Below are 144179 nucleotides of genomic sequence, written 5' to 3'. Positions count from 1 at the left end.
GAAATAAACATTATTTCCCAGTCACAGGGTGTCACAGATGCCCTCCCATAGCTCTGCTAGGTTTTCATGGTCTACAGATAAATTACTTATTTATCGAACATCCAGTGTAAGTCTCACTATCAAGTACTTCCTTGCTTCAGCTGTCCAAAAGCAGTAACGAATCTCATTTTTTCCCCAAATTTCCACTTTATTACCTTAGCCAGATTGGAGCTAGAGCCAATATTAGTAGAAAAACTATACCATGTAAACCTTACTCCTTTCCAATGAAAAGTTCTTTCATTCCAGTTCAAGTCTGGAACTCAGCTTTATTAGTCTATCAGCCACATTTTCAGAAAAGTATGCTTGTACATTTGAAATCACTTATTTGCTGTCCATCCTTAGGTACCACGTACATGTGGATACTTCAGTGATGAATTATATGAATGGAAAAATGTAATGTATGCATACATTTGCAATCCTATCTCTATATCCATATAGCTTTAAGATCTGGCAACTTAGTAACCTGGCTTCTGAGCATATAAATTTCTTTTGTGACCCAAAATATTTCATATGTTTTAAATTCTTCAAGACTTGTTATATATCTCCACCAGAGAAGAAACAAGAAAAATAAAGTTTGGAAGAAATACTTACAGTTCTTAGTGCTTTAACTCATGCACTTTACGTCTGTTTAAACACTTTAAGTCTGTTTAAACACATTTTTAATACCACAGCAAGTCAAAAAAAAAAAAAAAAACAACAAAAAAAAACCAACTTGGAAAGAGACAATTGAGACCTAAGACCTACTACTTAATTTTACGGCCTGTAATAACTCCCCAATTACATTAAAGTTGCTAGTGTTTATCCCAGCAACGAATGTGACATACAGTCTGTCTGTATTGGTTTTTTTTAAAGTTTAAAGCCAACAGGTCTCCAACATATTCAGTTTATTGTTACAGTAACAGATCACAACACACCATTGTCATTTTTGGTGAGTGGGAGAATATTTTTGGAAGAATCTTTACACCACTTGAGAAACAAAGCAATTTTTTTCCTGAAAGAAAAGTTAATATAATAAAAGTGTACTACCTTGTCACCTTACAGCTTGACTCAATCAGCTCATTTTCAATATCCAACAGATTAGAAGGCAGATTGTATTCCAAAGGTGATGACATCCTTTTTAAACGCAGCAAGCCAACACAGAACTTTGCTCCCATCTCCTCCAGTTCTCTGGTACCTATCTGCAACCCCTAATTTAAAAAGATTCAAAAATACAAAATAGGTACATGCAGATGGACACCCCCAGAATAACTCTTTTGATTAATATTTTCTTACTTTATTTAATACATTTTCTTGCTTTAAAAACAGAACAAATCAGAATTGTAGAACAAGCACTTAGAAAGAGTATCAGAGAAGACTCAGGAATTTCTACAAGACTCCTCAAAGGCTGAACAGACACATCCACATTTTTAGGAGCTTCATAGTTTACATTTCTACCACACCAATATTAACAAACCTTTTCCCAGTAACATTAAAAGAGAGACAATGTCTAGATTCATAAGTATAAATTATTTTTAAAAATTTCAGACAAGATTTATATAAATAATTTAAAATATAAGATTCCTCAACATAAATTCCATCAATCAGAATTAAAAAAAAGAGAGAATATCATAGCTGTGATAAAGTTCATTGCTATGTTTTAACACATAGGTAAGACTATCTAAGGCAACAGCTACTCCATAAGACAGACGTCTCTTCCCCACCTATAAGCTAGAGGCTACATGTGTTAATTCTGAAAGCATTTATTCACCTACTTAGTAATTAAAACTAACAAACAAATTCTCAAAAGTCACAGCTCTTTTCTTGAATTATTAATTTTCCTTGAATTATATAGCCAGGCATTGTCCTGTGAAAAGACTAGTTGCAAGACGGAAGTTGTGCAATGCTCTTCAAGTTTACATATCCGATAAACCCTCCCGTCAGGTAATTCCACGCTTTTAATTTAGCCAGAAGTGCAGTATATAGGGACATAGCCTCTAACCTCAACTACTTTGTGAAAGAAGAGTAATCTAGACTGAGCCTCAACAGTTATGCAATTAGCTAGTACTAACTGTGTATACACTAGCAAATTCAACTCAACTCAATTTCCCCCTTTGCAATTTCTGTATCTCTGGAGAATTTGAAAGGATTTTAGCTTGGATGTTCTAAGCCCCTTAATACACAGATAAGTTAAAAAGAAGCTTTGACAAAACAAACAGGAAAACAGAAGAGCCAGAATTGGTGGTAAGCTAAGACAACAAGTACAAAAGAGGCAAAAAAAAAAAATGAAGCAGGAATTTTTTTTACCAAAAGCTGGGAAAAAAAACCCACACAAGCTTTGTATGTATTGCCACACTGACACTGCATTTTAAAATGCACAGTTTAAAAGAAAGTATGTTGCTTCAGAAATGGTACAGCCCACACATTCTCCATGTGCTGTATTGAACATATTTAAAAGAAGAAAAGTTTGATTTTCTTCTGAGTTTTTTGCCTTGGTAGTACTCATAAACAAGCTTCTTTTTGGTAACAAGAAAGATAAAGCTATATCCATGATTCTGAACAGTGCCATCCTCCGGCCAAATGGTACTGAAACCTGTTAGCAGTGAACAAGAGTTGCATATTTGAGTATTATTCTTAATAGTAATACTACTTACCTCTTTTATAATGCTTTTGTGCTGTAGGTTTCAAAGCACTTATTAATAAAGGAAGAATTATCCTCACTGTACTGATGGAGAAATGGAGGCAGAGAGGGTTGAAGCGATTTGCACAGTGTCTCACAGCATGTCACTGACCCCGCTGGGAACAGAAATCAATTCTCCTCACTCAGTGCAGTACCTTATCCACAGAGGCCAATTTTTTGGCTTTGTTTTCTATTTGTTTGCACATCATTAACTTTCGAAGACCCCAGTCATAGCTGGGGCTCCACTACGCTAATCACAGGAAGACACAGTCCCTGCCCCAAAGAGATTAAAATAACATTAAGGTCAAGAGGCAACAAGTATGTAGAAGAGGAAGGAGAAAGGTAACAGTAATCTCACTGTTACACAGATTACTAATGTGCACAGCCTGGTGGTTTTCCAGTTACCATCTGCATTTGTTGCTGAAGAATTTATCGTTAGTTGGCAGGTTCCTCAAAGACAGGCTATGTCTAACAGGAGTGTCTCTAAGTTGAAAAAGGACAAGAGTACAGCATGAAGGAAAGTGCAAAGACAATTGTTATAAAGATAAATAGCGTGCGCATGTTCCGTAGCTGCTATTTTTAGCACAGCAGAAAAAGGATGTAACTAAAGAGAAACCTAAATGGATCAGATTGGAGGTGGGTAATCGGGAAACACCTGAAGAATAAATTTTGAACTTACTACACTGAAGGGTCTACACAGTTGTGGTAAAAGCCTCATGCCGAATCTTGATTTGCTTCTTTCATTTCTTTTAATCATAAGGGAGAATGTAATATCACACAAATGCCAAATACCAAATTTCTTAATTGATTCTTCCATCAGCCAAACCTCTTCATTTCCATGAAACAAGATCCAAAGTCTGGTTCAACCATCATCATCATCATCAGTTTCCCTTGTTAAGGTGTCAAGTTTATGAGGTCAAGTTTATTTTCACTGAAGCCTTGATTCTACTCCTTTTCTTTATCTTCTAATAATCTTCCACTGTTGTTCTAGTACCTTTAACTGAGGCCTATTAAAGTTGATACATGATACAGGCATTGCTTTTAAAACATCTCTACGTAGCTTCTTTTTTTAAAAAATCTAAATTTAGTTTCTTTTTCTCTATACCTTATACAATTTTTTTCAAAACAATAAGATTTTAAATGAAGTGTTAGTCTTCCTTACTAAGCATGTCATGAAGGTACCTTCATATCAGTCGAATATCTCAGTGATTAAATTTTCTACTTGAAAAAAAAGATACAAAGCAAAGGCACAGCAGACTGTGACCTCAAGTGGAGAAGAATATTCCTATAATATGTACTTAATAAAACAGCCATATGAAGATTTGGAGAAGTCAATTGGACAGTAAAATATCATGTAGGTCTTCTGATTTCTTATTCAGCAGAGGTTACAATGAAATAATCATTTTTGAGACCTTGAATTCTAGAGACCAAAAAATCATGGTTTCTGAGAAATTTGTTAACTAAATCTTTATTTCCTGCAGTCTTCTCTTTATGTGTGTCTTAAGATTGCCAGATAACAGGATCTTTTCAATTAACTTAAAAGTCAAGCAATACTCCCAAATGTATTAATCTCCGATCAGGAAAGACACTGATTTCTGTTTTCAGGTGGCATGAGTCATTGAAGACATTGTACTTTTGTCTGGCATCTTAATTATGCTTCATAGTAGATCCTGGAGAATCCTTACACCTGCAAGTTTGTTTTTCCACATCTTGAATCACAGATCATTGACCTATATTTGCAGCACTTACTGTCAATAGACTACAATGATTCCATGTGACCAGCTCAAAAAAAATTGCTTCCAGAGACAACTCTGTCACCAGAGATCCTAAATTGAGGTAAGAATAGCTAACTTTAGCTGAACAGCTTCCTGGCTAAAAATAGTCTAGATTCATCACTGTACAAGTAAAATAAATTAGAATAAAAAGAAAAATTATGGTCAGCTTTGGCAAAGACTCTGTATTCTTTTCGCAAAGATCCAAATCATAAAGTAATTGTCCTCATGCTTTGGAAAAAAATTCAGCAAGGATCTCAAACGAAAATGAGACTAGCAAGTGTTTCAGACCTTTATGTTTCCATCTCTCAGATCAGAATTCTCATGTTCTTTAGGACGGGAAGTAGGAGGAAAGGGAATTTCTATAGTTCAACCTCTCTCTGTTTTGGAATAACATATTATGACATATGTAATCTAATTTATAACACAAGTTTATTGACAGAGTTACTGCCCCTACTCTTTCCACAAAACAAATCCCAAGAATAAACCAACAACAGAACAAAAGTGCCTCCCCCCCCGCCCAAACCCTGAGCTTAAGCCTTCTCATCTCTTCTATATTCTCACTGGAGAAATGCAGCTTTTTGCTTAAGTCCAGTCACCTTGATTTTTTAGATATATTTCCTTAGTAAGTCAGAGCATTATTATAGTGAAGAGAAAATTAAGAATTTTCCTGTATGTTCAGAAGATGACTAAGAGCTCTGAGTCATGACAAATCACTTTACTCCATAAAATGAATGGCAGAACAGTAATTGAGTCTCATCAGTTAGTTTATATGACATAAAAGAATGCCCTTCCCTTGAGTAAATGATTCTTCCACAGAATTCAGCCATTTTGTTCTTTCATTATTGAAGAGTAGCTTTGGATGTTTAAGCATCTTGAAAGTTTGTCCACAAAGCATCTTCAATTCACTTCTCATAAGTACTTCCCATAGAAACACTGCTAAAGCCATGAGAGTCCGTTTAAGAATATTTTCAAAATTTCTAAATAAGCAAATTGGGTGAGTTATCTTTCTATGAGCTCAATAATAATGTCACTTGAGGAATATTCTGACAACAGCAGGAATGCATCTGTTGTTAATTGACAAAATGCAGTACTTACAGGCCTACTGAAATTCTGGACAAAGTATCTGTCTTCCTACTGTCTAGGGATATAAGCACAGATGTTGGAGCATACATTAATATACTGAATATATCATGTTTCAACTCTTTTTTTTTTGTTTTGGCCCTCCCAGACTTCTGATCCGCTTTCTGTCAAGCACCTTATTTGACATTTATGATCATTTTCTTGATTAGCTTTCCTAAACTCAACTTTCAAGCAGAGGAACTCCACTTCTTCCATGCCTGCTATCTAGCAGTGAGACACTACCAAAAGGGTCACCTTTTGTTTTCACACAGCTCTGTTAACACTTTTCAAGGAGGGAAAATGAAAGCAAATTTTAAGTCAAGAAGCCACACACCTATGTGAGTTCAGAGATGATGTGTAATTTGTAGTGCTGGTAACCCAAAAGAGTTTTGATTTTTAAGCCCGTTTCCACAGCTTTATGGGAAAATTCTTTAAGGGACACTGCTAGATATCTGTTGAAGAGCCATGATCTGCCATGGTGAAGTCTGAAATGGCCATATGTAAAGGAAATGTTTATTATAGTATCGGCATTACTACTACCCAGTTCTAACAATCTGCTGGACAAAAGAGTTCTGGGTTTCTTTAACTACATGCATACCCATGTGTTACAAGCAATGATTAATATTAATCTTGTTAAAACAGCCCATAAGCACAACTGCTATGCAACCTACAAAGTTGAAAATTGTATCATTTCATCCTAGCATTAGTGTACACAGACCTTAAAAGGTTTCAGAAGCTTAAAGCAAGCAAGAATTTAGCAAGCAGGGTTACAGAATAAGATACCGATGCAAAGGGAAGAAACTAAACAGTAAGAAATATTGAACCGATGTATCCTCTTACTTTATACTTGCCCTGGTCACATCCACACAACGTGCTTTCCATTGTGTAGCTCCTTTGTACTCCTATCTCTCTCCAGACAACAACTCGTGCTGTAGATTCCTTAGACTTTTCCACTACAAAGCTGCAGCTGCCCATGCAGAATGCAGGGGCAGTGTGACTCAGGATCCTGGGGAGTGCCTGCAGGACAGCAATTTGAAAAATACAGTGATTGATTCTTTTACTTCTCATATAGAGGGAGGTGAAAAGGGACCATATAATCACAAACTGTTACCAGAAATTTTGGTGTCGTTTGAAATAAAAAAAATACAAGAAAGAAACAATTCTCCATCTTGAGTTTTCAAAACTCAGTGTCTGCAAGTGACAGTGACTTCAGGGCTTTTCCTAGCTTTTAAAATCCCTTTTTTCAGGTGCAGTCACTAAAAGTGCTAGTCATTTGAATAAGGATCAGGATACAAGAGAATTCTTCAGCTGATTGCCATCCCTCCTAACTCACCAAGCTAAGATTGCTCAAATTAAGCACACATATGCCACATAAATATTTAATTCAACTGCAGACTGCTTCAGAAATCTCATTTACAGAACTAACAAAAGCAGTATTTTATTAATACATAAAATCCATTTGTATTCAGCAAAGCCGAGGTGCATATGTCACTTCAAGCATGTGAATCAAAGTTCAGTGTAACTGTTTACATGACAGTTTCAGTGAAAAGGTCAAGCAAATACATATTTTTAACTAATGCTAAATGACTGTTCTTTTCAGTATTTATTGGTGTCAGTTAAGATGAAACACATTACTTCTTGAAATTTATTATTTCAGTAGCAATACATAACCAATTCATGTAAGCTTGCCCAAACATTTCAGGCCACCTTTTTGAAAATTAAAGGCTTTTTCCAACAGCCCTCATTGATTACTGTATTTTGTGCACTACAGGAGTGCAGGGTGAAGTGACAAAACCCCACATAAATGTGTAAGGAGCAGCAGACACGACTGGCATCTGGCTCAACATCCAGGAAATCACACAAGAAAATCAAGAAGCCACAGATTATTTTTTTTTTGTGGGGGAGATTTAAAGAGGAAAAAAAATCAGAAAGCAGCTGTACTCATTTACACTCAAGAACGCATAACAAGTGTTTTCACAAATATTCACATGCTTTTGAAGCTTAACTCTGAATCTTTTAAAAAAAACATGGGGCCTGGATACCTATAGGTAATATAGGTTTGCAGTTCCCATGAAGCAGCAGTGCAGGGAGACACAGAAGAAATAGGTAACACTCCAGGAAAAAAAGTCATTTTTGAAAGCTTATATAATGCAGAGGATGTGTTTGTGCAAGTTTATTATATATACCTAATTAAGGGCTTAACTACATATCTTTATATAAAGAATAAATAAAAAGGAATTGTGCATATTTCCATATACAAAAATAAGTATTTCTCAGAACAATTCCATTTAATTTTTGCCTTGTCACTAGAATATTGTCTGCCATGCTTCGATGACTTGTTATTTAATATGGTAATTATAAATGCACAGAAGCATATTTTCCATCTATTTTCTAATATTAAACACAAAAAAAGTAAATATTGGTGTAAAAAAACATGTATATGTGTAATGTTTAAAGCTCAAAGTACACTCCATGAAGTGTACTTTGAAGTACACTCACAAACTAAAAAGAGGTTATTTTAAGTAAGTCTGCTTAAGGTATAGACTCATTATTTGCGTAGGATAGGATCACGAAACAAATTGAAAATTATGTTCCAAACCCATGCCAAATAAAAGGTACAAATGTCAAACTTACCCTGTAACCAGGGTCTTCCATCAGGTCACAAGAGGCAGCATTAACACCTGTATGCCACATCGTCTCTTTGATGCTGCAGCCATACATAAATACATTCTTTTTACGAGAATGACCATGGTAATCACAGTAGACCTATAATAAACCATTTAGGAAAATAAACCCAAGGCATATGGAATTAACATTGTATGAAAATAATAGACAAATATTTTTTATTTGTACAGTTGAACATTCCAAAGAATTGGGCAACTCAATCCCTTACATAATTAACTCGTGCGTTAAGACAAAAAGTGTGCGATTCATCTAAGGAAGGTTTAATCTTCTAGCCTAGCAAATGTAAAAGATTTACATCTACAGATTTGCTGAGGACCAGTTCTCCAAGTCAAATTTAAGTGTGACATGGTTTACAAGACCATATCAGAATGTTTAATTTATAGACTAGCTACACAGAGAAAGTTTAAAAGATTCAGAATTGCTTACACACACATACTTACCAAAGGCAAACGTTTTATAGCAGCCAGATATTGCAGTAACCCTTTAGCATGGTAAATAGTGGGATGCAGATCTGGATTTGGATTTTGCCACTGTCTGTTTAAATCTTCTCCACTTAAAGAGCAACGGTGGCTATTGTGGGGGGGTGGAAAAACGCATGATGTAGTCTGTATTATCATACTTTTAAATAAGCCTCCCCCCCACCTCAAGTTTTCCTCATCATCACTGCTTCTTTGGAAGGAGTCTGGCAAGAAACAAACTTAAATTTTCTAACATGCCAAATAATAGAAATGTTTGGGGTGCTCTAAGATATGCTACAGAAAATCTAAAAATAAATAGAAGTAGTCTCTTATGTGAAGTCAACTGTAATATTACTTATTTGCTGTTGAAACTGAAGGCTTGCAATTCTATCCAAATTCTAGATCAAAATCAGTAATTTCGTATATATGGTATCTTTACAATTTTGCTGTCTTCTGCAATTTAAAGATTAATGCCAACTAGAAATCTAATACTTGACATGTGAAGTCATGTTAGGAGACAACAAGCTGTGAGAAAAACAAGGACAAAAAAAACCCCAAACAACCCATCAAACAAAAATATCATCTCTGTATTCAGTCGGTTATCAGCAAGAACATTTAAACTTGCAGGATTTCATGAACATGCAGACATCATCATTACATTTGCCTTTAGACTGTGTCTACTGGAACAGCTTTCTTAAATGCCCCTGTATCCTGAATTATTTAATTACACATGTTCTACTATACGCATCCATTTACATATATAAAGACAAGATTCTACTGAAATCTGTGACTAGTTTTAGTTTTACTGTTTTGTTCACAAAACCTTTTAAAATAGTAGCTACAATAGATGAATAGAAACTGTAGATTCACCATAGCAAAATCTCCATTTCATATGAACTCCAAGTAAATGTAGACTGCAACCAAGTAAATGTAGACTGTTCAATGTTTACTCATAGCAGTTTCAAAAGGTTCTGAAATATCCCTTAAACTTATTAAGAAAAGTGTAGCAAAAAGTTGAAATAACTATTATTAATAACTTCAATCAAACCAGGACACTCCCTTACCCTTTGTCTGGCACACCTATTAACTTCCCACCTTTTAAAAATATTATGTAAAAGGCTTTCTCAAATACAAGGCACTTTTTTTTTTTCATGTAGACCATGAACTTGTTTAGCTTTTCCTAAATGCAGGTGTGATCTCATATAACACTCTTACACAAATCCAAGACAGAAAGACAATTAAAATGTCATGTCAAATCATGTAGGAATGATTATCATACATGAACAACTGAAATTATTTTTGTAAAACTGAAATTTGTGAAGGAATGTAACTGCATTTTAAGAAGCCAAAAATTCTAGCAATATTGCAAGTGTCTGTTGCTTTTTATTGCTTTAACCATTGCATTTGTGTCTTTGCAGGATTAGTTTAGATTTTAATTTTTAAACATTGATGCAAATAATTAGAGTACACGTTAAATATTTGTGAGTAAATATATGCTTACTTTCCATTGATGACACCATCTGGATTGAGCATGGGAATAATTTTGAAAATGTAAGATTCCCGTAAACACTGTGCATTTGGACTATTGCTCATAAGGTATTCCAGTGTTCCCTTCATAACCCAGCTTGCATTAGTCTCTCCAGGATGTACACGAGCAGATAGGAATATATAAGGACGATTCCCTAAAAGAGATACCATAGAAATTGCAAAATATTATTTAAGCTAAGTAAACAGTTTGATTGATTGATTGATTGATTGATTGGTTGATTGGAAAAAGAACCAATAGCCCACTGCATTTACTACAATGCAAAAAACACTTCTAAGTTGAGTATTACTGAGTATGGGTATTATTGATACAGCTTGCCACAATATTTTTGAAAGGACAGATAATTACAGAACTATCACAATGGAGCTTTAAATTTGATCACATAAAACTAGTTTGAGCTGGCAGTTACAATATGACTTTCATGACTTTTTCCCAATAGCCAAGAAAGGTACTGAGGTGAATAAATAAACCAGGAAATAGAAAAAGCTCACTTCAAATCACAGTAGTTAGATGTTAGCTTTATGAAAGATTTTTTTTGACAAGCAAATAACCTCAGCATTTTAAGAAAAAAGTTACTTGTCCAGTATTCTTTTCCAAGAAGTGCTGCCTGCAAAATGCAATGTACAAACCTAGTAGGAAAAATTTAAAATACATGAATAAATACTCTTACATTTTAAGATATAAATATCTTTGACTACCACAAATATGTACTATTAAATACAAAGCATATCCTGAACACTGATGTCTCTTAGTTTCACAGAATTCATTAACTTTATTTTACATTGCTATTTTTGCACTGCATAATGGTTAAGACTAAATTTTTTCTACTAATACCAATTTTTACGTTATTTTCAGTTTATGAGAAAGAAGACTTATACTTACTGAACTGACAGATATGTTCATAGTAATTGGACTCTGGCATGGCTGTAATAGTGACTAATGGACAGCTGTTGCCAGCCAGGGTCTCACAGAGAACGTCATGCCGAAAATATATCTGCTGAGGGTTGTGCATAGATTCCAGCTTCCTAAGATGCATCTTCATCCCAAAAATAATGAAAAAATACTTCAAATCCTTTGCAGTCACATATGACAGCATATTTCAAAGGTACTATTTAACAGATCTTTCTTTGAGATGTTCTAAAAAATGTTCAAGTTTCCAGGATAATTTTGACCATGAAATACCATTTTCTACATCTCTGACTGATTGAACAGTTTAGAGTCTGGTATTCCAACTGCTTTGAGAAAGATGAAGAGGGTAAATTATTGTACACAGATGGTACATATATAAGGGCATATGGAAAGTAAGAACCTCTGCTTCATTAAGGCTGTCTGATCAGGGACCTTTTCACTGCACAAAGTAGTAATAAATAAAGGAAGAATCAATATACAGGAGCAGAGAAATGAGATGTAACGGAACCCATAGCAAACACCAAAGTCACCAGCCTCTCACTGAAGAGGCCATTAAGAATCTACAGACAAAGACTTGGAGAGAATCACCTCATAAACAAGAGGAATGGGATAATTTGGGACATTTGAGATGGGGTTGTGGTACCATACAGAACCCAAGCACCTGATTCCTACAGTGTGCCCTTAGCCATCTCCCTGTGCAGTCTTATTCTCTCTACCCTGTGCATCCAAGTGCTGTGTGGACTAGCGCAACTAAAAGGACAGATGTAACTCAGTTTAGGCTCAACAACTGGAATGCACAAGGGTCTCAGCATCAGTAGATGGAGAAGCCAACCTCTTGGGAGCATCTCAGTGGGTACTACAGGCTATGTGTTCCAAGTCCCAGCTACTGATGGACTCAAAGCAGATGCCAGCAGCTGGAGCTGTAGGGATTGTAGGCACTCTTCAGTCAGTGGTGTCAGCAAAGAAGCAAGGGGATATCTCACTGCCAGCAACCACAGTGGGTAAACAAATTGGTGTTCAGCCACTGAGGCAAGGACAGTGAGTCCATCAAAACACATCTGGTAGGACAATTAGGGTTAAGTTTCTCAGTGACAAACCTGAAGCAGGAACATGCATTACAAGACCATGTACCTGGTGGCAGCTGCTAGGGATGGGTGGGGCAAGCATATGCATCTTCCCTGCAGCCGATGCACGTGGGGGCACATGTGAAACTTGCTACTGAACTTGAAGGTGAACTACCCAGCAAGTATGGGCCCCAGGTCAAGGGAGGGGTATCTAGCAGGCAGACAGTCCCTGCTGGCATTGGGACAGAGCCACAAGTGCAGAGTGCCTCTGAGAGGAGTGTGCAAGTGCACACACCTGTTTGCTAGTGAGAATGAGGCTGGACTAGACTGCAGACTGGAGGTCTGCACAGCAGGTAAGAGAGACCTGGGATCGAGGCAGGGCTATGCCATGGATGGGCCATGCCAGTGTTCCACAAGCATACTTGTGATCCTAGAGAATAGGCAGGCTTGTACTTTTACTAGTATTTTTACTAGCAATCCATACCAACTGCAGAGGAGGATGGGGTGTCTGTAACAGGTACACAAGTCAGGATAGTGCAGACAGGGGTGCACTTTGTCTGTGCCAGTCCATATAGCCAGCCCTGCCTGGGGGAGTGGGCATGCACAAGTGTTTGTGCGTAAGTGTCTTTCTCTTCCTGGGATACACACTCAGACTAGTGAATATATAAACAAATGGGAAAGCAGCAGCAACGTCCATCAGCCTGGAACAGAGATCCCCAGGTCCCTCGGCTGGCCTCCAGCAGCTGGGCAGGAGGAACCTCCAGGAACCTCCAGGACCAGGAGCTGCTGGAAGCAGCAGCTGCTTATAACATCTCTTAAGAGGTACTCCTTTCAAAAGCCAGCATAGTTTAGTGAAAAGCTGCATTTAAAGCTTCTATACACTGGCCATTGAATCCTCTGCTTTGCTTTTATTGCTGTGACAGAGGCAAACGAGACATTCTAGGCAAATTAATTTTGCTTAGTACTAAAAGCTTCAGAAGACTTCTTTAGACTATTCATAAACCTAAAAAGATCTCAAATTATTTTAGTTATAGCAGCTTTAATTATCAAAAAGTATATATAGAACAGCAGAATACAAGCAATTTAACACAAACACTCCATCAAATTAGCACTGCTTCTAGTCAATAAATATTAATTTATGTAACAGAAAATAAGCTTCTCACCTTTAAAGTTGAGTATGTATATGGATAATGGTAAGCAAAGTAGCACACATCATCTTTATGTTGGAAAGTCACTGTGAATGTAATTGTGTAATAAGATTTTCCTTTCTGGCCCCCAGCAGCAATTGAACTTCTTGAAAAGTGATTCCTACATCAAAAAATTAAGGTAATACACAAATTAGAGTAGTTTTTTTTCACTCTATTGATTATTTCTAAACACACATTCTAAGAGTCAGAAGGTTTTTTAGTGACTATTTCTCTTCTATGTATGTACAGGTCAAATACAGGTTGCCACCGGCTTTAAAGATACTTTATTGTAACAGTGGCACACACATTTATTCACATTGATAAAAGGTGAGCGAACAAAAACAAGTAACACAATAAAACAAACAAAAAAGTAAGCAAACAGCTACCAACCAAGAAGGATTACATATTGATATGCTGTACCATATGATCCTGTGTTTTAGAACTCCTCTACAATAATTCCACCACAGATTACAGAAGGCTCATCCCAAAGACCATGAGGTCAGTATTTCTGGAAGTTACTAGTAAGAATTCAAGTAGGTATGCATATATATGTTTCCTTAAAAGCTTCCCAGAAACAGTGTCCAATTTCTAAGAAAAGTCTAAAATATGAACAGCTTAAATATTAGTCGTGTGATTACAAAATAAGATCCTGTATATTTTTATCACATCTATTACTCTCCTTAGTAACTCAGAAAAAAGCCCTCTTCACAACAGAGTAACACAGAACTATCCAATGCAGAAACAAGTACTTCTCCCCGAAAATTGTACCTCATGTTAATCTTCAATGTAAGATTTGCTGCATGCTTGGTCTGTGTGTGTACTTACTTGTAGTAACAAATATCTGTCCCAACACGAGTCCAACATGGTCGAGAACGTAGTGCTTCCTGAACAGAATACATGAGGGGCTGCATACCTGAAAGAAGATATGCATCTCACTTTAATGCTTACCATTAAACAGAAACACATTAGCACATCATGGACCACATCAACACTTACATACAAGTCTACAAATTACCTCTACTTATTTACTTACTATCAGAGTGCATTTTCATTAATGTCTGGGTATTGTACTGTGTGCTTTTTAAACCAGGTGACAAAAGATTGATGATTTTCAGAAAATAACAATTAAAGAAAAGAGTAAGACCTAAATGGAATGTTTAAATGAAAGTTGAGGTTTGCATGAATGGTAGACTATAAGCATCCATTCAACTCACACTACAAAAAGGCTTCACAGAGAACATAAAAAATTGACACTATCATCCATTCATGTAAATAACTGGAAAATAACTGATGTATAAGGACAATTTTTTTAAAAAAGTAACTCTTTAAAGTCTGTTTTTTTGATAGCATACTCAAGCTGAATACTTAATATGACGTTAAAGGCGAAAATAATACATACTAATTGAGTATCATTTTTTCATTAGATAATTAGCCAACCACACCGACTGATTCAGTCAATTTATCAAAAAAATTAAACTGTTAAGTAGGTATGCACAACATAAAAAAATATCTAAGATGATTGATGAAGATTAGTAAGTAACTTAAAAGCATCTTATTAGTGGTCAAACTACCTGGTATTCTGTGACTTTATCTATGAGAATGACAAAGTGTATGACAAAGGAGAATACAATATTACTCGGTAACAAGAGTTTGAAGCTGCAGGTGGGAGTAGAAATTTCTTCCTTCTTAAAGGAAAAATTTCAGAATATACAGGAGGAAAAAAACCCAAACCATTTGCAAACCTTTGAAAGTTTTGAAAAAAACACACTGCAAACACTACTACACTTACTAGAGACAGCAATGGTCACTTATGAACCCCAGTATTTCAAGCCAGACTTATTTCTCCTTATCATCAATAAAACAAAACTGTTTTGGAATGTCTCCACTTACATTCACATCTACCCCTATGCAGAAATGGATTAATGATAACCACCGTCATTCTTCTTGGTCTGTGTGAATCAACAGGTTTTGTTGCTGTCCTCCCTAGCCCACTGGTCCTAAGAGAATTGTAGCTGCAGTTACCAGTAAATTTCTTCTGCTTTGGCCTCACTTACAACAAAACTTCATATTAAAAACTGACAGCCCTTGGTTTAAGATGCATTTCTTCTTTTTAAATACAGCTGTCAAAATACTTTCTAGCAATACTATTAAAATAAAGAATTTAAACTGACAACATGAATACTGCTAATTCTGTGGAGGAGGGAAGGAAATAGCTAAGTTGACTAGAACAGGTATTTTTTACATATTTCTTCTTGAAGTCTGGGAAACATATCTTACCATAGTTGAACTGACTGTTTGACTTTTCACAGTTGATGATGTTAAAACGGTAACCAGTGCCAGTTTTCATTCCGCTGACTTCAAAGTAAAACCATTGATGGTAATGATTGCTATTTATATCTGAGTTTAGAATTAGATCATACTCATTTCTGAAAATTAACAAAAACATATCAGTGATCGTAAGAAGAAGAAAATAAAGGCCTAAATCATGAAAAGTAGACATGAAGTATCTTACTTTCTGATCTGAATAACTTTGCGCAGGTTTCCAGATTCAAATTTGGAATTAAACTTCAAAACATCTGCCTCCTCTGGTACAGAAAAACTATGAGTAGAAAAAGGGACCAAAATGAATAAAACAAACTTAGCTAAACCAAATATATCAAATAGCTTTCTTTTACTCCTTATTTGGCAATTCAGAAACTATTTTGATCCTTCCTCTAAATACAGCCTGGGTAGCAAAAACCCTGTTATGTCAGATGAAACCGCGTATGAAATCTGCTGTAAACATTATGAGTCACATCACAAAGAAAGTAGAGCTGGCTTAGAGTATGACTTGAATATTGCTTACAGAAAGGTAAAAACTTACCTCAAATTATCAAGGTCATACACAACTCTATCTATAATGTCATTTTGATAAATCAGCCTTTCAATGTCTTGAGAGATTTTTGTCCTAAAAAATAAAAGCAGAGCTCTCATTTAAAGTGTCACTTACTGTTTCCAATCACAAAGAGGAATTGTCTTATACAGGAAAACTAACAAAGTTGACATGAAGACAGTGGTACAGTTCAGACAGACCTCAGCTTCACCCCCACTTATGTGCGCAAACTCAAGGTGTACTTAAGTTTAAACACCTGCATTCGCAGCTGACTGAATCCAGAATTTGTATGTGAGGGATCTGAGCTTTCATGCACACAACTCACTGGGTTTTATCTGAAGGAAAAAAACGCATTTTCATACTTTATAATAGAAGCAAAAATTACCCAAACATTACTTATGTTAATGCTTTAATCCATGACAACACTTGATAACATTAGTAACTTACATGAATCCTACCATAAACAAAATTAAAGAGTTTTAGGGAGTAGGTTGTACAGTGAGTGTGTTAGTGAACTAGCTTTTCACCTCCAGAGATCTAGGTTCATTTATCGACTACGTAACAAATAAGAAAGAATTTGGTGATGTCAGCCAAATGTCAGCTGTGTGCTTATCCAGATCATAAAGCCATTGCACAACTGGCAGTATCTAGGTCCTGGCTTGGAAAAGTAAGAATGTGTTGCAGTTCAAGAATGAAATATAGTGGCAGAGCTGTGTGGAAAAGCTTGCACAGCACCTGCAATAAGAAGAAAAGGAGGCAGATTAACAATGAAGAATACAGAAACAGAATGCTAAAGTACATTCAGGCTGTAAATTCTTGATTTAATTAAAATAAATACTGCTAACAAATGAAAATCAGAAGGTAAGTGGACAACTCTAGCACATTTTATTAAACTGCAATTAACTGGAAAAGAAAAGAAGTCAAAAGTTGAAGGTACTGACAACATTGTGACAAGGCTGACTCACCACAATCCATCTGAATACGTTCAGCTCAGGACAGAATTACAGATTTTTGACCTTAGAAATGATCTTAGAAAACTCATTCAATCTCGGCACACCTTAGGTCTAAAATGTAATGACACTTCCTAATATCACAGGAGTTTTGCCAAGACAAAATCCATCAATGAAAATCCATAGTAAGTATTTTAAAAATAATAACGGCATTTAGATACCATTATAATAATCAGTGTAGATGAAAGCAAAGAATAAATAGTATTCAAGATGCTCACGAGAATCAAAAGTAGTAGCAGACATTTTCATGTTCCAAAAAATGAAGGTAAGATATTTAAAGAAAATTAAAGGGAAAAAAACCTCTAGAACCAACACTGTGGCTGTGAGGCATGTGCTTAGAGATTACTCCTTTGTGGATCCTGATGATTAGAAAACACTGAAGTATACAGAAAAAAATCCCAACCCAACCAAATTTTTAAGGAATAGAAAAAAGCAGAAATTTAACCCCAAATTTACAGGGTATTTTTCATATAATAATTTTCTTCCTAAAAAGATAGAATAGTATAAGATACTTCAACTATTATCCATTTCATTTATCCATACAAAAATACATAGGTAAGATATTTGGTGATAATTACATGCTACTAAATTTAAAAGAGAAGAAATTCAAAAACATTTAATCTCCTGGCACACTGCAAGACTTAAAAAAAAAACCAAACCCAAACCTTACATTGTTCTAATAAAAACAAGAAGAAAATCCATTAAGTCACACCTTGGACCCCACAAAATATTTTCTCAAGTTACATGGATGGATTAAATCAACCATTTATTTTCTCAATAGGACTTACCCAATGAGCACTAACGAAGTGCTTACATTACAGAGAACATAAATCACACTGAAGGTCAAAGGTTTGGACACAGCTTTGTAAAAGACTTTAAAGCTTTTCCATGTCCACTACAAACTAATTTTTACAATCTGCTATAAACTATGAAATTATAAAATAATTATGCCCTTTTTAAACAAGTTGCCTTCTCAGAGGTTTGTTACATTGCAGTAACACTGCATGACTGAGTCATGTCTAGGAAACTGAATTCTTAAAACAGTGTTCCTTAGAAATGTGATGCAGGATTTTTGGTTTTTTAGCCATATTACCTGGTATTTAATTCTTGTTCACACAAGATCTCAAAAAGTTACTTTCAGCATAAAAAATACAACAAATATAAAACATTTTCAAGTTAAAATATACTGTAAAATTATCTTCATGATCTAGAAATCTGCCTTATGTATAATCATACAAAGTTTATTTTTCCAGTGCTTTATATCTAACAAAGAACACTGGATTGACAAATTGTATCTGACTTCACTCAGTTTTATTCAGGAAAATTCAGAATTATTATTTACTTCAAAAACATACATAAGAATTCGCAAGATTTGCTTAAATGCAATCCTTAGGTGAGTCCTGACTCGAGACTATCTCCCTTCTAAATCAGCTGAATCTATCTAATAAATAACTGCTAGGAAAGATTTTCCTCCTTCAACACTGAACAATATATTCATTATGTCATTAGTGTTCCAGCTGTTGTCATTTCACTACAAAGATCACTTTTTCATGACTTGTGTGAAACAGCTGAAGGATTTTCATTCAACCATCTAAAGACATTTAATCGCTTAATAATTTTAATACTTAATGTAAGTACAGAGAAACTCATTAACTTGGTTATAGTTATGAGCATAAAGGCAAAGGCATTCAATTTCATAATTAGGCAAGTGGCGAGGTCTCACAACTACTACTGCATGTTCTGCTAGTGTATTCACATGTCTTTACTGTAACTCACTATGTATATTAGTCAACTCTTTATACCACTTCTGCAAACTCAGAATCTCATCACTCTTCATCATCATCTTCTATTATCTCTCAGTGGAGAAATAAAAGGGTGTGTTGATGTGTTTTTGTTGTATGTCATTCTGCAGGACCTAAAACAGACTGCAACCCCTGCATTTGTTACCTCTAAATTCTTTCATACTGTGAACACTATGGCCAAATACTTTAGTGTATTAATTTTTTAACTTTTCCACTATGGCGGTGGGATTTTATAGGTTGGTTTGTTATTTTGCAAACTACAAAGTTTACATGGGAAATGGTGGGAAGGCAGAAAGGGAGAATAATAAATTGAATTTCGTATTTAGAATTAGCAGTCACAGAAATCAGACTGTTCTCTTTACGGCTCTGCTCTGATCTCACCTACCTTCCAGCTGCTTTTCACTGGAAACAGTTTTAGACATTGCTTGTTAATCACAGCATAGTTAGGGTTGGGTGGGAGATCATCAGGTTTATCTCATCCTAAACACTGTTTCTCAAAGGCATGAAAACAGCAACAAGAAAAGGAGTATGGCAACTCACCTCTGCACCCCATATGGCCTTTCCAGAATAGGTTCCTTAAATGGGGGTGGAATATGGCCAAAATAATCTGGATAGGCCACTTCTGAGTATTCCGGAACAGATTTTGTGTGCTTCACCATTTCAAGATAAAGATCACAGTCATGAACTGGAGATACATCAGAAACTTGAAGCATGACATGCTCTCCTGGTGAACTAGATCTGGAACCCTCCTCCTCCTCCTCTGAATCCACTCCAGTGCAGCAGAGTTTTCCCAGCTGGACAGATGATCCTTCAAAGAGACCACCTCCAGAGGGTGAAACTTGCTCACAGGATTTACTACAAGCAAGTGTGGTAAGGCTAGCTTTGCTTTCCGTCTTTACTACACGCTCTGAACCATAATATTGATAATTTTTTGCACTGTCCTGGAGACTGATTCTGTCCAAGCCTTTCACAATTTCTTGGCTTAGACACTCGCATGATGGAAGCATGTCTCTTTGATCATTTTGCTGATGTAAACTGCTGTCTTTCAGGTTATCTTTCTTTGGTAGTTCCAGAAACACTGGCCTTCTATTGTATTCCTCTGTCAATAAAGGATTGCACTCCTTTAAAGCAACTCCTTTTGTTGATGGGTTTGCTTCTGCAGAGTGCTCCTCACTGGCTGTAGGAACAACAATAGGTCCACTCAAATTTGCATCAGGTGCAAAAGGCTTTGGTTCCTTGGAAACTAAGTCCCATTCCTTAAAAAACAAAGGTGAAAAAATAATTTAAAAAAGTATTAACAAAAAAAGCAAACAGTTCCCAAGATTCATGTATTTTAGAAACATTTCTCTTTCCCTGTTTTAAATGTAATTTAAAAGGTGACAGCTACTATAAAATCACACTGAAACAGAACAATGAAGTTTCATCTTTTACAAGATGGCCTTAGAGCAATAACAAGCAGTTCATTAATAACAAATTATAAAGTCAAAGTAATTGCCCAGATGTTTCAACTACCTATTTTAAGCAGGTGCATAGCTTTAAGAAGCCTAATACAATGAAATGTCCTCAGAAATATCATGTCCTTCTTCACTATTTTACTTTCTGCTGTGTGCAATAATCAGACACCAGAAAACAGTTTTCCTTTACATTTACCCAAAGTACCCATTTCTCAATAGGACTTAAGCAACCATAACACTTAACTAAATAACCTAGGATAAAGTACTTCCATATGCAGGTCCAGAACTGCAGATCCATGATTCTTGGCTAGAGGAACTATTCATCAGAGTCAACCTGACATGGCCAGAAATGTCCTGGGAATCATATACTTTACCTGAAAGTTTTCTGAAAGTTCTGGGAAAAAATGCTCATACATTTTCAGTTCTTCTTTGGATCTTCCCAATTCCTGTCTAGGTTTCAGTTTATTAATATCAGTCTCAATATCATCATTCTGAAAGATCACCAGAACAAATTAATTTTGCATCTAAAATTAATGAACTTCTATGACATTAATCTGAAACATTCACCTTTACTCCTAACACATTCATACTTTAAAAGATGAAATACCACTATTTCAAAATTAGCTGAACTGCAGCTTCCATCATGAAGATGTAGACTGCTCAGTATTATTATTATGCCTAAGCCTCCTTTTCAACAGTGATATTACAAACATTTCAATTTTCTTGCTTTCATCCAAACTTATTATACACAGATATCAGATTTCACATGAAATCCATGCATATTCCCAGTACTGGAACTTGGAATATGAAGACTTCATCTGATTGCAGTGACAATGCAATACTTCTGTGGGGATATAATGCATCCATTTGGGGATGGAGGGAAGATCATCCCTCCATCAGAGCTCATGAGATCCTTGAATAAAATATATCTTTCCAGTTCACGGACAGACAATTAAATTAACCCTTCAATACACATAACATAAAAATAAAGAATAAGGCCGTTCTGACAAAATATCCACCCATGTCCCAGCTGGCAGCTGGAAAACAGAATACCTTCTCTAAGTGGTACAACAGTGAGAGGTATGATGCCTACCACTACAGCTGGCTGAACTTCAGCTACCTTGTTGAAACACTGATCTAGTCAATCCCAGTCCAGAATGCTGGAAAAGATTAGAGCAGCTCCTACATATGGATCAGCTCATGCAAGAAAAGTAGGCTGAGAGAAGTACAAGTTGGGAAGAGAACACTGCTAAAGGAAGCTGTGGTTCTGTTCCACTGCACTTCAGACACAACAAGTGTGAAGCAAACAAATTTTGATAAAAATCCTGAAGCAATCTGAACAAGAACAGTTGATATTTTCAAGCAGCACCCACCTTCTTTAAGTTTCTGAAGCATTTTCAATTTTAGAAATTGTCCTGAAAAGCTCCTTAAACTGCTTCTAAAACTGCATGCATTTATACACCAGATTCAAGCAACTTAAATAAAAATTGCTATACCTGACTTTTACCTATTAATTTTGTCTCTACCAACCTTAAAATGCTCATCCTTGTCATCATCAATTTCAGTTTCAATTTCTGTTTCTGTTTCAGCATCATCGTTATCATCACTTTCATCTACTACATCATCCACTACAAAACAAAAAGGTTTTGTAAGGCATATTATACATTTAATCCAATTATACATGCTCAAAGAAGATTTTCTGTGTTCTGGGTTTATTTCCTTTTTCACTTACTCCTTGAAAAAAATTGTGAAAATCAACTAGTAAACTCCTGCTGAGGGGGTTTTGTAAAGTTTTCTCATAGTGTTTTTTATGCAGGAAATTTGGAGATTGTCATTAAAAGGCTCATTCAAACATTTACAAATTATGCCCATTTTCTACTCAGAATGATTACATGTACTGCTTTTACAGTATTGACTATACAAGACTATACTTCTAACGAACCCAGACCTCTACCCACCCCCAACATTCCACATGTCATTTAGTACAGAACTTTTTCTTTCTAAAGCACTATGTATCCTATTTCCTTTGGTTTTTCACTTCTTTTTGTAACAGATAACAAACCTATTAAAAAAACATATCATTAGTTCACTTTAGTAAACTAGGATGTTTCCAAACAGGTATTATACAGTACCAATATACTGTATTAAGCAGAGATTTAATTTCTGTGTATTTTTGAAACACACTTCTAAATCTATTTACTACTTTGAAGACAAAACATAAACAATCTTTGAACTACTGGAGTCTGATCCACATGAACCCCAATAGGATAGTTTAATTCTTTCCGACTATGATTACATTTTGTTTCAGGAAATGTCATGAATGAAAGATATTAAAATAAGCTAATTTTGACCCTTCATTTTAGACTAACTTTCTGACAACAACTTCATTAGTTGCTTACCAGGTCTGAAGCTGTTTTACCTTATCAGAATATGTATTAATTATCTGAAAATTATGAAAGGTGCTCACAATGGGATGAATTGATTTCCTACAAAGAACCATATAAATGGGCTGTAGTACAGTGTTTTCTGAGAGACTGCAACAGGGTTCAAGAAAGCAGCTCTACTTTCCCATCATGCAGATGAAGGAATAACCACAGTAACATAAAAAAGCCAGTGCTTCAGATGGCACACATTAACCTAAATTCATCACATCCTAACTTACCAGAGTAACAGAAGGCTAGGAGGGGACACATGCTCCTCCAAGACAGGATGTACACTACAACACTTTTCACAGAGGAGAACATAAACACTACATGAGTTGAGAGACCATTTAAGTTTGAATACAGCAATTCAGTTTGGTGAACATCACCTTTTAGTCCTTGTTTCCTCCTTCATTCTATAACCACATGTCTGGACAAAATTTTTATAACTTTAAACTTAACATTAGAAACTGGTGCTCCACAACAACAGTCACAGACCCTTTACTCATTGAGAAGTATCTCAGAATCCTTTTAGCAGGGAACAGAAATAAGTGCAATTGATTCCACCTTCCATAGAGCAAAATTAGACATACTCAAAGAAAAGTACTGCAAAATCACCATACCATCAGGAGGCAAATTGTACAGCTGAGCCACTGGACCACTGGCAGGGATAACTGGGAGTTGGAAATGGAAAGCACTTTTAATAGTTGGCAAAGGAAGACGGTTTTTGGGAAAACATTTTCTCATTATTAGACTGGATGTATTGACGAGAGGATCAAGAGTTCTTACTGCAAGGCACTCCTGTTAACAGGAGAATAAAGAAAAGTGTTTCTCAAATTGAAAGTCAAACTATATTTATATACTATTAACAAAAAAATTAATTCATGTCTTCTTTGAAGGACAGAAAAACTTATACTAACTCAAATTCCCCTTTTTTAAAAATCCAGATTTCAAAATAGAAAAAAATCTTCACCCCCTCTTTTTTTAAAACTAAGTTCAACTGCCCCTCCCAGAGACAGCCACACCAAAATAACTGCAAATACAAATTTAATTCTATACTTTTTCATTGTTTCAATATGGTACAAAATATAATCCTTACTCACATAATCAGAAATTACCATGAATCTCATAAAAGAAATACAAAAAAATTGAAGTCATGGCGAAAGACGCTAAAGAAAACAACATAAAAAAAACCCATCAGGATGAACTTACCTGTGAAGTGTTGTAAAGAATTTTCATCCCATTGGCATTAATGAATGCTTTTCTTCCCAGTTTTATGTTTGTAACACTTTTAATGCACTGTAACACTCCTTTACGTATCAGCATGTATCTGTGTCGACTATCATGACGGTGCCAATCAACATAAATCGTTAAAAGCACCTGCACATATCCTCTGTCTACTGCTCTCCTGGCATTTGTTTCTTTGCAAAAAAAGTTAAGAAAGAAAATTAAAACTGTCCAGTGACATCAAAATTAGTTTAAAATTTTACTTTCAATATTTAAATTATTCTTTTTATCCAAGTAACAGAATTGTTTCAGTTTGAGTAGTATTTTAGCCATCCTTACATCAACCTAAACAGAAATGACTGGATAACTGAGACCAGTTACTTTCATGGTTTACTACATGAACAGCATGCATTACACTTAAAAGGCAATTTTAAGATGCTGTCACCCAGTAAATTAAAAAACAAAAATGTTTCTACAAAGTATATCCATTACTATCCACACACACTGTCTAGATACAAGATTTGAAACAAACTTGTTTTCACTTGCAATCCATACAGTTTTATCACTATCAGTCAAATTTCATAAGCTAAAAATACTTCTACTCAAGATACTGGGTAATCATTATGACAGCTGGAATACATAGTAGACTAATGTCATTATGAAAATATTTACTTGTATAAAGTGTATGAAGTTACAAGTTAAAACCAGTAAGGAGAAGACATCCCTAAATATATGAACAAGACTTCCTGTTTTAAAGACACACCTTTTTAACACTTCATTTTACTCCCCAATGTTAAAGTTTAACTGCCAATTTATAGAACACAATACTGACAACAATTTGGAACTATTTCTTTCCCTAAACTTCCCAAGGAGAAATTGCAAAATTCATAAATACACAAACCTGTAAGACCAAGGTATCACACTGAATAAACATGAACATACTCAGCAGCCTGTGATAGTCAGTACAGAAATTTCCCACCACTTGCGTGAAATGGTATTCTACAAATCTCATCACATCTCAATTCTTATTCAACTCCACTAAAACTACGATAAATGCTGTCACTTTAACACAACTCTTTGGAGAAAATGAGTTTTTAATTCCTTGCTAGTTACAGTGCTGGTTCAAAATCTGCAAAGATGACATTTGTGAGGACCAATTGCTGCTGGCTGAGACAGTCCATGTCTGGAAACACACCATTGGTTTTGTTACCTTTCATTCATTCCACTTCATGAGCATCACTGACAGATTTGTTTTTGGGACCCAAGTCTTAGTAACTCAGGAAGGTACTGAAGAATACCCTTATTCACCTGTATTTTCCCTAGCCATCCAACAGATATTTTCAGATATATGTGCAAAAAAGAGGCACAGGAGTTAAGCTGTAGACATCTATTACTGAATTACTGTATGCTGAGGTGAGTGAATGTAAAAACACATTTTTCTACCATGGATCCAGATCAGTTCTGCAGAAGCAGTGCAGCCTTTCTGCTGCATAGCTGACTAAACAGTAACCAAGTATTAAATACATGTATGTACAACAAAAATAAAGCACCAGAAACTACAGATGAAACTTAGTTCTAGTTTTTCTAGCCTTATTTTTGTTTTGGCCACTGACTTAATGTTTAGTTTTACTGTGTTGATATATACGCACATACCATTATAGCTCAAGTACACATTTTCTTGTAGTCAAACACTTACTTGATTTTAGCAATGCAGCAAGTGTGTCTAAAGCAACCCTGTCAACATAACAAGAAAAGTCAAAACAGCAACCAACCAGCAAGCTTATCTACAACACTGTAAAACTATATAAAATATTTATTGCTTATAGACTTATAGAGAGTCTAACTTCATGTCTTCCTGGTTGCACTGCAGCACAGACTTCACTTTAATATTTTACTTTACTTGAAGATCACATATCTCTGCTATATCTGAAGTCTGATAACAAAACTTTAAAATATCAATACAATGTCTATACAAACTTCCAGCTTTGGCAAAAACACCGTGACAATGTAATGCTTATGACCAACACTCACTGGTTGTGATATTTGAAATTCATGTCTTTGTTAGCAGCAGAACAAGTACTTCCACAGAGTAAAGGGCACTATTTTAGAAAACTCTGTATTAATACCAGCAGTATATGAATATACTGAGAAGCAATGCCCATCAATCCATACTACAACACAAGATGGTCAGCATGAGATTTTTCTTGTACACAAATATCTTCTTTCAATTCAACTGTGCAAATACAAAATGTATATACTTATTTTTTCCCTCTGTGTGAAGACAGACTTGATGCATTTGGTCTTAAGACCACAAAAAAGGATATCATGATTAGTCACATCATAGAATAGTACGTTCATATGTGGAATTCTAGCTGAGCCTTCAAAGAACAGGACATGATTTTTGAACACTACTCCTGTGACCATAAATATCAGATTTTGATCACATAATGCTATTTCTTTTATAACAAAGTTAGAATATGCACAATATGAGATTAATATTTTGCTAATCAGATGAAAGATTTAGTTTTCCACTGGTATGTGCTTCAAAATGGTTGAGTATATAAAGGAAGGATACATTTACATCCACTTAGCTACTTTTTAACCCTACACTCATCCCAAAAACCCAACCCAAATCAAAAAATCCAATCAAACAAAAAACTCAAAATCTACAGCTACCACCAGAGTGGGAATCTAAAGTCACCACTTTCACCTACACAGTGAATTTTAATTTTTTTAACACAATAGCACACTAGACAAATATTGCTGGGGCTTCCTATTCTGTGTTTTATGTTCTCGCTCTGGATGTCTACTTCCTTTGCAGAAAAATGGAAAGAAAATTCTATTACCAAATGAAACGGACAGTGTCACACCAGAAGCACAAAGCAGATCACAGAATATGCTGAACTGGAAGAAGCACACAAGGATCATCAAGTCCAGCTCCTGGCCCTGCACAGCACCATCCCTAGGAGTCACACCCTGTGCCTGAGAGCATTGTTTAAATGCTCTTGAACTCTGTCAGGCTTGGTGCTGTAGAAACAAACTGAAAAAATTATGTGATTGTCTTGATCTGTTTGTTATGATTCGGGGTTAACCACTATACAGTTTCCATGCAGGAATACTATAGATAAAAAAATAATGTATGTTACTTTACTAGTACTGCAACTAGACATTCAAGTATTCTGTGCTACTCAACTGGGGAAAATTAAAATCTCTCATATTTATGGTACTCCTTCTCATCTCCCTTCATTTTAATCTTCAAATATTAATTGCATTTGATTTCTCCAATATTGTTTTTCACTTACAAGTAAGTTTTGAACCAATATACAAAGTTTTACCATATAGTATATTAATGAAATCTTACTTACTTCATAAGGCTAGTATTCCTTTTACTAAAAGGGCCAATGATCTTAAACATCAGTTCTACTACTCCATTCTTTCCCAGAGATACTGCATTTACAGCTGGAAGTTAGAAGCAATCCATTTTAATATAATGTAGTAAGAAAGGCAAAAGAAAAAGATCAATACACTCAAAACTAAAATTCACACAAGTTAATTTTGAAGCGCAAAAAATGCTAGACATTTTTGTGCTTTAAGACATACAGTGACAAGCAAACACTACTCTGCACATAATTAGCATGACAATCCAATCCTGATAAAACTTGGAAAATAAGACAACTTAATTATTACTTTACAAATAAAACCATGTACTACTTCCAATGCAGGCTTCTGCTTTCTATGTTACTAAGATACAACACAAAAAGGATTTTCTCTATAGAAATTCACTGTTTATTGAAACAGCAGGTTTTCTAAAATTTCAGGTTCTATGACTTGCTATTACCCTTCAGTATTTGGACAAATAGGTACATTCACCAGGATTTGGAATCCAAGAGTGTGTTTTAAAATTTAAAAATGCCAACTGGTATAGCTTTCCTGAACTACATGTTATGAATATATGTTCTCAGAAAACAAAAAACTATAAATGTAATATATTTGAAAGGGAGCAAATGAAAATAAATAATGCTAAGACCTATGTTAGAGAAATATGTGCTTGAATTAAATGTTTGAAGTACAACAGCTAACTGAAAACACAAACTGCTAACACAGGCACAGAAATTCCATTCCTGACTGAGTTTAGCAATATATTCTCCTAACAAACTAGGAAGAGAGCAGCTAAGAATTTACATCAATATAATAAATGCTGTTATCACTGCAGAATTTAGTACATGAACCCAAGTGGAAATTTCATCATCATTAGCAGCAACATCATACCAGAATCTAAGTTAGGACTTACTCTAATAGTAATTGTATGTACACAAACTGGAAGTACTACTCATCAGAATATTGCAAACTACTACTTTTTCTTTTCATATAGAGTGAGGAATACAGAAAATATAACTCATCTAACAAGTTGAATTAGAGACTCAGTCCCATTCTCATGATGAAGCAAGTTTTCAGGTAAGCAATGTAACTAATGTAACTATCTATATTAGACTTTTCATTTTAGAAGTGCTTTATGTCATTGTCAGACAGCGCAACAGAAATAGAGCTGCCATGTTTTGAAAATATTAGGGCTTTATGAATTATAGCTGCTCATGTGAATGACCTGAAAACATAATCTTACAGATTATCAAATCAGTTCTCTAGGGGGAACACGGACACATTTCTAATTTCTTGTGCTTAAATAAGAAGATTAACAACCACTTCAAGCTCAAATAAAAAACTTAAGAGCATCTAACTGACAGCAGAGATACAGAAAGAACAATACTATTTTCATCAACTTCCTATTGGCTGCCCAAACAACTAGGCTCTTGTGGAAGAATATTAGTCCAATAGTGGAGAATGGAGCTCTTGAACAAAAGGAGTAAGGAAAAGGTTAAATTAAGAAATAATTAGGTTAAATTGATATATCTTCTGTGTTAACCAAATTTTAAATTGGTACTATAGAAACAAATTAAACATCAGGAATAAAAAAGATGAGAATGAATAATAAAGAGAATAATTATTTAACTCAAAGTCCTTCTGTAAGCAAAATGTTTGCAATTCTGGTTTAGAGTTTTAAACATCAACATTTATGCAAATTAGATGGCTCAAAATTCCACACATCCAATAGCACAGAACAAAAAAATAAAATTTCTAGAACTTAAGTATTTTGAGGCATAAACAGAAAATTCTCAGTAAAAAATATAGTTTAAATAACTAACATTAAACAAGCACTCACAGTTGATATTTTAATCTTATCTAGATAAAAAGCTTTATTCACATAGGAAAGAAAATTATTTTCTGCAATACTTACAGTTGGTTGAATAAACTCTTAATACTTGAAGACATGGCAATATTAGCCTGTGGTTCTGCAAATTCTGCTTCACTAAATTCAGTGATATGTTCAGGGCACCATTTACTCTTGCTTTCACACCAATCTTCTTGTCTGACATCAAAGAAACACAAGACCAATCACACTAATTTTGAAATTGTTAAAAAAATAGAAGTTAAACAACTGAATTCTTTCTACTGATGTCAACTATGCTTATCTACTTTCTACCATTCTTTCCTCCCCTCTAATTTACTACTGTTTTTTCCTTCTCTAACAATTCTGAGTATGTGGATGCTTAATTACTAAGCCATAATACTACCTTTTGGACCAATTTTTGCAAGAAGAGTATGAAGAAGCACCATTAGTTCTTCATTTGGAGGAGTGTCTTTGCTGGCAGTCAAAAGCAGCTGTAACAAGATCCGTGTCCCTCCTTTGGTGACTAAGACACTTGCTCTCCGACCACCACCTAGAAATTAAAATTGAACTGATACATCTAAAGCCAAAGAACAATTAAATACCTAAGATACAGTAATCATGAAGTTAGTTTTAGAAGAGTAATATTTCTTTATATGTGACTGCACTATGCAAGAATATGCTAGACTTACACTCATAGCAACATAAAGTATTGTGTAGGATTATTAGAAAGCTAACTTCAGTCTTTACATTCTTTTAATTCTGCATATGCTACAGCAAGCAACAAAAAACAAGAACCAAAGTAATAATAATATACAAAAAGCCAAACAATAAAAAGTAACTAGTAAAAACAAACCAAAATATACCTGAAAAAGAAAGCATAAATATAATCATGTATTATTCCTTAATGAAAACTTACCAGCTGAGACTACCTCAATGAGAATATTCAATGTATTTAGAATAGTTTGAGGATCTCTTGTATTCTGCAACAGAAAAGAAAAATCTTTGTTTAACATAGCAGGCTAATACAATGGTTTGGATACTTAAAGCTAGGAGGAATTACCGCCACAAAATCATGTAGAACTTTGGATATACCCACGTAGCAACCATCCCACTATGCAGCCCAAATTAACCACAAAACTAATTAAAACACACTTTGTAGTACAGCACATCAATTAGAACTGATAGGTGACAAGCAATTTCTTAGACTATATAAATATAAGGGAGAGAAATTCAAAAGTAAGTTACTTAAAGACAGTATCTATTCATTATAGACCAACACAAGCTTTTAAAATTCCACAGAATAACAACATATTTCATAATATGAATATAATAATAAATATATACATTCAATAATGATAAAATGCAAAACTGTTACGAACCCATAACCACCAAAATGATAAGATTTTACCTCTAGGGTTGACAGGATAATTTCTATTCCAGTGGAGCCCTTAGAAGTTATCTCCTTCCTGGTTTTTTCTGTCAGAGAAAAAGACCAATACTCGCTTGAGGAAAAAAAATATGTTATCATCTACAAATTGACAAGAAAGTTTACACTGCAAATAACAAAACTTATTAAAAATGCATATATGTATATAGAACTAAGTAAAAGACTTAAACAATTTTAAAACTAATTTGTGTTTTCAATTGTTCAACAATTTCATGATGGCTAGAAAAATGTGAAGAAAAAAATCAGGAAGAAAGCTACCTTCTGCTTTTCATATGACTATATACACACACAGACATATATACATATGAAGTGAATTATTACTTAAATTACAGATATTTGACAACACAAAATGGACTCAGCACTACAAATACTATACTAGCTACATTAAACATGGGCTTAAACAGATGTTTTCAACAATCAGTGACAAAAACAGATAGATAATCAAGTTCACTAAACAAAAACTTAAGTCCAACAAGGGAGATACAAGAAGCATGGGTCAAAAAGGAAACTACTAAAACCACAAAGCTTAGGTAATTACCTTGACTCTGGACCAGATGAAGGATCCTTGAGGTAACATATCTGGCATTGTCTGATTCTCCTAATACAGAATCCAAATTGATCTTCTCCAGCTGTGACAGCAGGGATGCAGTCCGAGAATTGGCAGAAACACTACAAGAAAGATAGGATTTTTCCATTTAAATCAGAGAAAAAAGCTCCTAACAGAAACTCGATGATAGAATAATGGGTGTGGCTAATTCACTTCCTTATTTTATCTGGATTGAAAAACAGTCTTAATTCTCAATTCTGGCAAATTTACAGATTTTGCAAAGCCTGCACCACAGCAGACTAACTCTATGTAACAGCATCTCCAAGAGCAACTGTAAACAGGGAAATCAGTTGCAAGTAAAATACAGATATAGGTACAAATGTTGCTCAACCATGTCATCTATAGTGACTTATATTAATAATATCTGTCAAGTGACAGGATACTCTACCAAACCTGCCAGTCAAGGAAAAACTGGCTACGCACAGTCCAAAAGACTTCTTGTCTCACAGGACGGTATGTCAGAAAAGGAAGAAAATAATGTCATTCACAAAGTGAGCAAACTAGCACACACCAGCTGAAGAAAAATAACAGCATTTTGAAGAAAAAAACTCAGGAAGGTTTCCAAAATTATCATCCAAGTTTGGGCTCATTTTGAATACAAGGGTATTTTGGCCTGCTGTCATGGGTTTATGCTTGTGGCAGGCCAGACACCCACCTAGCTGCTCACTCCTCTCCATCTGTAGCTGGACACAGGAGAGAAAATTTAATGAAGATTCATTGGTTGAGATAAGGATTGGGAGAGATCACTTACCAAATCCTGTCATGGGAAAAACAGGCTCAGCTTAGAGATAAGAAGTGAATTTACTACTGACAAAATCAGAGCAGGATAATGAGAAAGTAAAATAACCCCTTAAAAACAGCTCCCTGCTGCCGCTCCCTCCTTCCAGCTCTGCCTCTTACCCCAGCAGTGCAGGGAGACAGGGAATGGGGGTCATGGTCAGTTCATCACCCAGAGCTTCTCCCACTGCTCAGGGAGGGGAGGTGTTTCCCTCCTGCACTGTGGGGTCCGTCCTACGGGAGCCAGTTCTCTGTGAACTTCTCCAGTGTGAGTGCACTCTGCAAACTGCTGCAGTGTGAGTCCATCCCATGGGCAGCAGTCCTCCCAAAACTGCTGCAGCCTGGGTCACTCTTTTACAGGGTACAAGTCCTTCAAGGACAGGCTGCTCCAGCATGGGGCCTCCCTTGGGTTCACAGATTCCTTTGTGCATCCACCTATTCCAGCGTGTCTCCTCCATGGGCTGCAGGTGGATCTCTGCATCCCCATGGACCTCCCTGGGCTGCAGGGGCACAGCTGCCTCACCATGGGCTGTACCAGGGGCTGTGGGGGAATCTCAGCTCTGGCGCTTGGAGCACCTTCTCCCCTCCTTCTGCACTGACCTTGGTGCCTGCAGAGCTGTTCCTCTTACATATTCTCACCCTGCTCTTCCCTGGCCACAATTATATTTGCACTTGTTTTTCTTCCTTAAATCTCAAAGGAGCGTTATCACCACTCCTGACCAGCCCAGCTTTGGCCAGCAGCATGTCCACCTTGGAGCCACCAAGGACAGGCTCTGCTGCACATGAAGACAACCTCTCACAGAAACAGCAAACCCAATAGTCCTTCCAACAAAAAACTGCTTTGAAAATTTATTTTAGGGTAAGACACCACTTCAGTCCAGGCATTTATATAGATAAGTAGATTACAAAGAAAGAATTGCTCTATTTATTCTAAACACAGTCAGTATAGAAACTGTTTCAATTGATCTATACCTTTGGATCGCAACAATTATTCAGAATAGTTTTGAGATTCACATTCCTACATGACAGTAATTCCTAAACAGATGTTTTAACGTTTTAATTGTGATCATGCAATTAACTACGGGAAACTATGACTTCCATGCATTAACTACCTTGGCTTTTCATTCATAACACTCGAGTCTTACAATAATCAGCAATAATTCATTTTACACACACGCTGCTCTGTCTGCAATAAAACCAAAGTCTACAATACTAGCTTTATGAATACAGTCAGTTTTGTTTATAACAATGAGGAATTATTACTCCTTGATTTATATCTTACATCTGTGTAAAGGTTTCACACCTACAATTAACTCTACTAAAATGTTAAAATCAAGGAGAAAAGTTAGCTGAGGGCAAAAATTACACTGCAGAGAAAGCATATTGATGTAAGAGCTGCACAGAAAACTGCTTCTACCGCTCTCCTTTTTTAACACTGACATCTAAATGAAAAGCATAGCCAAAAATCAATTTCAGATTACGGATGTTACTTACAAGCTGATAACAAAAGGAATAAGAAATGGTTATATTAATTATAGCTTTTAAATGAAAGTAATTTCATATTGTGAAGTAAGACTATCACCTTCTGAGATGCTTTCTATACTCTGAATGAATTTTTTTAAATTTAATTATTACAAGTTTTAATTATTAAAATTTTAATTACTGAAATTTAATTTTGAAAATAGAATTATTTTAAAAATAGAAATTACATCTGTCTCGGGTGCTGAAACATTAATTTTCTTGTGTAAGTAAAGCATAATCACTCCAACCCTTTCTCATCATCTAATACCAGGCTGAATAGTATGAAGCCATAATTATTTGCATAAGCTTTGTTTTGCTTATTTCTGCTTCTCCATTTATCCACTGAACTTGAAATGCTCCAAAATTGACCCAAGATTGTAATGAAATCCACCAGCTCTGTTGATCCAATACACAAGCTGACCAATGCTGGATGTTATATAGGATGTTATCTTCACCAGCTCCACAACCAAAACAAGTAAGAGTTCAGCCAGCCCACATATAAGCCACTGTGTAAGAGAACTGCTGTTTCAACTTCTGTGTGTGTGTATCACTTCCATCGTGGTACATCACTGGCCCCACAATGAAATTAATGTAGTTTGAAAGCTGAAAACAACCCAAGAAAGCAAAGCTGATGCTCAGGAAGAATAAGAGTAACAGTAACAGTAGTAGTCATAATAACAATGATAATGATGATAATGATAATAATAACAACAACAATTTTTTAGAAAGCTTTTGCAAAGATAAATTTTATTTTTAGGCATTAAAATGTTAGAGCAAACCTGATTTTTGACTGCTGCAGCCTGGGAAATTCATGCAACACTGACACATGGAAGCAATTTACTATGTACAGGAAGCTGGCATCTAACATAACTCCTCCATAGTTAATAAAAGCTTTAACAGGTTTAGGTAGGGTAAATAATTCGCAGCACCGGGTTGTACATAACAAGTTCTAAGATTTAGTTATAATCCCCTCCTGGTGACAGAGCTTCTATCAACGGCAATAAGTGCTTATTACAGCAGAGATATCTTTAAAATGGTTTTAGGCATCATCTTGTATAAAGTCTTCCAACATAAATACAGCTAACTACATTTCATGTCTTCAGCATACACAATAAAGCAGCCTTAAAAATTAACAACAGCTGACACCAAAATACAAATAAAGTCCTGATTTCCTCTTAGTTATGGCTGAGTTTTTCTTCTTAAAACAAGAATTATACTCTTATTTACCAATATTCTACACTAATCTGCATAGTGGTTATAAAACTATTTGACAGATTTTCAATGCTTGCACAGTACTTCAACAAGACTATAGGACAGGAATTACAGCATTACAGACATACAGCAGCACAATCAGTAATATTGCTGTGACCACCCACTTGATCTCAGAACAAAATGAAAGCACAAGTTGTAATGAGACTCTCATATTTTTAATGCAAACACGTATGCTTTGACCAATGAACCATTCAGCATCCAAATCTAGGAGACAGTCTCCAAAATGGAGAGGCACCATGGAATTCAGTATTTTCAATCCCACAACAAGAAACAGTCAGAACGGACTCTGTCCTGTCAGAGGTATGTTTTCTCTCAAGCTGCTAACATTGAAGAACCTCAAATGAATACCCTGAAGACTGTGGCTAGACTCTTATGGTGACCAGACACAGAGACACAGCAGGAGCTGAAGACTCAGGAGGAAGAGCTGAGACTCTTCCATGCTTGGAATGTGAAGGCACAAAAGCCCAGGGGTTCCTTTGTTGGTGGCAGCTCCTAGGAGGCACCAGCTCAAGATGCTTCTGTGTTACTGCACCATGAGTAAACTGGTTTGTAGAATGAGACACTGGAGACTTTGCTAGGGGGAACCTGGAGTCAAACCTGGGCAAAAATGCAATGCAGACCAGTCTCAAGAATTCTGACTGGAGTATCCAGTATAAATTTGAGTCATCACCCATCAAATTAGAAGACTAACTATGGTTTCTACTCAGTCAAAAGCCATTGTCAGAAGGAATGGCTCATATTCATCATAGGAAATATGATTCAGACTGACCTCACACACCAACTTGCAGCTGTAGGTCTGCAGCAGGTCTCCAGCTGCAGTGAGTGCCTGAGCTTGTCACTGATGGTGGAGGGCAGCAGAGACAATATGAGATTAGTTTTCCCATACGGTGAAGAACCCTCCTTGTTAGGAGTGACATTTTCACCCCATCCATTCTAAAGCCTTCTAGTAAAAGCACTCTTGTCACTGAGGGTTACATAGAGTCTCTATTATCTTTAGTTACTAAAAAACATGACTAAAGAGCACCACATAACACCATAAAAACTATTCTTTTCAGACACAGATAAACACCAGAGCTTCTCTTCATGACATATATATGCCAAACCAGTCCCTAATGATCTGCAAAAATGATTCAATAACCAAAGGCAATCTCATTCTTTGTATCCCTTCCTTTGAAAGACTTTCTCCCTGAAGTTTAATACTGTCATTTCAGGCACTTCTTACTGTAAGTGCGACACTCCTTTATCTGTTCCAGTGACATAACTCTTTAAGCACAGTATCTTGCACACGTTTCCATCAAATATTCTTAACCATTTTCTGCATTTCACAGAGTATTTTGAAATAATTTGGTCCTCCAGTAGTTTTGCAGATCTTTCATGCTTCAAGACGTCTTTTTAACAACCTTCTTCCTTACAGATCATTAGTAAAAATACCAGAATATTTCCCACCATTAGCTGTAACCAGAGAGAGAGTATATCCAGAAGTAAATTGTGCACCATTTCCTTCTGACAGACATCAACTGCCATCTGATCTGATACGCAGTCAGTACTCCACTCTGTCCAAAGATAATCGATAATTATTATTCTCGGATAGATTTACACTTTCTTTAAGCATCTTGAGTTTTACTTTCAGTCTTTTGGTCTTTGAGCCTTGAAGTTTACAGGCTTAGTTGATCTTAGTTCATGTTTCCACAGGCAGGAAACTCTTTCTTCATCCCACATTCAAATGCTACAGTTCAAAATGCCCCTCACACCACCACTTTGCCTGCGTAAAGGAAACACCCCTGTCCTTATGTCAACTGTTACCAAAACTTAGAACATGACTCTAGCTAACCAGAGAGCTTTGTGGATTTCCTCCTTCACTGGTCAGGAAAGCCACAAGTAGATAATAAGGAAGCATGGCCAGACAGTGAGGAACAGAGAACTTCACGGCTTCACACTTGAAAGAGAACAACCTCAACAAGGGGCTCACATTTGAAAGATAACTTCCTCATCAAGAAAACACCTTCGCAAAGAGAGAATCCTCTCTACAGAGACACTACTACTACTACTGCTACTACTATTACAGGGACGCTTCCTTTACTCCCAAAAGATTTCAGCATTTGAACTCTGATCACACAGAAGTGCTAGATTCACAATCTTCCATTACACACTGTAAGCCACCTTCACTATGCAAACGCTGAAACACATCATTGTAACTTTCTATGTGTCTGCCCACAATGAGAAAGATAACTCTGAGCCATGGCTGCTTATAAAAATTTAATTATCTTAGAATGGTTTTTGCCTATACACCTTGCAAGAAGCCTTACAAAATATAACAGTCAAATGAAGGATGTCATCCATTTGTCAACTGTACCTACTTCCTCTGAGACTGCTGTTTGCAGTTAGCCAGCACAAAGATGTAAAAGGAAGCTCCTCCTTCCCCCACAACAAACAGATCTGTTTCAGTATGTCACCGTGAGCCTTTAAAATCTATTTTAAAACAGGCAGGCTTCTCATGAGTTTGTTCGTATTTTAGTCCAGCACAAATAATTTCAAACTTTTTTTTTTTTTTCTCAACCACTTCCAGTTACCAAGTAATCATTAGAGAACTGATATTTCTGGTTAGTTCATAGCTATCTCTCTACACAGAGTCACCAGAACTTATTCACCACTTAGGGAACAACCGTTTTGAATTGCAGGGATGGAATCTTTCATTTAGTCTCTAAGTAAAGAGGAATAAATGGCACTTAAATAGCAACTCTGCAAACATCTACTATTCTTTGTGATAGTATATTGTATACATTATAATTTGTAGTATTTTCAAGAACGCTTATTGCTGATGGAGAGCTTGCTTTGCTTATCATAATGCCTAAGGGGCTAGACTACCACAAGAACAAGAGATTTTTTTACCATTTCTTTTGACCTAACCTGTCACAAAAACAGGAAAAACCAGTCTGATATCAACCCTAACCTTGTTCCACCTGAAGTCAGCAAAAGTAAAGATTCTATGTACAAGAATTTAAAGTCAAATTTTAAATAGATCCCAAGATACAAACATAATTCACATTAGAGCATGTTCTTCATGCAAACTGACCTCCTCACACAGAAAATAACTGGTACTTCAGAAAACTAAGACTCAAGCCAAAATTCCCAATTTTGCTGACTTTTTTTTTTTTAATCTGATTTGACATATTGATTTAATCTGTTTGATTTAACAAGGTGGTTTAATCTGTGCTGCCTTAGGAAAAAAGTAAGACTGAAAGCCTTTAAATAGTTTCCTGAAGCTTAACAGCCTTCCAGAGATAATTTCACAAATTTCCCTAAGTTCACATGAAAATAACAAACACAGCTTTTCAACCTGACATCTTCTGCATCCCACTCTGGTTTGTCCTAGCAATGTGTTGGATTGCAAGCTTGTTGCAGGATGTCACACATCTTATGACAAATTCATGGCTTCTTACACAGTATTATAAACTTTAATTCCTTCAGTAGAAATAACTTTGTGTTTTGTCAATATGTGCATAAAATTACAGAATTAATTAAATTTTCAATTAAATTTAGTATGTATTTTATAGTTGAACATGTCTAACACTAACTGAAAATTTAGCTTTGAAATGTTATTTATTAAATGTGGAGATACTTTGTGTAAATCAATATTGACTCCCTCAGTGTTTCAGGACACCAACTTGCACATATTCACAATGTGTATTTTATTTATGTTTCACTAAGAAGATAACGATATTCCTACTAAGAAGATAGTTATTCTTACTAAGATAAAAACTGATTTTTCACAAATCTCAAATACCTTGATGTTAAGTGATGACTATAGTTTTAAAATTTACCTTTTTTCAGATGATGTTTTTGCTTTGTTCATATTGGAAATAATGATTCTTCAAATCACCATCTCTGATAACCTGTAAGATATTAACTACATATTATTGACATATTTTGTTCTTTGGAGAACAAATGCTGTCACCATGCTGAATGTCCCTTCACTAGAAATGCCGAATTACGTTAACTCACACTGATTGCATTTCTCCACACTGTCAAAAGCTCTTCTCCCTTCAGACTATGTGATCCAGCTTTTAAAATAAACTATTCATTTTAAGTACGGAGTATGACTCTGCATTATAATTCAGGCCTACCAAAGTTCAGACTAATTACAATAAAACAGAAACTTGCATCAGTCACTTACTAGACATTATTTTGCTGTCAATGACAGAATTTTATCAATTGAAGTTTTTGCTGAAGCCAGTAAATACACTTTCTTAACTTACTTGGCAATACTGTGAGATGCCACAACATACTGATTTCTGACTGCTATTTTATGTATATATATAATAACTAAGGCTAGAGGCACAGTGAGAAACATGGAGTATTTGGTGTTCTTATTTAAGCAAGACCTCGACACATTCCTTGGACAGAAACCCTATCATGCCAAGGACTCAATTTTCCTATCCATCTAAGGATATAGTGTCCTCAGGGCACACCGCTTCCTCAAATGGTGCCTCCAAGAAATTAAGGTTGCAGTCTACAGGACCATTAACTGAGCACCAGTACTTCCATCTGAGATCTACTATGAATGACAGACAAATACTCACACTGTGAAAAAAAAACTGTCCGCCAAAAGCACAGTGGTAATTTAAAAGTAGAAGACAGAGAAAAGGGGGAACTGGATGTTCAAAGGTATGGGTGCTGAGAATGAGTAAGATAAAGCACTCTTGGGAAATGCAGGCAAGAAATTCAGCCAACTACATACACACACAGATGCTCCCCCCCCATACCCTTCTCCACCCAAAAACGTGTAAAACCTCTCAAAAATCCTTATTGTTCAGCACCTAAAAATAACAGGTCTTTATTACTGGTAAATCCCACTCCGCTGCTAAAAGCCTAAAGCAGATGAGGTATGAAAAAGGCTTATTTCCAGACTTACCTGAAAGGAGAATATTTTCCCGGCAGACAGGAAGAAAATGCTTAACTTTTCACAAGAATTCCAGCTTGACTCAAGTTAACAGGTGTCCGAGCTTTGTCCAAGTATCCTTCAGGTGTAAATCTTGAAATCCTTTAAACAAAATGAATAGTTACAAGAGAAGAGCTGTGTCCACCACATTACTGATAATTTCATGAATTACAGAGTCTGGATTATTCCAACCAGGTTGCAGGTCTTACTGTGTGGAAATCAGACCCTTGGATTCAAGTAACCAAGAGCTGTTTTGCTTGCACCAAAAGTAGGACCCGCTGTCATGCAGATGATGAACAGTCTGCCAGTGCCAATAGTGTCTATATATTATTGTGTACTGAACTGCTGTACAAGTGGAGCCAGCTACTGAGCTGAACCATCTTGAACTGCAAGGTCTTAGTTTGTTTGCCTAAAGTCACCACAAAGTACTTCAGTAAGCACTGAAGTGCTTATGCCCCAGGTCAAGGGAAAAGTCAAGTAAAAAAAGAAAAAGCACAAGAACAAAACAAAAAAAAAAACCAAACCCAACAAAATTAACAATGGATGAGAGGATCAGGGGAAAAATAAAAAGAGAAATGCACACAGCAGCAATCCAGAGAGTTGTGGTGGGACATGTATGCATACTAGAGTGAAAATAAAGAATTCTCTAACATATGACTAGGTAATGCAAAAAAACAACTTCCAAATTAATTCAAAACTTTTAATAGTGTCCTTATTTTGAATAAACACTTGATAGAAAGCTAAAGGCAGAAGGTGGATGATTTTACATATATTTTACACAATTCCACTTGTGTTTCAGTGGTAGCAGAGGAGATGAACAACTAGCATCTCTTCTGCTTGTGAAGGACCAACAACAACGGAGTGAAAGCACTTCAAGATGGAGGGAAGCAGAGAAGAGCAAGACATGCTGACAAAGTAAAACTCCAAACTGATAAATGCTGGATTCTCAGCAATCTCTCTTTGCCTTTTTACACCCTGCCTGTGAAATGTAATCTCATTCCTCCTCCCATCTAGACAGGGGAAACAGGCAGTCTTCACAAGATCAGAAAGCTACACTGTAATAATTGCTGTAACAATGCTATCAACAGCACAATAAATTAAATGGCCTGCACAAAATTACATATACTTTTCACATTTTCCTTTCTCCTCAGAAAAGCACATATATGCCTCACTCCTAGGTGAATTCCTTGTCACTGAACCACTGAGTCATCTTCTCTGCTGATCCAGCTTTTCAATACCCTGAAAATTTGACACTCACTGACAAAGTTCATGCAAAAGCGAAGAGGACAACCCCTCCAGTATTTAGCTTTCATGTGAAATTCTGGCATTTGCCAAAATCTAAGAATAACATGGAACCCATTAAACACCTACTTCTTGGATAAATAACTCTAACCACAAAACTACTCTACCAAATGGCAAGGACCATCACAAAGCAATTTTCTTTTCCTCGAAACAATGGTTAAAAAAATGAACTTGCCCTGCTTCATTCAGACCTCATATTCAGACGTGTCTCTTAGGCATTACTGGGAGTGCCTACAGAAGACTTGTACAAACTCCCTTCTCCAGAATACTAAGTCTATATATATGTGCTAAAACCACATATCAAATAATACTTATCAAGAGAAAAAACAAAATTTAAGTTTTTTATGTCTATCTACCACAACAGCTCTGCAAAACCTGCAAGATTGTCCATCTATACATATAGACATATTTCTGTGTTTTGCTTTGTATCCAAAGCTTGCTGCAATCCCAAACTATCTTCAAAGCCAAAGCTCAGACCCCACTTTTGATTATCACAGATCTATTGATTTGAAAGGTGAAAAAAAGTAACCATGAACAAATCTGCAGCAACTAAGTTTTTATTTTGATGTGTACTTACTTATCAAGATAGTGCATGCAAGTAGCTGAACAAAACCTTTGGTAAATGCTACAGTACAAAGAAAAAGGCAAATTAGTATGCATAAAAAGGAAAGAGTACAAAATCTCAGGTGACAGAATAGTGTCAAAGAGCAATGCATCAACAATTAAATAGAAAAACCAGATGTAAGAACTGGGAAAACACGTAATTATTTAAAAGATCACAAATGCTTAAAAGAAGAAAACCTATATTGAAACCCTGAAGGTGGTTGCATTCTGGGGTATGCTTCCAAAAGCACTTGTACCTCTCACAGAAGTACATGAGCTCCCCCAATTTGGTGCAGATTAAATACCAAGCAAATGCACGTTTCATAGTATCTTATTTCATGCATCCCAAAGTCTCAGAAGCTGTTCATGGGTCAAAATATTCTTTTTCAAAGTACTTTTAAGTCCATTTAAACAAAACCATATAAAAAGACTTCTGCATTCTTTATGCTCTAGGCAATCTTAATTCCAAAATACCACTTGTGGTTTACATTTTTAAACACTGAAGTAAATTGTTTGCAAGAACAGACTATTTACTTAAGTGAATTTACACTTGTAGGAATATACTCTGTTAAAAATTTAGGAAAACCATCAACACATGGCAGCAAGGGTCATGATCTCTACACCAACAGCAACCTACCCAAAAAGCTTGTAGAGAGCAGGTAAACACCATGATGATAACCAGCATTCTAAATATGGCAAAACCACACAAATAATACACCATACAGAAATGAGCAGTATGTTACCTAATATTACACAAGAGAATTATGCACCAAGACAGCAGAATACACTTCCTTTGACAGCAGTAAGAAATGGCCACTGCTATTAATACAGTGGTGCAGTCTCCCTGATCTTGCCCTCTTGCACCATAAGGACTGCCCATTTTCAAGTTTCAGCAATTATACCTTAAGTAGCTCCTTTGCCTAATTAATCCTTTACTCTTCCATACCTTATATACTGTTTTCCAGTTCAGTCTTCCAAATGACAACCTATACAACTATCTTTTTGGAAAAATGGTTGGTTGTGGGTTGTCTTTTGTTTTGGTTTTTTTTCAAGAATGCAGTTCTATTTTAATGCCATACAAACTAGCAAAGTTATTGCATGTGAACAATTTCCTTAATAAAAACATGACACCTAAAGTTAGGTAAAAAAATCTCACAAGCTATTTGGAGATGCCAGAGTTATTTGTACAAACTGCTTTATATCCTAAAAGCTTAATCCACAGAACAATCCATAAAAGCTTTGGTTACCTATAAACCATCCTAAAAATGTGGGGAAACCCTTCAAGTTTCACAGTTAAGTTTCAGGTTGGTAAACACGATATTGTACTCAATCACAATCCAGTAAACAGAACCATATACATAAAGAATGATAACTAATGTGGTAGTGAAAATCTGTTTCCTGAAGTTGACTGCTCCTAGCCCAGCTCCTGAATCTTTACAAGCACTGGAAAACAAAACCAGAAGCTTCCCCCTCCATGCCAAAGCTTATGCTGTGTTTCATAGGAATTAAAGTCCTAGTCAACAGCCCAGAGAGATTCAATTATCAGGACCAGCTGTTGTTTTAATTGAATTGTAAAATAGGATGGAATGGCATTGAGTACACACTGAACAGTTACCTCTTCCTAAGATTTTAATATATAACAGTACAAAAAGTTCTAGTGCCATCAGATTATTATAATATTCCTGAAAGTACTTTAGAAGTATCTTTTTCATGAGAAAAGATTCCTTCAAGATAGTAGAAAAACTAGAGATACTTTTCTTCCAGATGTAATTTTAAGACTTTATCTGGAAATGGCATAAAATAGTCCCTTATCTCATGACTATCCAACTTCTCTAAGCAGAAAAAAAAAAAAAAATGAAGTTTTTGGTGGAAGAGAGTCTAATTTGTAAATCTAAAACAAAATTAAAAGGCTAACGACCTTCACTAGTGAAAGAAAGAATACTGCTGAAAATCAGTTACTGCCTTTCCCTTATGCCATTTGCTATAAATATTTATAGTAGGGAGCAAAAAAGTCAGCTGATTAGCTCACCCATTGCTGCATTATAGCAAAGTGCCGACATTTTGATGTGACTAGATAAACTGCAGCATATAATCAGACATTCAAAATGACATATACAAAACTTCACAGACGACTGAAGCACCAAAGACCTTCACAGCAGGCTGCCAACTATGTCATGTGCCCATTACCACCAGTCCACTTGACTCTAAAAAAGTCTGACAAAAAGTCTGACAAAAGTAGCCAAAAAAGCTAAGCAAGCAAGAAAGAAAAGCAGTTGCCAGGAAAGGAGCAGAACACCAGTACTTTATTTCTTGCCTGGAAAGAAGCTCCTAGAAAGTTACTGGCATTTCAAGCATAGGGTTACTTCAAGATATGACAAACTTGTTGTCATGAGGGTCACATAGTATCACGTTCAAAGCTTACGTGATTTAAGCTGACAGAAATACTGCAAAAGTCAGCTACTTCTTGCCCAGCTGGCATAACTCTTTCATCAGGTAGAAGGTGAATGGCACAGGGAGGGAGGAGGAAGCAATAAAAATAGCCCGAAGGAAAAGGACAGCCACTTCAGAAACTAAGTATTTCCCTACACCAAGAACTGAACAAGAACTCGAAAGAAACCTAGGAACTTTTGCCAGCTCTTGGAAAAGCTTAATACAGTGGTAAATGTCAGGGGTGCTTCCTAGCACTTAGCACAGTTATTGCTCCCTTAAGTTACACTGTCTTGATGGTTAAGGTCAGTCTGTAAAAGAATCAACTCAAAGATCTAAACTTCCTCATTCACAAACTGAGTAAAGCAAACACTCAATCCTGGTTTTAATCCAGATGAGGAAAAAAAAAAAAAAAAGAAAAGGAAAAAAAATTCATGGCTCCATGTTGCAGATTTATCCACTCAAATATACTTCAAACCCTTCAACCTCACTGGTGTGCAGAAATGCAATTATAACAACCTATAATACTCCCAGCAACCCCTTTCACTTTCAAACTCTTGATTTGTACCATTTTGGTTACGAATTACACTTGGAGTAATTAAAACAGTATTACCCACCTCCAGTATGCAAATCCTTGGACACCCTGTTTCTCAGAAGTTTTAAGTTTTATACAGTATGTAGTGGAAGTTTTTATGTGCCTTGTACTATACTAAATATTTTAGGGTGACATTTTCAGGCCTGTTGCCTCTTCAGCTGCTGCAAAAGAAAGGAAGGATGTTTGGGTGCTCCCGTCTCTCTGCTACTTCCAGTCTTTCTATGGTTGCATTTCCAAATGGAAACCATGCTGAATCATCTGTGTATAGAGGACACACACTGGATAGTTCATAATCTTCTTGATGCTTAGCAGAGGATATTGGACAGTTAAGCTGTGGATAGTGGCAGAGCCTGAAAACATACCCAGAGACATACTGCTGTTACAAATCTCTCCTAAGCACTCATACAAGCAGCTGCCTTGTTCAGCACTCTCACACTCTCTCACAGAAATCTGACTTCCCCTCTAAGCTCTTTAAGGAGTTCCAACACTTCATTTACTATAGTTATACTCCAAAGCCAGGGTGACTTGATTAGCACTCAGTGCTTTTAGACATTAGCAATTCATGTCACGGGAGCAATCTCCTAAGAGCAAGCAGCTCACAGATACTGGAATTCAAGGAGACGTTTCAAATAACAGATCAAGAGCCAAAAACAGGTGATCCTCAACCATGTCTAGCAGAGTATCACCACGAATTTTAAAGCCTGCTAAGGTTCTAATCATGAGACACACTGCTGACAAGTTGTTGAGTGAAATGCTGAATGTCTTTCCTAAACTAAAACCTAAACACGAGGTGAAATAGCAAACTCCTTCTGTAAGCTAAAAGGACTACAGTGAACCCTTCTACTTTTTCTCTTTACATGTAGCTTCTTACATGTAATTTCAGGGAAGTTCCTCCTAGCAGTGGTAAACTAACTAATACAAATCTTCTGCTAAGATAACTGAATGTTTTTCAAAAGCTTCAATTCGGAAAATAATCTGTGAACTTCTTGAACATGAAAACTAAAATATGAAGACCGCCACCTCCAGCACCTGAACTGAAAGTTAAGCCTGAGATCAGGTATCGCTTCACACAAACATATATCAGGTGTCACTTCACACACCACGACTACTCCTTGGTTTGAGATCATTTCCACCCTTTTTGAAAAAAAGAAAGACAGAATTTTTTTTTTTTAATGAAACTTACAGAAGAAAAAGGTATTTTGGTTCATTTATACTAGCTTAAAAAGTCAAACACAGTAGTAAACTGAAACATTAGAAACTACGTGTTGAAATTATCTTGATGTTAAATAGGAAAGTTTTCATGAAAGGAGATTATCTTGTCACTCCCCAGCCCAAGACATAAAAAGATATTCCAACACAGATTTGCACTCACTACACAGCATGAGGTATAATTTCCAGAAAAACCCTTTGGTCATAATTTCAATGAAGGATTAACCAAAAGGTGGGGCTATCCCATCAGCAACACCCAGTCACTCAGTGTTACACAAAATACACACTGAAAGCTACCTGAAAAACAGAGAAGCCTTTTCATGAAATGTAAAGGTAGTGCAGACATGCATTTCTTTAAAGGAGCATCATTCATGAAAATACACTAATTGGAGAGCTAATTTTCTAATGCTGGAAAAACTAAGAGACAAAAATCAACATTCACGCCACAAGGCTATACATAAGTTTCATGGTGTTTTTACACTACACAGGTACAAAAGAATTCACTTTCTGCCTATACAAAAAAGCTTACTGCTCTAAGCAACCATAACAGTTCGTCCAGCTGAGGATTTCTAAACATCTCACACAAAGCTCGGTGCCTGAAAGCAGTTTACACTGAAGAAAAATACCATTGCACCCCGACGTGCGACCTATTTCTCAAACCTTCTCTGTCGAGCATTTGAACCGATACCTACAAAGAAATATTTGCTGTGCTAGATTTCCACCACTTCAAGAAAAGCCGGAAAAGGAAAGAAAAAGAAAAAGAAAGAAAAAGAAAAAGAAAGAAAAAGAAAAAGAAAGAAAAAGAAAAAGAAAGAAAAAGAAAAAGAAAGAAAAAGAAAGAAAAAGAGAAACCAAACCCCAAATGTTAACAAACTCCTACCCACGGAGCGTTAAGTCTAACAGACGCCGGGCAGGCCAAGTCGCACGGCACATGAGGCCAATGTTATCCCAACCGCCGTATTTTCCACCCAATGCCCATGCTGGGCTACCCCTCCGGCGGGGCAGCGGGGGCAGAGCCGCAGCGCCCGGGGGCCGGCAGGGCCAGGGCTCAGCGCGGCCCGGCTGCGGCAGGGCCGCCCTGCAGAGCGGCCAGCGCGCACGGCCCGGCGGAGCGCCGCGCGGAGCGCACCGACGAGATCGTCCCGCGCCCGCTGCGGGCTCCGTGCCCCCGGCGGCTGCACCGCGGGGCTCCGTGCACCGGCGGCTCCACCCCGTGCCGCGGGCAGACCCGACCGCGGCCAGGCCCGGAACCCAGGCACCGCTCCTACCGTAGGGCCTGCGACCATCTCCGCGGGCGAGATCGCGCAGGGCGCGGCTCCCGCAGAGACCCGCCGTGCCCCAGCGACCCCGCACACATCCACCGGTGCCCACTGGGACGCGCCCGGCGGCCCCGGAGAGCCCGGCACGGAGGAGCCCCGCCCCAATCCCGGCCCCGGGCACGGCCCTGCCCCCGCCGCGGTCCGCTCCGCCCCGCCTCGCCCGAGGTGATGCCCCGCTTCACGGGGCTTCACCTTGGCGGCAGGCGGGGAGCCTCCACTCACCCCGCGGCGCTGGCGCTGGGGCGGGGGCGCCGGGCGGCGGCTCCGCGCTGCGGCCCCGCCGTGCTCATGCGGCGGCGGCAGGACCTGCCCGCACCGCAGCGCGTCACCGGCCCCGCCGCGCCCCGCCCGCGCGCAAGCGCCGCCGCCGCCGGGAGCGCGGTGCCCGGCCCGGCCGGCCGCACGGAGGGAGCGGCAGCCGCACGAGTCGTGTCAACACCCCTGGCTTGGCCGCCCCCCGTGCCAGCCACTCGCGCCTGAGCAGTCCATACTTGTGTGAGCTAGACAAGTATCTAATGCGGGGACGGAGGGCAGCAAGAGGATGGAAGCAGGCTTTTCTCGGTGGTTCGGGAGCAGTAGGACAGGAGGCAGTGGGCACAAACTGATGCACAAGAAGTTCCACCTGAACACGAAGAACTTCCTTGCTGTACGTGTGACCAAGCATTGGCACACATTGTCCGGAGAGGTTGTGGAGTCTCCCTCATTGGAGATACTCAAGAACCCTCTGGACACGATCATGTGCGGTGTACTCTCAGATGACCCTGCTCGAGCACGGAGGTCGGACCGGATAACCCACTGTCGTCCCTTCCAACCTGGACGATTCTGTGATTCTGCAATGCCTTCGTGGGGCGCTTCCCCCCAGCCCAACATTTATACGTAGTTTGTTGTGGCAGGTAAGTACCTGAACCCAAAAAATCCTACTGCCCAGGGCACTGAGGTACCACAGAAGCAAGTATGAAAACTCATAGCGATTCATTAGTCAAAGACTTTGTATGCCTCATCACATACAAAGGTGCCCCCCCTGCCACCTTTCCCCCGAGAATCTTTGCAAAAGAGAATACCTCATATGTTGCCGCTGAAGATGAATAGATCACACGGACACAGGTCGAGGTGTGGTGAAGGAAAGAAAAAGTTTATTTTCCCCCCCAGGATTTATAGGCTTCTGACCACGGCCAGGGATTGGATGGTCAGGATAACACTTTCTCACTGCACTGGCCATGACAGATGTCCATCACAGGACATATAACAGAAGGAATGTACACATATCTATGTTTACAGTTACTGTCCTGGGAAAGTCCTTAGAAAACCATGTCAGCAAGCTCAGAAGCTGAGTTTTCAGGGCGACATCTCACCCTTTTTGGTTCAATAAAAAGAAAAGAAAAAAGAAAAATGAACAAAGAAACTAGCAACATTATAAACTATCAAAATAATAAATAATAGAAAAATACAATACTCCATACAATCAGAAGGCTGTAATTTCAGGGTGATATCTCACCCTTTCGTTATTACAAAAAAAAACTTTTTTTTTTTTTTAACACAAAAACAACAAAACTCAAAAAAAATTAAATGAAACAAATATCCAAGATCACCACCTGCTTGTGGATGGCTCTCAGTTTGGTCACAGAAGCAAAATCCATGGCCAAACTGAAAGGTGCCTGGGAAAACGTATGAAATGCTATGACAGCAGCCTGTAATTCCATCAACTGGGCTGTTCCAGCCTCATGACTCTCTAAAAAAAAAACCAAAAAACAAAACAGCGACATCAATGGAAAGATTAATGTAATAAACTTGAGGAGCAAAGATTAATGTAATAAACTTGAGGAGCAGAAACTGCTCACAGAACCTCCTCCAGCATCTACTGTGCCTGTGGGGTCAGTGTCAGAGGTGACTTTAAAATCAGAGTCCCCCTTTAATAGACCAAACAAGGGAGACAGTTCTGTCGTGGTCAGTCCCATATAGGGACACAACCATATAAAAGCCCATTAATATTTGGACATCATTCATGCAGTGCCTGCACTGAATTAAAAAATAAATAATTGCACCTCCAAATGCGGGACTGTTTGTCCCAAAATTATTTTGACCCCTCAAATAATTTCAGGGAGGTTGTAGAGACGAGCAACAGGAAACTGCTTGCAAACTCCAGAGAGGGCTAGAGCCCCATATCATCAGCAAATGCCGGCAAATTTTCACAAGCCTCGTGAAATGGCAAAACCTCCATTGATATCTCTGTGTGGGCTCAGCATTATTGATAGCTGGCACCAGAAAGACAAATTTCGGTCTGTCATTGGGATGCAAAGGAATTGCAAAGAACAATCCTTCAGATTCACAATGAGGACTAGCCAATCAGCAGGAAGCATGGTAGGTGAAGGCATGCTAGCCTGCAACATCCTCATGCTTTCCATCATAGCATGAACTTTCTGGAGGTATTGTAGCAGCCTCCATTTCCCAGACTTCTTCTTGATACAGAAAACAGGAATGTCCCAGGGATTGGTCGAAGCTCCAGATCACTGTGATCCAACTGTTCTTGCATCAGGTCACGGAGGGTGACTATTCTATCATGAGAGAGGAAAAACAGAATCTGCTGAACAAAGAGTCAGTCTCAAGTTCTTCTTTGTGTTGAATGTCAGCATCAGGTCCAAGGGTCCATCAGCAAACCAGACAATCGTGATGTCCATGCCAGTGTCAAGAAGCCCGCGGAAGCTAACCTCTGACAGCATGTCACCAAGGATGGACAGGGTGCAGACCCGTTCAGGATGATCCCTGGCTGTCAGAACAGCAGTCCATGAACCCAGGGAGATCCAGGGAACCCGAAGCCACCATCTCCCCGCAGCTGATTCTCAGCTCTGCAAACATAAAACTCAAAAGGCACAAGGTGAGCAAATCCAGGTCCCGCAGGGACAGGAACAGGAGGCAGGAGTGTGGAACCCATGGCAGAAATGCACCCCAGGAAATCCGAATCAACGTCCCCTAGGTGAACAATGGTGCCTTGAGCAGTGGTGTTCAACCATGCTACAAGAAGAGCACTCACGGTCTCACCCACTGGACCAAAGCATTCGGAAGCACATGGAATGCCTGATATGCTCAGCTGCACAGTCATTTTACAGGAGGACAAGGTCCACAGGCCAGCTGAAGAAGCTCCAGCAGCCTGGGACCTCTGGCTCGTCAAGGCCACTGTCTTCTGTCCTGCAGCACCACTGGAGCCAGTGGTAAACAGCTCAGGACCTTGGTCTGCCACAGCCGCAGGAGGCAGCGGGGGAGGCCTGGCTCCAGCTGCAGGCTCGGGCGATGCCCGGGAACCTGAGGCGGGGGGGGCTGGAGGCAGTTCAGCACAGCCCGCCTCCAGCGCCGGGAAGGACCGAGCCGCCGGTACAGGCACAGCCTGCGAAGCCGTGGCACCGTCCTGCTCCGCTGCCAGGGAGCAGGCATGGGAATCCGGCAGCATGGGACCGGCAGAACCCGGCCCGGCGTCGGCACCACTCGCAGAACCCGCCCCCACGCCCCACGAATCCGGCGCGGGGGGGGGGGGGGCAGCGCTCGGAATCGCCCCTAACAGCGTTTCTTCAGGGGCGAAAGGTCCAAGAAGCGGTGCCGGCCGCTCCTCCGCTGGAAAGGCGTGCGCGGTCACCGGCGCGGAGCCTGGCCCCTGCCCGTCCCCCACCGCGGGGCGGGGCACGGCCCAGCCGCAGCAGGGACACGGGACAGACCCCGAGGCATCCCCCAGGGCCGGCGCCGCCCCCCGTTCAAGCACGCCCTCATCGGTCTGTGCCGGGAGGGCACGCAGAGGCGGCGACCCCACGCCGGGCGTCCACCGCCGCGGCGCGGGCCGAGGCGGGGCTACACCCCCCGGGTCCGCGGCGCCCCGGACAGCCTGCCGGCAGGGATCCAACCCCACCCCCGGCCTACACTGCTGGGGCGCCGGCTGAGGCGCCCGCGGTGGCCCCGTTCAACCCGCCAGGGGCCCCGGCGATCCCAGGGGAGCCGACCTCGGGACCCGACCTCAGAACACCGCCGCACCTTCGCCAGATCCCCAGCAACCGGAGCAGCCGGGGCTCATAACCGACCAGCAGAGCCTCGATCACGGAATCGCCTAAAGCGTTCCAAGCCGACTGCGAAAAAATCGCTTCAACCACAGGGAAAAAACCCTCAGTGTTGCCATACTCACACAATTGCTGAAAGTCAGCATACGAAACATCAATTCCTCTCTGATCATGCACTGCACGCCATATCTCCAAAACCAGGCCCTCCGTAGGACAGAGCCCAAAACCATCCATAGCCACAGGCTAGACAGTACCCTGTAACACACGCGCAAGACACGTAGGGTTTCACCAGATGTTGCCGCTGAAGATGAATAGATCACACGGACACTGGTCGAGGTGTGGTGAAGGAAAGAGAAAGTTTATTTTTCCCCCCAGGATTTATAGGCTTCTGACCATGGCCAGGGATTGGATGGTCAGGATAACACTTTCTCACTGCACTGGCCATGACAGATGTCCATCACAGGACGTATAACAGAAGGAATGTACACATATCTATGTTTACAGTTACTGTCCTGGGAAAGTCCTCAGAAAACCATGTCAGCAAGCTCAGAAGCTGAGTTTTCAAGGCGACACTCATACGCTTCACAAAACATTTTATAGCAAATTAACCTCCATGTGCCTAGCACCTGGTTTTGAACCGTGCATCAGTATCGCTGATGACTTCTGCAAGTGGGTAATTTAATCTCCCTCTCTGACACTCATTAAACTGGAACAACCAGGTATTTTCTTTTTCATGAAGTACCTCAAATGAGGAAACTATTAAGAATCTGCAGCTGAATCTTTATACTGAGTTTACAGTACTGACATGGGAAAAGCAGCCCTTTAGTAAAAGCCTGGCAAACTGAAATCAAGTTCAAATCCCAGTTACACCAATAACAAAGGCACAATCCCTACCAGACCTATGCAAAGTTAATTTCCCAGTAACTTTGTGTATCCATGGAGTTACCCATTCTAATTCTTGTTCAGTAAAAAGCAGGTTTCAGATCTTTTAAATTTACAGTTCTATTCATCTTCCCTTTCAAAGTACAGATACCTGGCTACAGCACCTGTTGCTAGAGGACACGGAATGATTCACACAAACGCGTCTCAGTGATGTGGTAGAAAAAAGGTACTTTTATTTTTCTGACTTTAGTATTTATAGATTCTTGACAATGACCAGGAATTGGATAATTAAGTTACTGCTTTCCCAATCACACTGCTCATGCAAAAGATCCATTAAAAGATGTTTCTTAGAAGGAATGTATAAACATTTATGTTTGTCCTAGTTTAGGGCAAATTAGGGAGGAAAACTCCAAATGGGGATTTCCCCAGGGAAATGCCCCTCTTCACTTTCTGGTCCGGGAAAAGAAAGAGGAAAAATTCTTTGGAGAGAAGTGGAAAAAGCTGTTTATTTAACAGAAATTGAGTAATATTAAATAACAATAAAACCTCTTGCTGTTTGATGGGATGGCAAGTCTAGGAAGAAAAGTCCTTTTCATGTGGTGTAGCTCGGCTCGCTCAGGTTCTTATCAGTCCCTCCGGCGCTGGAAAAGTGCCGAGGCCCAGGCCCCGGTGGGCCACAGGCGTGAGTTCCCGGGGTTTGGCTGGGTGTTCAGTCCAGAGCAGGCTTGCACAGATCCAGGAAAAAAAAGGGAAAAGCAAGGGTCCGGGGAACTCTTCTGCCTCAGCTAGCTAAAACTAACTAAAAGCCAGGGAGAAGCTCTGTCCCGCTGTCTGTCTGTGCTGCAGACAACACAGTCCAGGAGCGAGATGTGTGGGAGTTATATTTTCTTTAACACAAACTGCGGCTTCTTCTACCCCCCTCTCTTGCTCTCAGAGCCAGTCTTAAAGGTGCAGAACTTAATATATAACATAAACCAGACGATTGGGGATACCAGTATCATAAAGTCACCCCAGGACATGTTTATAGTTACTTTCCTGGGAAAGTGGCTAAAACTATGAAAACAAGATTAGAAGGTTTAATTTTCAGGGTGACAGCACTTGCAACTCCTGTCCCACATATATCATTCAACCTACTCAAAGATAGCCAAGACTTTTCTACTGTCTAGGAGGCGGCTCTGCATTTTGTGTGACAGTTTGCAGAACACTTCCACAGGGCTGATTCACCTGAAGTATGATTTACAGCTACTGTTTGTTAGTCCTTTAACTCAGGGTACAGTGTTAGAAAGGTAAGTTCTGCTTATCAGCCATGCAACAGTACACAGATGACCTGCACAGCAAGCATACACACCCATACATTATGGACACAGAACAAAGCTGCTTTACTGGCAAGTCAGGAGAAACCATGAAAGTGAGGAGCAGTGAACTAATTTTGTCAAGGTATGACAGATGGGAGATCCTCATCCTCCTACCTCCTATTTATGCATAACTGCTTATATACATTTTAAGTCCTTATCCCACCATATTAACAAAAATGGATACTCAGATGTCCATTTATTCAGTTATTCACACTGTCTTTTTCCAGCAAATAATTCAACATTAATTATGTTTCCTAGAACTTGTAAACCCATGGGCTATGATCATAAAACATGCATGTATTGGGAAGGAGCTTCCTCCCTCTCTTACAAGCTTCTCCGGGTGCCTAGCATGAATGAGAAGAGCACATTATCAGAATGCAGAACTGTACCAGTGCATTGGCAACAGGTAGGAACAGTCTCACTTTTTCCATAACACTGGTGACATTGGGAAATGGTGAGAGAATATTTAAAACAGAATTCAGTACAGCTACAAGCTGTCTGTGAATTCTATTAATGGAATTATTTTAAATGCATAACTCTGTCTAAAGCAAAGCAGAAGACATAGAATAAACACAAGTATGACTCAGGCAAAGACAAAAATAGTACTGGGCAGGCTCTGGCAAGTAAAGGACAAATAAAAGGCATGTAGTTAAAAATCTCTCAAATATTTTGAAGTCAGAGTCAGTTTATTTAAGTTAGTTATGAAAATAATGTTTTAAAACAGCTCTATCTGTGTCATGGCACATGACAAAAATAAATCAATTAAAAAGATGAGAATTTTCTACTGAAAAAAAAGGGCCCAGCAGTAGCTCAAATTAATTTAAGACTGGCAAAAAGTGTGATTTAAGAAAAAATTAATGATAGTAGTGCGCCTAATTAAAATACTTGTATCAGTTACTGAAATATATTAGTTTTTTTCACTCAATGTAAGCAAAAAATGCAGAACATAATTGAATATTCATCTTGATTATTTAACCCAAAAGACTGTTCTATGCAGACCTCCTGTTTTTACTAGCTAAACATTTGTTAATGGAAATAGAAAGTCGGTGGAAAGTTAAAGGTCACTGAACAATTGAACCTAGAATTGTGGGTTTTTTTGGGCAAGTAAACTGGTTCCAACTTTAGGATTGATTTCTATGGAGGACAACTTTATCTTTAGAAAACCTGACTCTGGTGTACAAATGAAGTAGCATTGCTGATCTTATTTACATAACAATTCTCACCAATTCAGATGCAGATTCAGATTCAAAGACAGCAGGAATATGCCCTAGCTTTGTTTTCAAACACAATACTGATTGCAAAAGTGAGCTGTTTATCCATTGAATTTTTTTCTAAAGAGTTAATATAGTGATTCATTATTCTTCTGGTTTCACAAAATTTTTAACACTTTACGTAGAATCTTTGACAAGCATACAAGACTATTCCAAATAATTTACATTTCATTTACCCAGAGAATATAATAAATTTGAAAATAAGGTGATGGCATGTTATAGAGCCATCAAGTAAAAGCTTAATGGGGAGCCAGGCATGCATGTCTGAAAATTGCAGCAACAGTAATACTGTCTTGTGGAGCAGAATGGGTTCCACCAAATTTAAATCTCTAGGTTTGATCAAGTAACCCACCTAGCAGATGAGAGAAAGGCTGTGGATGTTGTCTACCTGGACTTCAGTAAAGCCTTTGATACTCTCTCTCCCACAGCTTCTTCCTGGAGAAACTGCTTGCTAGGGCTCACTGCTGGGGCTGGTCCTGTTTAATGTCTTTATCAATTATTTGGATGAGGGGATTGAGTACCACCTCAGTTTGCAAACAACACCAAGTTGGGTGGGAGAGTTGATCTGATGGAGGGCAGGAAGGCTCTGCAGAGGGATCTAGACAGACTGGATTGATAAACTGAGGCCAGTGGTATGAGGTTCAGCAATGTCAGGTCACAACCCCATTCACTGCTACTGGCTTAAGGTAGAGAGAGACTGGAAAACTGCCCAGCCGAAAAAAGATTAGGGGTCAGCAGCAGATCCTGACGTGGGGTGTTGAGAAGTGTGGAGCATATCCAGAGAAGGGCAGTGGAGCTGATGAAGGGCCTGGAGCACAAGTCTTATGAGGAGCAGCTGAGAGAGCTGGAGGTGTTTAGCTTGTAGAAAAAGGAGAAAAGGATGTTCAGGAGTGATCTTATCCCTCTCTTACAACTACCTGAGAGTGTAGCAAGCAAGGGCCTCTTCTCCTAGGCAATTAGTAACTGGAGAAGAACACATAGCCTCAAGATGTGCTAGGGCAGGTTCAGGTTGGACATGAGAAAGAATTTTGTCACTGAAAGAGTGCTTAAGCATTGGAACAAGCTAACCAGGGAGCTGGTAGTGTACCATCCCTGGAAGTGTTCAGTAAACAACTAGACATGCAACTTAGGGCTATGGTTTAGTTGACATGGTGGCATTTAGTCGAAGTTAAGACTTACAGGTCTTTTCCAACTTTAATAACTTTATGATTTGTAGGAAATTCAGTCTTAGGAATATACCTTTTAATGGGACAATCCATGGACTTAGAGAAGGTAACAAATACATACCAGTCTACCAACACCGTGTGGAAAGGCAAGGACATCAGAAGTGTTATAAGTGAAAAAAAGCTAATAAGTTTACATAAATCATGTTGTGTTCATGTTCATGTTCACAAGGCAATACAAGCAATTAATTGAGTCACAGATTACTGACATTTATGCAGAGACATAAGTTTTCAGACAAAGATAAGCTCCTCAGTCATGTATTTTTATAGGCTACTAAAAAAGCATTTACTACTAAGTAAGCTGTAGAGCATGACTTCCAGGATCTGATCACACAGCTAAAATAATCACCAAAAAATTTAAAATATAATAGTTAGCCCCTCTCTAAGCAGGAAAGGGCTACTAAGCATTAAAACAGACTGCCTCCCTGAAGTGTTCAAAGAAGTGTGTGGAGGACCACTTGAGGATGTGGTGTAATGGTGAACGTAGTGGTGGTGCTGAGCTGATGGTTGGACGTGAAGGACTTTTTCAACTTTAAAAATTCTCTGATTCTATGATAAAAGCAAGGCGAATAAGAAAAAGCTCTTCAAAATAACTTAGTGGGTAGCAACATATAACATCTCTAGATCCTATCCTGTTCCCTGTAATTATCAACTAGATAATAATTGTTTCCTATCAAAACTTAAGCTCTGCTATTTAAATCTGCCTTGCCTATTGCTATACTCCTATGACTAAATAGACCCAGTCAGTTCCAGAGAATGAAGCTAAGATCTCTCCATCACTCTTAAAAACAATCACTACTTCATTTGGAAGCCAACGGTTGCCTACATGCACATTGGAGAATTTGTACTTGATTCTTTATCTCTAGCGTATCTTAAAAGTTAGAACACTTGGTATTTCACCAATGTTGTGTCTCCTCTTTTTCACCTTTGAAATGATCTTTTGTGCTCTGTTATGCATGTATTTCAGTGTATAGAAAAGCATTTTAATTCAACTTCACATGTGTACTTTGTTCAGCTACTTTAGCCTTTGTAATTCTACAAATGTAATAACACATCAATATTTTTCAGAGAGAATTCAGAATGTATAGATTTGGTGGATATTTTCATCTAAGTTTCTGGGGACTGGGGTGGGAAGGAGTGGGCACTGTTTTTCAGTGCAGGAAGAGGACAAGTTTCTAAAGTGATGCACTGTTTCACAGGTTCATACCAAGTCAGCCACTTTTTTCCATATGCCTACTGACAATCACATTTCATTTATACATGCAGATTGTTAACATAATCCCCCCTCCATGACCCAACCAAAACCAGGAATGAATCTCATTTGTTTCAGTCTAAGAACCTCCATACTCACAGTGTAAAAAAAAAAACCAAAAACTTAAAATCTATGTGTAAAATTTTCAGCCTACCTGAAGGTCATCTTCTTTCTATTTATGAATGTATATGCATACTTTGAGATCTCTCACTTTCCCTTTTCTCCCTGCACCAACTAGTTCCATTAAGAAAGACATCCAAAGCAATGGGAAGTTCCTGAAAAATCAGCGGTACTTTAAGCAAGACAAAAGGTAAAGAATAATCTTTAGAAATAAATATGAGATTCCTCCTTCTTGGGGCAAGGCTATGAAGATATCCTGCAGCAGATGATCGTTTCCACAATGGACTTAGAACACTTTTTGAGGGTGAGAACAGATCTCTGCTATTTAGAAAATGATAAACAATTGTAATTTTGTACAAAGAGGTCAATAAGTAATTCTAAACACTTCAAATTCTTTAGAGCAAACAAAACAGACTAATCTCTTAAATCTGATTTTCATTTCACAGAGTACTTGAAAGACTGGAGATGCCTTTTTGCTTATACCAGTCAAAATTTCTTTTACATAATATTTTTTTTAAAGCCGAATAGCAGAGGACAAGGTTGCTCACTTCTCCTCTTAAGTATCCCTGTAAAATTCATAATGCTTTAATATGAGTTTCTGCAGTGTAAAAATAGACACCCTATATTACAAACTCATACAAAATACATCAGTACTTTCAAAATTAATGTAACATCATTTTGGAAAGACAAAAATAGCAGTCAGTCAAATGACTACACCCTAAACTGTCACATGGTTAGCAGAAGTTTTCTTAAACAAAGCAGCCTATTTAAGTCAAGTATATGATGACATCTTCTAACTGTACTACAGGAACAAAGGTACTCCACAATTAATACTGAAGCAAGTTCCTCATAATCCTTGATCTACTCCCACTTCACCAAGACAGAAATACAAAACAAGCGTTGCAGGTAACCAGCAAGTATTATGTGAAGGTTGCTTTTTTATTCTGTCTTGCTTAATATTGAGGACTACTTTGTGGTGTACTAGACTAAGGAAACAAGGGATACTTTTGTACTAAACTCCAAGGCATTTTAAATACTAGTGATTTTTGTAAACTATGCCCACAAAAAAAAAAAAAAAAAAATTGTGTGTGTAATCTAAGAATAAATAAAAATCGATTTTATTTCTCTGGATTTTCCCATGTGCATATCACATGTACCAGAAGTTAGATCAGTCCTTCACAGCATTTTGTCACGGCACTTCATTGTATCATTTCAGGTTGAAGTGCTTTGAGGTTATTGCAGTGAACATGCATTACATTTTTTAACTGCTATGGTAATTTCACACACACATAACCAACCTGCTGTTCATTTTTGATGCTTGGTATTTTTGCCAAGGGAAGTGATAATTGCGTACATTTATTTGGGATGAATCCATTGCCATGATTACTTCACAAAAGTCAGCTCATAATTGCAACAATAAAATCTGTGCAGAACCACAAACAGGTATTTGCTAATGGAATACTCTGTGACAAACTTCAAACCTTTTCAGAGAGTAACTTTTGTTAAATATTATGGTTTTAAAAGAAGAACTTTATAGTGAAATTATTATTATATGGACCACAGCCCTTCTGTTCTGAAACTAAAAATGTAATTCCCCTGAAAATCACCTACAGAAGAGAGTCCTGGTCAAGCTGTCACTTGTATTATCATCCGTATTAAAGACAGCTAGTTTTCATGTACAGATGTTTTAACCAACATCAAGTTCAATAATAATGATCTGTTCTTTCTACCATAACATTGGGATCATTACAGATATCTGCTGTACTGTTGTATATCATCCCTGGAATTCTGTATAAGTACAGTGCAGCTGTCAGCCATCAGACATTTCAACAGCCATTAAACTAAAGATAACTTATTCTTTCAGATAAAGTAGGTTGCTGTCATTGGTTTAACAGGAGCTCTCACTGAAATTTCTTGCTTCTCACCAAGCACAAATGCTCGGTACTTTGCATGTTGAATAGGAAGGATGATGAATAAAGTTAGTGCTTTTTATTTTAATCTCTAACTTGTTTCCCAAAACCTCGGAGACAAAATCTACTTAAGATCGCCTCTATTAGCTCAGTAAAGCATTGTCTTTTACACTGGTGATCTTAGCTTGAAACTGCAAGGATTCAGTCATACTAAAACCGTAGCTCCCCCTAAGACATCATCTAACGTCACCTAGCTTCCCTCTCAGCAGAGATAATCAGCACATCTCCGTAGACCCTGGACAGAACACAGAGTTATGTAACCTCTAGCACATGACGTTCATTAAAACGGAGTGCAAAAGGAAGGGGAGGAAACGTCTGACAGACGAAAAAAAGAAAAAACAAACAAACAAAAAAAACCCCAAAAACCTGCTTCGAGTCTGCTTTCATCCGCCTCCCGCTCAGCCCAGCGCCGCACCTGCCCCGCGCCCGGGCGGGCAGCGGCAGCACCGGCGTGCGGGATGGGCTGGGCTGGGAACCCCGGGGCCGCGCCGGGACCCCGCTGGCAGCGATCCAGAGCCACAGAATGGGTCAGGCTGGAAGACACGAGGTCATTTGGTCCAACCTGTCTGCTCAAGCAGAATCATCCAGGAGCACAGGCTTGTGTCTAGACAGTTCTTGAGTATCTCCCGTGGGGGAGACTCCACAAGCTCTCCGGACAATCTGTTCCAGTGCTCGGTCACCTGCACGGTAAAGAAGTTCCTCCTGGTGTTCAGGTAGAACTTGTGCATCAGTTTGTGCTCAGTCCTATTGCTCAGCACCACTGAGGAAAACCTGGCTACGTCCTGTTGACACACGCCTTTTAGATATTCATACAGCGCCCGCAACAGACCTGGAGCCAAACTCCGTTCCCTCTGTGCGGCAGCACCCCGCCGCCCGCGGCTCCCACATTGTGTCCTACCCGCGTCCCGCTCCCGCCCCCACCCAGCGCGGGCCCTCATGGCGCCCGAGCCCACACGGCGCTGGGCGGAGCCGCCGCAGCCCCGCCCGCCCCGCGTGCCTGGCGGGCGCAGCGGGGGCCGAGCCCTGCCGCCCGGGCCGCTCTCGCCCCGCCTCGCCGCTACGGTGAGCGGCGGCCGTGCAGGGGTGGGGCGGCGGAGCTTTCTGTGTGCGGCTGCGCCGGGGCGCTAAGGCCGAGGCCGCGAGCTGCTGGCGGCGGCAGCAGCAGCGGGTCTGCGCGTGTGCGGCGGCGGCCCGGCCAGCAGCGGCGGCGGGCAGCGGCGTGGGACGTAGCGGGTGAGGCCCGGGGAGGGTGCGGGGCGAGGAGCGCAGGCAGAGCCTGCAGGGGCACCGAGGGAGGGACGGAGGAAGGGGGAGCCCGCGGTGGGGCGGGCGGCGCGGTGGCCCCTCCTCTGCGGCGGGGCGCAGGAGCCGGGAGGACAGGCGGCGGTGCCTGGCGCCCCCGGGGAGCTGCGCCGGCCCGCCGAGCAGCGCGGCCCTGCGGCTCTGTCAGCGCCGGAGTTGGGATGACCTGTGGGAAGAGGAGAGCCCGAGGGGCCTGGTTGTCCCGAAATGCAAGGGGCAATTTAATTTATTACAATTGATTTCCCACGTATTTCCTCATCCCAGCCTGCTGAGCCTGGCAGTCCCTGCGGTCGCTTGAGAACTGGTGACACCCTGACGGCCCCCGACGGAGATTGAGCCTGGCTGGGACGAGGGGACCCCCGGGCTGCTGTTCGAAGGCCTTTTGATCCTCCTCTTTGTTTTTGGTAATTCCCGATGCCCGGGAGGTCTTCTGCTACTGCGGCCTTTGTTTGAAGCTTCCGTGGCGGCTGTGGTTAAGCTGCTCGGAGCTTGCCGAGCTCGCAGCTGTCTCTTGCGAGAGCTTCGTTAGCATGGTGGGAGTTCAGTATCGCTGATACCTCACAGGCAGGCTGACCGGGAAAGAGTGGAAGTCCTCGGGACTGCCCGCGTGTAGGGAGGTTGTGAAAGAACAAAACCAGCTCGAAGTAACTGGTCGGTGGAGTTTAAAACTTATATTCCAGTCTGAACTTGCTTAACTTTAGTACTGCAACCTTGATGCTGCTTTCTGCAGAAGGTATCAGAGGAAATAAGTCTTTTTCCAGTTTTACAGTACCCTCTTTTCAATTCGTGTTGCAGAGCAGTAAGAAGAACATTATTAATATCATAATATATATGTAATATATAATATTACCTCTAAACTACAATATATAATTAATTATAATATTACTAGATATACTAATAGTATAAAAGAACAAAAAGAAAATTGTGATGTCTGCATCTGTTGTTATGCTTCTGATTTTATTTCTAATTTGACAGTAGACACTTTAGTATGGGTGTGTACAGCTGATGTTTTGGTGTCCTTAGCTTTTAAGGTTTCACAGCCTACAAGCTACTGGTAAGGAAATAATGCATAACAAAAGCTTTTTCTTAAAGAGTTTTTGTTAGTAAGAATTTTTCTGTTGGTCCTGTGTAACAGTAGATGTTTAGATAAAATGTTAGTTCATTTCCTATTCTTACCTGATTCTTGAAAAGAAAAAAAATATTCCTGTGAAGCACTTTCTCTAATTTGTGCTAATATATGGTGTCTCTGACAGGAATTTAAAGGTGCGGCATCATGGTTATGAAAGCTACAGTAGAAGATGATGATTCAGGATGGGAACTCGGTATGCCTGACAAGATGGAAAAGAGTAATACCAGCTGGATAGATATAACCCAGGATTTTGAAGAAGCTTGTAGAGGTGAGTTGTAATCCTTTCATTCTGAGAAAACTTAGCATCCTTTGGAGGCCTAAGCATAGTTCTTTGAGCTTTTTTGAGCAATAGTTTTGACCCAGATTCAAGCTTCAGGTGAATGAGCTACATTGATTCTGTGGTAACTCTGAGGTGGGAATTATCATGAGCCACCTCACTTTGCTTCCTCTTCCAGATTACATAAATGCCTCTTTAACTAAAGTTTTTTCACCTTATGCTTTTTCATGTCTGCTTTTTTTCCTATGCAAAGATTTCTTCCTGTCTCTTCTGCCAAGCAAAAGTGTCATTCCTGCATGCAGAGTCAACACTATTTCTTTCTTGTATATTTTTGGACCTCCAGTGTCCAGTAATTTATTTAATTCATCAGTGCATCATGTTTGATCTTTGAAACAAGTCTAAGTTTTTGAACTGATGCAACACGTCTCAGTAATGGGGAAGCAGTTGCTTCTGTTTAAACAGTGCCTTTATTACTGTTAGGTACTACTGCTAGTTTACAGTTTTTTCAACTGATTTTATGGTGACACTAGGGAAAAATAAATATGAAACTGCATCTTACAACACAGAATATTACAGAGTGATAAACACAATTTCTCAATTATTATTATTATTTCTCAATATTACTCTAAATTACTTTAAAATAATTATTTATATTGCTTACATCTGTGTGCTCATCAAATATATCTAAAGACTCCTTTAAAAGTTACAACGAAAGGCAAGATTTTTGGTAGTCTCCCCTGGAAAAGACTAAGGCACCTGAATAAAGGAGCAGCGGAAACAGCTGTATTCCAGGCTATTCAGATGCTACTATTTCACAGAATAATCATTACAGGATGATTTGTGTTGAAAGGGACCTTAAAGACCATCTTGTATCAACTTCCCTGCCATGGATAGGGACATCTTTCATGAGACTATGTTGCTCGAAGCTGTATCCAGCCTGGCTTTGAGCAGTGCCAGAGATGAGGGACCCACAACTCCTGTGGGCAACCTGTTCCATTGATTCACCACCCTCATGGTACATAATTTCTTCCCTATATCTGATCTAAATCTCTCTTAGTTTGACAGCATTTCCCCTTGTCCTGTCAGTACATGCCTGTGTAAAAAATCCCTCTCCAGCTCTTTCTAGCCTTCCTTTATGAACTAGAAGGATGCTAGATATTCTCCATAAACCCTTTTCTTCACCTGGCTGAGTAGCCCCAACTCTTTCAGCCTGTCTTCACAGGAAAGGTGCTTTAGCCTTCCATTCATTTTTGTTAGCTGCTGCTGAACTTGCACCAACAGTTCCACGTCCTTCCTGTGCCGGGACCCCAGCGCTGGATGCAGGGTTCCAGGTGGGGTCTCACCAGAGCAGAGCAGAGGGGCAGAATCCCCTCCCTTTATCTGCTGCCCACGCTGCTTCTGATGCAGCCCAGGATATCAGCTTTTCGGGCTGTGAGTGCACTGTGTGCTTAGTAATTCTAAAACTTCATTAACTACTAGAATAACAGAGAGATAAGGACACACTGTAAACCACTAGTCTTTTTAGTCTCTCAGTCTTGAAAGTGCTTTGGAAGTAAAAGCAGTAGTGTCATGGGTTGACCTGGGCCAGATGCCAGGCACCCACCAAAGCTGCTCACTCCCCTCCCTCTGCAGCTGGTCAGAGCAGAAAAAATTCAGTGAAGGTTCATTGGTTGAGATAAGGACTGGGAGAGATCACTCACTAAATCCTGTCATGGGAAAAACAGGCTTAATTTAGAGATACAAGTATCTCTCTGATATCACCTCTCCCTCCTTCCAGCTCTGCCTTCTACCCTAGCAGTGCAGGGAGACAGGGAATGGGGGTCATGGTCAGTTCATCACCCAGGGCTTCTCCCATTGCTCAGGGAGGGGAGGTGTTTCCCTGTTGCACTGTGGGGTCCCTCCCATGGGAGCCAGTTCTCTGTGAACTTCTCCAGTGTGAGTGCACTCTGCAAACTGCTGCAGTGTGAGTCCATCCCATAGGCAGCAGTCCTCCCAAAACTGCTGCAGCCTGGGTCACTCTTTTACAGGGTACAAGTCCTTCAAGGACAGGCTGCTCCAGCATGGGCCCTCCCTTGGGTTCACAGATTCCTTTGTGCATCCACCTATTCCAGCGTGTCTCCTCCATGGGCTGCAGGTGGATCTCTGCATCCCCATGGACCTCCCTGGGCTGCAGGGGCACAGCTGCCTCACCATGGGCTGTACCAGGGGCTGTGGGGGAATCTCAGCTCTGGCGCTTGGAGCACCTTCTCCCCCTCCTTCTGCACTGACCTTGGTGCCTGCAGGGCTTTTTTTCTCCCATGTTCTCACCTGGCTCTTCTCCGTCTGCAATTAAAACTGTGCAACGTTTTTGTTTGTTTTTCTTTCTTCTTAAATCTGTTACCACAGAGGTATTGTTGTTTCTGAATGGCCCAGCAGCATGTCCATCTCTGGAGCCACCAGGGATTGGTTCTGCTGGACATGCAAGAAGCTTCTTGCAAAACCTGTCCCTGTAGCCACCCCGTAACAAGCTACCAAACCCAGGCCATGCAAACTCAATGCAAGTATAAATGCCTGATTTGCCTCCTGCAGCTTACTCTCTTGTGGCATAAGGCAGTTTGGTATGTGACAAGGCTGCTCTGGAAAAGTTGTGCTAGAATGATTGTAATTTTTCATTTTGTCCTCTTCCTTTGTAGAACTGAAGTTAGGAGAACTGCTTCATGACAAGCTGTAAGTATGTGTGTGGGATGGTTCTGGCTTTTAGATAAGATTACTGCTTACATGTTAATGTTATCTAATAACTAAGCTTTCTTAGACTTTAAGTAAGATATTTCAAGTATATAAAACATAATACATTCTTTGCAGTGTGTATATGCTGCATCTGTATGAATGCTGAACATATCTGATGCTCTAAGTATAACATTACATTTTTCAACATGATTGAAGTTGTATTTCAGAGTTCATAGAACATCTTATGATCTGTGCTGATTACATTACTGCACTACTTTATGGGATATTTCTCATAACAAGAAAAGGCCAGAAGAACTTTAAACTTGGTTGCTTCAAACATCACTATCAAGTATTTGGTAAACAATCTGTATGCTTTAATGCAACTTAAATAACATGCTAAAGCAGAAAGTGAGAACTCTACACATTGAAAGCATATTTCACCAAGAAGCAAGTGGTGAAGGCTTGCTGAATTTATTAAAGAAAGATGAATTTAAATAATTTAAATATTTTAAAGATTAAATTCTTTTCTTAGTGAAGGTGTTCGCCTGAGTAGAAAAAAATTATATTTGAAACTAATAGCTCAGAAAACAGATGCCCACTGTTAAACGAAAACCTGCTTAAAAGTGTGCACAGGGATGTCACCGGCTATTTACTTAGTTGAATCAAAGCACATTTTCAGGTGTAGTTTTATACATAAGAGCATTTCAGAGCAAATACAGCAAGTCCACTTTTCAGACTTTAGATATGCTACATGCAATAAACTTTTTGTATAATAAAGACTGTTGCAGGAGTTCTGATGGATGTCATGCTAAAATGAAGCACTATATCCCTTCATATGTAGGCAAGGCTTCTTCTGGGGTGGCTCTTCTGCAAGCTTTTATGCCCTGACTACAAGTGACATGTGGTCGCATGCTGTGGGTTTTTGTTTTTTGTATCAGTTTTCTCAACATGCCCATTTTAAACAAGGCTAGTATATTCAATATATATTAGTCTATGTCATGTATATTATCATTAGTGTGTGGGGGATGTATCTTACTTGGTTTTTTTGGGTGTGGTGTAATAAACAAGAGCTTGTTCAGTTAATATCAGTCTATGATTTTACATGATGTTTAAGAACATGCTATGAAGTTTATAGAAACAAGTGTGCAAAGCTACAGTAGCAGGATATATCACTCAGGAATGTTCTTATCCTTAGAGAAAAGCTAATAATTTTCTTTTACTTTTTGCCATCTGTTTTCCCACAAACTTGTTGAGGGATCCTTAACTTGCTGAAAACCATTATCTCTGAAGATCAGGACTAATGTTCACATACCTTATTGCCTGTGGTCAGAATACAGTGTACTTGGTTTGTCAGCCTATGCTCTTTTTCATTAGTCTGTGAAGACTCTTTTGCATAAAATAATTACATTCAGCACATTTTTTTATTTCTGTTCTTAGTTTTGGTCTTTTTGAAGCCATGTCTGCCATTGAAATGATGGATCCCAAGATGGATGCTGGTATGATTGGAAACCAAGTTAACAGAAAGGTTCTTAACTTTGAGCAAGCTATTAAGGTTTGTGTGAACTTCCTGGGTTTGCCTACACTGTCTTTAAAAATATACAGTTTTGTCAAATTACAGTTAAGCACAATACAGCATAATTAGTGTTTTCAATCTTCTCTTGAAATTTATGTGGATTTTTTTTTCCTTTTGGATAATTAAGTAAAAAATAGCTTGTGATGTTTACCTTTCCTGTTACCTGCATTACCACAATGATACTAACTCTTCCAGTGAAAAGTACTGTGAAATTATTGGGTATTGATACCTCAAATAAATCTATTTCCAGCATTGTTTTGCAAGTTACTCTGTGCTTCCCCAAAATGTGTCTTTTATATGAAGATGTATTTGTTAGCTTCTATTTAACCTGAATGGAAACCAACTTCTTAAAAAAGCTGGAAATTAACGCTGTATCATTCTTTGAGTTTATCAGCATTGAGAAGAAGCTGGATAACTTACCAACATTGACAGTAATGATTAATTTTTTATTTATGATTAAGGTAAATTGGAGGGCAGGGTTGAAAGACTTGCTATTATTTTGAAAAAAGTAATGAACTCAGAGGGAAAAGTATTTTTTTACAGTGAACATTTGGAATGGAGTCAGAGAACTCCATAAAACGCTGGCTAAGTCATGTAGAATGTATGCAGGATTGCATACACTGGGCAAGTTAAATGATCAAAGCCTACACTAAAATGTAGCCTTTTTAGTGTTGACCTTTAAGGCAGTAAAACACTTTCCAGTAAAACACTTTTTCCAGTTAGAAAAAAGAATTGATTCTGCATATTATTCCCTGTTCAATTTTTATTATGATTATATTGTTTTGTGATTTTAGTGTTAGCAGTTAACTGGCTTTAAGCTTTTCTTGGCTAGTAATAAATAAGAACTGTTACTTCAGCATTCTCTTTGGGTAGTTTTATGTTTGGTCAGTGATGGGAATGCAAAGTTTTTAAGAATTTGAGACATATTATTAAGCTGGTTGGTAAAGCTAGTGGTGTACGATTACTCTGAAGTCTTGAACAAATTTTAATTTCCTTCTTGGCTTTGGTACAAATAAGCTGTGTTTTGCCTGTATGCTTCCATAGTATTTAGGGTCTTTGTTGTTTTGTTTGTTTGTTTTTTTTTGAAGGATGGCACCATTAAAATAAAGGATCTCACTTCACCTGAACTGGTAGGAATAATGGACACGTGTTTTTGTTGTTTGGTGAGCATTTTTCTGTTCCTGTGGTTAGAGGTTTTTTCATTCTAAATATAATCCTTTAATGCATCTTAAAAAAAGAAAAAAACAGCAGAACTCAAAAAAAGATTGATCAAGCAAAAAATACCTACATGTATTTTACTTTCCATTTAGTTATTTGCACTGTCTATTTTGAAAGGCTTAATTTTAATTTTTAATTTTTTTACTACAAGAAATACGGAAGATAGCTGATAGTACCTTAAAACCTTTAAAAGGTTTCATAGTTTCTGGTTTTATAAATGTACATTTTCTGATTTCCTGCTGTGTATTGATGTTTGACTGTGTTGAAAGCTGGGTGTGCAGTAACTGGTAGCACTCTGTTGCTCCTTTCTGTACAGCCAGAATTGAGTGAGCTTACAGAAGCATTTTGAAGAAAGAAAATAAATCCATTTGGAAGAAATAAGTTGACTCTCAGTTCCTCATTAATTGCAATTTTTTTTGTGTATATGCTTTAATTTCCTCAGTAAATTATACTCATTATTTTCCATTACTCTTTAAAATTACATCAATAATATTTTTTAAAACATTTCCAATCAGTTTAGTCAGAAAGACGTGTGAAGATCATAGTATATCTGATAAGTGTACCATCATTTGTTTTCTACTTCTGGTCCCCAAAAGGGACAGTGGTGATATTAAAAATATGGTTATACTTTATTTTTTGCTATTTCAAGATAGAAATTTAAGTTACTGAGTCTTTCCCTGTAGCTTAAAGAAATGTGAAAGTGGTACAGAGAGGGGGTTGTGACAAGAAGCTCTATGTTGTAAAGGAGAGAGAACATGAAGAACATTAGTGACATGTCTCATAGTCATTTGCATTTTCCATTCACTCTTTATGCAGAGAAGGTTTATAAATGTGAAGGTCTCTTAACATAATGTCATGTCTAAATCACAGGGGTTAGGCCTGAACTTAACAGAAGAGGTTTATCCAACACAAGAGTTCTAGGCTTGAAACACCTTCCCTTGCCCTTTTTTGGTACTTGGAAGGTTGTCTTGATAAGAAGTTTCTTGATGAGTCTTTGAAGCACAGTAAAATGGAAAAAGAATGGATCTATATTGAAGACTTGGCTGTCATGAGTAAAATATTTAATTTCTTTTTCTCTAGATAACATGGTTAGAAGGACATTCCTTGGCACAGACAGTATTCACTTGCCTTTATATTCATAATCCAGACTTCATAGAAGATCCTGCTATGAAGGCTTTTGCCCTTGGAATCCTAAAAATCTGTGATATTGCCAGAGAAAAGGTTAACAAAGCAGCTGTTTTTGAGGAGGTATGTGTTTCCCATCTCCTGTGGGGTTAACTATGCAATATTACACAGTAGTGCAAGTAAAACAATATATTAGTGACATTTGTTAGTGTTTGATTCAAGGTTACTGTAGGAATAGCAGTTCATCATCCTAAAAGTATTAGACTGGATACCTTAAAAATGCAGTTTTTCCCAATGAAGGTGTTTCATGCTCTCTTCTGTATTTTCCTTGAATACACATAAATACTTCCTTGAGACACATAAATATTTTACTCAAGAAGCAGTGCAAGTTTTGTGGTTAACCATTTGAAATCCTTTACAGTTGTGGTGTTTTTCCAGTTTAATTTATTTATTTTTCTGTGTTCGATAGTCATGATTGTCTTTTGTCTAAAATGTCCATCTGGCAATGGGATCTGAGTCCTGTTTTTATGCTCAGAGCAATCTCTGTTTCCTCTGAGCATGGACAAGTCACTCTTGGTGACTGTTATCTAAAATGGATCAAATACTACCTTGCAGATATAGTTCTTAGTTCTATAGTAACATTTTTAGTTCTATAGTTCTATAGCAACATTTTGGTAGGGTGTCACTTGATGAAAATATGAATGGCATATTGGTATTAAGGATTTATGCAGAAAATAATTACCTGAGGCTGGAAATGGGTGGGAAGGTCATTCAGTGTATTCATTCTGAGTGTATTCATCTGTGTAGGATACGTTTGGACTTTATACTTGATGGAATTAAACAAGCACACCCCCAACCACTCTTACAAAAGAGAAAAACTAGCAAAAAGACCCAAAACCTAATAAGAAAACAACTCCCAAAAAACCCAAATGAAAAAGAAAACCTCAATCTGAAAATGTAACTACAACTTTTATATTTCATTGCATACTGCTTCCTTGATTTTTTTTTTAGGAAGATTTTCAGTCAATGACTTATGGATTTAAAATGGCCAACAGCGTGACAGATCTTAGAGTTACAGGTACAGTTTCTGCTTCCTTTTTATCTGTCCAGCAGTCTCTTTTTCTTTTGAGCATGTGATTACTTTCAGACACATCTGATGAATTGCTGGGAGTCTCAGCAGTTAAGTTTTTTATTTGTCTTGTGGAAATTGCTGACTTGGTTAAAAGATCATTTTTGACCTTATGACTTAGTCAAAATCAGATTATTTTTCCTTGGAAAAAGGGTTCAGTTTTCTTGTTAAGTGCCTGAGAAACAGAAGAAGTGCTTTTAGTTGTGCCAGTGAAGTGGTTAGGCATGAGCCTATCTAATGGTATAGATACAGACCACTGGAAAGTCCATTGCTCGAGTGCTACTTTTTTGCCTCACAATTTGCTGTCCTCTAAACAAGCTGCTTTAGGAAAAAAAAGCAATATAGTAGTTCTACAGCTATGGATACATACCTTATTAGGTACATACATAAGTATGTATGTTAATCTTTTGATGATTTTTTATATGTACTTGAGCTTTTCACTGATTTATTTTTGAAAAGTTTGTGCACACTTTAGCTTTGCATCAATTCACCTATATTCTGATTTTTGATTGTTCCAAGACATCCCCACCGTTCCTCACAAGATTATTTTTTTGTTTGGTCTTTGGCTAATGGATATGCAAAGCACTTTTAAGTTTATTTTCCCCTCAAGACTTCTTTTCCTCTGAGTGGTGTAGGTGTGCCTGGGCTTCTCAGCTTTTAATCATGCTGTGATTTTTTTTCCAGGTATGCTAAAAGATGTAGAAGATGACTTGCAAAGACGAGTGAAGGTATTTTTTTTGTGTGTGTCTTATCAATTACATTCCAGGTGTACTTAACATAGGTTTGGGGCAGGGAGTTGGTTTATGAGGAGCAAAGGAGGTTTGTGTCATTGTGGTGGGGTTTTTGAAGAACTGCTGCAATGGTTTCTGTAACATGCTTTTAGTTTGCCGTCTAGCTAGATCTTCAGATTTTATTGGTAAATTCTTTAGTAGTTGCTTCACTAGTAGTAGTAGCTGGAATCATGATGTAGAAGATAACACTGGGTTGGGTTACAAAAAGTAGGTATTTAACTTTGAGATTTTATGCAGGGATACTATGTAGTGTTAAAGAAGTTGCTTAATTTTCCTTTACCGCAGCTTGCAATGTGTGGTGTTCATGCATTTTCCTTGCTCATTTGCAGAATTTACTTCGATCTTATTACTATAGGAGAGTCTTTCAAGTATCTGGATTATATATAAAGAAATTTTGAATTTGAAAACTGGTTTTTCGGGTTATTTAACAGGTGGATGTTTTAGTGAAGGCAAAGGGATTTTATCAGTAGCTTCCCTTTGCAATTTTTAGTAAATTAATTGACATTTCTTTACTTTGCAGAGCACTAGAAGTCGACAAGGAGAAGAGAGAGATCCAGAGGTTGAACTTGAAGTAATTAATTGTTTGCTTTTTTCCTGGATTTCATGGATGTAGATGAGATATTTAAATATGGTATAATGACACCCATGCATATAAGAAGCAGCCAGGAAGTGTGACCATCCAGGAGCTTGAGGAAGAGCTGGCAAACAGCAGGACATGCCAGTCTGGGCACGCCAAGGCATTTTGTATAGTAGTTTGTGCAGGGGGGGCAGGAGTACTGTGGGAGTTCCAGGCACCACAATACAACAAAGCCATTAAGGTATTGGAGCATGTCCAAAGAAGGACCATGAAGATGACGAAGGGCCTTGAGGGGAAACTGTTTGAGTAGCACCTGAGGTCACTTGGTCTGTTCAGCCTGGAGGAGACTGAGGGGAGACCTCATTGCTTTCTCGTGATGGGAAGAGGAGGGGCAGGCAATGATACTGGTCTCTTCTCTGTGGTGACCAGTGACAGGAAAGGCCTGAAGCTGTGTCATGGGATGTTAAGGTTGGATATTAGAAAAAGAGTTTTCACCTAGAGAGTGCCTGGGCACTGGAACAATTTCCCCAGGGACATGGTCGCGGCACCAAAACTCTCTGAGTCCAGGAAAATTTGGACAACACTCAAGCACATGGTATGACACTTGGGGTGGTCCTGTGCAGCGCCAGGAGTTGGACTGGATGATCCTTCTGGGTCCATTCCAACACAGGATATTCTGTGGTTCTGTGATCTAATACCTATTGCTTAGTAATTAGCAGTATAATTTTATTACAGCATCAACAATGTTTAGCTGTCTTCAGCAGAGTCAAGTTTACCCGCGTCTTACTGACTGTCCTAATAGCTTTTACAAAAAAAGAGGTACGTTCATTTGGTGTTTCTGTGTTTGCATTGGGATCCTGTGAAATCCCCATTTTTCATTCTTCAAAATCAGGCAATTACTGTGTAGATTCAGGAGATTTTGAATTGATGTGGATGGAGTTAAAGCTGTGAATAAATCCTTGCAGTGGCAAATACTCAGTTTTTGTTCGAAGTTGGAAACACAGGGAAGGCTAGTAGCTGACATTATTATGGCCTTGCAGAAAGACAGAATATTCATTACAAAACATTTGAAAATATTTATGGATTTGTAATTACTCTTTTCACACACATGAGCAAAACTTGCCTGAGTTCAGTCTCCTCCTGTGGAATTATCTGACATTGAGGCAGTGTTTTGTCCAAGAGCTGTTAACTTTTCCTTCCGTGTGATACTGAATTCATATCTAGACATCTTTGGTCTGAGAAGAGGAATCTAATTGGATTCCATAGCTGTTTTTTTGTTCCATTAGCCTGTTTTTTGAATGTAAGGTTTCCTAATTGCTGAGAGGGGAAGAAGCTTCATGTTATATGGCAAAGGGATAGAACTACGTGCCCCCCACAAGCAGACTCTCATGTATTGTATACAAGACTTTCAGTTGTAATTATTGTAAAGTCTTACACAGCAAAATATAAAGCATTTATTTTATGTACAGATACATAAAATATAAAGAATGCTTCCCCACAAAAATACTGGGTTGTTTGGGTTATTTTCAGAATTGGTTGTGTAAGAATATTAGAATCTTAATGCCTTTCTTTTTTTTTATACTAATATTAATTAGATAGTCAAAATGTATTGGTTTGTAATGTTAATAATTTTTTCCTGCCATTCAGACAAGTGCAGTTGCAGAAGCTCAGAAACTAATGACTCAGGCAGCTGACTTGCTCTCTGCTATACACAATTCACTGCATCATGGTATGCAGGCACAGAATGATACCACTAAAGGAGGTACGTATCAAATTAGTCCACTTTTTCCTTTTCCTGGATATGATCCCTTCATAAATGTAAATACATTTGTATATTTAAAAAAAAAAAGTTTAAATCACTTTTTGAAATCACTTACTTTGAACTAAAATACTTGTTATGCAAGTTGGTACAGATTTGCATTGTTTGATTTTAAATTTATTTTACCAGGTGGTGGTTCTCCCTAAAGCAATACTGTCATTTCAAAGTCAGAGATAATGTGAACTTTAGAATCAGCGTATATGCCATTTTAAAATGGGAATGGTACTTAGTTGTTTATATAGGTGAATGTTGAGGTGTTGAGGACTTGGGTTTTTTAAAGAGTAATTATTGTCTTATTTGGGTTGTTGGAGTCTCAGGAAGTTAACTGTCATTTAATTAATTTTGGCTAATTGAATAATTTGTGCTATTATTAGAAGGTTCTGAAAACACAACTTATATGTAGCTTTTCTCTGTCTCTCTCACCTCCTGCTTAAGATCATCCTATTATGATGGGGTTTGAGCCACTTGTTAATCAGAGATTGCTGCCTCCAACTTTCCCTCGATATGCAAAAATTATTAAAAGGGAAGAGATGGTCAATTATTTTTCCAAACTAATAGACCGAATAAAAACTGTATGTGAAGTAGTCAACTTAACTAACTTGCACTGTATACTGGTAAGCATGAATATTTCTTATTTATTGCGAAAAAGTAAGATCTGAAAATGTGACTTGCAAAAAAAATCATTCCATATATGCATGCTCTTGCTCACTGGAGAGAAAACTGAGCACTACTTATGTATTTGGTGTTTATCACTGTTAGGTACAATTTCAAAGTTTATTGTCCTTCCTGATAGTTACCACTTTTCTTCTTTTGATAAAGACCTTTTCTCCTGTCAAACCTCTCACTTTTCCTGTAATTCATTAAATAATTATGCATCTTAGTGGCAAAAGCCAAACAGGTTTCTTTGGTTGAAGAGCTGTGTCTGCAGCATCAGAACATAATTCTTTGCTATATGCCTGTTTGGTTTTTTTTTCAAATTATTTAAATAGTATTCTGCACATGTGCCTATAACATGAGAGAGCACTAAATAGGTGTTTAAGCATGCAGTTCCCTAAATAGGCATGAAGTTAAGCACCTGCTTATATTCTTTCCTGAATAACTGATGTTACTCTTAGTTACTGCCTACATCTATTAGAAGACAGTTAAATGTTTGAAATATTTTTTGGTATCCATGCATTCACTGACTGATAAGAGATACAGTTACATCAAACTTCTTGTCTTCCTATTTCCTGTTAACTAATTAAAGAAGTGTTTGCATAAAGCATCTGGTACCAGTTAAACCTTCCCTGGGTTTAAATCAATTTTTTAAAATAAATTCTTAATTTTGTTCAATACCTGGTGTAGTTACATCATGACCTTAACAATCTCATAGTAATTTTTTCTGTACTATCATTTTTCTAGTTTTTGTATTTGAAAATTCAGAAACCTTTTTGTTAAGTAGTAAGTAATTGCAGAAAATCTTCATAATCTGTTCTATTCAAGCTATTCACAGTCTCTTTCTTACAAGTGGTGTAAGCTATGCTATGTTTGTATATGCTTTTAAACAAAACATAGGTGTATTTACACAGTTGTATGTATTTGTTTAGGAAAGATACAAGTGTGTGTGTAAAATTGATTTGGTATGTATTTATACATCCGTAAATTGGCATATTAACCTGATTTGTCTTTTTTTCTTTTCCTACATATACATTAGGACTTTTTCTGTGAGTTTAGTGAGCAATCACCATGTGTTCTTTCAAGATCCTTGTTACAGGCAAGTCTTAATTATGTCTATTAATACAATACTTCTGTATTCATTATGAATTCCTGTTATTAAGTATTTCAATAATTTTCATATAAGTTAATAATATTTAAGTGGTAAAAAATGTTCTGGTGATATTTAAATATTAAATATTATGGAAGAAAGGCTTTGCTATGAGGATGATGCATTGGAACAGGTTGCCCAGAGAAGCTGTGGATGCTCCACCAAGTCTTCAAGGCCAGGGGGCTTGCAACTAGATGATCTTTAAGGTCCATTCCACCTTAAACCATTCTGTGATTCTATGTGTGGAGGCTTATGTTCTAATCTAATTTTTAAAATAGTTTTTAAATACTGTTGCTTTGATCTTTTAGTACATGCTAATTAAAACAGAAGGCATCCAATTATTTTTTTTTCTCTCTACCATAAAGCTGTGCCTGTACACATACTTTTATGCTGCTTTCCATGTGCTGTGCCATTTTGGGGCTGGTGTTTGTATTCATCTCCCTGTTTGGACAGAACTTAATGTATAGACTGCTTCTGTTGCTACAACAGTAAAACTGATGATTGGTGCAGAACAGGCTATTTCTGCTCACTGCTTCTCTTACTTGAAAGTGCATTATACATTCTTTAATTCTGAATGAATATTCCTTCTAGGAGTTTTTGATTTTAATAGGGTGCCCCTAGATGCCAGAACTTCTTTGTATTTGATCCCTATTAAACCATGTGTAGAGCCAGTGGACTATAACTATGGACAAATAAAATGTGTTCATAGCATGTGTGTTCTCACCTTCCATTACATGTGTTTTTGTAATCCCTGTGGGTGACAGCAGACTTTTTTCTTCAGCTGCTGTAGAACCATATAAGAAAGGGACACAGCGCTCATGGAGGGAAGTTAAATGAGTATCAGACATGATTGATGTAAACAATAGCATCCAGAGGGATTGAAAAACATCATCAGTAGTCCGGAGATATACCCTTATCTGCCTCCAGAGAAGGCACATGTTTTACACTAATCTTCAGAAATGTCTGATTTATCATCTTCAAAGTCCAAGAAGTAAAACAATTTTGCATGCACTCTATTATGCAAGTAATAGAGCTGTATTTGGTGTCCTTGGAATACCACAGAAGTGTCAGATCTCAGTATTTCTGAGTCTTTAACCTTGGATCTAGTTGAACCATTTTAATTATTAAAGCAATCTTACAAGTTTCTTATATTTAAAAGCTACTGCCAAAGCTTTCTATCAGTAATTCTAGAGCAATACTTTTAACTTAAAACATGTTTCTAAAATACATCTTTACTTTTAGACAACTTTCCTAGTAGATAACAAGAAGGTGTTTGGTACTCACCTCATGCAAGACATGGTTAAAGATGCCTTAAGGTCTTTCGTCAGTCCTCCAGTACTTTCTCCAAAGTAAGTGTATTTTGAGTGTACTTGTATGTGTTTACATGTCTGATAAAATAATCTCTGCTTACAAGAGCAGTGACAAATGTACAAAAAACATACGTTTTGTACTTAGTGCTTATGTATGAAGGAGTCAGTTGCTGTTGCTGCACTCATATTTCTTTTGGTTTTTTGTGCTGCATAGACTGGTGACATTTATAAAAAATGTGTATGTACATGGATATTTCCTTTTTAGGTGTTGTCTTTATAATAACCACCAGGCAAAAGACTACATTGATTCCTTTGTCACACATTGTGTTCGGGTAAGTTCATTCCAATTACAACATGTATGTGTGTGAGCACTTGGCAGATTTGCATACATTTGAAAATGAGACCAGTTATTTTACACACCTGGCATGAAGGCAAAATTGAAAAAGTTGGCCGTCTTTAACTGGTGATGCCTTTTAAAAAGACAGTGTAATTACTGCTGGTTTCGTCCTGCTTCAAATTTTTACTTAGCATTTCACTCTTTAAGAAATCTGCATCTACTGTCTCTTTATAGAGTAGTTTCATATCACAAATGCATAGCACTAATGAAATAATTTTTACATTTTGTCCAGTTTCAGTTTTTCAATAATTGTTTTAAAAGATTCTGCTGTTCCATGTGGCACAATGAAAACCTTAAGAAAATCAGAATTTTTTAGGTTGGAAAAGACCTTCAAGCTCATGGAGTCCAAACCAGCACTGCCAAGTCCATCACTAAACCAAGCCCCCAAGTGCCATGACTACACATCCTTTAAATACTTCAGAGACGGTGACTCAACTACTTTCCTGAGAAGCATTGGTTCCAATGCTTGACAAACTTCTTTGTGAAGGAATTTTTCTTAATATTCAGTATAAACATCCCCTGGCATAACTTGAAGCCATTTGCTCTTGTCCTGTCACTTGACAGGGGAGATGAGCCCCACCTGGCTGCATCTGCCTTTCACATGGTTGTAGAGAGTGAGTGATAAGGTCTCCCCCATGCCTTCTTTTCTCCAACCTAAAGACCTCCATCTCCCTCAGCCACTCCTCACGGGATTTGTGCTCCAGATCCTTCCCTAGCTCCATCGCCCTGCTGTGGACACACTCCAGCCCCTCAGTCTGTCTTCTTGTGAGGGGCCCAGAAATTATATGGCCCCTCCATAAGGAGTACAGAGAGACAACCACTGCTCTGGTCCTGCTGGACACAGTGTTCCTGATACAGGCCAGGATACCATTGGGCACCGTAACCACCTGGGCACATGGATTTAGGCGTAAGAAATACCTCTTTTGCCCCAAACATGTTGCTCTGGTAACCTTCCTAAAGGATGCTGACCCAATCTCACATCGACTTGTGTACAGAGAAATTGGCTCTTGCATCACTCCATAGAATTTGCTTTCCTGCTAACTTGCTATTTGTAGAGTATTAATGAACCCACCTCCTAATATAGATGTATAAACCAGGTGCCTAGACATCATAGTACTTCTCCTGTATTCTCAAAGTTGCATTGATAATTTAAAATTACACTTTGCTTCTTTCAGCCATTCTGTAGTCTGATTCAAATCCATGGACACAACAGAGCTCGTCAGAGAGATAAACTGGGTCACATCCTTGAGGAATTTGCCACACTACAGGATGAGGTAATGTCCTAGGCAGCAGGCCAGCTAAGTTTCTGTACAGGTATATTACTATGCTGAGTGAAGCATGGTACTAAATTCTAAATGAGTGATGCAAGATCCTTAAGACAAGGACTTCGAAAATTTAGCACAAGAAATTGTTAGGATGCATACAGAAACTTTGTGCTAGATGTGTTGAACAAAAACATACTATATTTTTTAAGATTAACTTTGTCCAATAAGTAGACTTTGGGAAAACCTGTTGGGATGTAATTTAATGGTAACTGCACAGCTTTTAGTCTCAATCCTGCTTGTGATTGTCAGTCTGCAAGAGGTAACCAGGGAGATGTCCACAAGGCATACTTACAAGACACCTTTGAAAATTCAGCTTTACACCTACAACATAAGATGTAAAGTGCAAAATTTTATAATGATTAAAGAGACAGTAAAAGAATAACTGTTTAAAATATGAGCTCCAACTGATTTTCTCAAGTATGGGGAGAGATGAGAAGGAAAAATTTATTTTCTTTTGCTAGAAATAGGTTTCTTCAACAGTGAGAGCCAGATAAAATATTTCCCAAGATGTATATGGCAAGGAGAACAACTGAGGAACTTAGAATTGGAGGGAGATTTTGTGTGCTCTAGCTTTGTTTTGCAGTATTGTAGCTGAGGTACTGTTTTTTTCATTTTGTAGCAGGTTGTATAGATTGTTCTGTTTGGGATTACTGATGATATTCCATCATCATGTCTTCCATACTAGCTTCTTAAGACAAAATTTGTCTTAGCAGTATTTTAGTTACTCTGGTGGAACACTGTTTTTCTTGTATACAAAGCTTGTAAGTTTTATTTTTTCAATGCAGCTAGGTTTTTTAAAAAAAGAGAAGTAATTATTGCTGATATAGAACAACAGCATATAATGGGTCCTGAATTTGCACACATGTGACTGCTAATGATCTATATACAAATACATTTTAAAATTACAAATTACCTATCTAATGTTCTTGCTATATTACTGTATAGAATATTTTTGTTCTGTGCAGCAGAATTTACTTTCCAGTTTTCTGACAGTTCTAGACTTATTTCCATCTTGTAATCTGGAGCATAAAATTACCAACAATTTGTTAAGATTTGGTTAAGATTTTATTTCTGGCTTGGGATACTGTTTCAGTCATACTTTTCCTCCTCTCTGAGGTCTTTTTTTTTTTTTTTTTCTTAACAGGCAGAGAAAGTAGATGCAGCGCTTCATAGCATGTTACTGAAGCAGGAACCACAAAGGCAACATTTGGCTTGCTTGGGCACCTGGGTCCTATATCATAACCTTCGTATTATGATACAGTATCTTCTCAGTGGCTTCGAGTTAGAACTTTACAGTATGCATGAATATTACTACATCTATTGGTACGAAAATGCTTTATTGACAGTTCTTCTAGGAGGGATGCTCCCAGAGAGCTATAATTACACATACTTGAAGGAGGGACTTGAAATACAATTTTATGATCTCGAGCTTGATCAACATTGTGTTTAGTTCACTTATTTATAATACTACAAGTGGAGAAAAAAATCCATCAGTCTCTAGTTTTTTAGACTTTACTAAATAGTGTACTTTTCTTTCCTGAAATAGTAATTCTCACTCGTCTACTGACAATAAAAGTGTTGATTTTTGTGGACAAGAGCAAGCAGGAGAAAAGGAATTTCCTTTATTCTTTTCTGCCTTCATAGTATCAGGATCAATAGTCTTATTGAACTCTAGTATTCTGGAAAAGGTCTGCAAAGTTTTAAGACATAACTGAAATCTGAAAGTTGACTAGCTAAAATTAACTTCTTATTTGGGGTATATTTGAAAAGACATCTTCCACCTTTAGTGAAAATTATCACATTATTTGGAGACAGAATACTTTTATTTTTCCACTTTCATTTACATTAATTTTTTTTCATCATTAATTGCCTTTGCCAAAAGATGATTTAATTCTTTTTAAACGACCAAGAGATTCCTATGTAAGACATAAGCCTTCTTATGGAAAGACTAAAATCAATTAAAATGACACAAACTTCAATGCATTGTGTTTCTATATTGTTTCAACAGTGGATTAAATGAGAATATTAATATTTCAGAAGTTACCAGAAGATGGCAATATTCTTCAAGTACTAACTCAAAAAGTAACACCAACTTTTGCATGAGACAGTATTTTTTTTACCTACCCGTATTTCCCTCTACCATTTTAATAAAACCACTCTTAGTTGGAATTGTCATGTCAACTGCTTTCTTACTCAAGTAAAGAAAAAAAAGAAGCAGTTTCTGAGAGGTAATGTGCAAATGAAACTCAAATTTCTCAGTAATTTTTCTTCTGATTACAACTTTTTATAACTATTACTACATTTTTATTGTGCTCCAAATAGGAATTTTTTTTTCTATTCTCTTTTTCCCCTATTCCTTTTGATTTGAAGTCAATTAAGATATTTATTGGACTTGCTTCCACTTCCTAAAAAATGTTCTTAAAGTTGTCTTTAACTCTGAAAGAGCTGCATATGGATATTGTGTGTTTATTTACAGCTTTTGAATGCTTGAAAAAGCCAGTAGTCATTATGTTTCTCAGAACAACAAGTTGTAACAAAAGTAGAAAAGGTATTAACATAGTATCTTTAAAAAAAACCACTTCATTTGATGGGGGAGTAGTTCTAGAAAAATGTGATCTTACAGGAGTTTTGAAATAAGAAGCTTGGACTTCATTTAGTAAATGTGTTAGAAGCTTGCATACCTTTAGCTGTTAGTGGTTGAATCTGAACCAGAACACAGATGTAGACTGATGTGTTGATTCCAGCCATGCAAAACAGAGTTTTCATGGCCCATAAACACTGTCATTTGCTGGGACTCGTCCTTTACCTCTTGGAGCAAGTGCCTTGGTGCTCGGCGGGATGTGCGCAGCACGAGTGCACGGTGCGCTGCAGCCTGTAACAGCTCTGTACCACTTCTGTGCAGGTATCTCTCTGAGTTCCTCTATGCCTGGCTGATGTCAACACTGAGCCGTGCCGACAGCTCCCAGATGGCAGAGGAGAGGATAATGGAGGAACAACAGAAAGGCCGTAGTAGTAAGAAAACGAAGAAAAAGAAGAAAGGTACCTAGGTGTAGAGTGTTAACTCAAGACTTCTTTTTATTCCCCTTTCATGCAACCATGTAGAATTAAAATTCAAAATTTAAAGAGCCAACACTGATATGGGTAGGAAAAATATCCTAATGTTTATGAAGGCTGAATGTAAAACTTTTTAGGAATTTCCTGTTTATGTAGTTTTTTACTTTGAAATAGATCTTTTGGAAAAACACAAACTCATTTATATTCAGTTTCATCCATTGTGTTATGTGCTGGACCTTCTCAGAGTTTATAATCTTATAATTGCAGAATTATGCTTTTAGTGACTGTAACTAAATTCAAACACTAGACTTCTGCATATTTCTGTAATTTCTATTCGGCTTTAAAAGTTCTTAAAGCATATTTCTTAATTTTACAATGATGAGTTTTCCTTGCCACCTTTTCAAGGGGAACAAACAATTGAACAGCTCAGGATCATATCAACTAAATTCCATTGTCTCTAGAAGTTCTGAACATTACTAATGTACTTAAGGTGCCAAGTGTTGGGCAGTTTGGCACTAATTAAACACTGGAAACTAAGGGGAAACTTAAAAGAGGGATGTCAGGATTATTAGGATAAAAAGTGCTAAGTTTTAAGTTTTTAGCCCTAGAAGTCAAAAAGATCCCTGAACTAGGCCTCTTGTGTACAGACTGTAAATTTGAGGCTGTCGTTCAGTGTTTTATAGTGTCATGGGAATACCACTGACCAATTTATTTCATTGAGATCAGAATTGTGTTCATGTGACTGGTGTGTCCTGAGGTCTTCTATGTAACCAGGAGCCAGGTCAGCAGAAATGTGTGTCTAGGCTTTGTATACTTCAGTTATATTAAAATATAATTCCGAGTTATGTGACTTGGTGGAAATTCTGAAGAATTCCTTTGACCTGAAATTAATACATGTACATACATTGAATTAAAAAATGTGTTTTTATGTAAAATTTGCAGTTCGCCCTCTCAGCAGAGAAATCACCATGAGTCAAGCATATCAAAATATGTGTGCTGGGATGTACAAGGTAACTAATTTGTGTTCTATTTGTTTCATTTTTTTTGTAATAGTATCCTGCATACATTGCATGCCTTCTTTCCTTGTAGTGGGACTGGAAATTAAGTTCAGATTTTTAATTTTCTGGTAAATTCCCCACAGTTTTTCTGTTCTTCCAGTTATAGCTAAATCATAATTTTGATCTTCCTCACAGCGAAATATGACATAAAGCTAATATTTTTCACTGTGTTTATCCTTTCCTTTTAGACAATGATTGCTTTTGACATGGATGGCAAAGTAAGAAAACCTAAGTTTGAACTGGATAGTGAACAAGTTCGATATGAGCACAGGTTTGCTCCATTCAACAGTGTTATAACGCCACCACCAGTGCACTACCTGCAATTTAAAGTGAGTAATTTTCAAACGTGGTGCTATCCATGCTTTTATACAAGTCATTTACTCACCTGATTTAAATATCATTGTCATAGTAAAAGAAGCCTCAAAGTTCACATTGAAGCTATGTCATAATGCTGAGGACTTCTAGCTTTATTTTTGTGCAAGAAATATATATATTGCATTGAAGTCTTTATAAACTTAATGTTTAGAAATTGGTCTAATATGGCAGTTTAAGATGCTTCTGTTAATTTTCATGAATATAAAATTTCTTGGAAATCTATTAACAGATTTCTTGGCTGTGGTTAATTATAGCAGCATATTTTTGTTAGTGCAGCAAGCAAATGGAAAAATAAAAAAGTTAGTTTTGAGTGGTGTTTAGAAGGGACCAATGGAGGCTTGGCTTCTCCAGTCTCGAAGTAACATTACAATTACCTGTGTCTTTGTCTGGTCAAATCTGAAAAAGAATCAAGGTTGGTGATTTTCCAACCTCTTTGGTTAAACCCGATCCAGTTACTTTTTTCTGATCCTTTAAGTCATAAAGCAATTGAGGGCTGCACTACTCTTTTTTTCCTAATGTCCAGTCTGAATTACCAAGCCACAACCTGTGGCCTCTCACATCAATTGTTTGCCATTATAAACAAGGAGCCTTTATCTCCTTACAGCTTTGTAGCTGTCTTTTGGGTAGTTGTTGTCTGCTGTTACCCATTAGCAGCCTTCCTGTCTAACTGAAAAAGTCCAGGTCCACTGACCTCTCTTTGTGGCTTATATGCTCTAGGCCCCCAACCATCTCCACTTCTCACCATCTTTCTTGAACTGAGTGGATCCAGCCGTGGATGCAGTATTTCAGATAACAAAGCAAAAGAAATAACAGAACACAAATTCTGAGTTCAGGATGATAGCCTTCCTTGATATGTTGACCGTACTCCTGCTTGTATACTCCCATATGAGGCTTGTCTGATTTGTAGAAAGAGCACCTTGTTGGCTTGTATTCAACTAGGTGTTTGCAGTACCCCTGGCTGCTCACCCAGCTAGTTATTAGTCTCACTTGTGGGGTTAGTCTGAACTGAAACAGTCCTATTTTCTGTTCAGTTACTTTCCCCAGTTTAATGTTATGAACTGTTGTAGTGGAAATTAAGGAATTATCATGGTTTTCTCCTTGTCATTAAAGGGTTATTTTTTAATGCCTAATTAAGAACAAAAAAACCTGGAAGAATCAAAATTACATTAAATGAAGTTTCATACAGTTTCAGCATCTGACTTGCTGTAGCTTTAAGTAAACAATATACTTATTTTTTTCTCTTATTTTTTGCCTGTAATTTCATACCCTGTTGTGTGCCACTATTAAAGCAAACGAATGGCAACTTGTTGAAGAGAGAGACTGTTTTATACAGATTATGAGAACTTCATTATGTTTTGCGGCACTATAATAGTTGAGCATTTTGTGGTCGTTTGCCTTTTGCCATTTCAAATAAATGTTTTCAACTTCGATTTTGACTTTTAAAATAGTATTTGGTTGACATAACTCTTCTCTTGAATATAGTCATGTGATAAAAACAATCTTTAATTTCAATTTTATATATTTTAATATGTATTTATGTATTTCTGTAACACACTAGGAAATGTCTGATTTAAATAAGTATAGCCCACCTCCTCAGTCATCAGATCTCTACATGGCAGCTAGCAAGCACTACCAGCAAGCTAAAATGATTCTTGAGAACATTCCAAATCCAGACAATGAGGTAAGACTGAAATACTGGAAAAGGAGTATTTGCTCAAAATAAAGTATTTGTTTCCAGCTGGATCTCCCTGAGATCCAAAATGTACTTCATCAAAATGCTGGGCAAAGCTGAATGCTTTGATTAAGGAGTAGACAGTGGAGAGTGGTGGCATCTTGCACGGTGGTCTATTTCAGTATATCAACTAGCATATAGCTGTGCTCACTGTTAAAAAAAACTCTCTCTGCTGAGAACCCAAAAGAGGACTGAGTCTGGCACTTGTTCCCTGGGGCAGTTTCCTTAGCACTCTGCTGTAAAATGGGCAGGATTTTCTCCCTCTTTGTCCGTAGCCTAAAATCTCTAGTGTCTGTGACTCTACCTTGGAGCAAGGACAATGCTTCTTCTGCTATGTCTAAGGAGGTTAAGAATAGTTACAGGATTAGATCCTCCTGAGAATTTACAAATCACTTTCTCCTCTCTGGATCCTGGTGGTGCTCACAAGTGAGCTATTTATTTGAGGCCAAGATACTTAAGAGGTAGTTCTGAGCAGATCCAGAGCACTTCCATGCAAAAAGCCACCTGTTTCATACATTAGTTCCTCTTACCATTGTGTTGCAATGTTGAAGATTGGGTGCCTAGTCTAAATATACCTTTATTTTCGTGAGTGCCACAGAACTTGCCATAGTTCCTATGTTTTTTGTTCAAGAATTGTTAAAGCTATGGTTTCTAAGGTCTGTTGAATTTTACAAAAAGTGACTATTAAAATAAATGCACCCTTCATTAAATTTAATTAATTCAGCTGTTGTACTTAAAAGCAAATCCAAAACAGTCTCATCTCTGTTAAACTGATCCTGTAAGAGATCATGCTGTATTGCTAATAGTATGCCAACATTACAGTATTATCTTTGAAATAATTGTGAGGTCAAATGCTTTGACTTGAGGACTTTCTGTTTTGTGTTTAGGTCAATCGAATTCTAAAAGTTGCAAAACCCAATATTGTGGTCATGAAGCTGCTGGCTGGAGGCCACAAGAAAGACTCTAAGGTAAGGAAATGTCAGCTCAATTGAACATAAAATGTATTAAAACATACATTAAGGTTGGATTCAATGATCTGGAGATTTCCCAACCTGAATGGTCCATCTAATTCTATGCAAAGCCACCACAGATCTCTTAAGAGCCAAATGAGCGCTTTCAAGCTGTAGTTACTCTAAGAATAGGAAGAGTAGCTTAATTTATTTTTCCTCTGAAAATAATTTATTGTAGTTATCTAAATCTGGAAAATTCTCACCTATAAATGTTTTGAGGAAAAGCAATTGGGAATGCATATGGGACAACATAGACTAATAATGGTATTGCAGGAACAAGCAGCTTGTGCAAACAAAGGTATGATAGTACTGGCTTCCACAAGGAGTTATTTTTTTTCAATCTGTTGCTGTTTAATTTTTTTTCTGTCTGCAGGTTGTTCTCATTATGAGTATTAAATGCAGTAGTACTGCTAATGTTCAAAATCTTTTCTTCATAGATTCCTCCAGAATTCGACTTCTCTCCTCATAAATACTTCCCAGTTGTGAAGCTTGTTTGAAGGACAAGAGATTTTTCTTAGGATACCTGAAGAATATCTGTGGCAAATACCAGCTATAGGAGGGGGAGTAACTAGTGCTGCACTTGGACTACAGCGACGTCCAGGATAAAAGTACTGTTATGTGGAATATTTTTAGTCTGCTGCCTTTATGTGATTTGAATGACAACTGCTGTTTTAAAGTGGTTTGTATAAATTTGTTGAATTTTTTTGCGTGAAGCTGATTTTAATCAACTGTATTATTAAAGAATGTTGTATCTTAGTTGATATTATTACAGATTCTAATCATAAATAGTTTTTATTACTGAGTTCTGACAAAGTGATGGGCTAGGAACGGAATAAAAATCATGCAATAGAGCCTCATATCTGATGTGCACAGCTGAGCTACTGCAATTCTGCATTTAAGGAAGTCACCTGGAAAGATTGAGTTTCTATGTTTTTGCTTAATTGTATCAGAACTGCTCACTTTTCAAGCAGAGAAATGTTGGGGGTTTTTTTCTCTCACCACATCCTTCAAGCTAAAATTATCTTTTTAGAGACTGAGAGCTGATAAAAATTAGCCCTTTAACTATTGAGTGAGTGATTCCTAGTTGGAATTGGTTCCTTTGTCTTTTTTTCTCAAAATGCTGGAGCATCTGCAGAGCAGACACTGCAGTAGTCAATAGCAATAGCACCAGACATTGAGGACTCTATTTACGAACTCTGCAACTTTGTTACAATCCTAGTATTTGCTCGTGCAAAGAAGGGATTGCTGCATGTGCATGATCTTTATCCTCCATTTTTGACTGCAATGGGGCCACTGGATCCTACTGTGTTTTGTAGTAATTTACAGGTAGATATCCAAAACAGGAGATACCCCAAACCTATCCCTTGCCTTCCTGGAATAGTTCTGCCTCCCAAGCTTTCAGATGTGAAATAACAGAAGTAAGCCTTTGTGTTGTAGCAAAAGAGCAACCTTTTGCTACAAGTGAGGAAAAAATGTGCAAAAAGCAGACCTGGCCCTGGCTGTGTCATACCTAGGCCATACAAGCAAATCCTTTTGTGGACAGGACAGCTCTTCATTTTGTTGTACAATAACTTCTGCCATAGGGATGGGCTTGTAACTCCATACTGACCATACAAGACATTTTTTGGTGTTAATCCTGTCACCTAATTTTACTGTGGATTAATATAACTTCATCTTCCATCCCCTGAGCAGCAGCACTGCTGAGCTAGAACTTGAATACAATGAGTAACCTCTAAAGTGGAACACCCACTTGTCTTCCAACAATTTGCAGCTTCCTGAAATAAGCAGAAGTACTGTCCGGGAGACATGTTTTTTCCAAATTCTGTGCTAAGAAGATGGTATTATTACATTACATGTTTGCTTATCATCATGATTAACATACTTGAATGCTTCCATATAGCTGCCAAAGGAATAAAAAGCCTGGAAATATGTAGGTGTAAAATGGCACAAGGCATTCATTTTGCATCTTGGGAAAGATTTTGTGACTATTTACATCTTAAAAATCCTGAACTACGTAACAGTATCTCAGGGACAGCCTTTGTTATTTTTCCAAAGTAAGCAGCAAGTAAAAGAAAACAAATTACATGTGATTTGCAGAATCTAGAAAATAGCAATAATAATATTTCCCCTTTTCATTGCAATTAGAACTGGATGAATTGTGCAGAATGACAGCAGTATATTAAAGAAGATTACTCTTAAATGCTTATATAAAATGGTCAGGTTTAGTTGTAAAGAACACCAAACCAAAGTGCTAATATAATACCAAGATGGTTACAGAATACTAATGCCTCATACAACTAAAAACTTTAGTGAGAGACAACACTATGTACACGATGGTTCCAAATTAATCTCTTGTTCAACTAAGGGTCCCTTTAATTCTGAAATTTTATACAGTAGACATACAGGCCTCTTGCTTACTAGAAATCTACCACCTGAGTTAGATTGAAGTCATTGTGAATAAAACTGTAGTCCTTCATGCTTTTGAACATTGATCTTATGCAGGTTTTCAGACCCTTTGCCCACAGAGGTTTACAAGTGTGCTTTGTCCAGAGGTGGTCATATTTATGGAGGACAACATCCAGGTGGCTAGGAGAAGCCCAGACATGTATAGAAGAATAGCCAAAACAATTAGTTTTAAAATAATTCTCTGGCAATATATTAATTATCATAAAGTGTTTGATTCTTTGGAATTTTTAACTTGATACTGGTAAAGGTTCATTCAACTTGAATATAGTGTTTCACTGTCTATTTTTTACTGTTAGAATATATGCTTTTTAACAATCAATATTAAAATCCTGATAAATTTAAATCTCAGCTGCATAATTGTTTACAGATTAAGTCCTAGGAAACGCTCAGATGATGGGTAAATATTTTTATTCAAATTACGGGTAAACATTTTGATATTAAAACATGTCATTATTTGCAAAAAAAATCCCAATAACCTGACTTGACCAATACTTGTCAGAACAGATGCTTACAAGCATTTGTTTTCCCTGCTGTGTTGACTGTAGTAACCCAGACCTGTTAGGTCTTAAATGGTGAAAAACTGTTAGTGAACTGTTTCTGTGTTTAGGCTTAATAGGAATCATTTGACTTAAACTCTGACCTTCATTTGATGACAACTAATGTTCTTGTTGTGCACAAAAGAGCCAGCCTTCCACTTGCATATTTAGATATCTTAAGGTACAGCAGCTATAAACTAGTACACTGAAGAATGACACACCAGAAAAGGAGTGAAAAAGTGAAGTGCTTTAACAGAAAGCAAAGACAAATTTGTGATTTCTTCGATGGAATGCTGGTTGGCAAGTTAGTCACAGCTGTTTGCTGCCATGCTGTCTCAACAGAGGTTGGTTCATACTCACAAAGAACGCTCCAAACATGGGTGTCGGTCATGGGATCAGACACAAATATAAAAATTTCTTCAAACCAGCTGGATATACGTGGTGGTTGAACTGCAGTTAAAGGTGCCTTAGTGATAAGTAGAGGGTATTTCTAAGTTTACAGCAAGTAAACTAGTCTTTAATTTACATTTAACAAGTTACAGAAAAGAACTGCAGAACATTAACAAGATAATACATTGTGATTAACATAGGACTTCACAACAATTAAAGCTTCACCTTTGGGAGACACTGCCATGTCTTGTAAGTGCATTGTATGGTTGGAAGTCCAGGAGAGATTAGCCATGTTGAACAGCAGTACCTATAGTAACAAAGACAGATCTGATGCAGGCTAAAGGTGAGATGGAAATCCTTGCCTCACTAACAGCTGGTGAACATTTAGAATAATTTTTGTACACCAGATTAAGATGAAAAAGAGTTTGCTGTTGTACGGCAAGCATTTGCGTGCCTCTGTTTTCACAGAAGATAGTGGCTGGGTGGAGTAAAGGGTAGTTGTAGTACACCATTTCAGAGGGCATCTGTCATGAAAAGTTTATGAATTTGAATTTTTACACTAAACTTGTGCAAGGTAGGGGTAACCAAACCAAACTGTAGTAGTAGTTTGTAGTGCTGACCTTGTGGAATCCAACAAAGCTTTCAGAAAAATCGTCCTTGCTAATCTCTTTAACAAGAAGCTGCTATTGTCAGGATCCTTTTTGGTTTTTTTTTAAAACTTTGAAGGTAATCTATGAATTTAATTTAGAGGCCCAGGCACATATATCATTCTGCATAGTCTCTGAGGATTACAGTTGTGCTTTCTCAGTCTGTGTTGCAGTAAAAAGGTGCCAGAACAGGCACAAGAGTAGATTGCAGCATGGCCTGGTTTTCATACTTCTCTGTTTTGGTACGCTAACACAGCTCCTTCCTAAATTCTTAAAACTAAGCTGGGGCTTTCTCTACTGTGCATTGCTCAGAGGAGAGATCCACCCTTGGCAGAGGACTGCTCATCATTTACCACCAATCCACACACAGCTTACTGTAGTATGACTATACAAGATAGCCAACTTAAAAGTTACTACCTTTATTGCTTCCTTATTATATATTATTATATATTGCAGTTTTATAATTGATAGGAAGGAGAGTCATTGCACAGGTCAAACTCCTTTGAAACAAGCCTCCAGAGATTTACCTCTTTTCCCCACTGCAACAGTACTAAAATGTCACAAGAAAATACTACTTTGTTTGGGCCCTTAGTCATGCCTTTAGAAGATAATCAAAACCTTCTGAGATCACTTTGCTTGGATCATTGCTGCATTTGGATGAAGAGGTGACTCAGTTGCATCATGGACTTCCTTTATTCACGACTTCTGTCGTCCTTCACCACGATCAGGTAAGTGGTTCTTTGTATCTTCAGGGTTTTGAACTAATGAGGGAAAAAAAGGTACAGAAATATCTTTAAGAGGCAGAAGTTCTCCGCAGAAAGTTCTAGCTAGAAAACAGCAGAAGAAATACTGTAAGTTAAATACTGTGTAGTACCAGATATCACACCCCCCACTAAAGAGTAGGTTCAGTGGTGCTATACAGAAAACAGTCACACTGTAGACATAAAGTTCAAAAAACAAACAGAAATTAGTTAGGTATAGCTTGCTACAGGATATCTTGAAATATATGGTCTTAACATTTTCAGTGTGTGGTATTTAGGTTAAAACTGGTGTTTTTTCTTTTTTACCATTTTCAGTCCCTGCAAGTGCTGCTTGCTTGTCTGTTTCTGATTCAGCTTCATTCACATCTAAATTGTAATCAACATCCTTGTCCTGGTTAACTGCTTCACGTTCCTGTTTGTCTGGAAAAAAATTAAAATTAAGTATTTTCATTTTATACCATAAGGTCACCTGCACACAAAAAGAGTGACTGTAAACATCTTCCACAGAATTACTTTGCTGCTGAACGAATTGCTGTTCTGAGTATGTTTTTATATTATTTTTCCTTTGAAGTGTTAATTTTCAGAGGAACTTTGGTTGTAAATCCTATCAAAATAACTAAACGGATGACATTCCTTTGGGATTTGGAAAGCATAGGAAAATCAGCTAGAACTCTGATGAACATAAAGAGCATTACACAATTTCAGAATACATTAAAGGGCAAAACCTGAAGCCATTGCTAAAAACCCCTTCTTGTTTTAGTTTTTCCAGCGAGTGGAATGCGATTATAGTGCAAAGTGTTTTATGATGTGCTAGGTTGTCACAAAAATACTTTTCTCCTAGAAGAGATTTTCTTCACTCAGTCATTAACACCTCTCAAGCAACATTTATTAACTATTATAAGATTTTAGATAGAGAACTCAGACTAAAATGGAAACATTTCTGATTTCCAAACTACTGTCCTTATTTTTCAAATAATCAACCAGAAAAAAAAGGTAACAGCTGAGAGGTGTAAGCAAATCTCGCTTAAAATGGATCACAGACTCTGTTCTAAATGTTCTTAAGATAAGCCTTCCAGTTAGTAAGTAGCTAAGAAAGAGGCTTGAAAATTGTAAGCCTTGTGTCATTCATGTTCAGACCACATCAAATAGATTTTTATAGTTACAGACCTAAAGGTCTGAAAATTTCAGAAGTGGCTCTTCTTGAAAGAGGATGGATGCCCAGACTACTGAAGATGTCTTTCTACTTTAGTTCCTTTGGCTGCAAGAAATCTATGCAGTAAATTTGAACAATAAAGCCTTAAGAACATCCTCCTAGCCTTTATAGCTGAGAAATGCAGACCTTTGAAACTGAGCTTGCTTGTGCTGCATGGCAGAGATTTTTTTTTCCTTGCACTAATTGTTGGATGATTTTTTTAATCTTTCAGCTATTTCCGTTAAAATGAAAGCAGTTTAGGTAACTTGTAATTACATCTCTTTGGGGTATAGCCTGCTCTGGCCAGCATCTTCTTGGACTAATTTGAAAAATATTGTTTTAGCAATGCAGATGAGATTATTTATCCCTGCCAAGTCAGCAACAATGTTAATACTGAGACTTATAATTCTAAGGATGCGTTTACTAGAAAAACAAACAGCATTTTTTGTGGGCATCAATTCCTGCTCTGACTGCTATAATGCTTCCTTTTGAATACTTTGGGCCACTGAGACCAAATCCCTCAAGACAGACAAATGTCTATAGAGATTGGTCAGGTTTAGAAATGGCATCAATACTCTGCTGCTCAGTGCTCTTGAGATGTGTAGTTCAGGGTCACTTGATAGCTGCCAGAAACTGGCAAAACTTTACAGTATCTGATCCATGTTTTTGAAGACTCACAACAATAAATTTCATATACTCAAAGCCTGAGTTAACAGCTTTACTCATAGCAGCTTATTTTGAAATAGGAATAGCTAGTATTCACACACTGACATTGTAAAAAGACTAACTGCAAAACATCCATGCATAAATAACGCTCTACTCATCAGTGCGTGGGATGATTAACATCTCATCCTTTTCAGATGCACCATGTTCTTTTAATGTCCCAATACTGAAAAAAGGGGCAAATCTCCCTAAACACTGTAGAGCCAATGGAGAGCCAGTAGGGCTGTTACAGTGATGCAGAGGCACTCAGACTGGCAGCTTCATACTGCATAATCAGAAGCCTCCATCTTAACTCACAGACTGCACATGATTGCTCAGGACACCTTCAACATCACAATGACCTTTATGAAAACTTGTACTAAGCTTCCACCACTGTTGTAGAAATCATGCCCTATTCCACACTTTCATTTAATTACTTTTCATTTTGTTACTGTTTTTAACAATACATGACATGCTACAAACCAGCCTGTCCAGGGGGCAAGTCCTGCTTATCATCGTAATTTAGGAACTGTTCCCTCTCAACTTCTTCACCAGCATCCTGCTCTGCTGCTGGCTCTAACATATCTTGCCCAGCTACATGTTTCTCATTCTCAGGTTGACTTGGTTCCTTCTCTGACTCAGGCAGCACCTCCTCGTGACCTGCAGCAGCCTTGAGTGACTCTTGAGGTTTTTCCAACTGACTAGAAAGCTGCTCCTCTTCTGCCTTAGGCTCCTGTTTTCTGATGTCAGTTAGGCTCTCTGTTCTTTCTGAAAACAACAAAAATGCGTGAAAGAAATAATGCATTCCAGTGTGGCACCAAGTTAAAAACCTTTAATAAATAATGCTTTATATTTCTCACTAAATTCTTTTCCTCTGAAAGAATATCTTTCAATCACATCAGTTCCAGAGATAAGAGGAAGACAACTCATGTTTTTCCTGCTGGGAACAGCTAAAGAAGAGAACTTTATTTTCTGTAAACAGATTCATGCTTTGACATCCTTAACATTTTGGTACATGCGGTTAATAAATTGGGCAAGTGAAACAGATCAGTTTATATAAAAATTGTGGTGTCCTATATAAGCATCAGGTTTTTGTGTATTACATCTTACTAGCAACAATAAAATGGATTTGATGTTCAAGAGTAGCTCAGGACAAAGTATCACATAGGCAGATTTGCAAGTATCCAAGTCTGTTATTTTTAAACATGAAGAAGAAAGTGCAGGAGTGCTATAATTTTTAGTTGACATTAACATATATATTTTTTCTCATGTATCTGCACTTTTAATTTGAAAAAAATCATAACATTTTCTCAATTAAACTCTATTTAGACATTGTCTTCAATTACTAGCTCTCTAAAATGAGTTACATGCTCACAAGATTGTAATTTAAGATAGCATTTAGGAGTAATTAAATTTAAGAACTGAATTTCTGTAAGACGCACTACTATGCAAAAGAGACACACAAAGATACGTCCATCCAAATTAGTAGTTTCTGAAGTTTAGTGCAAAAAGGAGTCATTAGACTTAACTAACCTAAACCCAAGTGTATAATTTCTCTTACTTGTGTTTTTCTCAATTACAACACTTGGGAAGTATGGATGTGTGTTTGTTGTAAATCTACCTTTCAGCTATTCCACAGGTAGGAGGGGAACCAGGCTGAATATGTCAAACTTACTAGGAAAGCAAATTTTAAGTATGCTTGAAAATTATTCCTTCCAAAAGTTGGGTATTTTCTCTATATTAAATGGAGAAAATGACTCCAGAATTGTAAATATTTATATTTTCCTTTATGTGCAACACACCTACTACAATAAAATTGAATCAAGAGAAACAAGTTTTCCTTCATCAGGAAACCTGATTAATGTTCAGACTGTTGGTGTCACTTTTTTCATCTTAATCTGGTGTACAAAAATTATTCTAAATGTTCACCAGCTGTTAGTGAGGCAAGGATTTCCATCTCACCTTTAGCCTGCATCAGATCTGTCTTTGTTAGTGTAGGTACTGCTTTAGGAACATCTTCACCGTTTTTCTGCTGTTCCAAGTCAGCCTGCTTGAACCCTGTTTGCTTCAAGGCTGGCAGTTGAGTATCGACCTATAAAGTGAATGTATGCAGATAAGCGCTGGTCTATAAAACCACACCTGGATTTGGGAAGGGAAGTAGAATTCTTCATGGGAAAAAATCTTAACACACTTGGAAACATTTGGACTGAAATTTTTATTAGTGATAGAAATACCGTGCAATTCTGAATATGCAGTAAAGTTTTTAACAGCATTGTACATCAGGAGAATTTTAACATACCTTACTTAACTGCAGCTAATGACAAGATTACTGTCCTTGGTTATTCTCGGGAGTGTTACAGCAGTAACCCCCACTTTTATCCACTGTTGTTCTGCTACTGTGTCAGGGTCAGCAGAGCAAATAAACAGATGTCATTTGCTATTAATAGTCTACAGGGCAGGAAAACCGAGTTTGGTCATCATTAGACTTCAGCTGAGTAAGGCTTGTATAGAACTGGTCTGTAACTATATTAAATGCAGGATTAAGAAACGTGTAAATTAACCAACTAGAAAATAATATCTGTTCAACATGATGGAGCTTGCTTAAGAATGTATTGAATTCTGGTGCTTGACTGCTATAAGCATCTGACCCACTTAGATACTATGCCTAAGATGTACACCATCTTGAAGATCTTTAATGGGGCAATTAGAATTCTATATATAGTCTCTCTGTATGTCAGTGTTGGCATGATTGCCCACCTGAGGCCCCCTTCCACCTCCTCCCCATCTCTGGATCTAATGGCTGGCAGTTCTGTGCTTGGTGCTGTCCCTGTCAGTGAATCCCCTCATCTATAGCATGGGGAACATGGACCTCAGGACTGCCATGTCACTACCTCTCTATAAATCACTCCCAGACTATATGGATTAAGTATTTGGGGGTGTAGGTTTGTACTAGGCCTCTTAAGAGAAGCAGGACTCAACTTATGATTCACCATTAGTTCCAGGTGAAAATGAAAGATGATCAGTGAACTGAGGGATGTACCTGGGCGCTTTCACATAGGTGAAATTAAGAACACACATCCTCTAGGAGGGGAATCTGGAGCTGCCTGTAGAGAATGGTGATTCTCCAGCTAAAGCACACTTCTGGAGCCAAATGGAGGTAGAAGAGGCTTGAAAAGATGGGGTGGCCATGATTCCCCTAACATAGCCCTGTGGCCCATATGGTACCCCTTATAGCACCCAGGCTCTTCCTTTCATGGTCATTGCTCAAGCAGTCAAGACCCTGCTTACCCTGATATATGGAATTATTCTTTCCCCACTGTCGTCTTAGAAACACTAAATGAGAGTGCAAAGCCAGGGCCAGTGAGGAAGGAGCAGATCTAAGCTGTTTACAGATGAATTTATGAGAATGATCAAAGAGAGACTTGAAAGGAAAAAGAAAACAAAAAAATAAGCTCAGATACGGGATTACCTGCCTGCTTACTTCCATGGTCATTGGAAATTGGAATGCTCCCCCATTCATCATCAACTTGCTGCATTACCACCATTGCTCTCCAGAATAACCCCAAAGGAGGTAGTTGTATTGAGGTGGGGGTCATCTTCTCCCAGGTAACAAGAGACAGGACAATGGGAAATGGTCCCAAGTTGCATCAGAAGATGTTTAGATTGGATATTAGGAAAATTTTCTTCACTAAAAGGGTGGTCAGGCATTGGAACACGTTTCCAAGCAGAGGAATAACCATTCCTGGAAGTTTTCAAAAAGTGTGCCCCAAAAATTTGGTACTTAGAGACATGTCTTAGAGGTGAACACAGCAATGCTGGGTTAACAGCTGGACTTAGAGGGGGATCTTAGAGGTCTTTTCTGACCTTCATCGTGTTATGATTCTGTAACTGGCAGAGAGCTGTGTCAATTCAATTCATGCAAACATTGAATATGAAATACACATGGAGCCCATTTTGCTCTGCTCCAGTTTAGTGAAAAAAACGTGTAAAACAAATGGTTACAAAACCATTTGTTCTATGGGGATTTTTTTGTTGCATTTTTATTTTTTGTTTCATTTACAAAAAAAAAAAAAAATAAAGCCAAATATGCAGAGAAAGAACAAGCATATGCACATTTAGAGATATGAATCTCTTAATATCTGTTACAATATAAATGAACGAGCACTCTTATGGTATAGAAAGTCTCAGAGTTTAAAGGATTGTTTTCTGTTACCAGCTGTCATTGGTGTTGTCAAGGCTTCCCATGTATCTGAGGAGGGCAGTAAAACACTGTGTTGTCAAATGTTCATTCAGGTATTTGGAAAAATTACCTCAGAAAGAAGTAGCTAAGTCACCAAGAACCCAGAGTTGTAGCATGACTACTTGGCTATTTTCAAAAGCATTTAATTTCTGTGAAAGCCAGGCAGAACAAGATCTCTTTTTTTCAGCACCGTGAAGTCCAGTATCAGCAGCTAATCTAGCATTAACTCTTACCAATGCTTGATAAGCAAATGTTACTGCAGAATATTTTTGTTGGAGTAAAGATGTTCAAAACTCCATCTTCCTTCAATCAGTTATACAAAAATGCTGTATTTAAACATGGTTCTGTTTCATAAATAATTCAGCTCCTTAAGATCATTCTCCACAATAGAAATAATCAGAAACTGAACAAAAGACCATTTTTCACTTTTTTTGGGGCATGAATTCTTCTGAAAAAATACTGAGCCTGGACTTATTAGCAAGAAGTTACCTCTTTCTTACACATGCAAAATCCTTTTACTTTTCATAAATTTCTAGCTATGTAATTCTTAATGTCAATAGATTCAAAGAGTATTTGCTGATTTTTTTAAAGATGAAGTAGTTGGATAAAAAAATAGTAATTGAATCTGTTGTATTTTCTTCAGCCAAGAAGTATACATCATTCTTGAAATTACAGAGCTCTAAGTAAAGCTGTTTAGTTATTAACCAACCAACACTCCATTTTATTTCTGTTTTAAGACAGATTTTTTTTCTATTACATAAGCACATACATCTTAAAAATAGTAATTATTCCAGCTGAAAACACTGGACAAAAACATACATAGACTTTGTCAGGGTCATCTTGCACTAACGGTAACTAAGTATGCTTTTATAAATTAAATTCTTGGGTAAGTGAACAACTGAGAAAGTTACAGCTTGGCCAAAGAAACACTGCCACAGATACCAGGGAACATAAGCAGACAGAAATTATTTAGGCAGTAGCTATATTATCATTTTGTTCATCTGAGACCATCCCATTTACATATAAAACTGATAAGAGATGATCTGCCCTGCCTTACAGATAAATTGCTTTGAGTAAAAATTGCCTCCAACCATGCACCTTCATGCAGGAGACTGAAATTATCCTGCAGAGGGGCTTCAATCAAATTCTTCAGGTTCCTTCTAAGATGATTTACCTTTCAAACTGGAAGTGGTAAAAAAAAAACCAATAAAAATGCAACAAACACACACATACAAACAAATAAACAAATAAAAGGAATCTAGTGGAAGTAATTGTAATTAAAATCAGATGCAAAGCCACACTAAAAATTAAGTTGGCCACTTCTATATCAGAGTCTTCCCTAGATCAACCTTCTTAAACAAGATACATTTGACAAACTAATGTATCATCTCTAAATGATGAGGGTTCTATTTATTTACAATGATATATTTATTGTTTACTTTTTATCTACTTACTTGATACTGTTGATAAAAACTGTTGACAAGAGCTGTAACTTTTATTTTAAGGCATAACTGGATAGCACTGCATGTTTCTAATGTTTCTTTCATGTTGCAGCTCTCACATAGTGCAGGTTCCCAGGATAAAAGGTCACACACTACAATAGGTCTGTCTCCCCCGTTTTACATAGACGCAGACTGAAACCATTACCTATGGGAATCTCTGGGCAGACATTTCAGCTATTTTCTCACACAGTTTTTCACCTGGTTGTAAAACCAAGATTCATTCCTCACTGCCTTACCCTTTCCATTTCTGAAGTCATTAAACTTCACCTTTTCCCAGTCAAAGATAAAAGGGTATATTCCACCAAACCCTTGCTGTCTTTGTAATAAGAGTAGGCCACCCAGGCAGAAGAAAAGGCCCCACTGCAGTCACATGTAAAAAGTTCTGACTTCTGAAACCTCTGTTTCTTCAGTAACACTGAAGAAAGAGCTATTTTGGTACAGAAATAAACTGTGTGCCTTTTCACCCAAGAGCTTGATTGCGTCTTTCCAGGGCTGTCCATACCAAGCTTAACCAATCAAATTCTATCCCTGACCAAATACCACATCAATGAAGCGGGATCAATAATCCCATGCCAAGACAACAGGATGAACTGAAATTTCCTTTTCTTGGGCTTTTCTGGCACCCTCTGCACCCCAGGAGAAAAAGCCGGCTGACACACAGCCAACCTATTTGCCAAGCCTGCCCTACCCTAGTGAGCCTTCAGTAGGTTCAGCAATGAATTTGTGGTTCTTTGGCTCAGAATATCCAACAGGAAACAGGCAAGACATTTGTTTATCCCTTTATTCCTATAGTAAAATTGTGACATAAAGGACTTCTGTGAAAATTCATAGCTGGTGAACCTTGGACAACAATATTCAGGGTTTGTTGCTTCTCTGCAGTGATTCACAATTTATCCTCATCCTTAACACACAAAGCAACTAAGTACTTTGACAAAGGTATTGTTAACTAAAATTCAGTCGTGTAAATATTCCTTAATGGACCCCACATCACTTCCAGCATCACCTCTCATATTCTGCCCATCTCAGAGACACAGTGATTTGGAGTCTCCTACAGGACATCTCCTTGTTCTGCCCTTGAAATCACCCCACTTCCCACAGATCAGAAACATTCAACAAATACTGAAGTAGTGAAAAATTTAATGAGATGGGATAATGCTAATAGGAGATGGCAGAAAGGTGAAGAAACACTTAAGAATTACAAAGAAAGTATTTTCAAAAAATTACTCAAACCATACCTGGCTATCTTTTGTGAAGTCTTTGTTTTCTTTGATTTGTGGTGCATCACTATTCTTTTTTTTAAGCTCATCTATCCTTTCTTCACATTGTTCTTTTAATTCTTTCATCTGGTTGATGCACTGTGACCTGAAAAAAACATGAACAAGATGATTAATTCTCATCTAGACTCTTCTATAATGTACTTCTGTAAAATTTTCTAATTTTTTTTTCCATGTATCTATTTTTTCCTTACAATTTATTATTTCCTTAATTTTACTACCTGGGCTTAAATTTGAGAAGTCACAAGGGAAAAATGAGGCACTGACCTAAGTCCCAAGGATAAATTCATAGTGCAGGCAAGTTCTATTGGAAGAAATTAATTTAAACTACTTTTATTTGACCAGCTCAACAACCTATATGATTTTTTAATTTGTGTCTTTGCTAACCAGTCAAGTCCAGTTAAGTTAAAGTCAATTTTGACTGAAGCATTTCTAGTATGATTACAGAAATTCATATCTTGATTTTAGCCAGAAAAGTACCATCTGAAGTAGAAAATAGATGTAATTACTGTCAGCAACCTAAACACACTTCCTCAATATGTCAGCTGAGTGCAGTGCTGCAAGATGTAACAAAATATATGTTACAGAAATGGAGTTCATTAGTAGCTACTATAAGTTCCAGAAGGAATATATCCTAAACATGCAAGCACTCTGTATCTCTTACATACTTTTAATAGTTACACAGCTCCATTAGCACCTTAGCCTTTGTGACAGCAGTTGTCTATCTGCGTCTGTGCAGCCTGTCTTTCCCTCACAGCTCCCTAACTCCTAGCTTTGGTCTGCTGTTTGCCCAGTGTTTTTCCTAAAGCTACCAGGGCAGTCTTCTCCCTTTTTCAGGATGTGCTGGGGATCCTGTGCAAAGCCCAGGAGTTCTGTCAATCTCAGTTTCCCAGGGCAAGTGGCTGCAGTCAGGGTAAGATAATCCTTTCTCTCCCAGTCTCTTCAGAAGTCATTTTATAGCTTTTGATTTATACCAGAGGAAGAACAAGACCTAGTGAAAAACAAACCAGGATAAGCAGTACCCCATAATACACACACAGAAATCTTAGAAACTAGTCATCATATGACCCCAAGTATGCTGTCACCCCATGATGAACAGGAACAGCATTTTGTTTGACTGGATCCCAATGGCAAGTGCATCATACTAGGGGAAAATGTGGTGAAAAATCACCATTACTGCCAGTACCCACTGTCCTGGAGAGCCTGCCCAGGAAGAGAAGGCTCTTGGCTGGGGGCTACATTTTCTTTTCCATGCTGATCTAGCAGCAAAGAAGTCTGATGGGATCTTTAAACCTTTTCTCCTTTCTCTCTCTCTCCCTTGTTTTTTCCACTCAAAGGTAACTTCCAGTTTTTACATATACAATCAGCTACAGACATTGCAAACACATCTTTCTGGATTCAAAATCTTTTCCAGCAACCTTTGTATAACAGCATGCTCAACATACTGCAAGTTTCTCCTTCCTGTTACTAAGACTAAGAAGGGGGTTGAATTTCTCCTGATTCTGGCTCTGACTAGTGTTATTCTGAGTGTTAATACCTTCCATGCAACAGCAGCTGCTTCAGACGGGCATGTTGCAGTCTCTCAAGCTGCAAATAAGGTACTACGCAATCCAAAGGAGTTTTTGGGCTACGTGCACTCTACTACAGCAAGTGATTCATTTTTACTGCACTTTCATCCTTCTCCAGCCCTGCTTTTCAAAAGCAAAAAACCCCTTCTGTAGTTCATACACAGAAAGGAAGAAGAGTAGCAGACAGATATGCTGACTAATTACCTTTATTACAATTTCTTGTAGACCAGACAGCATTCTAAAGTCTGATTTGACAATGCTAATACCAAGAGTCACGAAAATAAGCCGTCCTTCAAATTCATGAACATCAGAGACAGTAAAAGAGCATAGGCTTGAGTTACGCTCACATTCACTATTTTCTAAGAAATAAAAGGACATACTAATTGTGTAATAGTTTGCAAGTTTGAAATAGATACAGTACACAGACAACCTGAAGTCAGAGATAGAGCATTGTGAAAGGTTGCACTTTGATCCCACACTGCACATGAAAATAAAGTTCATTAACATCTGTGACAATCCCTCACAATTTTAAGCTTATCATCTGTAACAGAATTCCCCTCTTTTAAAGGAGATTTGAACACTCTATCCATGCTTACAACAACTTCTAGAGTACAGGGACAGCCTTAGTTTCTCCACCTCATCCCATCACCCCGACACTTCAAATGTGCAAAACTAATGTTCTTAAACTCATGCATGTTTTCTCCTTTCTACATAGTTAATTCTGTGACACAAGTCTTGCCTGCACACACACAAAGGAGTCCAAATAATATCCTCCCCAGCTGCTCCCAGGCCCATCAAAGGAGCCACCAGCCCATCCAAGGATCATCTCCATGAGCCTAAAGGAGCAGAGAGGCAAAAGGTGGAGAAGAGCCCAAACTATAAACTCAGAAGGAGGGACAGCCCATCTAGACCAATCCTACAGGATGTTTTGCAGACACTCCCAGGAGAGAGGGATGAGGCTACCAGTATTGTGTGCACTCATGCTTCATATATTCTGTGTTCTGCACACCTGGCCATGTACAGATGTGCTCTGCATGCACAGAAACAGATCTGCAACTTCTCCCCTCCTGGGCTGCTGGATTTACCTATCCCCAGCATGAGGAACAGAGTACCTTTGCTCTCCAGGAGCATCTACCATCTCCTTTCAACCCTAATGAAAAAGATTACTCCTGCAGTTACATTCTTGCATTTGTCAGGTCTGCAAAAATCACACTAATTATCAGACTTTTTACATGTAGCAATATTTCTAAAGATGAAGTTATGTAACAAAAAAAACTCTTGGGAACAAAAAAATACATTTGAATATTGCAATGTATTCAATAACAATTTTAAAAGGCTTCTGTTTCACTCTGGCTGCTGCAGGAAAGAAGGGTCAGTGTGACAGCGAGCCTTTGCTGAAGAAGCTCTAACTATGACCAGACAGCACTAGGCACAGTGTACACCAGAGGTATGCTGTGAAGTCAGCTGCTGAGGAATGTGTATTCCTTTTGCATACAAGACCCATAAGGCCAGATAGCTCCTGCTGACTTCTGCAAAAAATGCTTAGATGAAATTTCAAGACTTGGGTACAAAAAGAAACAATGATCTTTTTTTTTTTTCTAAGTTCACAGGTTTTGTTCTTATGCATTCCATATGCCCAACTGCTTTTATCACTGCCTTCTACGGAGTGTTTAAAAAGAGTGATTTACAACATGTGCTGTTTAAAAAAGACATTTAAGTTCTGTCATCTTTTTATAACATTTTCAATTATACAAATAATACGGTCTCTCTATTTTTGCACTGGTTGTACTTGCTACCTAAGGTGCAAAGCCTTTATCCATGCAAATCCAGGTAAAAGGAAGAAGCACAAAATCGGTCTAATGCCCCTCCCTGGTAAGGAAGATGAAAAGAGAGGTAACGCAGTGGTTTATTCCTAATGTGGACAGATTGAAAAAAAAAACCAACATTTGGAGTCTTTCTAGTAATTCTTATTTTTCTAAGCCCACAGCCACATTGGAAAAAGGTTGTTTTGTAAGCATTTAAAATTATATTATTAGATAATTATATAGCAAAGAGGAATGTACCAAGCACCATCAAGTATCCATTTCTGCACTTACCTAAACACAATGTATAGTTGTGTAAATTACTACAACAGAGAGATATTAACATTCAAACATCCTATCCTACAGTAAACAACAAGCAATGTTTTAAAAATACATGTTCCTGCTAGAATTGCGTGAATGCTGTGCAGTACTGAAGCTATAAATTATTTTATGAAAATTAGAGTCCAGAGTTTATTTTCCTCACTTGTACTCCTAGGAAAAAAGCCTAGAAATAGAAAATGAACATTTAAGTATTATGCAGCAAAGCTGGTAAAGACACCATAGCTCCTTGGCTGAGATAACTGCCTTCACGGACTCCCAAAGGTGCTGCAGGCACACCTGCCTCAAGACCAACCAGAAGCAGATCAGCTAGCTGAGTTCCTGTTCAGCTACCACACGGCTGATTTATCACACCTGTCTCTACACTTATCCTCATAAAAGTAAACCCATCTCTACCACTGTATCTTGCTTAGCTCTTCACCTTGAGCCAGCCCAGACCTGGGAGCTATGCTCTCTGAATAAAACCTTCTGTTAAACTTAAAGGCATTCTTCATGATACACTACCACAAGCACAAGGGGTGCTCTGCCAATGACTTCCTCAACAAAACCATGCTTATAAACACTTCACCAGACATGGATGATAAACTTCCAATTTTTCCTAAGCCCAACTAAATGCATTTGCCTTGTATCACTTCCCTGCATGTGTATATCAATCCAGTGCTTCACAGGTGTACCTCTCATGTGGAGCATGAATGTCCAGCAGACATATATTTATGCCCTATACAGATCTATTTGTTACTGCTGATCTCAGACTTAAAAGGAAGACACTGGAAAATAGATTCACTGACCAGCACAGAACTATCAACAGAGGTTGATAGTCAACAGAGTCTCAGGTCTGTCATTAAACTAAACAGAAAACAGTCAGCGATTAACAACCATGGTACACAACAAACACAGAAGGGGAAAAGGCCCCTGAACACACAAGCAACACAGCTTACTGAAAGGCAGGTACAAACTAAAGTTTCCAACTCCCTTCTACTTTTCTGTTAGAAATCTTAAATTACAGCTCCACTAATATATCCATCTAGGTCAGCTTTATTGCATGAGTAATAATCCAAAAAAAGGTCATAACCAATAGGCAATCAGTAAGTATCACAGAAGCACTAATACTAATCCTTAATTCTATGATGGGGGAAAAACAAAAAGAAAAAATACTTCAAGTGTAGCCTGTAGAATTCAAGTTCTTTGAGTGTCATGTTCCACTATTAGTCATAAATCCTACAAGACCTGGCTAAACAGTGGCTGCTGAAAAAAATACCTATCACTACAACAATCACATTCTTGATTTATCATTACGACAATATTCAAACAGCAAATTCTATTGCTTTTTTATATCTATGCGCAAGGGGAAGATACTACAGGTTGTGAAGGCAGGTAGAGGAAACAAGAATATTATTGAGCAAAAAGAACCTAGAAGAAATTCCTAGAAATACCAGAAATGTGTGTTTAGTGTAAGGATACTGATAAGTACTTTTGTTCAGTTACCCATGCTCTACAATTCAGTGGGAAATCTCAAGAAAAAGCCATGACTAGTGTCATGGGGTAGCTTTACCTTTAAGGTGGTTTTGAGAGCTAAGGAAGTTGAAACTGCTGGTGGTTGATGAGAGTTTTTTCTCCTGACCAATTATCAGTCATTTCTAAAATTGACAGCAGTTTTTGACCATTAGAAAGTGAATTCAGCCTGTGAACACCCCCTCAAGAAGTACAGTCAGAGCTCTCTTGTCCTCCTGTTGCTGGACTGAAACCTGACACCATGAACTCTTGCAGTTTTCTAAAGCTTTTAATTCTTTTACTACCTGGATAAAACGAACAGATTACTCCTTTTTCCCAGAAAGACAGAGAAAGAGAGACAATCAACATGAAGAAGACATCATAGAACCACCAAAAACAGTGAGGAAAAGAGTTAAGTTTTAAATAAGAGAAAGAGAATAAGAAGATGCTTTACAGCTGAAATATCTTTCTGTTAAAGCTGTGGAGATGGACAATAGTAGTTTAAAAAGACTCCTTTAATTCATGACTAGAGTATTGGGAGTAATAGAGTATTCAAAGTGTGGATTTTGTGCAAAAGAGAGAGTACTTGTGATACAGTGAGTTGCTGGAACTGGGTAAAGATTTTGAAGCCTTAGGGGCAAAGAGAAGACTGTTTTCCAGGAAAGCTCACAAAGACAGATGAAGAAGACTTTTGCCTTTGAATAACTCATCCTTAAAATGAAATCCCTAAACTCATGGCCCATACACACCTCAGAGTAGTGTGAAATGGGAAGAGAAGAACTGATGACAGATTTCCAGGCAGCTGACATCAGAGCAATAGAAAACTATAATAGAAATAGTTTTCTTGTGAGAAACTCCATAAGTTAGCAGAAAGAGACTTCTGTTTCCCTAAAAAGACTGATAAAAGTCTGTAAAAGTCTGTGAAAAGACTGTAGCAAGAATTAAGACTGTTTTTAACCACCAAAGTTCTAAAGTTTTTTTTGTCTCTATGTTGTCATGTGTACAAAGAAATGGTCAAGTAGTGGGAGATAAAAGGGTTTTCTGGAAGTTTATTCTAGTGTTCTTATTCTTGTAATTTGTTAATAAACTGTCTTTATTCCTTTTAAGTTTTAAGCCTGTTTTGCTCTTGTTCTAATCCATATCTCACAGCAAAAAATAAATAATTTTTTAAAATTACTGGTTTAAAACCACAACAACTAGTTATGCCATATAAAGCAGAACACATGAGTCTGATGGTACTAGAAAATCCCAAGACCTCTGTCAGCTCAATAAGGTACAGCTTCTCATCAGGTATTCCCGTCTTAATTTAAACTTCTTCACAGTTTAGTCTCTTCATGTTTCAATTTCCCACCACAATTCTTAAGTGATAATATTGCTACCTTTAACCTCCTGCAAGAGAAGGAACATCAAGAAGTGTCTGGGCATAGAGGTGAAAAACACTGGAAAGTTTATGCTCTTCTCCAAGATCAACTGTGAACAGTTTTAGATGATGTGTCAGATGTTACTTCTCCTTAAGTTTACTAACAGAGCTATAGCTAACAGAGCTATAGGTTATAACCAAGTTACCTATAATTTGGGAAGCCATCTTTCCTGAAGAGCATACTTACAGGTCATATGAGAACTTCTTCTGAAGGTTAGTTTGGTTCTTCTGAAACCAGTAAACATCAAGCTGTAGCTTTCCATATTCCATCTGTAACTCTTTCAAGTGTTCTGGTCAAATCAAGATTAAAATACACATTAAAATACACATATACATACATACTCTACAACAGAAACATCATGAAATAGATCTATAATAAGAATGCTAAATTAATTCATCTGTCATGCAAACTATATTTTGTACACAAATGCATAGATAATTGTTGAATTTATTCAACAACAGTGCACAGGATCTGGTAAGAATAACCTTTCAGAATAATATATTACCAAAACAGTATAATACATATTTTTACCTACTTTTCCTCTTAAGGAATACATGGAACTGATTTGCAAACCCTGCTAAGGTGTAATCTGGAAAATCTTTAAGTCTATGAAATCATAATCAGAACACAGTATGAAACAGCATTCGCATTATCAGTCATATACAGACAAGCTTGCAATGCTTCCCTGAATAATATGCAATTTATAGTCATGCTCCTTAGCAACAGAAGCATCTATGATTTAGTTTTCTTCCTGATAGAAATTTTTGTGAGAGGACACCAGAAGACAATACCACAACATACTTACTTCTTTATAGGACTCATTCCCAAGAACCTCCAGAGGAATGCGCTGCTAATAACAATTTTGAAGCACTACTGTCTTATGTTGCAATGCAAGGTGTAACCAAAAGTGTGAATTCCATTACCATCTGTTAAAACCAGGTGTGGCAGTGTTCTTTATCTCTTCCACAACCCATCCTCCCTCCAGGGGGATATCTCCTGTTAATGGGCCAGTGAGTCTCACTGCACCGCTGATAAAATTACATCATCCAATTGGGAGATGCTCCACCCAGGGGGAGGAGCCAAGCATTCCTACCTGCATATAATTGGAGACTTGGAACACCACAAGCAGCCTTTTTCCACTGAACTTCCAGAAGACCAGACCCATGTACACCACCACTGGCCCTTCAGAGGAAAACTACACCCTCCTACAGGATCATTGCTTCAATAGAACCACATCTGCCACTGCAAGAGGACTGCAGCCACCATTTAATCAGACTGCTACCAACACCCTGACCAACAGGGTGTCAGGTTGTATTCTGACTCTGTCAGTGTTTTTTGTACTACTACAGTTTATTTTAATTTTCCTGTTAAGTCGTAGTTGTTTTTTAAATTTATTTATACATACTAATAAAAATCTGTTATTCCTCTCTCACATCTTTGCCTGAGAGCCCCTTAGTTTCAAAATTACAATTCAGAGAGAGAGGGTTTACATTTTCCATTCTGAAGGAGCCTCCTGCCTTCCTTAGTAGACACCTGTCTTTCAAACCAAGACAACTACCATGAATAGAAATGTTATTAGATTAGATTAGACTGGTTTTTCTTATTAAATACAGGATTTGTGAATTCCTCTGATGCTAAAATGCATGACCCCACACCTCAGGGAAGAATGCAAGAATATGTTGTCAGGTAAAATGAAGAAAAAATATATTAACTTAGTTCTATTCCATATTATATCATAAGAGTCAGGAGTACTACATCAAGCACTACATGGACAAATCCTCCTATTCAGGCAGATTAGTCTGACACTTAACAGGAGCTATGCAGATGAAATATCTCAGTCATGGCAGCTCCTGTACTACCCCCACAACTTGAAGAAAGGCAGGATTCTCAAAAGGCCACAGAAGAATGCAAGTCTTAAAAACAGGGGGCCTAAAAATTAGTATGAGGGAGATTTGCAAGGGTACTACAACATACCTCGAAGACTCTGAATCAGTCGATCATTTACTGTGATGTTATTCATCAGCACTGCCTGAAAGAAGTAGAACAAAACCAGTGTTTTAATTGCAAATGACCTGTATTACCATTATAAACAATGCCTATCAAAGTACTTGTAACAAGATTTACTTTTTGTGTGTCACAGTTGTGATAGTGTCACAGTTGAACAAAACCTTTTAGCTGCTTTAGAGATCTCCTACGGGAAACAACAAACATTCATCTTAACACAGATTTTGAAGTAAAGGGGGGTGGGAGAAGATATCACTGCACAAATGAAAAGTGGAAGAATTTTAAGGAATTTAAAGATATTAAACTTGCTTGTCACTTTATTCTACTTTAATCTCATGACTGGAGTCACAGTCAGATTTACTGTATTTATCTCTTGAAGGAAGAATATATCATTCACTATAGCTCACTATCAATTACCCTCTCACTCAGGAATCACTACATTCAGGTACGCAAAGACGAGCTATGAAAGCATTAATCATTCAGCATAAAGCAACTCCAGGAAAGCAATGTGAAGCCTTTGCATTGTATCCCTTTTCTACCTATCTTCTCAACTGCTTTCATGTTGGAGTGGCCTTCTTCCACTCCCTCACTTTGTTCTCTCTCTCATTCTGAAGAGGTAGTCAACACAGGAACATGTTTTGTCTATTCTTTCATCAAGCTCCCTCTACCATTTCAAATACACACATACCTCAAAACACCTGAAAACTGATTCAAGTCACATCTAAGTGAAATTATTCCTGTGAGCTAGATGTAAGGATAACTCAGATTCATATTCATTCATTTAGCTAGTCTGATGCAGAAGAGTTCTTAAGAATACAAAAGAGATCCACTGATTCTTCCAAAACAATCCAGTCCAGTCTTAGGAAGGTATTTCTCATTGTCAGTTCCTCTATTATCTTTGTCCTGGGAAGGGCTCTTCAAGGGTCCCAGAAAATCAATTCCCCTGTTTCTCAAGGTTTCTGCTCTAGTATTGATGTGTATGTCCACACCCAGAAAGAAGTGACAGCATCCACTTCTTTGCTCAAGTCTTCCTGAAACACTGACAGCATTGCCAGTGCCTTTCCTCCCAGAGGCTACAGTAATAAGAGCCAGTTGATTAGGTGAAAGTGCAGCTTTCAATAAATCTGAGTGGGCTACTACCCAGCAGAGTAGATTTGTTTTTGGATGACCCTTTAAAGAGCCCTGCTTCACAGAGGTGGTCATTCAACTATTGCTAAGTATTTCTACACTGTTCTGTATGTTCTGTGAACACCACCATGAAACCTCAAGAAAAAAACATCACACTTTTCTATTAAAAAGCAAAAAGAAACTCAAAAAACAGTGACAACTTATATGTAGCATTGTTTAATATCTCTCCCTCTCCTTACCTCTCCTCCTACTATAGGACAGGTAAATAAAAAATCAATTTGTTTTCACTGGTTTACTGGGGAAAGGAAGCTAATGCGTCAGTGGAAATTCCAAGTTTTGCTAACATGTGGGCAATGTAGTCAGGTTGTTACAGGATGATCACCTTCAGGATAATACACTGTTGGCCATTACCAGAGACTGTCAGTGGACTGGAAAAATCAGTATGATAGAGCAATTTTGTAATTTTATGTTTTTACAGTTTTTTGTGGGGCTTTGTTGGTTTTGGTTCTTTTACTGTCACATAAGTGATCCTGCCATTTAGGAGTTTCACTTTAAGGAGCCTCCCCAACCCCCCATTCCCTCCACTCTCCCCCCAGTAAAAACATACAAGAGTTACGTGTTTTGTACATTAGGACAATAATAACTGTGATTAGCTGAAGTGAAAAAAATTACTTTCCATATTAAAAAAAGTCTCTTTGAATCACAGGGAAACAGGGAAAAAAAGAAGTCTGCCTTGGTCTTTCTGGATTGCATATAAAACTTTCTTTTGGCAATGCCACACCTATCTCCCTTGAATGTGCAGGCAAAAGTCCAGGAAAAAACATGTTAAATTCTAGTTAGCTGTTTAACTTAAGGAAATACTGTTTAATAATTTACAGCACAGTACTGCAACTACCAGCTTCCAATCTGACTAAGTCAATAATATCAGACCTTCCATTCTTCCTCCCATCATTCAAATGATAACTAATTTTCACCTTGTGGCTGTAAATTAAACAAACATTATTTCTGGGGTTTTATGCAAGTCAAGAATGAAAACTACTGGGAAGCACTCAGCAGACACATGCCAATACTCAGTTCTAGAAATAAACTCACACTTGAAACTCCATTCAGCCCACAGAACAATAGATCCCCAGGAGCAAAAAAAATCCAGCTCCTGGAAAAACACCCCATCACCATATCAGAATCTGATATTCTGTAATACAGTAACTCTGTAACATAGAACCACCTTAATCTATTTGCAAACATGTTTGCACAGAAGTCCTTATGACTATCAAAGAGGAAAAAGAACAGGTCTTTTGATCGAAGACAATGCTGTGGAAAAGAGTTTCAGATGCCAGAACTCAAAAGTCACACTTCCATGAGCAGTGTGGGAAACAAATTGCTCCAGCTGTACAGCAATTTTTTTAATGACAGCTACCAAAGACTTGATTATTATTCACCACAGAACATGTCTACATTCCACTTCAGAAACAAAAAGCTAAAATTACTGTTTAAAAATAATAAAACAGAAATATGCAGAAACATGCATGAGGCAGCTTTGCGATATATTATTTTAAGTCTTTGCTTTGACCACATACTTTGAAGTGTGTGCAAAGTGAAGTGCTTGATTCTGATCAAAATTTGCATTTCATCTGAATAATGTCAAACAGTGTTCTCCATACACATATTCCTTGAAGGAATTACTACAATGACTCCTCCACTGTTTGCTACTATGAAGAAATAAGCTAACCCAAGCACACTGAACTGACATACATGCTTTCTAACACTGACTGTATGTGGTGCATGTAAAAAGCATAATGAGATATTGCAACCAAAAAAAGAAAATAAACAGTTTGATAGGCATAAACACTAAAACTTAAGAAAAAAGGGGGTTTGCATTCACAAATATAGCACAAAGGAGACAAAGACAAGCCACAGGATCAGTAACTCTGCTTGTAAGAACAAAACCAACTGCAAAAAAAGCAAGACAGGAAGGTAAGATTTATACATGCAGAAACAGCCATTTATAATTCTTCAGGGAAAAGCAGGGCACTTATTTCATTATTAACTCAAACTGATTTAAGTCCTTCCAGCAAAGAAAAAGAGCAGTTCTGTCTTGCACACTCCCATGACTCCCCACCACAATGCTGGCATTAGCATGAGAATAATGCTGGAAACACACTGATGTTTTAGTTACTGCTCAGTGGTGCTTACACTAAGACACTATTGTCCCGTTTCCCATGCTCTGCCAGTCAGCAGGTGCACAAGAAACCAGGAGCAAGCTCTGTCAAGTGTCCCAAACTGGCCAAAGGGACATTCCATACCAGAGAATATTGGGACGTAACGTGGGAGAGTTGGCCAGGAGGCATTGATATCTGCTGGAGGACAAGTTCGGCATCATTCAGCAGGTGATAAGCAATTGGATTGTGTATGTCTTGTTTTTCTTGGGTTTTATTCCTCTCAGTTATCAAACTGTTCTTAACACAGAGTTTTCTTCAAAAATCTAGAGGGAGATGTTGGGAGTAAGTGGCCGCATGGTATTTAGTTGCCAGCTGGTGTTAAAAACATGACAACTAGCCACAGAAAGGATTTTTGATTCCAGGCTAAGAAACTAAGAGCTAAATTACATATTAGTGTGTGGGGGAAAAGTTCATAAATAAGATTTTTAAGGAAATATTTATCTTTAAGGTAATCATTGCGCTGCACACTCATGTACACTTCAGTGGAGGCACATCAATTGAAGTAAGTCTTAGAACAAATTTCAAGCTCAGACTGGAGGAGATATTGTTCATTTAAATAAATTTCTCAATAAACCAAATTCCGTTCCGAAATTGCACTTTTCCTCAATAAACCATGCCCCATTCAACAAAAGAACCCCAAACAAAACCAAACAAACAAACGAACAACCCACACATCCACTAAATCCCAAACCCCCCCAAAAAACCTGTTTCTACAGAGTGGTTCTTCCAAAGATATGAGATTCAACCTTGTTTCACAGCCTGTGCTAAAAGCAATCTAGATTCTGTCTTGTAACAGCAGACATGCACACCATGACATGGCACAGTTCTGCCTTCAAAGCCACCAAAATCCCAAAGTTAGTTTCTTAAAATTTCAGCACAAGAGGCTGGTATTTGACACACGTGAATACAAAATTACTTTTGCAGGTACTGGGCAACAGCAAGTAGACTAGAGAAAAAAAAGTCCTGTGAAACGACAGGACTTTCACTTTACTGTTATGTTTAACTCAAACTCCAATATTAGGCAATTTAAGCAAAACCAAATACTATGATATGAGAATATTGTGTATATATCTATATCTATAAAATATATATTACATATTATAATATATATTTTCTTATACATATTATTGTATATATTATTATATATTATATACTGTATATATTTCCACAGGTATCTCTAATGCACCTTCTGATTTTTTGTCCATTCATTTTGCTGTGAAGAGGTAGCAACATTCCAATAATTCACTTTAAACTGCTCCTATACTCTAAATTCCTTTTCTCTAGTTCAGCTAGCCTCAGACCATCCTTTTTTTTTCTACCCACCATGTGAAGATATCTTTTGAACAGAGGTGATCTTCTCGATTTCTGCTGAACCAGTTTGAGGAAGCATAATGGTTTCTCTTGCTAATTTGGTAATATGGTGCTATGGCAAACATGGGACATGAGACAGTGCTTTTTTACCTCAAAGCTTTTCCAAAACTAGCAGATGCAACACTGTTTCTACTGGGAAAAAAAAAAAAGAAAAACACATATAGCTCCCAGTGAAAAGATACCTTTCTACTCTCTCCTACACTATAGGAGACTACAGACTACTGGTAATTCCTTCTGAGTGGTGTCGACTCCCTGCATACCAATAGGTACTTTGTGTGAGAAGACCGTGCTGGGAATTGAAATTTTCACAGAGGGAGGGAACCAGAGAGCAGCTGTGGCCAGCATTAAAAGATACTTAACAACAGGACAATGACATGCTTCACACAGAATGTTCAAATATCAGCCCTTCTCAGTAAGAGAAGATTTGGGTTAGAGAAGATTTATGTAAATCCAAAGAAAATTACCAACTGCAAAATCATATTCAAACAGTTAAGAGATATTAAACATACTGTTTTCCTGTTATGCTGTTCAAAGAGACCTCTGTGGCTCTGTACATCCCAGAAGCTATGAGTCCTGAATAACAACCACAGAGAATACTATTCTTTACAAAATTACTTACAGATTAGAAACAGCTCTTTTGCACACCTGAACTGCTGTTATCAAGTTTTCATGTAAGATTATTTCATCTCATCATTCCATTTCTGTATGGATTTCCGGAAACCATTTCCTAAATCTACACTAAACCTTAAAAATTCAAGCAGGTTTTTTAAAAGTAGACTGGTGAGTTTATGTATGTTTTGTGCATACTCAGATCTAAGAAAATAATTACAACAGCAATCTTCCAGAACTACACTGCCCCAGTGAATGGTGAGCCCACACAGTTTAACAGGCTCAGACTACCTACCTTCTATGCCCTCATCCTTCAAGTAGCACAGAGACAGTTCCACTACAAAAGCAGGCAGATTTAACTCAAAGTAATGACTGCATTGCTAGTGACAATGACTTTAACTGGACAAATACCTTACTGGTGTTTTGGTTTGGTATGAAAGTAAATCAGTACTATAATTATTCTGTATTTTATCAGCACAGTAATAAGACACAGTGAGCAGAGATGAACTGCAATTATGATGGATCTCCAATGTTACTTGTGAGTTGCTTTTGGTTAGAAGTCTAGATTGTGTAAGTATGCCTCATATGTAAGTTTCTTCTACAGCCAGAAGAACCATAATTTCTTCCTGAAAAAATGGGAGGTTTGAGATGGACCAATCATTCCTACACAATTGCTGAAAACATATTTATTTTTCTTTAAGAATAACGCAAGAAGAACTATGCAAATTCTCATAACTCAAAGACCTCTAGTTACTTATAGGGTTTGTAAAATGCTTGTAAAATGAGTTGACATTTGCATTCATTCTTCCTGACTAGGTAAATACTAGTTACTAATCCTCATAGAGTAAATAAAATTCAGTTCAAGGAGCTAGTTTCCCATTCTAGAAAGGGTGAATTCATTACTTGCGCCCCAGGAATCCCAGATTTGACTGCAATCCATGGAGCCAAAAACAAGGATATGTGTGTGTATACAAGATATGAACATTCAAAACACATTTCTACATGGATATAGATCCACACACACACAAAAAAAAGCACTCAGAAACTGTCTTTTCTTATATTCTACATCCCTCTGTAGAATAACCTCTGATCCCAGAGAGCTTCTTCCAATAAATGGCATTAGTGCGGGGAACGAAGTTTTCCCTCTTTCCTGCCACTGTATCAGAGGCATTCCTGAATTACAGTGGATGAAACCATGCCAATTTGGTTATGTCTTCTTTCGACAAATGCACAGCTTTCCAGAAAAATAGCTCTCCCTACTGCAAAATCAGAGTTGGAAAACAAACAGCATCTCTGCAGGATACTTGTTTGTGTGTCACAGGAAAAGCCAATTTTTAATTTGATGCAAAATGATGCACAGACACATACATGCTCACCCTACCACCTCATGCTCCTGAGTGAGACACATGCTCTTCTCCAGACACAAAATGCAGAAGACATGAAATTAGTCCAATGTACCACTTTTCTAGGGTATCGCTTCCTGGGGTTTCAAAGCAAGCTTCATAGAATAGTCCGCAACTGTATTTTAGGGTGATAGAGGGAAAAGCACTTAGGAGGAAAGAATTGCTATTAGAGTGGCCCCAAAACCCACCTTTCACAGCATCTCACCTCTAACATTGAAATGCCAAATTGATCCCAAGGCAGCCATAAAGCACAGTATTTTCCAGGCAGCAGCTTCTTCTGTCTGAGTAATACTTGGAGACAGAACAAACACCATGGTACTGGTGGTGGGTTAGGTGTTTGTCCAAGTCATCCAGCTGCTTTTTAACCTACACAGACCCACTGTAACTGGGTATTATGGATGCCACACACTTGTGGCTTCACCACCTATTGTAAACCACACTCTGGATTCCTGTAGAAAAATTGCTGCACAGCTTTGGTGACCTTTGTTCTCCTCTCTATGCTTTTCACAGCACTCCAAAAGTCCACTGGTGACCTCCCCACAGTACAACAATTAACTCAGTGTACTAAGCTGCTTTGTAACTTTTGCCTTGTCATTTACCCTTGCAATACCACTGTCTTACCACACGGCTGCATATCTCTACAAGCTGTTGCGACTCCAAGTGTGAATGTGTTCACTTGTCTCCCTCACCTTTATCACCAACGACTTCAGAAGAAAACTCCAAATTTTTCAGATGAAAGACTTTCTTTTCCTGAAGCTACTTTGATGCTTCCCCAGACACCACATTCCAGCCCATGTCCAACAGCAGTTCTCGTTCTGAAAAGTACTTTTCACTACTTCTTCTGGCACAGATGCCACATTTTATGAAGTCCTCTAGACTAAAAAACACCACAAGGAAAGTGGATTGTGTGGTCCCACCTACCATTCGTCTGATGCCAGAAATTTGAAGCAAAAAGGTGGCACAGCATGCTTGGCAGAAGCAATACTTCATTCAGTAAACTTCCTTAAAAATTCTGGACCTTAAAGGTCCTGTTACCATCTCTTAACATCTGCCCATCTTGCTAGACAGTGCTATAAGCTCTCTGGCCAGCCCTTACAGTTTCAGCACATTTTAGTAACTCTGATGATATCTACTTATATAAAGGAAGCATAATACTGCATTACATTTGCCCTTTTCTTACCTTTGAATTTTTTTTTTTCCACTCATGTGTTTTACTCCCTGCAGGACTGAAGCAGAATGCAAGAAAATGCCATGGCATTCAGTAGCAACACCCAGTAATAGGAGGCAGAAGTGACAAGATTGATTACTCACTTGAATCCTGTCTGAATATTCTGAGATATCTTTTTTAAAAATGCCTACATTAAAAAAACAAATGGACAAACTATACCTCCTCTTTTTTAAGGTATATGCAAAGACTGAACACAAAGAGAAGAGAGAAATTATCAAGGGAATATGCTTGTCTCAAAAGAGGTAAAATTAATTGGTTTATTATCTCCTTGGAGACTTGGTGTAAAGATTATTTCAAAATAAATTAATGATATATGACAATGATGTGTAGATTCTACCTTCCATTTTTACTCAATTTTTGTTCCTCTTAATTTTTTCAAAGATTAATCTTATGACATTTTGCTCAGGCAGCATGTTTTGAGAAGCAAACCGTTCCTGCACAGTGAGCCTGCTATCTGAAGAGTACCTATTATCATCACAAGATGTGTCTGTTCAGCCTGCTGAAGGTAATAATCCTGGAAAGCTGATCTATAAACTTTAGGCAAGAGACTCTACAGGAGAAACAATTGAATACTCTCAACTAAATACTTCTGCTAATAGGGTGAAAAGTGATATTACTAACAACTATAAGCAAAGCAGTATCAGCAACACAAGGAAAATAAGTAGCTTTGTCCACATTCTTCACAAAGGAATACCAACCCCTGGCAAAGTTGAACTGTCAGGAGCACTGCCGTGAAAGTCTTACCTTCCCATATCTTCCCAATACTATTGAGTTTTGGAGGCAGAAAGCCAAGATGCCACAAAATTCGTAATACATTTAGAAATAAACATCAACCATTTATGCTTACAAATATATTTGGAAATATATCTCTTGGTGCGTCTTCCTCTTTTTCTTAATTTTTAAAACATTAGTATACAGGAAAGAAAGCAAAAAGTATGGTAACGACTTACAGAGAAGATAAGAGTTTTATTCAGAACTGCTGTTACTTGCAGCTTCTAGTATTTCAAAGTTATATGACAAATGCTAAAATGTCCATTCAAGGTCCATTTTCTCAACATCATACAGTCATAAAACGTTTTGCCACACCAACATTGACTGTAAGCTGCAACACCTGAGCATCACTTTCTGTTGCAGAGTGTGTCTTGGTAAACCACAGTTTCTTAGAAAACCGTGGCTAGGAAAAGCCCTACCTTCTCTTCCTGATGTACTCTGTTGGCATTTTCCATCTGAAAGCTGTGCAAGGACTGGATTTTGTCAATCTGCTGTCGTTGCTTCTCTAGCTCCCCTTGGAATTCATTCTTTTTTTGCTCCACAGCACCCCTCTCCGCTGCTGCCCTTCGGACTTTGGCTTCCAGATCCAAGACTCGACCCTGAGGAAGAGCAGATTAACCAGAGCAAATAGAAATGCTTCCCCCTTGCCAGAATCTTGTCCAATATATTCAAGGAATAGCAAATTTCACAACTCTAACAATGCAGATATCATGAAAGTCCTGTGTCAGCCAGCGATACCAGTCATATACAGAGACACACACCTCCCTAGTTTTATATAAATTAATGTGAGTATGTATTTTGAAGAGACTGTCGAAATTTCAGTTAAAAATTAAGAAAAATGAAAAGCTCCATTTTTGAGCTTAAAAAAAAACCCAAAACATAAACATAAAAAGATTAAAATCTACTATCTTTCTGAAGTACAAGGTTAAACAATTTTTTTTATTTAGCCCATACAGTTCTGATAGCTCTACACTTCTCAGTGTTGACCCTAAACTAACTCAGTGTGAAAATTCACCTCTCAAATCAATCTGATTTCCTCCAAGAGCTAGAAAAGAGTAGAGGGAGGACAACACTGCCCAACTTTTACATGAACAATTCACATATGTCCATTACACAAAGACATACATGAGAAAAATTCATTCATAAACAGAAAATAATCATTCTTGACTGCTCAAAGAGCAGCTACAGTCAAAAGAAAATTTAACACCATCACATCCCATACATAAAAAGATAGAGACATAAGCTAAGGAATCAAGCCTGATGTTTTCACCTTCTTGCCTCTTCCCCCCCTCTTCTTTTTTGTAAGTACCAATTTAGTTTTGCAGGATGTCATTTCTAAACATTTTGGATTAAAATTTTTCCTCAGCAGCAACTAGAAATACAAAAACATGCAGGGTGGTGGGGATATCAACATAATCTATCCATATGAAAAAATGTTGATTCCAGGTGGCTTAAAAATTAGATATAATAAAAACTGTGCATGTTCCAAGACTGCAAGAAAACGTACCAAATCTTCTTATACCACAGTATGTAGCATATCATGACCCACCTACCCTGCTTCTCTGCCACAGCACACAAGAAAAGGGAGAGGAGGCAGAGAAAAAACAAAAAGGAAAATGACTTTCAGTTTAGCTGGAATAGAAAGGAAAAGCAGTCATTCCATGACAGTCATAACAGCTGCAAAGTCTTGCTAATAAATAAATGGGTCTACAAAGTGCTTTAGAAGCTCCATCCATGTTCAGCTATGCTTTTATTCCATTCAGAGTGCGTGACCATGCAGAAGTGACATAATTTTCAGGCTAACTTTGAAGAAACGTACAAAATGGTACAGTACATCACTGATATCAGAGGACCTTGTGTCTCTAGGTTATTGAGACCAAGATAAACTAGAATGGTGGCATATTTTTCTCACCATCAGCTGCTTCATTGCTGTGCAGCAAAACTTCAGCTAATGACAGTTACTACCCACTGGTAGCCACCACCCTGAGGCCACTGACCAAAGGGAAAGCAAGGGATGACCAGAGTCTCAGAAGTCATAAGACATAGCCTTAACCACATAGCCAGACACATGGGTCCTGTTTGAATAGTGCCTGTTCTGAGGTGAAACAGGAGTTCAACTCCTTCAGCTGTCCCCTCAGTACTAAAATTTGGCTCAGCTACAGAAAGCATATGGATTCACTGGATAAACTGGGAAGGAGCTTTCATCAGCCATGTTTAACCAACATGTCATCAGTTTTTAGGTTAGCTTGTTAAAAATAATAACAAAGAAAAGACTAAAAAAGAAGGAAAAGAAAACAGAAAAAAAACACTGTCCTGCAGAAATGGTCACAAACCAGAAACTTGACTCACATACCCTATATCAGAACAAACACTCAAGAAATGATTAAAACCCAAGCTCAACAGACAAAAAAAAATGCAGTTATCATCAAAAAAAATATAGTTATCATCAGACAAGGTAATTATTACATGTGACTTGCATGTCCTTCAGAAAGATCACTAAGAAACACAAATTCAGATTTTGTTTCTGAACAACCCAGATTTCCCTGTACTGAGTAGGAAAGTACGCATACAACATTATGGTTCATGTACAGAGACAAATCTAGGGATATGAGTGTGCTAGTTTTGACTGGGATAGAGTTAATTTTCTTCACAGTCACTGGTATGGGGCTCTGTTTTGGATTTGTAATGAACACAGGTTTGATAACATAAATGTTTTTGTTATTGCTGAGCAGGCCTTGCAAAAGCCAAGGCCTTTTCTGCTTTGTGTATTGCCACAATGGCAAGGAAGTTGGGGGTATTTGAGAGGCTGGGAAGGGACAAAAAACAGAGGATGGCATTTGTTACATCTGTAATGTGAAACAGCACAAGACAGCTCAATGTTTTGTGAGAGCAGAAGCAACAAGTATCACACATGTAGGCATGTTCAAGTTTTGGGTTCCTCCTGTTCCCCCAGTCTCCCACTACTGATAAGCAACGAATGTAAAATCTGTGAAAGTTCCCACAACAAGCTGAAGTTCCTGACTTGCCACATGAAGGAGAATCATCCTTCTTGTGAGCTACGTTTATTACTTGCACAAGTACGGAGTGACACACAGCACAAAAGGAAGGTTACCTGCAGATCCATGCTGCGAGAACTTGCAATCCAGTAGTTGAAACCTAAAACAATTAGGCACGCCACGAGGGCAGCCATGAGGAGTGGTGGAGACTTCATCCCACGACAGCTGTTTCCTAGTCCTGCCATTTCAAGAAAAGAACAAATCCAAAGAACCACAGCAAGTATGGACACCTGCAAATTAAAAAGGGCACATTACACTGCATCCCCAACTACAGCTATTTTGTACACACAATAAAACTTTCTTTGCAATGCAACAGCTGTCAGCTGACAGGCTTACACCCAGCAAGGAAGGTAAATGTATTAGTGTTGTCTATATATTTCCATCTGAAAGACAAAGAAAGGTCATCGCACACTATTAGCTTGTGCATAAAGCTTTCCATGGTCTTGAGGGGAATGTCTTGAATACTCCTAACAATATAAGGAAAATCTGGAATAAAGAGAACCAGATATCTTTTTATTACACATCTACCCAAAAATCTATGTAGACAACAGTAGGCTAGAGGACAGATCGCTTTTTACCTAAATTGCTCAGAAAACTGAGCCTTGCTGTTTGAGGAGTAATTTGCACTTTGCTTTCTAAAATTGGACAGCTTTAACACTTTCCATCTGATACTACTACTCTAACTTCTTGTTCCCAAGCTTGTAAATAAACACGTAAATCACATTGGACCAAATTATTTAAAGGAGAATATAAAAATAACAACATAAATATATGCAGACACTCCATTGATTTCAATGCTACAATGCATTAAGTGTTCCCCATTTTGATTCTCAGCTGCTTTCTCTGATCCTGCAGAAAATAAATAATGAATTACTAGTACCAGGGATACTACTGGTTGTTATTGAGACTTGTGTTATTTCTGTGAAACAGGCCATTTTAAAAGATAGGCAGTGGCAAAGGGTAGGTGAAATAGGCTACATTGATTTTATAATGTGGCAAAATCTGGTCTTAATAAGCCTAATGGCAACTAACTTTATGAACCCTCAAACTACACTGGGAATCTAGGCTGCATTTTGTAGAAGATTGCTCTCTTGTAAACTGAGATTAACTTTTTTTTTTTCCTCTTTCTCCACTTCTGCAGACAAAAGACAGAAAAATAACCACAGAAGACCAGGCAGACAGCAAATATATATGCATCACAAGACACTAGTTAAATCTAAAATGGGTACATTTACTAGTAATATATTGTATTGCTCTCAAGGTACATGCTCTTAAGCAAAGCAACCTCTTCCCTACTGTTGCAATGCACAGATAGCAATGTTTTAAAAGTTAATAAATGGTAGCAACACTCAAAGGATTTATAGGTGGACACATACTGTAAACACAGGGGAAGAATGCAATCCAGCACTTTGTAGGTACCAGAAATGTATATTTTATTGTATTACATTAAGCATTTTTCTTCAACAGCTTACCTACACCTCAGTTTCCACATGCATTCTCTGCAAAATTCCCACTTTGCAGTCAAGACAGACTATATCTTCTCTTTTCTCAGCAGGCAGGGCACAATACTGCCAGATTCACAAAGGTTTCAAATCTGCTTGTTCATTTGAAAAGTCTCCTAATTTGTATTTGAGGGTGGAACATACAGAGGATATAAGAGTAAAACGTAGCTTCCTGAAAATGTTGCCTCTTCATAAACACACACATGACAAAACAATCCAAAAAAAGTATGCAAAAAAGTCTAACACTTGAGAATTGAGTTTCTTGCCTAAAGGAAACCTCAGCTATGGAGCAAAGGGACACATGAAGCACAGCTCCAGCAGACACCCACAGGGCCACATACAGACCGGGTAAGGCCAGCACTAAGAAGCAAAGGCATGGAAAGGAACCATGCTTTTTTTTTTTTCTTGTAAAGCAAAAAATTAAGATACAGTCGATTAAAACACACGGAGACATGCACAAATTTCCGTAGAAAGCTATGAATTGCACAAACACATATATCTTGCACAGACTATTTTCTTACTGTCATCCTAGGAGTACCTGACAAGTACAGAGCAACCATGTCTTACAAATGATCCCTGAAAAACAAAACCCCCAGATCTCCAGAGTAGTAAAAATGAGAGCACAAAGGGCATGATTAGCACTGCCATCTCAACAAAGAACAAGAGAATTGATTTACTTTTGTGTACCCGAATAAAATAGTGTATTTCAAAAAAGGTCTGTCAGAACCTGTCATGACATCATCTGTATCCTGTTCCTTACCATAAGAGTATTGGTAGGTACACTTGACACATGGAAAAAACTACAAACATAGCACTGCAAGATGCAGCGATTCATACCAAGTGTGACTTGAATAAAATAACTGGTATTTTCCCCATAGCTGTCAGAAATAGAGAAAATGGTTCATATTATAGTAGTAACAGCTTGCACTGTAATTTATCTACTAGATAAATATATGGGACTAGCTGCTTAGCTCAGAAATTTTCAGAGGTAAAGCAGCTGTATTGTTCAAAGAAAGAATTACTTCACCATGCAGCTTGAAGCGCAGGCACAAAACCATCACCTAGATAGCACACAAATCTGCAGCATCAGTATCTTTTCTGCTGCTTTAAGCTGTTAAAAACAAACAGGCAAATAAGTGCTGATTTCACTAATGCAAGTTTGACTTCAGTACATTGCGCTTTCTAGAAAAGCCAGTGGTTTTTGCCCTTAAATAATTTATATTAATTAAGAATGTATTTTTATACTGAACAGAAGGAAAAGGAAAAGCATGAAAAACACAAAAGAATCTTCCATTTGACTATTCCAGACCCAAAACTTTACCTCAGTTGCAATAGCGATATTCCCTCTCTCATCAGTTTAACTTTCTGCCATGAATATACAGACTCTAATATTTTGGAGGAGAGATAAGCAAATTGGCTCAATAAGCACATTTACATGAAAATCTCTTTGTACATGCTGTTTTCCAGGAAACATCTGGTCTGGCACAGTTATTTGAGTTGAATTTAAAATAAGTTTCTGATTTTATGGCTAAGAAAGTAACTTTACTGAAGATGAAATTCAACAATATCCATGGCAGATGAAAAAATAAGCATATACGTAAAATTTCTGACTTCTGAGCAGCACATTTCATCCTTCTGTTTTGCCAAGCTAGTGGTGCTTCATTGAGAGAGATGTTTTAGACTCTGAGATATTCATGCCAATCAACATACAGGATACTTTTACTTCCCACAGTGAGTAATTCTTTTCATTTACTGTATTCAGCTGAAGTAGGATATATGATACCCACCAATGTTGCACTACAGATAAGCAACAACGTTGCCAACCAAGCCTCAAGACCAACACACTTGGGGTGAAGACAAAGCAAAATGGTGCATTTCAGACTGCCAGAAGGAAAACCAAGTATCTCTGATCACCAGGTTCATCTCTGCATACTTCCATAAGACCAGCCACTGAAAAGTGAAGGCACAGCTTCCTGCAGGTCTGAGTACTTGCAACCCTGAGTAAGGACAAAGCCTTACTAAAACCCCTGCAAAAAAGTGGAGCCACAACCAGAGGCAAGAGATAAGACAGAGGAAGAGAAAAAAGAGATAAGAGACAAGAGATAAGATATAAGGAAGAAAAAAAAAAAGCCCCAACAAGGACCTAAGGGCTAACACACAGAAGAGAGGTCACACATCCCAACCAGACTGGACCAGAATGGGGGAACCTCCTCCCATCAAGGGAGCCCCTCAGACAGACAGTGGTGCTATCCTCACTAATTGCAGATTCTTTCCCAACCTCCCAGTGAGCTTCTGGAAGAAATCACTGGGGGGGGTTTTTTCAGATATTTTCATGTAATTCCTACGTCAAACAGCTTGAATTAAAGCATACTGGATTAACCAAGCAAGTTAATCAAAACTTCTTCCATTGACAAGCTAGTTAGTTATACCCAGATACAACTAAATCAGACTAGAATGTATTAGAACTTGGGTTTTATTTTAAAAAGCAATTAAATGAAATTTGAAACATAAGCAATTCTTTAAAAAGTGAATCAGAGAGCAAACATTTGCATACCCAGTCTTCAAAAAAAAAAAAAAGTTACCATTTTTGGGTGGGTAGAAATGGACTGCAGAAAAAAATGAGTCAAAACCTTTCAGTTTTCACTTTATAAATGGTTAACACACAGTAGTGATTATCTTTAAAAGATAAATCCAGTTGGTTTTTACTCACAGCAGGATCTTACTTGCAAGTACCACTATTCATAGCCCCATGGTGAGAACAAGCTATAGCCAGCAGCAACCTTTATGCTTCCAAAGCTGCACAGACTGCACATAGGGGTCAAGGAACTGCACACTGCCACAAAGCAGAGCATACAGATTTCTCATCATCCTCTGCAGCACCACTGTCTGAGGGTGGTTTTTCTTTTCAAATTTGCAAGTCAAAAGAGGTCAAATAAATATTTTTTTTAATGGAGATTTAAAGTTTGTGCACTGAACTCAAGACTGCTGACCACAAATTTCTATATGCCTTTCAGAGGGATTTACACATTGCAAGAAAAAAAGGAAGGAAAAAACACCCTAAACATTCAGCAACAGCCACTATTCAAACTTTTATACTTTGGATGAATGTCACAGAATCACTATTTATCCAAGTTATCAAGTTATATGTTTTACAGGAAAGGAAGGGTATTTTCATCACAACACATTCAGCAACTTCACTCTCATCCTGCTCAGGAATAACCATTTGGCAGTCAATTCAGTTTTCAGGTCTTCCTTTTCTAATGTATTTTAAATTAGAAGTAACAGATCAGAAGAATATGAAAACCCTAAAAATGTACTATCTGTCCAAGGACAGAGTCACTGTTACCACTTGTTCATTAATCATATTTCAGCCTAAGTCTCTCATCTTTCAAATGACTACTTTACAAGAAGCTAATAACCAAACACCCTCAATGCCCTTTATTTGATTAAAGAGAATTTCCAAACAGGTATGTGGCAAAACAGATGCTAGAGGTTTAAGGTATGTATCTATCCCAATGACAGAAGTTAGCTAACTAAAAATAACTTGATAAAATGTTCTAGAATATCCGGACATGTTGCCTAGGTGTACTTTTAGATAATAGTATTACCACTATAATACTGTGTACGAAAACAAAACTAAATAAGCACCTGAACTATCTCAAGAGTTAGTGAGACTGCTCAGTTATTTTTATGAATATAATTTGTTGCTGGTATTTTTCCCATACAATATGCTTTTTAAGATCACAATTAATAGGACACCCACTTATCTTAAATGAAGATAATGAAACAGATTATGGCAAATTTAGATATGTGATGAGAAACTCAGTAAATTGCTACCATTTCCCCACCACTGCAAAACTACACATACAGTTTGACTGTAAAACATGCAGACCTCTGAGTAGGAGATAAAAGAATTTCAGCACTAGAAATAGTTCTTTATGAGCAAAGTGCTGTTAAGATGTAAGATGAAAGGCCATTCAAAAAAAAGTCAATTCAAGAGCAAGATTTTCTAAAACACTGATCAACTCCTTCTATCTTCATGCTGACAAGGGAATCCAAGGAAGTAAAACAAGGCAAGCCTGCGTGCAGGCGATAAACACAGTGCCCGCTGTGTACCCAACAGCAGAACTAAAGTTTCTGAAGCGGTGATGGTAATACTTTTCCAAGCAGAGGCGGGAAAGCCTCTGGAGGTACGAACTTTTGAAAAGCCATCAGTCCCCCGAGCAGCGGTAGGGCCTCCGCAGCTCTGCCCACAGGGAGGGAAAGCAGGGAGCAGGCTGTCCAGGGCTCGTCGGAAGGAGGACAGGATGATGAGCAGACTCAGGTCACCGCCCGGGCTGCGACAGACCACGGAAGGCCACCTAGTCCGACTCCTCCCGGGAAGAGTAGCCGGGAGGAGGTATCTCACACCTGCATTGATTTCTAACGTTACTATTTTTACCTCAGCTGCGAATACTCAAAAGATGTTTCCGTCTCAAGACCTTCAATAGGGAAGGCTGGCTGAAGAAACAAGAAAATGCTATCAGTGTCCGGCAAGCATGCCAGCTAAGCCCTGGCAAGCCGGCCCGGTACCTCTGCGAGCGCCGGCGAGCGGGAAGCGCCCGCGGGACGGAGCCCGCGCGGGGCCGCCCCTCACGGCCCTCACGGCCGGCTCCCGCCGGCTGCCGCCCGCCGCGCACGCCCCGCGCCGGGGCCGCCGCTCGTCCCCCAGCGCCGCCGGCCGAGCCGCGCCCGGCAGGGCACAGCCGGCAGAGCCGCGGCCCGGCGACCCTCTCGGCCCGGCGACCCTCGCGCCCCGCCAGCCACGGCCCGCTCGGCGGCCTCACCTCTCCGTGCCGCCGCCTGCGGCCCCGCCGAGCAGAAGGGCGAGGGCCGGTGCGTCGCCTCCCGCTGCCCCCGTCGCCCGCGGCAAAGGAGAGCGGCTGCAGGAGGCGGGCAGGGCGGGGCGCGGGGAAACTCCCGCCCCACCCAGCCCCTCCCCGTCCCGCTGGCGCCTCCGGCCGAGAAGCTCCCTGGGCTGAGCAGCCCCTGCGTTTGCGGCCGGCCGCGAGAAAACCGAGGCACAGCAGATGCGGCAGCACCTACCACCCTGCCCGGCACCGCCCTGCACCTCCGCCCGAGCGGCTCCGGTAAAGCCCTTCCTTCACCAAAACGCGCTTCTGCTGACTTCCAGATTTCCTGTCTTGACCACAGGCGCTTCGGTTTCTGGAAACCGGAACGTAGGCGAAGCTGAGTGTCTGAAATCAGAGATGGAGCAGCAGAAAACACAGGAAAGGCTGTTTCAATACCTGTTTTTGACAGCCGAATGGATGATGCTGGTATTTTCTTCATTTTAAAAGAAGAAAAGTTAGTCAACCTGTTTATTTCATGGTAGTCATTAACTCTGCTGGACCCTTTCCACCATCTAGATAGAATCATAGAATTGTTTTGTTTGGAAGGAACCTTAAAGACGATTTAGTTCTAGGCCATAGGAATGGATATCTTCCACTAGGCCAGGCTGTGCAAAGCTATGTTCCAAACCAGTCTTGAACCATAACAGGAGTGGAACACCCACAACTTCTTTGGGCCACCTGTTCCAGTGCCACACCACTCTCACAGTAAATAATTTCTTTCATAAATTCATAATTTGTAAGGATTTCCTTTCTAAATTTACTCTCTTTCAGTTTGAAGCCATTCTTCTTTGTCACATCAGTACAGTTTCTAATGAAGGGTCCCTCTCCAGCTTCCCTTTAGGTCTCCTTCAGGTACTGGAAGGCTGCTATGATGTCCACTCAGTCTCTTTTCCAGGCTAAGCAGCCCCAGATTTCTCAGCCCAATCTGCATGTTGTTTCTGCATTTTAGCTTTTGCAAGTGGAATTTTAAAAAACAGCAGAATAGAAAAATTAGTGAAGCAGCAATTGCAAGCTCTAAAAAGAGCAAAATAATTTCTTTACACATATATATGTAAATTTCTAGCTGAACAAAGACCACAAACTTAAAGAAAAGTGATCTTCAACATGTCAGAACATAATGTCAAATTATGGGCTTTCTTCCCATCTTTGAAGACTATATGAAAGTTCATCAGTGTAACACCTGGACTTTAACCTTCTTGTGGGAGAGAGCATATATTTGTTATTAAATATTTATTTTTTAAAACACCTCATACAATAACTTTGTCTAGACCAGAACAGGAAAATTTTCTTACCAGTACGCATTGTATCACATCCCACTAGTTAGGGAATTAATTTATTTCCAAGTGCAATATTAATAAAATATTAATATATTTTTATAGTAATAAAAAGGTACCATTATTTTAAAAAATAAATAGCCACATATTTTAACAAAAAACTAACAAAAACACAAGGGCACATGTACACATGTTACACTACAGAAAAATTAAGGATCTCAGCATGATGTCTTGGGACCTGTACTAGAAGCAATGTACTATTGTACCTGAAAAGCCTGGAAGTAAAGCAATTTGCAGAAGACTTCTGGAGGTGTATCTCCTGAATAATTTGTATCTGAAAGAGACGGGGCAGCTCTCAAAATTTTGTGGAAGAAATAGATTACCTTGATTTTTTTTTTTTATTTAATAAAATGGACTTTGATTTTTATTTTTTTTCCTTTTTTTTTTTTTTCCTAAATGGTAAGCTAAATAAATCCAATTCTTTTTATTCTTCCACTGAAAAACATATCTAATCAGTAAATCCAGTACATCTTCCTTTTTTTTTCCCCTCAAAACTACTCCCATCTTCCTGGTAGAATATGATTGTCAAAACAGTTCACAGAACCACAGAATCGTGGGAGGTCTGGAGATCATCCAATTCAAACCAAACTCTTCATGAGACAGGGTCACCTAGAGCAGGTTACAAAGGAGCTCATCCAGTTGGGTTTTGAATGTCTCCAGAGGGGGAGGATCCATGACATCCCTGGGCAGTGCTGTTCCAGTGCTCTGCCACACTCAGTGTGAAAGAAGTTGTTACTCATGTTGAGGTGGAACATCCTGTTTTAGTTTACAGCCATTGCTTCTCCTGTCTCTGAGCACCACTGAAAAGAGACCACTGATAGTCTGTCACCATCCTCTTGGCATCCACTTTTGAGATATTTATATATGTTAATGTGATCCCCTCTCAGTCTTCTCTTCTCTTCTCTTCTCTTCTCTTCTCTTCTCTTCTCTTCTCTTCTCTTCTCTTCTCTTCTCTTCTCTTCTCTTCTCTTCTCTTCTCTTCTCTTCTCTTCTCTTCTCTTCTCTTCTCTTCTCTTCTCTTCTCTTCTCTTCTCTTCTCTTCTCTTCTCTTCTCTTCTCTTCTCTTCTCTTCTCTTCTCTTCTCTTCTCTTCTCTTCTCTTCTCTTCTCTTCTCTTCTCTTCTCTTCTCTTCTCTTCTCTTCTCTTCTCTTCTCTTCTCTTCTCTTCTCTTCTCTTCTCCAGACTAAACAGGCCTAGCTCCTGTAGTGTTTCCTCAGCAGAGGAATGATCCTGACCCCTGATCATCCTTGTGGCCTTTTGCGGGATCCTCTTCAGTAACTTCTTTTCCTGAGGAGCCCAGAAACAGACACAGCACTCCAGTTATGGATCACTAGGGACACATAGTGGGGCAGGATCACACATCTTAACCTTCTGGCCATGCTCTTCCCGATACACTCCAGGATACGCTTGGACCTCCTGGCCACAAGAACACTGCCAGCTCATGGACAACTTGTGATCCACCAAGAGTTCCAGATCCTTCTCCACAGAGTAGCTCTGTAGGAGCAACCCCTGACCTGTGCTGGCACTTAGGGCTGTTCCTCCCCAGGTGCAGGACCAACACCTGCCCTTGTTGAATCATTAAATTTCTCTCTGCCCAACTCTCCAGCGTATTGAGGACCCATGGAATGGCAGCAGAACCTCCAGGTGGATCAGCCACTCCCTTGGTTTAGTGCCATCAGCCAATTTGCTGGGGGTACATTCTATCCCTTCATGGGGTCATTGATAAACAGGTGGAACAAGAATGGTCCCATTATTGGTCCCAGAGAATGCCACTGGCTGTTGGTCTCCAGGTGGATTCTGCTGTGCTGATCACAACCCTCTGAGCTCTGCCCTTCAGCCAGTTCCTGATCCACCTCACTGTCCATTCCTCTAACCCACTTTTCCTGAGCTTTCCTGTGAGATGTTATAGAAGACAGTGTAAAAAGTCCTGCTGAAGTCAAGGCAGACAACATCCACTGCTCTCCCCTCACTGACCCATCCTGCCATGCCACCACAGAAAGTTTATCAGATCGGTCAAGCATGAGTTCCCCTTGGAGAATCCATGGTGACTACTCCCATGTTGTCCTCTGCATGCCTGGGCATGACCTCCAGACTGAGCTGTTCCATTCCCTTTTCAGGTACGGAGCTGAGGCTGACAAAACATATCTTCCCAGCTCCTCCTTGTCCTTTTTGGAGATGTCAGTAATGTTGACTTCCCTCCAGTCATCATGCACCTCTCCTGTTCTCCATGATTTTGCACAGATAATGGAGGTTGGCTTAGCAACGTCTGCCAGCTCCTTGGGCACTCATGGATGCATCCCATCAGAGCCCATGGATTTATGGGCGTTAAGTCTCTCTAGCTGATCTCTAACCCAACCCTCCATTACCAGGGCAAAGTCTTCTTTTCTTCAGCCTTCCTCTCTTGCCTCCAGGGTCTGGGATTCCTGAGGGCTGGCCTCACCAATGAAGACTGAGACAAAGAAGGCATTCAGTAATTCTGACTTCTCTGTGTCTTCTGGCACAGCAGTGGCCCCACATTTTCCCTAATCTTCCTTTTGCTGCTGATGTACCTGTAGAAGCCCTTTCAGTTGCCCTCACCAGATTCAATGCAAAGTGGGCCTTGGTCTTCCTTATCTCATCCCTGCATACTCTGATGATGGTCTTATAGCCCTCCCACAAGGCCTGGCTCTTTTTTCACATCCCAGAAATTTCTTTTCTAGAAACTCTCTGTTCATCCATACAGATCTACTGTCCCCTTTGCCTGATCTCCTGGTCATAGGGCTATGAGGTCTTGAGCTTGGAAGAAGTGATGTTTGAATATTGACCAGTTCTCTTAGACCTCCTTATCTACTAGAGCCTTATGACATGGGATTCTTATGAGTAGGTCTTTGGAGAGGCCAAAGTTTGCTCTCAGGAAATCCCAGATTCTAGTCCTGCTTATTTCTTTCCTTCCTTCACTTGGGAGCCTGAATTCCACCTGCATGGTCACTGCAGCCAAAGGTGCCTCCAACCTTCATGTATTCAACCAGTTTCTCCTGGTTTGTTAGCAGAAGATACAGCAACACACCTTTCCTCATCAGCTCCTCCACCACTTGCATCAAAAAGTTATCATCAGTGATCTGCAGGAGCTTCCTGGACTGTGTGTGCTGGATTATGTTGTCAATCCAATAGACAACATAATATCAATATGTCCATAATATCCAATATGAGGGTAATTAAAGTTCCCCAGAGAACCAGGGTCTGTGATCATGAGGCTACTTCCAGTTTTCCAGAGAAAGCCTCCCAAATGTTCTCCTGCTCATCAGGTGGTCTGTAGTAAACGCCTGTAGCAGTGTCATCAATTTTAGCCTGTCCTTAAATCTTATCCTTAAGCTCTCAAATTGCTTATCTGTCCCTGAGTGGAGCTGGATACATTCCAGTTTCTCTCACACAAAGAACAACTCCACAACCTCATCTTGCTGACCTCTCCTTTCTAAGAAGTACACAGGCATCCAAGACAACATTCCAGTCACATAGGCTATCCCACCTTATCTCAGTAAATGCAATGAGATAATGGCCTTACATTGACACATGCCCAGAGATTTCTAGTTCTTCTTTATTCTCCATGCTCTTTGCATTTGAGTACATCAGGGAGGTAATCAAGCATCCAGATTCCCAAGAAGAGATGTAACAGCATTCCCTGTAGTGATAAACACCCTTGATGTGGGTAGCCCTATGATTCTCATCTGGAGAGGAGGCCATGGTAGCACTGCTTGCTGGTTGGCATGGTCCACTCTCCAGAATGAAGCAAAGGCATGAGCATTGCCACTTTGGACGCCACAAGCTTTTCACTGTAAAGCTCATCTCACCAAATTGGCCAGGCTGCTGCCAAATATTTTCTCTCCCTTTTTAAACAAGCAGATCCCACCTCTCCCTAAAAGGCTACAGTCATTGAAGTGCAATCCATTCCCAAAAAAGCCAAAGCCTTCTTGATGGCACCAGCCATGAAGCCAGACATTGATCTGCACTATGCCTCTGCTTCTGCCTTCTTCAGTTTTGAGATTACCCTCTGGACACCCATGTAAAAATTAATTTCAGAAAATCATTTTCAGATAGCAGAGGAACAAAAATTCAAATTATTCAAGAGAGACATTAGTCATGTGTTGGTGAGAGTAAGCTCAACTGCTTTCCTATACTATTACCTCTAAAGATCCCAAGAAATAGGAGTCTAACTTCCCACAGTGCAAAATGAAGTTCAGTGTTAAACACATTCTCTTTTTTCTACATAGCATAAATTTAAATTGCCAGATGTCTTTGTCTACTGCTGACATGCTTTATCCATGCAATATCATGCATTGTGGAGTTTGAGGATCCTACTTTTGAATTATCATGAAAGAACAACAGTGGAGATTTTTTGTTGTTGTTTTGGGTTTTTTTTCAAATTTCACTAAGTCCGAGCTAAACACCAAAACCAGAGAGCTGAGAAGCTGAAGACAAGAGCTGAAAGATGTATGATGTCCTCCTGTCTTCTGCTTTCAAGGGTGGACATCTTAAAACCCTGTTACATGCTTCAGAGGTACTGAGCATATTACAGGATCTGAAAGATCACATTTACAACAACTTTCCCAATAGCAGACAAAAAGTAATATGCATGATTTTTGTTCTTCTGCACAATATGTGTGCATACATATTTTTAGTAAGTGTGTGGAGACTTCTGTGCACATTCAAGGTCTGACCTGTCATCAAAAAAACCTTACAGGCCACCCACCTACTGGATGTCAAACTATGGCCTACATTTTTCAGGACATACACCTTAGTGACATCATTTGGCCTTGAAAATATATAGCCAAAAAATCTTGAGGTAAAATGAGTGCAGGCTGAAACACTGAATAAAAACAAACTCTTCCACAAACTAATAAATCTACATAAGCTTTGAAATGCCCTTATGAAGTAAGAAAATTATAGTATATGTGTTGCAAAAATTGACATCACTATTCACTAGGTCAAGCAGCATACCTAGTATTGTGCCAGTTTTAATGCTCTTAATCTTTAGAACTTGGTTATGTATTGTGCTTTGTTTTCATATGTAATTTCAGTGCTAATTGGAAACTGGAGTAAGTATTTGCTTATATATGAAAAAATATTAGGTGGTATTTTCGACTTCCATTTTAAAAGAAAGCCTTCTGAGAGTTTTATCTGGATTCCAATTGATCTGTGCATTTGCAGACAGAAAGTTCTTAGGTAATCACTTTGTCATGTTATATCAAAACAAGCCATTACAAACAAAATAAGAAATAAGTAGGAAATAGGGAACAATTTGTTTGCACCTGCAAGGATACTCAGAAGGACTGTCAAATGGAATCTTACTGCAGTCTTGCACAGACAATAATAAGAGGTTTTCTTTTCCTTTCTCAGATTTTGTGTGCTCTCTCTGAGCAACTCTGAATGTTGTTCCTGGACTTAACTTCTGCAAATGGCAACATTTTTTCTAGCTTCTTCAGCTTCTTCAGAACTTGTCTCAAAGTGTCAGTTCTCTTGCTTAATTGCACCGCCTCATTCAGAGAAAATGCCCAATGTTCAATTTGTTTTAGTGGGAACAAAGAGCTTCATGGAAAATCCAGACCAGCTGTAGGAATTACAGTTAGGCAGGCTGGTCTTGCTAGGAGAAAATCAACATCTACTGTAAGGGCAGTAAAATACCACCTTAGAAAAGAACATGTTGACTTGGAGAGTTGGACCTTTACTAGATGAACTGTCAGCTTCGCTGATTGACTTCTTTTTCCTCATTTACCTCTGTGTCTTTGGTATTTTGGCAAATAACTTATCCTGTTCTGGGAAACAGGTTTTTCATTCATGAGATGCCTCTAAGTGTTGCTTTAGGAGGTTTATTGATTGATGTTAATCTTCTGTGTTGGTTGATGCCATTTTCTTGGGAAAAGTATTGCCTGCAGACAAAGGTTGTATTCACTCTTGGTGGTTCACCTTGGATGTCTACAGAGTCAGAATTAAGTCATTACTTTCTTTTAAAAAATTATAAATGAAAGGCTAAGACCCTTATCTTCAACCTTTTTTGGCTTGCATATGTGTAGGCCAGTAAGAAGAATGGAAGACATTGTGTTCTCTGGTTGTTATATTGATGGACAGCTTTCTGTAATATCAGTTGCGTGTGTAATGAATGGTAACAGATTTGCAAGTGTTTGCTACAATATTGTCCATATTTGTATAGTCCCATGCACAGGTTGCAGGCTAAACCTGGTTTTCCTAGAATATGGGCTAATATTTGCAAAACTTAGGACTATTTGACTGGAATTCATAAGGTGAAGGATATAGCTGACCTCTGCTGTGCAATTACAGAGCAAATCAGTCTTCTTTGTTCTTCAGTGAGTCAGAACAATAATGCTATTTTCACCTAATGAGGGCATGAGAGGCTTAACTTACTATGGGTAGCACATGGCTAGTCCAATACATATAACAGGATTTAAAGGGTTGAAAAAATTCTCTCTGGGTCTTGAATGTCTACCCAGAAAAGCTGTCAGTGATCCAAAACTGCAATTCTGCAGCAAAGGGCAGTGTTAACTGACATGGAATGTAATGTAACTGACTGCAGTTTTGGCTAACTTGCCTCACTTAGCTTATAGGAAGATAAAACATATAAAGATAATTTTTTCACTTCTTAGTGCCAGAGTTCACATTACATAAGAGGATATACTAATGTAATGATAGACTGTATGTGAAATTACCTGAGAGCCACAGTATCCCAGCTCCAGTGGTGCACCTTGCTATGGTGTTGTTATGAACAAATGTTTGAGATCACTTAAAAAATCATCAGTGAGGTTATCAGCAAAAGCCAGATTTAATATTAAGTGACATCACAACAATTTCATTGGCAAGATTCACTCTACTACTTACAAGACAGTTAAGGCACAGCCAGGAAAAATACAAAATCGAACAAATGGTGTTACTACACTTCTAACACAGCAGCAGGAATAAGAATGCATCACCTTTGAAACACATCACATCAATAGCATTTGCACCTTTTTTCCCAAAAAAATATGGGTAATATTTAAATAATAAAATATTGGGACATCAAATCCTGAAGTTTCAGGTTAGACGCAGCCTCTGTGACAGTCTTTTGTTTCTGCTAAACTGCAAGTACTCCTGTACAACAGGCACATTAGAATAAATTTCGCACCACTATTACCTGAAGAAACAGAAATAACTAGCAAATCAAAATACAGTGTGTGAAGATAGCCACCAGATGGTAGCAAACACATAGTATAGATGCCTGTCAGATTTTCTCAATTATACTGGGTTTCTTGAAAGAGAAAACACTCATGTACTTATCTAAACATGTTAGCTCACCAAGCTGATCTATAAAAATACTAATGAAATTTTGAGCAACCACTCAAAATTTTCTACATCAAAACCCACCATTGACTTACATCCTTTGTGGTTACTTTGCTACTGTTAGCAGAACACATCCTTCATGTTCTTCTTGACAAAACAGGGGAGACAAAATTAAGATGATTGCAAAATTCAGCAAAATTATTGACAGTAGCCTTCAGACAACTGGTTGTCTTGAACTGTTGAATTGTCAAATTTTGTGCTTGGTCTAAAGTCAAGAAGGTCCCAGTGCTTACTAAACTGCCTAACAGCTTCTGCATAAAGATATGTAGAAGTGAATAATGTACAGTGAAAAAAACCTTTCTCAGGATTTTTAAACACAACTTTATGCTAATACCATCTGTTCACTAAAGCAGCAGTGAGACCCTGGGCTCTAGATTGTTCTAGACAAATATAAAAATTTGCCATTTCTCATAAAAAACTAATTAATACTGACCTCCTAATCAAAAAACAGTTGCTCATTACATTTCTGCTGCCCCTGATTCATACAGCTACAGAGACTGCATACATCTGTGGTCACAATCTCCCTAGACATTAAAACAACACAACATTTAGGAAACAAAGCTTTCCATAGCTGAGTGTATGTATAAGGGAGAGTGCATCAGGCCTTCTGGGAGCTTCCTTTGCCCTTTGTTTCTGGGTGAAGTGCCAAAGCTTACATCTGCAAGGGTTATCACCGCCAGCTGGGAGCAAACAAACACACAGGCAAACCAAAGCAAAAAAAAAAAAAACCAAACCAACAAACAAAACCCAAAACAAACCAGAAAACCCCAACTCAGCCCAAAATCCAGCACTCCAATCTATGCCATCACCACCACAAAATTACTGCTATTTTGTTTGTAGAGCTCTCTGATTCAAGAATTGAAATATTGACAGGAAAGAGGATGATAGCTCTGATGTGAGCTCTTTTGGAGAGCTCACAATGTCATTGCCATCCCTGCACAAAGGATGTTAATGCTACTTTGTTTTCTAGGTATCTTGGGCCTCTAAAAAACTTTCTATCAAAACTGTGAGATATGATTTTAGATACTTTGCTTTTAAAATATATGAAAACAACAGTTTGGAGTTCTATATATATGGAAAAATTGTTGTAAATTGACTGTCTCCGAGTTCTTTTTGGTCCTCATGCTTTTTTGTATCTCTTTTTTGTATCACTTGATAGTCTAGCGGCAGCCAGCAGAGCTGTTGGGCAAGAATGCATCCTCCATGACAAGATCCCATCAAAGCCTCTACATTAAATAATGTTCTATCTGGATTGGTTTTTTTTGTTTTCTGACAGCTGGAAAGATGTAGGCTTTATTATAGATAATCCCTTGCTCCTGCTTCTACCACCTTCCTTGTGATGACAGAAATTAACACATATTTGCACCTTTCCTCCTCACTGGTGGCTGCAGTGTTCCTTGAGAAGAGGAACTGTTTAGTATTATGTTCCATCATATCTCCAGAAGATTAAATTATTTCATGGGGACTAATGATACAGACAGTAGCAGTAGTGGAAAGTGTAATGCTAGCTGTGCTAATCTCATTATTGAATTTGTACAGGAAAAAGACAGCAAAAGACTATTTGGAGCAGCAGTGATAACTTTATCACCCATGGCACAGTGATGTAATCCTGCTGCTGTATCTTGGAACAGGAATCTGCACAACCTTTGAAGCATAAGTATGTGTCCAGGATCAGTTACCTTTTGCCTGTTTACAGCATGCCAAGGCTAACTCCTGAAGTAAATTCACAGTCCTCTGCACAGCCATGGACTGCCTCAGGTCCAGCAATAAACAAGCACCTTTCATGAACTAGTAGCTCTGCAGCACAGAAAAGCACAGCTGGCCCAAAATAGACCAGATCTGCATCAGATCTGCATGTCATCCACTGCACTACCCTGAATAGCTCTTTGTGGATACCACTTTTAGAAGTGCAGTCAGACTTGGCTTTGAGACAACACCCGTAGGCCTTTATAAACTTGAAGGGTCTAAAAATAATGTGTTTGGAATAATATACTTCAAGTAAGACCGTGACAACCCACTGGAGCATAGCTCAGTACAGATCGTTTCTTTTGCTGCCTGAGGCGCAGTAAGAAGGAACTAATTGCCTTGATTGTTTCTCTTCCCTAATTGTGTGAATTTGATTTTTAAGATCCTGGTAACAGCTGCATGTACAAGCCATTACAGATTTGAGAACGATTTCCCAAGCTGTTGCTGCCAACAGAAGTTTGCCTGTTCCAGTATACTCTGGGACAAAGGGAGAGCACAAGCAGGTTCTCACTTTCCCCCTTCCCCCCCCCCCGTAGTGGCTGCACTCCAAGCCACTACGTTTTACTGCTGAGCGTGATCTGTGTGCTACTCATGCTGTTAACATTACGCTGCCATCACAGAAGGAAGGAAAGTTTCACAATCTTCCCTTGTAACAAAGCCACCTTGTCAGGAAAACAAACAAAAAAAATATCTCCCAAACTTTAAAGAAAGGAGGGATTTCCTAGGCAGACCTGTTAACACCTTTCTATGTCTGCTTTCTGAGAGATTGTCATTTGACATGGGAAAAAAATCCAGATTGTCTTGAGGTGTCTTGATTCAAATTTAGTCACTCTCCTCCAGAAAAATCCCATGAAGCAGCTTGAAGCATGGCCTAGCAGTTGTGCTTTCTCACATATCAGTGTATCTGCTGTGGTTTATGCCACATCTACAACTCTTGACTTTTGCTTCATGGTTTTTTCAACTGGCTGCACCCTCTGGGTCTATTGTCTCCAGTGCCTTGGGAAACCACAGTCAAGGTCTTGCACCTGCATTACATAGAATTTTCAGCTGTGAATTCTGACATTTACATGTAGCTCTGCTTATGCTACTTTGGCAATGCAAAGGAACAAGAATGCAAGAGAAGGAAAATTTATATTTGCTTTGGAACTATGCATAATTTACAAGGCACAAATAAAGAGACTGAAGCAAACAGCTCTTAAATATTATTTCCAGCTGTGTTTCTTCATCTGTGTGAACTTGGGAGAGCAGTATCTGTATCTGAACTTCCATTCATGTATTTTTTCCTTACAATGGCTCTAATGCTTATAAGCTGGTAGTTGTCCAGTGCATGTATGCATGTGTGTGCACCAAACATCTACCATGCCAGAAACATCAAGCTACATCATAGAAGAAACCCCAAATTTACAAGCTTAAACTAACTGGACAGGAATATTGACTTGCACAGTGGGAACATAACAACAACAACAACAACAAAATTATACTATCTTGTAAAAGTTTTTCAAACTTTCTCTTACTGCCCTTTTCATAATCACAGCTTGATTCACCAAGTGTCTGTTTTCAAGATCTCAGGGATGGCCAGTGAACCCCCCACTCAGATTTCTAAATCCATGCATGAATGTATGGAAACACTGTCAGGCACCGCCACAGCCAAGCCTTACCTTAGAATCACCACACAAACTAACAAACAGTAGAATTATTTTATCTGTTAGGATGAATTGTTGAATACTGTAATTTGATAGACATTATAGCAAATCTTTACTAGGCAAATAATGACTCTACCACATAAAAATCACAGAATCACAATCTTTTAAGTTGCAAAAGGCCTCTGAGATCATCACACCCAACCTTTGACTGATCAACACCTTGTCCGTGTCCAGTCATTTCTCGTACATCTCCAGGGATGGTGACTCCACCACCTCCCTGAGCAGTCCATTCCAATGTTTAACAATTTCATTCCTGAAGAAATTCCTCCTGATGTCCTGCCTGAACCTCTCCTGCTGCAGCTTGAGGCTATTTTCTCATGTCCTGTCGCTTAATGCTTGGGAGATGAGGCCAATCCCCACTTGGCTACAGCCTCCTTACAGGTGGTTGTAAAAAGTCATAAAGTGACCCCTGAGCCTTTTTTTTCTCAGGTTAAACAACCACAGCTCCCTCAGCTGCTCCTCATCAGACTTATGCTCCAGACACTTCACCAGCTTCATTGCTCTACTCTGTACAAAGTGAAACTCCAGCTACGTCACACCACTGCTGCACCTTACTCTGAAAACATAATGATAAAGAAAGACATCAGTGAGGATTATAAAGTCCTGATGGGGATGGACCACTTCTTTCCAATGTAAGAAATGCCCCTGGTTCTTTGTGTTTTATAAATAATTCACAGAAGAGCCTGGTCTTCTGTTCACTCCATGGTAATTGCACAGTGAAGCTGTGCTTCAGATGAGATTAAACACAACCCACTGAAACCCAGCCATTTCTACTGACTCAAGATGTTACAGTACTTACCACAGAGCAAATAGAACTGGTGTGACTGCATTGTTGGATCAGAGATAGTGGCAGCCATAAAAGGACAGGACACCCCTCCTTTTTTTTTATGGATTCTATTTGTTTCATGAGAATCCACACTTGTAAATCTGAAATGTCAGAGAGCTAAAGAAAACCTGATGAGAGCTATTTGGGGGAGAAGGAACAGAGCAGAGAGGTTTAAGATATAATTTTTAACCATCTTGCTGCATAGCAGGATTCAGACTGACATTAGACAGCAAGGTTTCTCCTTCAGTGAACAGGCAGAGCATAGTCAGCCATCTCTAGCACCCTATGTGGAATAAAGCACTTCAAAATTAAACATTGAACAACACAACCATCACTGAAAGTCTCACATCTGTTAACAAAGGTGAGGACTATTAGTTCCAATTGTTCCTTAATAGGTGTAGTAGATACTGAAAACTTGAAAAAATGGACTATATTTCTTCTACAAAATTTCTAGTTACTCAGTTTCTAGTTGAGCAAAGTAGAAACTGAGGTTTTCACTGCTGTGTACCACACCACTCATGCATCTGAGAAGGATTCCTTATAGCTTTAGAGTAATTCTCTGGAGAAATTCCTACACAGCTCTCACCCAGCGGGATTACTGAGAGAACAGCTAGTGATTGCAGCTAAGGCAGCTCAGCATTATTTTCTTAGGTATCTCCATGAACACCATCCTGTGCAGCAGGACCATGCTTGCTGCAATAACTGTTTTCATCACTGTGCTGAAGAGTCATATATGTCTCCAAGGAATAATTTGTTTCCACGGTGTAGAGAGATAAAGAACACAGTTACCAGGAAGCCCACAGCAATCACCCTCCTGGGATCACCCTCCCAGTAGCCTGAAGTTGTTTCTGGGTACCTAGCAAGACAAGAGTCTCTGCTGAGGCAATATCACTGTACAAATTGGTTAGCTGTGGCAACCATGAAAACCAAAGGTGTTGCTAAAACTTGGAGATGCATTGTGGATCAGGCAGAGAGATCTCCTTTGTAATCAGGACTGAGAGAATTTTGTCATAAAACAGGAGAGTCTGATTAGGTAAAGAAGAGTTGAAAAGAAAGGAGGAATATAAGCATATTATATGCATATTCCTGAAAAGAAGAAAAGGACTGTTCCCTGGACATTGAATGCAAGGACTTCTTCATGACCAGTAAGAGTAGACTGAGAGGAAAAGTATCAAAAAAAGGTTAAGACGTCATCTGTAAAGAGGGTAGAAGACAACAAATAAATACATTAAGAGAGCTGAATATACAAAAATAAGAAGAGAAGGAAATGAAGGGATGAGAGAAGAGGAAGGGCAGATTTGAGTTCCTTAGTCTGGGCAGGGCACAATCTGGTTGGTTAAGTGGGATGGTTATCGTAGAACATGCCTGCTCTTAGGACCACACCTGATGCAGGGATATCTCAGACAGTAGTTAACTGAGCTAGTCTCTCTGGACTAGGAATTATATTGAACAGAAAAAATATGTACTGCATTTTATTTATACTGTGTTCCAGCAGAGACAAATAAATATAAGCATCTTGTTTTTCTGAATGTTTATGTTTCCCTCCAGCTGCTGCACATCTGAGGAACACTAAAACACTTGGAAGAGTCATATTGTTCTGCTGTGTTTTTACGGCATGAGAAGGTCATGCTTCCCACTCAATTTCCAGCTAGTACTACAGTCTGAAGAATAATTAAAAATAATGGTAACTTCTTAAATTGCCTACAGAGCTTCATTTAATTTCTCTGCTGAACTGGAATATTTTCCATTTAAATTCATGATGCAGAACAGGATGTGAAGGATAAACAGAAAAAATTATTGAATACTCAGAAATCAAAGGGACAACACAGCGTGCCTTCTGAGTTGTTCCTTCTAGTATCTTGAAAGGTAAATTGGTTCTCTCAATTTTTTTTGAATGTCTCTTTTATCTTCACCATGCTGTCAAATTTTCCATTGCAATCTCCTCAAAATGCGGAAGATCACATAGGTATTTCTGACACCAGCAAAAAAAAGTATTCTTTCAACTCATACATATAATACAACATTTTCTCTAGAATAAGCGAGAGTATATTGTAACAATGGAGAACACTGACCTCTGTGTGTTGTAATTTAAACTGGTGCTCAAGACCCAACACTTTCAGTGAGATATCTATCTGCACTTGATAAATGCCTACATTGTTTGTTGTTGTTATTTCTTAGAAGAAGAAAAAAACCCCCAAAGATAAAAACAAAGCAGAAAAAAATAAAAAGTAGTCCTACTTCTGATTTCACTGGGGTGAATAGAGTAATTTTTACTGATTATAAAGTCATGAGGTGAAATAATTAATATATAATCACTGTTCGGCACTCATCTTGCCAGTTATGAAGCCAGTGGCTAGATGGCAGCACTTGACGACTGCACACTCTTACAAGAGTGGGTTGCCTGCAGGTCCAAGACAGGTTTGAACTGACACTGCCCATGTTGCATCTGCTATTTTAAGCAAAAACCAGATCTTATTTCAGCTTGTTTCAGTCTGCAACAGTGGAAAATATGCAGCCTCCACCAAATCATTCCTTGAAGATTTGATGCTTTATCTGAGAAGCCAAGAGTTAAACAATGGTTTTACTTTTTCCCAAGCTGTGCAGGAAGGCCACTCAGAGCCATGGTGTTCTGCTTAGATGTGCATGCACACATGCATACACACACTGACAGAGGGTAATAGATGAAAAATTAATACATAACCTTGAAGTACTTTGTAGTAATGAAGGTGGGGAGGAGGGAAGAAATACAGAAGGTATTGCTTTGGCAGAGATCCTCCCTTTGTTGTTCAAGTGGAACTAAAGATACACTGGTATGGTAACCTCTCTGTACAAAATGGTCACAGTATATGCAAGCCATTAGCTGTAGTAGATTCATAAAAACAGCCTTCATACATTTCAGAGCACGTGTACTCTGTCGTGATTTTAAGAGGAGAAAATTGGATACGTTTATCCAGATCCCACCACAATTCAAGACAGGTTTCCCACTGAATTCATCAGCAGGAGCAACTAAAAAACTTGTGGAATCACCTATCTCTATGCGCATGGATCCGAAAGTGCTCCCAAATGCTTGTAGGGTTTGAATATGTTTTTGATATTTATCATGATTTTGTGGAAAAAAAATCTTGTTTTGTGTAAATAAATGCAGCAGATTGTATACCTACATCTGCTTTGACAAATGTATTTATTCATATCCTGGATATTCATGCTTCTATTACTTAAAATAATTTCAGACTTATGTCTGAATTCCTATATCCACAAGCTGGCTCTTGGAATTGAGACTTCTCCTTTTAATTTTTGTTCTGTGGTTCCTGAATAATTCCATTTGTAGTACTCTGAAACATCCATAGATAATTAACAGTACAGACTGCTCACCATCAGAATTGTGTAATATAGACATGGATGAAGTCTTGAAAGTTGACTGGAGTAGTTTCTCTTTCCTAAAGTGTTTTATTTTGCACAAATTTATTTCTTTCCCTCTCTCCCCCTGAAATATTTGTCTTGGGTCAAAGAAATTGACAATAACACAAAAGGAAGCATAAGTTTTTGAAATGGCTAGCAGACCAACTTCTTTGTGTCCTCCAGCAACAGGTACTCTTCACTTTGATTTAGAGAACTGTTTGACATCTTCAGATATGGAATTGTGTGCGATTCTCATTCCTATTCTTGCTGATTTTTCAGCATCTATTTGTGACCAATTGCTAATAATAGGCTCATTAGAAAGCAAGCTGTGTTTGTTATACACTGTAGTATTCCAGTTGTTAGATCTTACTGCTAATTTCATAGTATAAGAGAGAGATGTGTGCTCGGTCTACATGGGTACCTTGCTGCTGATTTTTAGTATTTGTGAGGGATGACAACAATTCTTGAAAAGCATATTGGAAAATCTTCACATTGATGGTGCAGGACTCTAAAAATATACTACTTGGATGACTGAATTTTTCTGTTGCTGCTTAAATTTTTTGAAGACTAGAAGTTTTGATAGAAGTTGCAGTTTGGTAGCAACTGATCATCCTACAATGCAAACAAATCATCTTTGGAAAAAAAAATCTTAATATGTAAGTAGAGTATAAAAAAGAATCACAGGCTGAGTATGAAAATAAAAGCATGACCACAGGAGAGATAAAGAACCATGTTCCCAAACAGTCCACAATAGTTACATTTCCTTTGAATTCACATGTAATATGCATATCTTAAAATATTTGTAATAGACTGCGGATGTCAACTGCTCTGTGAAAAGAAATTCTCTAATTTTCTGTATTATGCCTTGATTAATAGAATTGTCCAATAGTTTAGAAAAATGTAGTTTGTCTGGAAAACTGTGTTATGATACATGCATAAAATGGATCACTAAGAAGTAGAAAGTGAACTTAAGGAAGCTGTAACAGTGCATATATCTCTGCTGAGTTTTTGTCCAGAACCCAAAGTCAGCCAAATGCCAGCCTCTCTCTTAGAAGGAAGTTCTGAAAATGAGGAGGAATGATGAAAAAACCCAGTGGTTCAAAAATGGAATCTGGTCAGAAAGCTCTTCTTTCTTTCTATCTTGGAAATGGTTTGGCAATTTGAATTTCTGCGATCATTTGCCAGGTGTCAGGAAGAGATAAAAAGCACAGAACAGAATGCAAGAAAGACAAAAAGCAGAGCTGAGCAGTGTTTTCCACCTGTCTAGGCAAAAGTACTCTGGTATTTGGGAAAGCCAATAGGAAACTTTCAACACAGACATGAGGAAAGAGGCAATTCACTTTTTGAAACGTGTGGACTGGAAACTTGCTGCCACCCAGTGTCAGTGGATAACTGTTTCCATGAACTAGCCCTTGGAATTCAGACTGTGCGGGCCTGCCACCCTGTCTGTAGACAGACAGGGTCTGGGACTCCTGGGGTCTCGTGGGTGGAGCTTGGGGTGCACAACACACAGGCTGAGGCACAGCCCACAGAAAGGGAGCATTAAAGGTGAGGGTGAAGACCCTGCTAAAACCGAGTGGTTAATCTCCCCTTGTTGCACCTCTCTTTAAGAAAAATGCCAGAAGTTGCATACAAAATTTGCTATTCAAATGCTGTTCAAGACCAAATACATGCAGAATTGCACTCAGTATGCACATTTTCCTCACCATATTGAAGCAGGGCATCTCTTAGGTGTTAAAAGTGGCAGACCAAATGCTCACTGTCTGGCAGGTCACAGACAAAAAGTTGTATTGGTCATGAGAAAAAGTACTTTCAAAGTATTCTTTTATTGCAAAATTTAAGTACTCTTTTGAGAGTTATTTTGGGATGAAGACAGAGGTGCATACTCTGCCACATCAGACAATTGAGAAATTCTTCTGTAATAAACTGCAAAATTTTAGCATCATAAGAAATTTGTGTCATGAATAGCCAGGCAGTCAGTGTTAAGCATAACAGTGGTATAG

At 38.4% G+C, this 144179-nt stretch overlaps 3 protein-coding genes across 15 annotated transcripts in view; 1 reads left to right on the top strand and 2 right to left on the bottom strand.

Moving 5' to 3' along the window:
- The window catches only part of AGTPBP1 (ATP/GTP binding carboxypeptidase 1), a 61058-nt gene extending 13269 nt beyond the window's left edge, over positions 1 to 47789 (bottom strand). The window contains exons 1-27 of one of the 10 annotated variants that reach the window (XR_009280698.1): positions 47418 to 47571; positions 39987 to 40115; positions 38896 to 38967; positions 31436 to 31566; positions 30859 to 30926; positions 30367 to 30430; positions 29854 to 30000; positions 29517 to 29648; positions 27589 to 27682; positions 25920 to 25957; positions 24209 to 24417; positions 23620 to 23797; positions 22107 to 22204; positions 20951 to 21067; positions 19663 to 20378; positions 16302 to 16385; positions 15951 to 16037; positions 15716 to 15864; positions 14264 to 14351; positions 13415 to 13559; positions 11161 to 11314; positions 10234 to 10414; positions 8715 to 8844; positions 8224 to 8355; positions 6430 to 6606; positions 2670 to 2811; positions 1094 to 1226 (exon numbers count right to left, since the gene is read on the bottom strand). Coding sequence is in view for 9 of the 10 variants with exons in the window: in XM_058864488.1 (XP_058720471.1) it covers positions 1066 to 1226; positions 6430 to 6606; positions 8224 to 8355; positions 8715 to 8844; positions 10234 to 10414; positions 11161 to 11314; positions 13415 to 13559; positions 14264 to 14351; positions 15716 to 15864; positions 15951 to 16037; positions 16302 to 16385; positions 19663 to 20378; positions 20951 to 21067; positions 22107 to 22204; positions 23620 to 23797; positions 24209 to 24417; positions 25920 to 25957; positions 27589 to 27682; positions 29517 to 29648; positions 29854 to 30000; positions 30367 to 30430; positions 30859 to 30926; positions 31436 to 31566; positions 38896 to 38927 (3512 nt within the window). In the remaining variant the exon portion in view is untranslated. The other 9 variants (XM_058864488.1, XM_058864485.1, XM_058864490.1 and 6 more) reach the window with 9 other exon arrangements.
- Positions 47790 to 60622: 12833 nt separating this feature from the next.
- Positions 60623 to 88018, top strand: NAA35 (N-alpha-acetyltransferase 35, NatC auxiliary subunit). 2 transcript variants are annotated; one of them, XM_058865058.1, is made up of 24 exons: positions 60623 to 60811; positions 61145 to 61284; positions 62134 to 62277; positions 64959 to 64992; positions 66430 to 66544; positions 67654 to 67728; positions 68864 to 69031; positions 69920 to 69986; positions 70722 to 70765; positions 71349 to 71399; positions 72141 to 72224; positions 73053 to 73167; positions 73660 to 73838; positions 74918 to 74977; positions 76271 to 76377; positions 76604 to 76670; positions 77911 to 78009; positions 79205 to 79383; positions 80963 to 81099; positions 82057 to 82124; positions 82361 to 82501; positions 84106 to 84228; positions 85167 to 85247; positions 85727 to 88018. In XM_058865058.1, the coding sequence occupies exons 3-24, from the start codon at positions 62154 to 62156 to the stop codon at positions 85784 to 85786; spliced, it is 2178 nt and encodes a 725-aa protein (XP_058721041.1). In that variant the 5' UTR covers positions 60623 to 60811; positions 61145 to 61284; positions 62134 to 62153; the 3' UTR covers positions 85787 to 88018. The 2 variants fall into 2 exon arrangements, with proteins under 2 accessions (XP_058721041.1, XP_058721042.1); XM_058865059.1 differs by lacking the exon at positions 61145 to 61284.
- Positions 88019 to 89308: 1290 nt separating this feature from the next.
- Positions 89309 to 125831, bottom strand: GOLM1 (golgi membrane protein 1). 3 transcript variants are annotated; one of them, XM_058865060.1, is made up of 11 exons: positions 125738 to 125790; positions 125353 to 125411; positions 119466 to 119639; positions 116773 to 116952; positions 107595 to 107649; positions 105807 to 105909; positions 98961 to 99087; positions 93946 to 94075; positions 92467 to 92751; positions 90396 to 90509; positions 89309 to 90089 (listed from the first exon to the last, which is right to left on the bottom strand). In XM_058865060.1, the coding sequence occupies exons 3-11, from the start codon at positions 119592 to 119594 to the stop codon at positions 90025 to 90027; spliced, it is 1188 nt and encodes a 395-aa protein (XP_058721043.1). In that variant the 5' UTR covers positions 119595 to 119639; positions 125353 to 125411; positions 125738 to 125790; the 3' UTR covers positions 89309 to 90024. The 3 variants fall into 3 exon arrangements, with proteins under 3 accessions (XP_058721043.1, XP_058721045.1, XP_058721046.1); XM_058865062.1 differs by lacking the exon at positions 125353 to 125411 and having other exon boundaries at positions 125738 to 125831; XM_058865063.1 differs by lacking the exons at positions 125353 to 125411; positions 125738 to 125790 and adding an exon at positions 120882 to 120936.
- Between the last annotated feature and the right edge of the window lie 18348 nt (positions 125832 to 144179).

This window comes from Poecile atricapillus, chromosome Z, assembly GCF_030490865.1.
Source record: "Poecile atricapillus isolate bPoeAtr1 chromosome Z, bPoeAtr1.hap1, whole genome shotgun sequence".
NCBI lineage: Eukaryota > Metazoa > Chordata > Aves > Passeriformes > Paridae > Poecile > Poecile atricapillus.
This window is presented reverse-complemented; position numbering and strand designations above follow the sequence as displayed.

Coding starts and splice junctions, on each gene's coding strand:
- NAA35 (XM_058865059.1), top strand. CDS start 62,154: ATGGTTATGAAAGCTACAGTAGAAGATGATGATTCAGGATGGGAACTC. Junction 66,545..67,653: donor ACTTTGAGCAAGCTATTAAG/GTTTGTGTGAAC, acceptor TTTTTTTTGAAG/GATGGCACCATTAAAATAAA. Junction 82,502..84,105: donor TGCACTACCTGCAATTTAAA/GTGAGTAATTTT, acceptor GTAACACACTAG/GAAATGTCTGATTTAAATAA.
- GOLM1 (XM_058865062.1), bottom strand. CDS start 119,594: ATGGCAGGACTAGGAAACAGCTGTCGTGGGATGAAGTCTCCACCACTC. Junction 92,752..93,945: donor AGATCTGATGCAGGCTAAAG/GTGAGATGGAAA, acceptor TGTTGTTTTCAG/AAAGAACAGAGAGCCTAACT. Junction 90,510..92,466: donor CTTGCCCCCTGGACAGGCTG/GTTTGTAGCATG, acceptor ATTTTTTTCCAG/ACAAACAGGAACGTGAAGCA.